The sequence below is a fragment of the Nesoenas mayeri genome, assembly GCF_963082525.1.
Source record: "Nesoenas mayeri genome assembly, chromosome: 4".
NCBI classification, from domain to species: domain Eukaryota; kingdom Metazoa; phylum Chordata; class Aves; order Columbiformes; family Columbidae; genus Nesoenas; species Nesoenas mayeri.
The window spans coordinates 23,083,025-23,227,203 of NC_137540.1; the positions used below are offsets into that span (position 1 = coordinate 23,083,025).

Below are 144,179 nucleotides of genomic sequence, written 5' to 3' on the forward strand. Positions count from 1 at the left end.
TCCTTTCACTCCAGAGCTGGCTGCTGTGATGCCTGTTGGGGATTTTACGGCTCCAACACTGACATCAGAGCTGCCCTGAAAGGCTCTCCCCTTTTCCTTCTATTACCTTTCCTTAGTGGGGAGGGCGGGGGGGTTAGAAGAGAGCATCTGCCACAGTTTTTCGTCACGCTGTAGTAAACGGTGACAGACACCCATCCCCTGGCTCCACAGCCAACTCGGAAAACTCAAAGGGCAATCGATTTTTTGTTTGTTTCACCAAGTGGGGCTTCTCAGAGACCTGTGGAAGGGAGTTTCTGGAATACACCACAGGCTGGCAGAGGTGGAGAGGAGCACATGGACATTGGGGGTGCTGAGGGCACGAGAGCCACAAAACCACCCTGAGGCTGGCCCACCTTCCCAAAGCTGAGCAATGCCCTTGCTCAGACTCCACGGGCGGTGCAGACCAGTGTACTCTATAGGCAGGACATGACGCTAATCCCGAGTTCTTTGCGTTGTACAAAATGCTGCATGTAGTTAAGCACAAGTTAGCTAACTTCACATGGCACAGATGAAAGAAGGTGACTAACTCATTTTTTTGCCAGGAAGAAAATAGAGGTTGAAATACTGAACAATGCAGCTGTACAGGCAGCCTGGAGCTACTCTTAGGAGGACACCTCTCCCCACAAAGAGTGCACAGCAAGGCCAGACTCAAGACCCCGCGCTCTGTGGGGTTCTACTGGCTCAAAGTGCTTCGATGAAGTTCATTTGTGACCTGCTCCATGATGGCAGAATAACATGCCAGGCTGCAGCTGCCAAGTGTCTGCAGGTAGGCTGAGAAATACACTAATTCGCTCATAATGGTTAAAGACAATGGTTTTTTCCAGTGTATGGAAAGATGTAAAATATGGAAATCCTTGAGTGAGAAATACTTGAACCTATGAAAAGTGGACATTACAAATACCATACAACCAAGATACAGCTTAGAAAGGCCATGAAAATTGCTTCTATTGGTAAGTACTGCTTGAGAGCACACTTAAATATAGCTACAAACCCCAAAGAGTTCATGGAAGGAGTTAAACACAGAAAGCACAGACAGTAAAGTTCATTGGTTGAAGTTCCTTTTCTTCTACAACCAAAGACATAACTTACTGTCAAATACCAACAATGCAACATCAATTCTGGTGCTCATCAGCCAAGGAACACGGTAGGTACAACATGGTTTTTAGTTAAGAGATAAACTGTTAGCTGCCAGTGTTAGCAAGTAATTAACTGCCAACATAAAACCTACATTCTTTAGCATTGCCAGCATAGAAAAGGGTACAAAAACAGATTGAAGAATTAGTAAAATATTTCATCAATTGGGGATCTCACCAAAAAAGGTCCAGTTCTGCTCTAGCAGTCATTCTCTCCTTGGGGAAGATGATTTAAATTGCATTTTGATACTTCCTCCTCTTCCACTGTCCCTACCAAGTATGACTTAAATCATTCTTTTCTGTCTGCTTTCTCTATACTGGCACAGCCTATTCTTCTACACACTGTCAAATTCTGCTGGCATCAAACTCTACCGTGACACTTCTAAAAGAAAAAAGAATCAACAAAGATAAGTGATTTCACGCTGCATCATCGTGGAGGACTGTACTTATGTTCAGGAAGCAGAACTGTAACAAGTAACAGAAATTGACTCCTCTTAACAATATAGAAACATGTTACTCATTAGTCACCACTCCCATGTTAAAAACGTTTATTCAGCTGCAAATGTTGCATCTTTCCAACAAATGCAAAACAGCTTTTTGGTGGTAAATAGCAGGTATTTATTTGAAATGAAAAAAATACTTCAGTACCTGAACTATTGCATTTAATCATGTATTGTTGTAATTGTGTTACTCTACCTTTTTGCATTGGAGACAAATATACATTGAACATTCAGATATCACAGATTGCACACTAGATAGTAAATCGTCAGGCCTTTTACGTAACCACCAAAAAACAGATATTGGATTCTGCAATATAGTACAAAATTCCACACTCCAGTCTTAGCCAGTTATCTTCAATTTACTCCTGATGCTGTACAAATAAATGGCCATTTAACTAGGGCTTACAAGTTAATAACAGGACAAAAAAATATACATTGTACTGACACAAAAAGTCAGCTGTGTTAATAGTCATGCAACAAGTAACCAAACTTGCTGAAATTAAAAATACTTTCTAAAAACAGTTTTAACTGCATAAATATTTTATACACAGTTCATTTACTGAAACAAAAGGAGTCTTTAAATGATACAAAGCAAATATAAGTTTCTACCAATTTTATACATAAGAAAGTGCAAAATAACTTATCTAAAGTGTTTTGCTATTGAACTGATGAATGTCAGCTGGGGGCAGCCAACCAACTCTCATAAGCATGACATTACAGTTGCACACTACGTACGAATGTTAGGAGTACATGAATAAGTATACTACAAAGAACAAGGCAGGAGAAGACGTGAGGTACTTGCAGAGAATACAGTCTATTAATGTTAGTGTACATGAGTATACTTTGCTCAACGGATTTTTACATGGAAAACAAAGCAGGTATTTGCATTAGAAGCTTGAACGAAATTAAAAAGAAAAAAGGCAAACACTCCCAAGTGAACAAAACAGTTGCCCACAGCACGAGCTGCCAGAGGAAACATGAGCAGGTGGCTTTTTCCCTTCACCTCCTGCAAGCAAGAACGTGGTTTTTGGAGCAGCACAACTCAAGAATTAAGTCTGAGGGCTGTGGTGACTGGTTTGCAAAATGTAAATTTGGACTAACTTCTACACTACAGAATTTGGAAGGAACAACGACCTTGAATTTTTTAGTATGCTGCCAAACACTGAAAGCATAGAACTACACCCATACCATGTGCTTCTGTAGCTGAACACAGTCAGCTACCTCCTCACCAGCAGCCCACTGTCTTCATGACCCCGCATTAGTACTACATGCCAAACGTTTGCTTCAGTGTTCAGATTATATCAGTGTTACTGTTATAAACCTTGTTTTTATTAGGGTTTAATTACGTGGCTGTACAAATTCCAGTCCGTGGAAAAGAAGACTTCCTTAGATTTGGTTTGGTTTGAAATCTGGAGGCAAGGGGAATAAAACTCTGGGGACTCAAAGGCATTTAAGAGTTGTCAAAACAGCCTTTTCTTCAAACCAAAAATGTTAAGGCCACTAGCCTGCCTTCTGAACTGTGCTGGTTTCGCATCATTTTGGGAAGGGTCAAGGCAACATTAGAGAAAACAGTTTGAACACAGCAATTCCAGTGCTCCACACATGCTTATCGAGGACCTCTTCTTGTTTTTTTTGGGACATCTGTCAGGGTAGCCATGAGCTATCCACTCTTTGGGTCCAAAGGGATCTATTTGGGTCAGCTAATCTCAACAAACCTGCATTTACTCAACAGTGTGCAAGGGCTCTAAGAGAAGCCCTTCTGCTCATTTGGGGACCTAGTATACATACCGAAACGGGAATTCATCTCATTTTACAGACCAGCACATACATAATAAACAAACATTTATCAAAATACATATTTAACCTTCAGTGCATAAACATGTGATATCAGGGTAAATAGCAGGTGGTCAGGATTAACAAATTATTCACTGCTACAAGCTCAAATCAAGAGAAGACGGATGTGCCTCCTGCAGTGCCAAGGACCCTCTGGAAGGAGCTCACACCACCAAAGAGGGTCTGGCGCTTTCGATGGCACAATTCCAACAACTGTGCCCCTTTCAACCATTTGCTGTTCCAGGGCCAGAGTCTGCCCAAATCATTCCAAGGGACACTCACGGAAGTACTAGCAGAGCAAAAGTGGGGCCACCTGTCTCCTCTTGGTTTGTGTTGTATCCTTACCACTATTTAAAAGAATCATTGTGAATACGCCTAGATCTAGATCAGTTTGTCAGCCATTTACAAAATATATACACATATGTTAAAAAAAAAAAAAAAAACAAACACCAGCTCGCCCCTCTCCCCCCTCCCTAACCAAAAACCCACTGGCAAGACCTCACTCAGAAAATTAAGTCCATGGGCCTATTCCAATGTACATGTTCCAATCCCAGTGGATATCAGTGTCTCTACTTCATCCCACATGTAGTGCAAAATAAATGACAGAGTAGTAAAAAAATACTGCAATTAAATTCATATTGGAACTTAAAAGTCAAAATGGAAATCTCCTGCTGTCCTCATGTTGATGTCAGGTGCTGAAGCATTTCTGACATGACTAAAATCACCCTGTTCTAGAGCAATTCCTATGTTGTTCCAAAAGTTTTTTTGCAAACAAGCTACAGGACAACAGTGGTTAAATTTTCTGCACAAGGAATTTGTTTTGTACCTATATGCAAGCCAATTGCTATTGACTAAACAAGGTAAAAGCTGGTTCTTGCACTGCATGAATCAGCCGCTAATGAACATTAAGTAATTAACAAAACTGCAGCTCTGATATATGTATAAAAGAGGCCTTATTAAATATGAACAACACTGAGGTGGTAAATAGTTTGGTATAAAATGCAACACAAGCGTACAATTTAGTTCTTGGTTATCTTACAGCTAGAATAAAATACTCCAAGTCCTATTCTCAAAATGTTTTCTTTTGAAAAAAATCCATGTAATTCTATGAATAGCCTTACATAAATTAAGATACTGTGGGCAACTGAAAGAACAAACATGCATAGATTGGATTTTTAACAGAAGTATGCATAATGCCTTTGAGTTTTCTCCTTTTTTATATTTTTTGTTGTTTGATTTTTGTTTTGTTTTGTTTTTTTTTTTAAACATTCGTATTTGAATTGATAGATGAGATAAAGATGCCACACAAAGTATAGTGGTTAATCTGAAGTCCCATGTAACAGGCAGTTAAGTTCATATTGAGATAAAAAGGCCATTATACCTATTTACAATATACACAGTTGCTTGCGAAGAAGGCAGATTTACAACTATCTTCTAAAAAGCCTTCCCCTCCCCCTCCCCCCGATAAAGATGACTAGCTCTACAAAAACAAGACAAGAACTGGTCTTTAGGATAAGTGAGGATTTTCTCTATAGCCACGTCAACATAGGTTTAGGTGTTGACAGTTCAATCTATTGGATTTGTTGTTATCAATCATATCTTCCTGAGCCTTGCTCTTCACTTAATTATGCTGTTAGCCTCATTTACCTTCCGTCGACACAAGGCAATGATCCCTTTTCAATTTTAGTGCTTAAAACTCAGTATAAACTTAAGTGTAAACAGACAATATTCCAATCCCTTCCAATCACTTCACAATACTCTCACTAGTTCTTGGAGTGACGGTGGGGCTGGACGGGGTCTCTGTTTGCCAGGACGCACATCAATTCCTGGGCCCCTCCTCTGAACCCCGCTCATGCTGCAGGTTGTAGAAGCAGTTCTGGCAGACTCGGACCGGTGACGAAATCTTGAGGCGCTTGATTTCGGACTGAAACCGACTGCACCTGTGGAGAAAAACAAACATTGCTGTGAATACTGGTCCTCTCCCAACCCGGCCATTATCATCATGACTTCCAATCCTGGAAAATTTCGAAACTTACCTCGACAGAGCCATGCAGTCTGGCAGAAACAGAATTTAACTCATCACCACAGAACCAATGCAATAACTGCATGAGAGGCAGCTTAAAAAGATCTGTCATCACCAATTTAGACTCAAAGTATAGCTATGGAGATAAAACTAGAAATACCATCTCTGACACAGTGGACCAGAGAAAAGACTCCCACCTCAGTTCCTGAGTAGGGGGGAGCTCACGTACACCCTTCTCTATCATACACATTCCTGTCTGAGGCTGCATGCTACTGGCTTGTAAATCAGCACCCTTACAGTCCTGCATACAGTTTACATTTTGACCAGGTTGCTTGTAGACTGACAAGAACAACTATTTCCAGAAGTTTCTTTTTGTTGTTTTTGATTTGTTTTTTCTTTGCTAAATTCATTTGTCCAGAATTCAAGACTTTGTTTTCCCAGATGGGCAATGGGGAGGTTTCAAAACTGCAAGCATGTTTCATTCACTGCTGATACCTGTCTTGTCAACTGGATTTATACAGGGGCTGGTCTGTCTTTTCTAATTCCTATCTGGAAATTTTGAGAGCACTGATGTTTTTTCTTCATCAGTTCTGTTTTGGTAAGGGAGTGGAAAACCTCAGTCTTTTAGCTGAGTTCTGTGGTATGCAACAGCTTTACCTAGCCTAAAATTCAGTATAGGAAAGAGCCCAAAGGAGAATGTTGCAGACTTACTTCTGGCAGAAGAGCTGTCCGCAGTTCCTGCAATGGTGACGCCTCTCGGTGAGTGAAAACCGGACTGCGCAGCCTGAACAGCTGTCTCCCCCCTCGTCCTTCACCCAGTGATCAGCTGCAGATCGGCCAGGCTGATCGCTTACGGACCAGCTGAACACTCTGCCTCGGCCATCTCCGATAAGAATTCTGCTGTGATCTCTGCAAGAAAAAAAAGAAAAAAGCATTCCTGCAACAACGCTGGCACAATAATGTACAGATATTGATGACTGATTTTACATGTCAGAATATGTCGTGATGTTAAACTACTGGCATAGTAAGCAATGTGCAAATTAGCCTGGTCTGACCAAGAAATGGAGCTGTAACAACACTATACATAAACACAAGGCAGTTGAACGAGTCTACTTATTTTAGTATTTTTTTATCTCAGTCCTTGAACAAGGCTGCTCTGAACAGCATTATGTATGCAAAGAACAACAGCTGGTTTGTACTGCATCCCACTGACAACACTGAAAAAATATTTTAAGCAATCGCTTGCAAGCTACTCACTTAGAGATGCCAAGTGCGGTGATTTCTGCTGGATGTGCGTTGTCTTTGCGATCAAACGCCGTGTGCATAGTTAGTTTGCTTCTAAACACCAACTGACGCTCCCATCTGTATCCTAGAAATAAGATAGAAGTCAGCGAAGGAAAAAAAGCAAATTTACTTGTTCTCATTTTTGCTCCCTCCTCCCCTAACATATCTGTATGTGTGACTTGCTAAAAAGAAAAATCCTTATATCTTTCCAGAGATAACTCTATGATTCACGTTTCACTCAGGTGCAAACACATTTTCAATTACTCCCCAATACATGTAAGAAAGGAGAGGATATAAAAGAGAAATTCGAGGCTCTTTGTGTTATAAGTCCAGCTGGGAGTTGCAGACACAAGGAAGCCCTGTACCAAAGCCTGACAGGACTGGGATAGCTTTTTTTTTTTAATTATTCTTTTTTTGTTTGTTTGTTTTTGTTTTTTTAAAAAAGCTGGACAGCTGACTCAAACTGACCAAAGAGATATTCCACATCATATAACATCTTGCTCAGCAATAACACTGACAGGAGGGAGGGTTTTGGGGAAGGCAGCTGTCTGCTCAGAGACTGGCTGGTCATCAGTCTGCTTGCAGGAGGTGACGAGTGATCGCCTTTGCACCACTTGTGTTGTTCTGTCTTCCTCTTTCCTTCTGTTCTATCCTTATCTTGACTCAGGAGTTCCCTTGCTTTTGCCCTTCCTATTATTTCCACCATCCCACTCCAGAGGGTTGTGGTGTTTGTGGCAAGCAAGTGGCTTAGCTACTAGCCAGGGTAAACTGATCACAGCTTCTCAGGGAAATCTTGAACAACATGCAGCCTTCGCACACAAATTTTTCTCTTCACTGAACATTTTGGAATTTATCAGCCAATCCTGCTCAAAGATGCAGAGACAGACTGCCTTACGGGTCAGTGCTGAGAGCACATTTATCTGACAAGGGGAAGCATGCCCAATGTCTTTTACCTGGTTTAAGCTTGCTGTAGTGCCGTGCTTCAGCATAGCTGGGGTGCGGATGGTTAACCTGAGCGTGGGGATGCATTTTGGCTTGTCCCTCAGAATAATTGACAAAGATGAAGCCATCTTTCTCATCCAAGCTGAGCTGGTCTGACCAACGTCTGGAGTCATCAGAGCCGCTGTCTGCCGACCATGCTGCTGTTGCTCTGTTCGATGATGACCTCGGCCTGTGGCTCGTGCTGCTCGGTTGACTCTGGCTCTCCTGCAGTTTCGTGTCCTGGCCTACGCATGGATCATCAGCCTCAGAGTCACTGCTGTCCTCTTCGTGGGCTTCCTGCCCTGGATTCATGCAACAGGAGAGAGGACATTGTGAGCAAGACTGCTTATAGCCTGAGTGTTTTCCCCCACTCTCCTGCTGTGATACCTACAACTCACCAGGTACCACCAAAGCACGACCACAGGGAAACCTGCATGTAGGCATCTCAAAGCCTTTGCAGAGATTCAGCTCCTGCCATTTTAAATACCAGCAGGAATCATGCTGCTCTTCTCTTTTTTTGCACTGGTCTGTCAGAAAACAGCACTCCTTAGCTACAATAGTCTGTCTTAGTAGGCTGTGATAGACACAATGAGTAAAATTTTCAAAAATGCTCAAGTTAGCAAAACCAAATCTTTCTGCCTTGTAGAAAAACTTGCACAAGTAAGCAGTCAGGGATGTTTAAACACTGGCTGACAGACATGATGCAGATTTGTTAATAACAGGTTCTGAAATATAAAAAAGCAACCACTGAAGATATTTCTATTCCTAGTGACACTGAAAAAATGAGCTGTTTTTATATAATAATGACTAATGAGTACCATGTGAGCCAGATCCAAGTCCAGATCATATCTTCAACATGAAGAGGGTGAGAGGAAGATGAGATGGCTAAAAGAAACACCCATCAGGCATGGGCCACGTTCTTCTGACGGGAAAATTATGTGGCCAGCATTGCTTGTCGAAACAGCATGCTGTTCCACCAGTTTTCAAACTCTGCTGTTATGCTATAATTCCATTTCAAAATAAAAAAACAACTAGCTTTGGACAATGGTAGCATCCATTTGGTTCACCAATAGCAGAAACAACCACACACAGAAAAGTTCAATCTTCACACAAAAGGACCTATGACAGGCACGATTTTTCCTTACTCATAGCAATATGAAACTATTTATTATGGCTATTGGATGTCTCTTGTATTTTGAGACAAAATCCCTGCCATCCATCCTGCACTGTATAGCATTTTACCTATGTACAGCGAAGATCAGGTAAAAGGCAAATACAAAGCACTTGTGAGGAGACATACCTATTTGTGCTTCCTGACAATCCTCTTGCATTTCCAGCATCTCCACAGGCTCTGGAGCTGGTGTTTCTGGTACTTGCAAAAACTCCATCCGCCAGAACTGGAGGGACAAAGCATAAGCAAACTGGCACATACTGAACTCTTAAACTTTCTTCTGAGCTATTTCTAGAGTTAAAATAACTTATTAGAACTGTACATCTGCACTGGTAGCATGAGAAGCAGGTCACATTTCAATTCTAACCCCTGTTTTTGGGGGCTATACACTATTAGAGGACATCTGTGTTCACGCCTGAATCACAAGTGAACAAGTCTTGTGCTGTTATTTAACAACTTAGCTGTTGAAATGAAAAAAAATGCACTCCACATAGCAATCTGACCAGCAGACTCTGGTTAAGGCAGACCCAGGACTGCACGCAGAAGAGTACTGAAAATGAGGTTAGACTTGCAGTCATCAGAGATGCCACTAAGTTCCTCTTTTCTGCCTAGGCAGCAAAATGAATTGTGTCAAGGTGCGCAGAACAAAAGCAGTGAATGAAATCTCCAGTCTCCAGGCATAAAAGCTGGTAACCAAAAAGGGAAAGGAAACATATGCTGCTATTGCTAGTCACCACATTGCAAACGGGGCATCAAAAAGGAGAAAGAGAAAGACTGCACAGGAATGTCAGCTCACTGAAAGTGTTTTTCACGAATCTCCAGTGTCCATTTAACTTGTGGACAGGGTACAGCACGCCATCTTGTGCAGAAATGGCACAGCTGTCTCCAGCAGCAAAAGCAGTCTGTGGCATCTGCCCAACCTGGACTCCTTCCTGCAGGACTAATCGCTCAGGTGGAGCACCCAAGTGTAGCAGGACTGCTTTTGGTACCAGGCAGGACACTGTTGGATAGATATGACCCGTTTAACTGCTGCTACTACAATGTAAAACTTTTTCCAAGCAGCAATCCCTGGTACTTACCCGGACAACTCCATCAGAATGTCCCGTTACTATGACATTCTGAGTATCCCACTCATTCATCTCTGACACAAAGCAACACATGATTTGCTGGCTCCGGCCAGTGAAAGTGTTCACGCTTGCAGTAGGGCTGCCATTAATGCTCCACACATGGATGTAAGTACCAGCACATGACACAATATCCCCCTGCAAAAACAAATAACACCTCCATATTTCAATACAAGCCTCGGGTTTTCTTCAGCAAAAATATAAGGCAAGTTCACTCATAAGCCAAGTTCAGCACTAAAGCTGGCACTTTTCAGGAAGTTCTATTCAAGCTGAGCTCGGGCAACTAAACAATTCTTTAGGATGATATGCATTTTAAAAAAATTGTCTATAGAAAACCAGACTTTGTAGTAACCTATTTGTTGTATTTAGGGCATACAATGAGTAGACCAATTCCTCTACTTCTCACAGTGTAACAATCCAACAGCGTTTTTTTCAGTATTTTTTCTTCTCAGTTTTCAAAGACTGTGCTCACGTTGACTCGACTCTTTTTCACAAACATGTACCAACTTAAATTTCACATGCTTCCTTTTCGGGAAAAGAGCAAGAGATGGTCCAAACTGGTACACAGAGGAAACAGGAGCTGCAATCTAAAACACTGGCAACACTACAACCACCAGACTACTGGCAGCTAGTAAACTGTGCCCCTAGCTACATGCTCCTTGTGTTACAGCCCTGCTTTGTCCTGGTTTCAACCACTACATCTGCTTCTGTTGCAACATGGTCCATCCAGCCCTGATGGACCAATTACACAAAGTTTCAACTCAGACAAAATGCTTTGACGTACACGGGAGCTGGATAAATGGCAACCTATGACTTACAGGACCACCAGGGACACAAGCTCTTAGGATTTGTCTGTTTCTGCAACAATTGTCACTACAGTTTTTCATCCAAGGTATCTTCTGCTTCCTTTAAATTAAGCGTAAGAGGACAGAAGTCACTCAAGGTCACACATCAAAATCTTTTCCCAGCTCCTGTGGCAGGCCTGACAGCTCACTATGAATGCGGCACTAGCTACACTGCTGCCAGCACCTTTAATAAGCCCTTCTGAGCCCAAGCTCCTCTGCATGGAATAGACCCATGTGTATCTCTGGACAAAATATGCAAATTATTCCTTAACCAGCTAATTAGTTTTTAGAATAATTATACAAGTTTTCCCAAACCAACAGAAGAGCCTAGTTTGTTTTCCTTCGGTTTAACAACTTCTGACTCTTGCTACTGTTCCCACAGCACGTTGGTGAGGAGTATTTGATTCTTACCGTTAATTCATTTATACACAGTGCTGAAACTGGAGCCCTGTGACCTCGAAGCTGTGTTAAAAAAGAGAGTTTATTCAAATCCCAGATGATGCAGGTGCGATCCCGTGATCCACTCACAATTATGTGATAAGCAAGCGACGCTGTCAAGCATGTCACAGTGTCAGTATGACCCAGTAATGCCTGCAAAACAAAAGCCAGAAGGAAAAAGCTTCAATCAGGAGAGAGTACAAAAATCACTACATTAAACTTGCTTACCTGAAAAGATTCAGATACTGTAAACATGACTATCCTATATCAGAAGATGCAACTGACTTAAAGTATGTAAATAGTTTCCAACTGAATAACTGAAAATGATGAGTAATATTTTTTCCATTTAAAAGGTACTCTCACAAAACCACATTTCAAGGGTCTATGATATACAGCCTTCTACTGAAAAACAAACAAAAAACTAAAACCAAACAAAAACCCCAAAACCAATTAAACAAATTTCCGGCCCATTCGGTACCCTCCACCTGCCTCAGTAGCCTATTTAGAAAGTATATGTTCCAGACTTCACCTGAAATTACATTCTGAAAACAGAAATATTTTGTACATATAAAAGAGCTCCTATATAAACTTCTGTGGAGGTTTGAGAAATGCTGTAAGAGACAAGAAAGAGTTGTAACCAAAAAGGCAAAGTTAATTGGAAGGAGGAGAAATTTACAAACATCTGTTTTTATTAGACCCTGCTTTTACATTTTGGGCTTAACCGAACCATTGGAACAGGAGTCTGGAATATAGTCAGATTACTGCATCTTACTCAGTTACAAATCATTGACTAAAGTACAGTAAATGGCCCTCAATATGCTAACCCTGAAATTCAAGATACAGTGTTTTATCTTGCACTGTTCTTAAATAAAACCAGCTCTGGATAGTTGCTGGAGACTGCAAAAGGGAAGTTATTGAATAATTCTCTGAATTTATTCTCTTAAGTTTGAGTTGAAGCTTAAAAAGTCCTGTTATTAAGATGCTAACAGGAACAGTAACACAACATGATTACCTACAACAATGACACACATTTCCAGAATATTCTGAGGTTGTTGTTTGTTTTTTTTTTTTTTTTTAATTTAACAAATGAGCAGAAACAAAAATTGGTGTTTTGAATTAACAAAAATTAACAAAAAACAATGTTAAGGTGATCCTGAAAAAGTATACTCTGCTCCACAAACATCACTGCCAGAAAGTGCGAAGTTTTGTGCAGACGTGTGTGTGTATATATATATATAAATTTTTAAAGAAAAAAGTATTTTAAAAAATGAAAAAAGGAAAATGAACTTTTAAGACAGCCTCCTTCACTGCCCTCCCTGACAGTTTTCAGATGGAGGTATTTTACATAGAACAATAAAGCAGATGATTTCACAAAACACATCTGTATAATTTTGTTAACATCACTACTAAATCTCCCATCTCTCCAAAAAGCTCCTGGTGATCAACTATCCTTAAAAATTATGCAATTTTAAAGACGTATTTTGCCTACTCTAGAAATAGATCAGTACCTTGACTACCCAGTGCTCCAAAAAGGTCTGCCGGACTCAAGGTTTCAAAACTTATTATGTGAGCAAATACCCCCTTAATACCTCCTTTGATCTTGGAACATAATTTACATAAAAGGCATCTTCATTGCATTTTACCTGTTTCAGTGTGAGGGCTTTAGCTTTTTCTTTGGAGAGGCCCATTTCCCACACACACACCGCTGTGCTCGTTCCTCCGGTGATAACTAGTTTTGGGTTGGGACAAATGGCACACAGTATCTGACCCCATTCTGACAAACATTCATAAACAATTACTGCCTAAAATTAAAGAGAACAAAGAAGAATTACTCACAGGATTAGTGCTTGGCAGGAGAAAAATAAAAACCTGAGTGCCACCCTGGATGCTGGACCATTAAGTAACTAAGATATTGCTGCTGCTATCCCTTAAGTACTTTTTCCTCAAACAGAAGCAATTCCAGCCTCTGCCATAGGATGTCTCCCAAGAGAACACGAGAGATGAGCTTTAGCTGCAGAGATTTAATTGATTCATGCTTTGTAGACCTGGTAAAAAAATTATTAATGGGTTTATGCAATCCTGCCAGCCTTCTGATGAAGACCACCAGATAGGGAGCATAAAACATATGTAATACAAGCAAAGATTATTTAATTCACATGTGAAATAAATTTCCCTTGCTAGATTTTTTCACTACTGCATACTAATTGCTTTTGTTACATTCAGCACTGAAACAAATTTCAGATTACAAACCTTGTCTGACTCGTAGGTACCCAGTCTACAGCTGAGGTCTGCATAGCCCCAAGCAAAAGTTTTATTCCATGTAGGTGGGATGAGAACCTTATTCTGTTCGACTGCCAGAATGCCTTTATCAGTACAAACGATCTGTCCCACAGGCTCCTTGAGCTCTAGGAAAGAAGATGGGGTGATGTTTTATTGCCAGCACAGACAAATACTATCTGATCCCTTGAAAGACCTGAAACTCTGCAAAAGCAGGATCTCTGTATTGGCTATGTTATATAAATCTTCTTTTAAACTGTGATGATAGCAACTTCTGCTACATTCCCTAAGAAGTCCAGGACTAAGCACCAGTAGTGACAAAAACACCCTGAGGATCACAGACAGTTCTGATCCCACCTGTGATGCTGCACAAGGTGTCCTCCAGACAAGATATTTGTGGTCACAGAATCGCAGAATGCTAGGGATTGGAAGGGACCTTGAAAGATCATCTAGTCCAATCCCACTGCCGTAGGAACACCTAGAGGAGGCTACACAGGAATGTGTCCAGGCAGGTTTTGAATGTCTCCAGAGAGACACAACCCTCCTGGGCAGCCTGTTCCAGTGTTCTGTCACTCTCACTGTGAAGAACCTTCTTCTCAAATTTAAGTGGAATCTCTTGTGTTCCAGTTTGTATCCATTACCCCTTGTCTTACCATTGGTTGTCACCGAGAAGAGCCTGGCTCCATCCTCCTGACACTCACTCTTTACATATTTATAAACATTAATGAGGTCACCCCTCAGTCTCCTCTTCCCCAAACTAAAGAGACCCAGCTCCCTCAGCCTTTCCTCATAAGGGAGATGCTCCACTCCCTTAATCATCTTTGTTGCCCTGCGCTGGACTCTCTCCAGCAGTTCCCTGTCCTTCGTGAACTGAGGGGCCCAGAACTGGACAAAATTCCAGATGTGGTGTCACCAGGGCAGAGCAGAGGGGAAGGAGAACCTCTCTCGATCTACTAACCACACCCCTTCTAATACACCCCAGGATGCCATTGGCCTTCCTGGCCACAAGGGCACAGTGCTGACTCATTAAAAGTGATTGTACCATTTTTGGAATAAATAAAAATAAATTTTTGGTATTGATTCCAACATCTTGGCCACACGTTCCCACAGGCTTCATTCCTGACTACAGCCTATGGTGTCCTACCTGCTTTTCCCAAAGATTTGCCAATATAGATTAGTGCTTTCAAATTTTCTGTCTTAGACTGTAGCCCTGTTGTGTTCTGTGTAATACTATGCCCTTCTTTCCGTACAGCAGGCAAGCACAGATTAATTTAATCAACTAGGAAATAAATCACTATGTATCATTTACCTGCTTCACAGACAATTAACTTTTGCTCAGCCCAATGTCAGATATGAACTAAAAAAATACATTTTTTTAACCTGAGTGTGGCTGCCAACACCACCTTTCCTGCCAACATTTCTCAGTATTCCTTGGCACTGTGATAAAGAATCTTTCTGCTACACAAATCACAAAAATTGAGGTCATCACAGACCCAGAAGCAAAGTACCCTGAATATTGTTCAGACACTTCTGAAACTTGCTTCAGACAATTTGTTAAATTAAAACTAAAGAGGTGCTTGGGCCTAATTTTATCCTCCTTTATAAAATGTTATGCTAAGCCAACATCGGTTTGGTGCTTCCCAAGTATGCTTTAAGGCAACTAAGAACATAATCTTACAGCATTAGGATATTTTATATTTGTCTTTCTCACAAAAGCACAGGCATTAAGAACACCAGAAGTAAACAAAACATGCAAAAATATGATCTTGCTGAAACTCTGAATGCTCTGGCAAAGAAACAGGAATAATTACTGTGGCTTTACAGTTTACCTTTCACTGGGGCAAGGGATGGCCGTAGATTGTCCAAATGATGGAAAAAAATCTTGTCACTTGAGAAACCGGGGGGCACAGAGGTTCCCACAGCCTCTCCATTTAGTCGGCTTCTGACACGCTTCGGTGGGTGTGGTTTTTTAAAGAGCTGAAATTCATCAAGACATTAATTATCATCAAAAAATTACACGTTTACAAGAGCACAAGCTTTAAAAAGATCGTCAATATGTTCGATTCACCTTCTAAAAATTCTGCATGACAGCAAACATAACTTAACTGTTCTCAGTGTTCACTAATAACTTCTGCCAAACATTTCAATAAGACTTCAAAAAACAATATGAAATCCAACAAGGATATAACATGCAAAGTATCTTTAAAGCCACCTCCAGTTGCAAAAGCAGTTGAGGTAAAACAAGCAAAAATCCCAAAGCTGATATTAAATTCTAACCTAAGACAAACCAAAAGCTAATTTTTGGCCAGGCTACCAAAAACCAGAATAACAGCATGGGTGGTGCCTAAATGGGCTGCACATGACAGTCATGGACAAGAAATGCATCTTAGCACCCGATTATTTTCTGCTTGTCTTTTCATTACAAGTGATTTAATTTCCCTTTTACTGATTCACTGACCATTCCAGATATCTCAGGCAGTGTTAAACCAACCAATCATTGCTTCTAATAAGCTGTGATCATCAATGACACACACTAAGGTTTACCACATGATACATTCATTATAAGCAATTTGGATGATAGATAATATGTATTATAATACATAAATGACAAATATAAATATTGAATGATGTTTTGTAAGATTTCAGTTACTCTTTGGCAGAGAGGTTCTTATGGCACTGAAAGGAGAACTGAAATTCCAAGGCTGAAAGTTATTTTCCTTATAGCCCTTTGAGATGTGTTGTCTGTTTGCAAAGGGAACATGCATAAGCCTGAAGTAGCTGAGCTATGAGCATGCACACACATTACTACTGCTCGCACCTACACTCTGGGTACGAAGGACAACAACAGGCCTATGTGCCGCAGCTCTCCCTGAACTACAGCATGCCTTCCATATGGCTGGGCTACGAGAAGATGAAGAGAGAAGGCACATCATAGAGCACTCACATGGGCAATTGATCTCAAAAAACACCAGCTTCAGCAAGAAAAAACACTGCCTTTCTCCTCTCAGTGACTGTCCCTCTTGCTTATTCATTCTGCTCTGCATCTCCAGGCTGTGGCATCTTGGGACCTTTGCAGAATCTGCAAGAGCCCTTGGTTTGTTCAGCCTGGAGAAGAGGAGACTGAGGGGAAACCTCGTCATCATCTACAGCTTCCTCACAAGGGAAGGAAGAAGGGCAGGCACTGAACTCTTTAGCGACCGATGACAGAACCTGAGTGAATGGCAGGAAGATGTGCCAGGGGAGGTTTAGGTTGGACATCAGGAAAAAGTTATTCACCCAGAGGGTGGTAGAGCCCTGGAACAGGCTCCCCAGGGAGGTGTCACAGCCCCAAGCCTGACAGTGTTCAAGAAGAGACTTGGACAACACCCTCAGACACACAGTGTGAACTGTGGGGCTGTCATATGCAGGGACAGAAGCTGGACTCGATGATCCTTGTGGGTCCCTCCCAACTCAGGACATTCTGTGATTCCAAACATAGCACCAGTTCTGGAAGGTTTTACAGTACAACTTTTTAAAATGAGAAACAGAAATACCAGGGGCATTACTGGTGGAAGAGATGGGGTAAAGGCAATGTGGTCTTCGTGCTGTATCTCCATGCAGTAAAGGAGTGAAAAAGCGCATAGCAGCTGCGACACTGAGATAGCCTGCCCTAGATCCCTCCTAGGAAGTCACAGAGGATCATAACAAAACTCCATAGTTACATAAAAATGTGCTCCAAAGTAATCAGCACCACAAAAATGACTTAATGAAGGAGTTTTGAGTTTCCAAAATTTATTGTAGTCTGCCTGTTTCCTCTAGAAAAGCATCACACAATCTCTGGCAGGTCTCATAATAGGTTTATACCTAACAGGCGTTGGAAGGTTCAGGCAGCCCTTTGAACTCAGCTGTGATGCTCTTCCACTGCCCTGTTCTCATCCCCAGCCTTTATCTGGGCCATGTCTGATTATCATCACTACCAGGGGACTGATCATTACTTAAGAAGAGAAAACCCCACAGCCACTACGTACAATCTAGATTATCAAGAGAAAGAAAGGTAGAAAAAGGAGAAAAACAGCCACCGAGGAAAGGCAAGCAGTTCTTAGCCTTCCTTCCAAGCAATGAGACAGACATCTGTTAATGGGTCCCCACAGGACATATCCTGTGGCTGTCCTGACATGTTCTGTCCTACTGCAGCCTAGAGGTCCCGACACATGGGTTGGGTTCCCAGGGAATTGCTGAAGGTATTTGTGGTTTCCACCAGATCTAGGATTGGAAAAATTCACTGAAGACATTTAAAAGTTTCACTGGACAACAACAACAAAAAAACCTAAATAAATGCCTAATTAAAAAAAGAAGAAGAAAAAAATCCTCAACCCCTAAAAGCTAAGAAAGTAAAACTTCAGACTTAATATTACATTTAATAATTTAATGTTATCTCTTAAAGACAACTCAAACTTTAAAGCTGCAGCAAAGATGTGTCTATGTGTTTAAAGCTCCTTAACTGTAGCTGTCCTGTAAGAGTCAGTCTTCTTAGTTTAATTTTTGAGGGTTTTTTTCAACAAATTCTTCAAATGAAAGAAGCGGCTAAGCCCTGCAGAACACCAAGAGACTGGTGTAGAAAAATGTGTAAGTTATTATAGAAATTATTTTATTACAGAGTAACTTAAAATACCTAAACAACAGGCATTACTTTGAAGTTGCACTTTCACTGCTCCTCTCTGACTTGAAGTGCTACACTTTGTGGCAGGATCATATTTTTTTGATGCTGATTTTTACGTTGAACCACACGGCATCTCACCTTCATTTTAAGGGTGTAAAAGGGGATAAAAAGACATTTCTGATCTCACAAGCAAAGATTAAAGTTGATTTTTGTTGCTTTTATAATGGAAATGTAACTGATTTCACATCACTGGAAGAATATTTATGGAAAAATGCTCCCAGGAAGCTTCACTCCTAAAACACTTTCCCATTCTATATTAATATGTTTCAACCCGAGTGTCATCTGGCAAATAAGGATCCTACAAATGGTATACCTGCTTTGGTATCTGTCCAAAGTTATTAATGAATCCTATGGTAGCTGTCTCTTTTAATGGATCATTGATGTTATATATGTCCACTTGTCCCTCATAGAAGAGATGGTGAAAGACATTTACAGCTTCTACTGCAGCAGGACCTTGCTGTTTATAGCCAAAGATCAAGTCAATCCACTCATGCAGATGTGCACTCACAAAGTCGCATTCCAGAGCCTGAAATTCAAAGGGCATGCATTAAAACAAGCTGTATCAGTCATCAGTTGAGTTTACTATGCTTGCCGCAAAGAAAAATGCAGAATATATTTTGACATATGTTTTGATAAAGCTTTTCACTGAAGCAAGGCTTGCCTCAATGTACTCCCTAGCTAAATAGGAAGGGGAGGAAACACCAGTTCTGCAAACCTTTGCAACAATTAACCATCAACGCAGAACTCATGGACTGGCTTAGTGGCTGTGACGGCATGAATCCAGCTTAGACTAATACGTAGTGGAAAGTCCCAATTGACACCTTCTACTACCATTATTAAAAGGTAGATTACCTCCCGATGAACTCTGATAAATTCACGAGGATCTCCTTTTGCCCATGGGGGGAGTATTACATCACCAAGTTTAGTGCCATTTTGTTTGCAACCTGAAAGAAAAAATAGGAGAGCAGCACTGAAACCTCACTACGACAGTGAGAAAATAATAATAAATGCATAAAATATCAAATTATAATAGATTTCCTTTATAAAACAAGCTGTTTCAGTATTTTCTTTAAAATACTGTGAAATTTTTAAATGTCAAGCAGTGTCAACATGAAAAATTCTGTCTCAGTTGTTTATGTGAGATTGCTCACAGGATGAAGAATTCAAATATTCCTTGCTAAGAATGTGGAAGATGACAATACTGTTTCAGCATGTGCTCTTCAAAACAAACATGACCCTTCTAGCTAAGGTGTGTTGATTACATCACTACTCCTCAATCTTTTCACAACTTCACAATATACAGTCTGAAGTCAAAAGCTTTATGTTTCCCGACCAAGTGCTCTTGGAACATCAGGTTTTGTCTTAATATTTCTACTTCAGTACATTGCTGCATCACAGGAAAGACTCACTGTGGTGTGTGAAAGTTAATGAAAACAGCAGCCAGTAAAAGACACTTTTGCCATCACTGTATGACCAGAATCTCGTTCTGTAGGTTCGGCTCATCACACCAATGTAGCCAACCCTGCTACCAGAACTGCCACAGTAGCAGCTCTCCATTCTGCAGCCAGAGGAAATCAGCGCAGGAAGCTGCATTCCCTTATCTCTTTTAAAATATTCTTATGCTGTGAGGAAAACTGGAATAAATGTGCTACCCCCTGTATTTCCTGTATTTGGCATCTGTTTAGTGTGTATATATTATAGTAGCAGCATGTCAATTGAGTACATTTTGAAGAAAATAAATCCCTGTATGAGAGAGTGTAACAGTAAACTATACTGAGAAACCTTAGTGGAACAGTATTTAATCCTAGGATTTCTTTTCTTCACAATACAAACATTCTGTATTGAGTGGTTGTTTTACTCAAGAGAATGCCTACACACCACAGGAGTACAGGCTACATACGAATTTCTCATGTCCCTCTAGCTTCACACCCAAGGACATGGGTGATTTCCCTGGGTATGGTCTGGCCACATACATTCATTTGGGTCTCAGACAGCCCCCTTTGCACCCCGAACATTAAACATCAGCCTGTTACGATTACTAAAAATGTACTTGTTAAGACTTCCCAGCTATATTCTTGTTTTGTCATTTGTTGCCAAGAACAAGTCCAGACTTCCTATTAGCTCAGAGGATCACCAATAAATTCCCAAGTTTACAGGGGCGCACAAGTTCCAAGCTCATTGTTCCAATAGAAGCATTACTTGCGTCATCAGACTTTGGAGCTTTTCTTCTCTTTTTTATCTGGGGGGAAGGGGAACGGAAGAGCGAGGAACTGACACAACCAGAAGTGTCACACGATATTTGACAATTGTTCTGAACAAAACTTTTGCTCCTGTTGCTCCAAAACCTCAATGAAGAGTTTTTAGGACTTTGATAGTCACAGTCCAAAATTATTGTCTATGGAGGTAAGTGGACAAAGCTTCAGTATTTTTCTGGTAACAGCCATCACCCTTCTGTGTGAAATAAGACTTGGGAGAGGTTTTGCAAGGTGGGTTTCTTTGGTTTTGTTTTTGTAATTTTTGTTTTGTTTTCCAATCTCTTACAATGCATTTGGAGTAAAGGATTTAAGGCTGATAAAACCTAAAACTTGCTTAATCTTTATTTGTTGCTATTAAGATGCACAACACAGAGCTCACAAAATAAGATCTTAAAGCCACTGTTAAGGTGACATACATACTAAGAAGTATTTATATGTCCTATGGCCAGTAGGTGTGAAATTTGACTCCCATGGAGTAATGACTCTCTTTCTGCATACCTAGGTCAAAGTTGTTAGAATTGAGGAGGAACTCGGGGAGGTAGAAGAACTCTGGGATGAGCTCCTTCACATCTGCCATGTTGTGCTTCGAGGCAGAATACCAGGCCTCCCGGACGCTGTGAAACATGCGGTCAGCCAGGTCGAAGTGACCGCCCTGCAGGACACAGCAAGAAGCATCACGGCATCAGAATATATCTCTCACCACAGCAGATTTTGGCAAGAAAGCAACCCCAAACACTCTCTGCCTAATAAAGACACTACAGAATGTAGCACGTTTCTTCCTCTAACACTGTGGGTTTAAACAGCTCCGTTACTTTTTGGTGTACAATAATAGTAAATACAAAGCACTGAGATATAGATATACAGAATTTTAAGAAGGGAGTCATCCAGTCCTATTTCAAAGTTTAGTCTCTCCCAGAGAAACACTATGGCAAAGAAAACAAATGTTTTTGCCTGATGGCTTCTGTCTAGGCAAATATTTTATAGGTAATGTTACAAACCCTGCTACCTGTCAAAACTAACAAACAATTCTAGGCTCTGCAAACGTTTATTTTAACACTCAGTACTAAACCGGCTCTTTGGAGAGACATATCGGTTTAAAATAACAATCTTTCAACACTTCCAGCACGGAACTAAACAACTGGCATATGATCCTCTCAAAAACAGACAAATAAAGCATGATGAACGAAGTAATTTTTTCACAAGAAAACATGGGTGTTTTTTTTTTGTCTGCTAGTATTTTCATACATTTAGAGAAATGTTAAAATTATGAGGGAAAAAAAAGTTAATTCTATTGCATCTTTTACAAAGAAACATCAAAACCTCCCAGGAAATAATCACTCTGCTAAAAATATTTCTTCTACCATATTTGACAAGAACAAAGCTGACAGATTGCATTTTTCACTTAGGTTTCAAATGTGCAGCCGCAAAGAAGCACAAAGTGAGGTGGTGTACTTCTTACCTGCAAACGTAAGAAAATTTGAGTAAAAGGCTCCATCCGGACAAGATAAGAAGCCACTATCATGGCCGATGAATAGTGGGTCCCATAGTGATAAGCTGGAGTTTCCCCTGCAGAAGATTAAAAATCATAAACATAGAACCAATAAAGCAGTTAGGTAATAGAATCAATAGTACGTGACCTTGGAAACATTAAACATTGGAATTTATAATTTTCGTTCTCATGAATCTGAAAGCTTTATGTTTTGTCATGGTTACCCCTTGAGTTTCGGCTGCAGTCCAGTAGCCCTACTTCAACAGGTTTCTGCCCAGCAATACTGAATGGGTAGTAACTTTTCATTTTAACTAATTGAAATGTTGCAGTGCAGTAACTTTTTTTTTAATTTTTAGTCTTACTGGTTACTGTGGAACCAAAGGCTTGGGCAGAAATGCGTCTCAGAATTGTTGACTACAGATTTTTGTACAGCTCTTATTTTCCTAATGTTCTGGCAAAAATTCTGCATAAATACACTTAGAATATACTGATTCATTTCTAGAAATGAATGTCTTTGCCACCTGCTGCTGTTTGATACAGAATGGCACTCCCATAGTTAAACAGGCTTGTTTTTTCAATAAAAGCACACAACAAAAAACCTTTCATATAACAGCTGCCTTGCCAAACACCCAAGTTTTATTTTCAATATATGAGGAAGTTCTAAAACCGAGAATACATAACTTAATTGCACCTCACTCTGAAGCGTTCCAAATTTAAGAACTTATTAGTGCACAATTTTTGTTGGGTTTGGTGGTTTTATTTTTTTGTTTTAGCTAAGAAAATGCTGTTTCCTTAGGAAAAAAAAAAAAAAACCACTAAAAAATGAAAAAGCTAGCACACTGATAATGCAGAAGTATTCCCACTCCTTTGTACAACTTATTTTCTTGGAGCAGCACTCAAACTGTGTTAGTCAGAAAGAGCTGGTTGCATGCTTCATGTGCTTGCCTACTCCAGCCTTTAGTCAACATTAGAGGGCTCTGAATGTGCAACTGTTTTGTCTTTATTTTTACATATACACAAATGCTGTCATTTGGATTTAAAACAAACCAACCAATGCAACAAGAAAACCAGTGTGCCTTTGTTCCGTTTTAGTAGTTGTTGGAGAGTCACTAAAAACCACGGTAGAGTTCTGCCTATCCACATCAACACCTCTTGACTCACATTACAAAAATCTATGACTGACTTCCACCATGTGACAGGCACACATCCCTCTGCTCTTCCTGCAGGATGTATCATTACTTACCATTGGGATCTTCCCAGTCTTTGTATCGCTTCTTGTACTGGGCTAACCTGTCTTCTGTTTGAGCTCCCATGGGCTTGGCCAGGTTTCTGAATGTCTTAGGATTTGTAAGATCCAGTTCCTTCAAAAATAAAACACACCAGTTTTATCTAAAACAAACAAACAACAGCAACAAAAACAAACAGAAAACCCCCACAAAAAGACCAAAACAAACCCTCTGAATGCTGCTGATTACCATACTTAACACCAAATACCTCCTAAGGCTGTCATCTTTGCTTTCTATGCACACAGCAGGTGCAATGTTGAATACGCTTAAACCAGTTCTTCAAATCTGATCTAAGAGAGTCAGTGTTTTTTTATTTTAAGTGACACCTGGTCTCTGGATAATTTTCACCCTGCTCACTTCATCCTGTTCCTCAATTTACCCTAATTCTGTTCTTGAATACTTGGCATGCACCCTAACAATATTTTATGTTACGGTCCAGCTGGTAGCGATGGCTGCCCACAAAAGCATTAACAGGATGCTTCATCTTTTTCAAGGGCAAATTCTTCACTGCAGGGACAGATTTCATAGTGGCCTCTAGTAGAGTGTTCTGGAGAAGCATACTTTCTCTGCAGGCAAAATATCCTTCAGGATAACCAGTAGAAAGCTAATGCAAAGACTTACAGGAACTGCTGCAACATAAAGGAGAGGCAACTGCCTTGGAAGCAGCTGCACATCCTGGCCCTCACCTGTGCACAGTCCAACAAAATCTGTAAAATCAGCACAGGCAAGGACCTGCCCACATGGGACAGCCAAGAATCTCTAATATTCTACCCACTGATAAGTGGGAGGAACATTACAAAATAGGTTAAATCGAAAAACTGGCAATAAAGATAAAACCTGTTTTTATCAAGGCAGTATGAGCCAGCTATAATATTTGCAAAACCTCCAACACATGGAAGATTCCTATTAGGCTGACAAGATATTTGATTTACCTCTGAATCGTAATCTGCGAGGATCCAGGGAAAGACAGGGTACTGCATGAGATCGTTATAGGATCTGCCCGCCAGAGTGTTCAAGTGCATCAGGTACTGGAAGTTGCTGATTTCTCCTCTCTTAAGGGAAACAGGTAACAACACTGTGAAGTGTTCACTTTACAACAATTGAATGTCTGCGCTGCCAGACTGTCAAGGTGTTCAGCTCTCCCCAATCTTATGAAATTTACTTCAGTACTACAATGCTTACTCTACTTTTACTATAGTCCCTCCCCATGCATTTTCAACAGTAAACCCATTTCCTACTTGATGATGATACAATGAAACATTAATACTAAGAACTAAAACACTGAGATACACTTTTGACAATAGCATATTCCACCTGTTTGAAACAGAGCATGCAGCTTATATGCACTGATTAATTATGCATCACTACAAAATGTGGAATTTAATAAAAAAAAAAAATCCCAAAATTTTCATACTTACTTCCCATCTTTGAGTAACCGACTTTTCTCCCACTAAAGTGCTAAGCAAGCCAGACCTAATGGGAAGAAGGAAGTGTGTTTTCTGACTTCGCAGTAATATCTGGGTTATATCTTCACAAGAAAATCCAAAGCTTTACAATGAAAACTTGTAAATTGTAACAATTAGAAAAACAGGGTTTGGTTCCTTTCTGCTTTAGCTGTGCCTTTTTTATTTCTAAATACAGACTGCTAACACTATACAAATTAACTGTGCAATTCAGCGCAAATACATAGGTATTTAACAGGCTGATGACGAGGAAAATATCTTTAACAACTCAGACTAACCTAGTGCCTTTGGCATTCCAATTCCTTTTAGAATGTATCTGTATACTGATAATGTTAATCTTGATAACATATATTAATTAGTAAGATGATATACCACTACTGCCAATAATATTAAGTACAGTTAAATAACTAGAGCACAGCATCACTAGCTGTGATGGGCATTTTTGTAATGCCCAATTTTAACCTGAGGTTGCAGTCCTGTCCAGTGAATCCTAACCTTAATGCAAGCATCATTTATTTTCAACTGATGAGCTATAGAGCTTGTGAGCAAGCAAACCACCTACCCTTGCTCTACGCTGGTGTTTGGCCTCTGTCCGGACACTGACTCGGAACTGTCAGTTAGAGATGGCACCACAGCCAAAAACCTGCATCAGCAGTTAAAGGAAAATAACATTAGTATTTCTATCCTGGGTATGTTGTCTTCTTAGAAACAGAGTGCATTTATTACAATTGCAAAGTTCATTCTGAGCAGTTCCATAACACCTTCAACAACACTGAATGACCCTTTTCTCACTGAACACACCCCCCAAGTTTCATATGCAGGCATCAGCACTTCCAAGTGCTCCTTTTGTGCAGCACCAGGTTTGTTACCAGGTTGTCCACTGCCTGATGCCCATCACCCTGCAATCTGCATCCGGTTGTTATATGCTCAACAACAGGTATTTGGAAATATTCAGATTAAATGTTTTAAACTTAACTTATTTTACAATACCTTTGATAAACTTTGTTTCTAATCCCCTTTTGGAAAGCTAGAAGATAGTTCCGTCCGTCTCCTGAGAAAACTTCAATTGCAATTGGCTGAAAACAAAGAGGACAAACTCAAGTCAACATTAACACATTTGCTTGCCTCCTCTGAAGGTCAGACATAAGAATAGAACAGTTTAGTCAGACTATGTCACATCTGACACAAAATTACGGTGAAGCAGACTTTGCTTAGTGCAGACAGCTGTTTTATTTTTGCAAAACTAGAATTCACTAATTCACTCAATAAACGAAACCACTGTAAACAAAATGTTCAAACATAGGTGTCTGACTTAAGCAATTCAATTTCAACACAATGAGCAGCTTCGCTTTCCAAATACTGAAAATTGCTTTTGAAAAATGACTACATTGTTAACAAATTCTGAAGTTGACTCCTCAATCCAAATATGGTGTCTGAGTTACCTGCAAAAGGTATCTCCTTTTATGTACTTCCTTGATATCTTCATAGGCAAAAATGCTGCATGTTCTTTTAAGTTGACTTGGACCTTGCCTTGCTCCTCTGGGTATGATTGGCTCATGCATCCTGCAAATGAGCATAAACAGGCAAGAAAAAAGGGATTAAAAAGAAGATAAATCAAAATAATTATTCTCTTAATTCATATGAGAGTCCAGTTACAGAAACAGCCAATTTTCACAATCTACCATATCACACAGAGGAAACTGCTCCTGAGGTCTTTATGAATCTGACATTATTTTGGAGTTGAACTCTCAAAAACCTCATTAAACAGTTCTTGCTCAGCTATTAAAGACTGATGAAGTTCTCTATTAATTGACTCACTTTGGAGGCAGTGTCTCAATATCTCTTATTTCTCTGGTGGCTGTCATTGTAAATCCATCAATGACATAGAAGTGCTCTTTCCCAAAGAGCAGGAGCCCTTCGCTGGTGTCAAGGCCCTGAACCCGAGCACAGCGGTACATGTGCTGAATCTGTAACGAAAAGCAGACATTTGGCAAAAGCAGGTCAACAAACTCAGGCTCAGGCCATTGCTTTTTAGAACAAGCCCCAGACACTCTTTTATCACTTGCAGATACAGCCAAAGTCTGCAATTTTTTCCCCTTAATCAGAGATATACCTAACATTTGCAATTAGCAATTGGGGAGGGAGTTAAATAAAACCTCCTCTGTATAATACAGATTTACGTATTTACCAACTTATTCACTTATTTCATGCTTCTTGAGCATATTTTAGAATGTAGCCCACATGAATGTGATCACAAATTTACTGGTATACTTCAGACAAACTCTGGAATGCTTAAATATGCAGCATGGCAGCTCAACACTATTCTTGGGGATACAATACCAGTTCTCAAGGTTTTTTATCCTAACAAAGGGAAAAATTAATTATAGACAGTTTCCCAAGTTCAGTGTTTATATTTTCAATATATACTTTCTCTCTGGACTCATTAAGCAGACAGAATAATAATCCAAACATGGGATAACTTGCAGCTTTCATTTTGAGACAAGTTCTTTTTAACCTAGCAGGCAGAAGTAAAGAAAAAGAATGTTTCCAGCACAGGGTTTTCAGCTCAGGACCTCTTTGAACCAGAGCACATATTTGGTTTCACAGAAGAAGCTGATAGAACATTAAGCAAATTCAGCTGTCGATCAGGGAATGTATTTTGGACATTTATTCAGGCATCCAACATGTAATGCAGAAATTCTGATATAGTAAGTGCTTAGTGTGTTTGAAGTACACAGTACCTTCTCTCCTTCTTCGAGGAGTCGAAGTAAAGTTGTATTGTCAGTCTTCTCCTCTTCGTCAATTGAGCTTCCCTCAGCAATCTGATCCTGCGATTGCTCCTGGTTCTCATCATCTCCTCCATCAGGAGCAGAGCGAGATCGTTTCAGGGGAGGCTTCACCAGGCCTGGAAAAGAAGAATAGAGATAGATAGATATATAGATAGATAGACAGACAGACAGACAGATAGATAGAAAGGGGCAAGAGAGGGGCAAGAGAGGGGCAAGCCAGACACACAAAAATTTCACTTGGCAAAACCTATTGAACTTTAAAATTGCTGATCCAATGCTCAGACAGAAAACTAAGAATCCTACAGGATCTTAATGCAAACACATGAGAAGATACAAAGGCAGATAAATTTAAAGAAAACAGTTCAGGACAGAACAAATGATCTAACCTTTGACTCTTGCAATAGTGTCCTCCCCGTGTTCTGGCTCCTGCTGAGTTGTTTCACCCACTGTATTCTCTTCTATAGTGTCCTGGAAGACTGCAGCGTTTCCAGAAGCCAAGCGCATGTAGTACTCCTTACTGTCGTAACTTATAGCTCTTCGGTAACGAGCAGGTTTCTTAGAAATAATTGAAGAAATGGCTTGGTCAGTCAACTCCACGCTTACATCAGTGAACGTGTTTCAGGAATACTGTGTGCAGCACAGTGCATGCCCATCAAGTGTTTTGTGCGTGCTCAGATATATACCAACACAGACAGACACAGAGACTCTGCAGCAAATCTAATCTGCAGGCTCACTTCCTAATTCAGCCACGCAAGTAATAATGGAGTTGCAGAAATGTCTGCAAATAAACCTACAACGTGGGAAATAAGGGGTATGGTCAGTATGTTCTGAACTGTTACAAAAGGCTGGGATACTTGTGGTTAAGATTGACAGATCAGACAGCCATGTTATTGTTTTTCATAACTCCCTACAACACACGCAGCTTATTCATTAGCCAGCTACTTCTTTACTCGGCAACAGTTTGAATAAAAAACTGTCTCAAGGAAAGATACAAATATGTGGAAGTTTATATGAACCAAAATCAGCCAGTGACTGCCTTTGTGGCTCAGAAATGATTAATTAATTCAGTTGTTTCTTGTTTAGTAAGGGTTCTGATGGTTTGCAGGCAGGAGACCAGCCCAAGGGGATCCATTGAACCGAAGTATTTCTTCAAGCACTGTCTGTACCTTTGGGTAACGACAACGGATTATGATACACTTCATTTTGGTGGTGGTGTTTTGTTTGATTGTTTGGTTTGGTTTTGGAAGGGATTTTTTTTTTTGTTTGCATTAGTTTTCCTGAGGGCTTTTTTGATGTTTTTATTGTTGCTGTTTTGTTTCATTTTGTTTGGTTGGCTTTTTCGTTTGTCCATCCTGTCCCCCACCACAGGCTATTCTTATGTTCCTCACTTGATTATGGAGGTAGAATTTGAAATAGAAGTAAAAACTAAATGAGGACAATAGATAAATTAGAGTGATCACAGGGGATACAAGTGAAGACAAAAGAGGTATTAAATAGACAAGAACCTTGCCAAAATTAAAACATACTGATGCACTTGGATAGAAAAAAACCCATCGATGTTATACTGCAGTTGAAAATTTTCTTCTCTGACTACTGTTTAACCCCACCCTCTAGAAAGCTCACTTTGTCAATATGTTCAGTTCTCCAGCAGAAATAATTTTCTTTGGTTTTGATTTGTAGCTTTATTCCCCATGGATGTTGAAATTAGATTGAGATAATTACAAAATATTATTATAAATCCAGTTCAATGCTTTAGATTTATGTAGAACTATATAATATCACCTGCCATTTCAGTCAAGATTTTCCCTTGTTCACTTTTGCAGTAATAACTGGAAATCAATAAAATGTGATGTTTTGTTGTTGTTCATCTCTATGATAGTACAATGGGAAAATAAACGACCCATAAAATCAAATTAGCTTTATTACACATGGATGCTTGGGACAACTAAGAGATTAAGATCAGCAACACCGAGATTTATTATTTCAGGTCAAACTGGCTGCCCACAAAATCAAAAATTTAAGGCACTGTGATCTAATTTGCTCACTTATGCTCAAATAGGTCTTTACTCATCACCACAAAAATGCCACTTCTGTGACACTTAACACCTCTGTGAAAACAATTTATGTACAGCCTACAAAAAAACCCCAAACTAGCGCTGCTACATGAAGAAACAAACACAGCAACAATTTATGATCTATTCTGTATAATTGAATGATTTTCATTCATATGTATTAGTTGTCATTGTCATATGCAATTCAAAAGGAGAGAACACATTAAACACTGTACTTAGTGATGGGCAAGACTGCAAATGTAATTTAGCAGAGAAGCAGCATAACACTGAAATGCTCACAGTGCAGCCACTTTCAAATAAGTCTGTTATTTCCAAGGCAGGATTCCTGTTTTTTAAGCAAATGTACATTTCATTAATTTCATGAATAGAAGAGTCAGGTTAGACAAAATTAACCTGGGCTCTAATAAAAGTAGGCCCGTTCCAGGCCATTATTGCCAAAAAGGAGAAAAACTGCTCAGCGGATCCTCTCTCAGAATGAAAGACCTTCCCAGTAAGTGCTTCCAAGTGTCCGTGTTGCCCATTACTAAACATGTTACACAGACCATTAGTTCAGATCCCGAAGCCACAACACTTCCCACAGTGAGAACAGTGAGAGCACAGCGCAACACAGCCGGTTAGTGTGCAAAGAAGTTAACATCTACAAAGTTTTATTAGGTGAAGGCTGAGGAGAGCACAGTAACATCTTCTAACGTGATTACTGAAAAAAATCTTTAGGCCTGGAAAAATTTACTGAAAGAGCAAGTTGAAAGCCAAACGTAGAAGCTATGTTAAGGTTGCCTAACATGCAGTAGGAAAAAAAAAAGTTGTATTTATTTTACATTGTTCCAGTCAGTGTATTTGTTTCTTTACCTTTTGAGGAATGGTATCATCAGGTGTCTCAGGAAGTCTACTTGAGATGTCAGACTGAAAACAGGGCATCAATTATATAAACATCAGAAAAAGAACACTTCTGAGAAGAATGTACGATGGCACGTTTTCCACTTCATGTGAATTAGAATGTCACTACAGCTATTGTGTGTCAGATTGCAAGTAGATAAACATACATAATAGTTTAAAACTGGTTGTATGCTATTTTTTGTTTGTTTGTTTTAACTACTCTGACACTCATGCTTGATTTGAGGAGAGAACATCCACGCATGCCTAAAAAGACACAATAAAGACTGCTGCATTTCTTAAACAGCAATCCAAAGTGAACAGGAACTAACCGCCAAGCTTTCGAAGGCCACATGCATTTCTGCCACATAGCCCACATTCATATTTTTGGATGGATGAAAGTACATTTCACAAATGCACCCAAAGCAAGGCCTGTAGCCTGTTCCATTTTTTTTTTCCAGATCACTGTTTACCACATCATTTAATATAAGGCCAAGAACTCAGCCTGAAACCTGCCATTGTTACACAGCTTCTCAGCCTCCAGAGGCTTGTGAAGATGCCTCCATTGTTCACTGGCAGGATCACCCAGCTGATGCAAACACACCTCATTTTACATTCCAATGCTAGTCTTCCAATTCACTTAGTTTGGAGCCCAGTGGTTCAGTCCATTCCCTGAATATACTATGAAGAACAAGACCTCACCAGCCATTTAGGACATACAGACAGAATACCAGATAATATCAACACAGTAAAGCACATTTCTTAAGAGAAACGTGTAAAGTAGTATGGATTTTACAAGAGTGCATAAAATTACTCATTGCAAAATTTTGTATGCTTACCAGCAAGTTTGTTTCTTGCTCAGCTTCGGGCATGTAGGGATACTGAATATAAAACATGTCGTTTCGCACCATCTTCTTCCTCATTCTGCAGGGACCCTCAGTCATCTCCAGCATCCACTTGTCAAGATGGGAGCCAATGGGGGGACCCCACAAACCGCGCTCTCGTAGTAACTCATATTCAATTTGAGACCACTCTTCCGTCACGTATTTTAATGCATTCTGCTGACGCTGAATACAAAAACATTTGTACATTTGTCAAAAGTGATGTTGTTAAGCCTGTCTCTGATGTTGGCAAAGACATTTTCACTACCTTACAGAAAGATGCATAATAATTCAAAAATCTAGCAGCATTTTCTAGCATCTCTTAATGATATTTCCAGAGTCAGTTAACATAAAAGCAGGGCTCGTATTGTAACCTTCTCAACAGGAGGAGAAAAAAGAAGGGAAAGGGAAAGGGAAAGGGAAAGGGAAAGGGAAAGGGAAAGGGAAAGGGAAAGGGAAAGGGAAAGGGAAAGGGAAAGGGAAAGGGAAAGGGAAAGGGAAAGGAAAAGGAAAAGGAAAAGGAAAAGGAAAAGGAAAAAGAAAATAAAGGTAAAAGCTCTGGTTTTGGTTTTTATCTTTAATTGAATGCATTGGTAAATGGCAAATATGCCAGAAATGTAACATTAATCCACAGATTTTGAAGAAGGATTTTAGTTGTGAAAACAAAAATTCTTTTGGAGGCCTTCCCTGTTTGTATTTACACTGAAGAGAGAGGTTAATTAAGTTAAATGAAAAGTTAATCTAGTTTGAACCAAAGCACTTTGGGGCTGCTTCAAAGAAACAGCAGGGTACAGTTTTATTCTGGTAGAGCAGCCTCTTTCTGCTGCTGCATGATTTGGGAAAGGCACCACAAAATTTTATCTGTGTTACTATAAAAGTAGTGTTTGTACACAATGCTTCTACGTATCTTTTAAGTTTTTCTACAATGGTTTAGTAAGGCAGCATATCTAGCATACTTTCAATCTCTCTCTTTCCACCCCCTGTCCCTACTTCTAAGGAAAGGCTACTTAAGCTTCTTGGAAAAAAAAGAAGTTTTAACTTATGCAACATCGCTACAGGAGTTTTCATCTACAACCAAATCAGAATTAGTTTCCTCATTTGTTTATTTGCATAAAAAATCCCTTAAAATAATATCTTTATCTAAATATACAAGAATTTACTGATGACATCATAATATTTTACAAGCCCTGTACTGAGAAACAGCATCAGTATAATCTAACAGGTCAAAATACCAGTGTCAGGCAACTAATCCTCCGAACCATACCTCCTGATATTCCTTATACTGCATATCAACCAGGTCCCGAACCACTGCAATGTGAGTGAACATCCACTGGGAAATTTCCTAATACAAAGATAAAAAGACAGACAGAATGACACTTCATAAAAGCAGGTTTGGATTGAATGAAAAGCCTATGAACACATCACCCTTGCTAACTTGCTCAAAAGGGACAGTTTCTTAAAAAAAATTACTTAGATGATGAATTTAAAAGTAATGCATGCAACAATATTTAAGGTTTTGTTGGTGTTTTTATTATTATTTTTTATTATTATTTTTTTAAAGGCAGTAAATTCATGTATGGGGATACCCTTTAAAAGAAACTGGCAAACATTTGGAAAATATTCCAAGCATGTGACTAAAAGTTCAGAACAGTCCCAAACAGCTAAAGATTGGCACTAACTGACAAATACTATTACTTTTCCCTATTTCATTTTGAGTAACATTTCGTGGGTGCTGCCTAGTTTGTTGGAAATCCTGAAGCACTCCACTCCAAGCCTCAATACACCTGTTTTCACTTCATGCTCCCTCTACTGGTAACAGACAGAAATGGTTCCTTGTCCCCTCAGTTTATGAGTTTCTTCCTTTTTATTAATATTTTAATGTGTATGCCTGGCCACCAGAACAACAGGAATTCCTTTTTTTTTTTTTTTTTTTTAAACAAAGCCACTGAATAATTTTCAGATCAGTAAAAGAACTGGAAACAGTTTTCGATTTTTTTTCACAGGTCACAATTAACTCCCAGTCACCAGCAGTTATAAATTACCTTGTGGCAGGAATCCACCTGCCCTCTTCAGCCCAACATCTCCCCACTGTTTCAAATGCTAATTACAATAAGAACTCAATCCTTCAAAACTTTCAAACCCTTCTTTCCTTTGTTTTCAATGCCTCAAATATTTTATACAAATTGCCTGCAATGCACTACCAGGTACTGTCCTACTGAGAGCACACAGCTCTACCACTGCTGTGCTGCGCTGCTCTCTTTTTTATTTTATTTTTAAGCAGGCAGGTTTTAAAGTGAATGTCCAGTTCTACCAGTACATATTGTTTTGCTGAACTCCTCTCTGTAGTACAATAAAAATAGAGCAAAGCAGTGTTTGTTTAGTCACGATATGTAAAATGTTAATTTAAGGATTTTTGTGATTTATATAATCTTGGGTGTAGAATGAAGAAAAGGACAAGCACCTGTCTCACAGCTTCCATTTCAGGGCAGTATTGCAATTTGAATTTAAGATCCAGACAGCAAAGCAATAAAGTATATATGTAACCAAAAACAACTGAACAGACTCATCAACGACAAAGAGCTTAACTCTTGGCTTAATCTTGCAGATATGCAGATGCTCCTACTAGATTAGGACACGCAAGATGCCCAGTCCGGATACTCAAAAAGGGGAAAACCAAACACCAGACACCACTGTACACCCAGCAGGACTCCTTACATTGGGGTATTTACTGCAAACCCTGCACATACATTGCTGGATTTTAGATTGCATGTTAGTAATTGATAAAAATTACCTGCGTAGAGAGGTTGTGTTTGTTGAGCCCACTCTCCTTGCGGTTTCTCCTGGAACCTGTCAGTTTAGAGAGGCCGAAGCCACTGCTAACTCGTGAAAGTTTTGACTGCGTGGCTGGAACCAAAGCCTCCCCCCTACTGATGCATTTCTTCTCATGAGCTGAAAATCAAAGATAAATTGTTAGGGGTGTTTTTTAGGGTTCCCCCCACCCCCACCGCCTTTTTTTTTGTAGTAGAATAACCTTTTCTGCTGCTTCAAAAAGGTGGCTGTTTTGGGGCTGGGCTTTGTGTATGTGTGGTTTTTTGGTTGGTTGGTTTTGGGGTTGGTTTGTTTCTTTTAAGAGCAGTCAGCAGCATTCACATTTACGTCAAACATTCATGACTTATGTGAAGAAAGATCTCCAGATGAAATTTAGGAATTACTTGTATTTTGAAAATTTGTTACTCCTTCTGTCAATTATTAGGGCCCATGAGCTATGAATTCTGTCCTCATCTGAAGAGGTGAAAACCAGTTACGTATAATAAAATCATCACCTAGCCTCCCCTCCACTCCTACCAATTTTAATTTTGCTGAATTGCATCTCTTAAAGAACAAGTGGGCATTCCCAAGACAGAAGACAGCATCTGGAGAAATAGTTTTTTTTCTCAAAACAGTTACAAAGATAAAATTTATAAAACTTTTGTCATAAACAGTAGATAGTAGCACCTGCTCCCCCCTCAAACCAAACCAAAGCAAAACAAACAACACCCCAAAAACCCACAAACAGCTGAGATGCAATCTCTGTACCTAAAACCAACCTAAAACATGACCCCACTAAACAATCTGGCAGCACAAGTATGCTGTTTTGAGCAGAGAAGCCAAGTGGGCCTACCGCATCTTTTTGTGCACATACAGCCATCCTGGCTGATAGTCAAATCTGCAACACTGCTGTGCTTAATTCAAGACTCAAGTAAAAAAAAAAGTCAAAGCTCAGTCCAACTCTTTCAACAGTTTGTAGTTCTCCCAATATTCAGCTAATGAATCATACTGTGCATCAGTTACCTTTGAGTCAGAAAGTACATGCTTACATTCCTCACTGTTTCTCTAATTCATTCCTTCTCTAAGCTTTCTTCTTTTAAAAGCACTACTACTTTTTTATAGCAATAATGTCTCCAAAGATCCTTCACTCTAGTAAAAACATTTCTGCAAATATACCAACTATCAGTGACATACTGGAAACTCAAACAAACATGAGAAACAGGGAGAAAACAGATCTAGAAATACAGAAACCACAAAAACAAGTATTCCAAGTTTCCAAAAACACTTTCTGTACATCCGGGTTAATCTCAATTCCTTCAGAGCCATGTAGTTGTCAAAGGAGTCATGTCCCTGGAGTTTTATATCTATTGTCTAAACTCTCACAAATTCAGTCCAGCAACAGTTGGCCTTTATTACATGGACACACAGCTAACTCATGCTTAACTTGCTGTCCACTGGGATTCCCAGGCCCTTTTCCTGCAAAGCTCCTTCCTATGCTGAACAGGAAATTTCCCAGCAAAGAAGGAGAAGTCAGGGAGTCACTGCTGCTACAGAAGGGCTGCTCAGTCACACATTTGCAACTGGATCACCAGAACGAGTGTTTGCAGGCTGCACCCAGACATGTTCAGGAGGGGTTCCCCCCTCTCTGTCTGGCACATCCGATCCCAAGAAAGGTAATACAGGTCACCCTGAGCCAAGTGTTCATGGGAAGGTACTAAATGACTCCATCACCATAATCCACAATATGCTACTTGGTGCATGCTCACGCACACAGGACACTACTGAGATCACCAACAGCATTGAATAAAGGCCCCGTGTGCAGCACAGTGTAGGTATATCCTATACACAGCACAGTGTACATATATCCTACCCATGGCAGAGTTTCTGAATGAGATACGTTCAGTGCTCCCAGCTTAGAGCATTTACTGCCACACAAAATCTCAGCCTGTATTCAAACATCCAGTGCATATGGTTCACTTCAGGAAAATCTACCATTCAGGACAGATAAATTTTCAGTTACACTTACCCAAATGATTCTGCCAACACTTTAAACTTGCTTCCTCAATAAAAGGTCTCGCAACAGTTATATCCACTTGACCACGATCATTGACAGGCAATGTCACTTTGAAAGCTTCTTCCAAAACCTGTTTTTTACTATGGATCAGCTCTGTCCACACTCTGTTTATGGCCTTTAAAAGAAGCTGGCGACCTGCATAAGTACATCATCACAAACAGCAAGGTCTCTATGGTGCTTATAGAATCGGTTAAGTTTACAGTAGTGAACTGAAGAATTTCTGCCATTATACTCTAGTTTCTTGCCCTCTTGCATAACTTGTGAAATATCTTTGACCAGACTGCCTCTTTTTACCATTTATATGCTATCAATTAATTTTGGTATGTTTTTCTCTGAATCTGAAACACTGGCTCTGATTAGTTGCGATCCTTCTCCCACATCCATCTATCAACAAAATGAGATAAAAAAAACCTCTTATAGAAATATATGCCTATATACAAACATACTTCCATATATTATGCTTTAATATTTTACATAAGTACACATCCACATAAATATTGAATATATTTATATGTAAAAAAACCCCCATCACTGAATCCCTTCTTCCACAGCTAGTTCATAAATTTCCTTTAAGTGAAAGATCCTGAGGATGCCACTGAATAATAATTTTACACCTTATACCAATAATTTCATACCTATGCTCATGTAAGATCCAGTTGATGCAAAAGCATGGTGCACACTTAAAATGACCCATTTCTATTGCATTTAACTCACTGCATATAAACCAGTATTTCTAATTCTGGTGCATGTCCAGAAAACAATGAAGAGCTCTTTCTATTTTAATAAAACAGTAACTTATCCTGGATATGTCTGTCTTGGAATTTTTAAGCGATTTTATCTATTTTTAATCTATTTTAATATACACACAGCCCTAAAAGTAACTGGGATAAAAGATTAGTGATGACAATACAGAAGTGACATTAGCAGACATCTGTGACTTTGTCACTCACAGATTACCTTCACTGACATCTTGATTGTAGACTCCATCTGGTTCTATATCAGAGGGGATCATTATGTGCCAAGTTGTCATCCTGGCTTCTGCTTCCAATCCAAACCCATCAACATTGCTACAAATACAGAACAAATTAACAACAACTAGAAAAAAATACAAGCTAAAGTGTTTGATTCCCTGTGACAGTATCGCAAGGATTAATATGTGCCACTACAGCAATGTATCTTCACTTCTGTCCACTTGAGTTCTGGTAAACCTGCAGTCACAAGCTAAACTAAAGGCTTATGAAAAATCACGCGTCATGGACACTGATGTCACTGGAGGAAGACGGTCGTATTTGCAGAAACACAAAACAGCTGAGGCCATAAACAGAGAACATGAGGGTTTCTGCTGCTGATGCTTCCTAAGTGTCTTTGAATGAAACAAATCATACATCTTTTTGGAAAAATAAAACAAAAAAGCCAAGTGGGCGTTTGTAGCAATGGAGAAAAGTTGGTGTCTACAGCATTTGTCACTGGCATCTGATTAAATGCTTGACTGGACTTATTCAATGCTGTACATCCAAGTACTAAGCTACAGAATTTACATGAAATTATTCAACAGACAATAAATCTAGTGACAGATCCCTTTGATTATTAATTACTTAACACCAGTGTTTCTTTCTACCTTGAAAACATTTCAAATTACCAAAGCACAACAACAAAATGGTTAGATGAGCACCCACGTCAGTATTTTAAAATACCTTTGCAAAAAGAGGTATGAAACTGTTCTCTATATCTGGGCTCTTCAAACCTGGTTTTGTTTCAAAACAAATCACTTAAGCTTGCTTGCATTTCACTGGATTAGCAAGGCATCATTGCTGAGAGAGAACAGGTGATTTTAATACTTCACAGACCTGGTTCTGGAATGAAGTTCCAGCTGAGATATTTACCTTCCCACGTGCAGATTAATCAAGCAGTGAGCTAGGCAGCTGATGAACTCTTGATCGTGATTTCCAGGTCCCAAAATCAAGTTTCTGTTCACAGTAAGGACCCTCAGCGAATCAAGGAGAGCCACTTGCTGAGGAACCGTTTTGTGTGCCCTTGAGAACTGATATAAGATGGTCCTGTTCAGGCAGTGGTAAATAGCATCCAGTGATAGTCCCTGAGATCTTCTTTTTGACTGATGTGAAGGAAAAAAAAAGATCAGATAGTAGCAGAAAAATCAATTTACTGGCAGATAATCTTCCCCTGAATTGATGCATGCTCATTTTTCAAAGTTGGTAGTTTACTAAAAGTATCAATTCCAAGAATTTCAAGGACTAAAATGACTTCAATACATGATGATACACATATTTTTAACATCTATATAGACATTGCTGATTATTAACAACAAAGTCTTTTAATAATCTCCAATAAAAATACATGAGGAAGCTTCCCAAAAATGTTGATGTAAATTTAGGAAGCTTCCAAAAAATCATGTGAGGTAACTTTCGTTGTTTATTTTGGGGGATTTCTAAAAAATAACATCATCTGAAAGCAGTTTTTACTGCTGATCAGATGTGCTAGGGAAGCTCAGTAAAAAGAGAGAAAGTCTGGGGAAGAAAAGCATCCTTCTATGCTGACCTAACATGCAGGTGGCTTAGTGACTGACATCACTACATGGATTTTAATGTAACCTGCAAAAATGTTTTGGCAAGCAGGCTAACAGAACAACACTGCTACCTGTGCAATGAGCTGGATTATGAAGTCCACCAGAAGTTTGGATTCTTTGTTGAACATGCCCTGCCAAAGCTTATCCACCACACGCTGTGTAAAATAAAACACGTTGTTCACCAGCACTTGGTAGCTTCCTCCACTCGTTATAGGCAGAGATGCATCTTCACCTAGATAACAGCAAAACACAGTTTTCTTTACTTACCAAAAAAGATCTGCATAAATACAATTACACTAGTCTATGCTTTCTAGACTTTTGTAAAAGAGAAAAAGACTCAGTCAAACAAACAGCCCTACAATGAACTTTGATAATTCGAACATTTGAAATTGGCAGTGACAAAAGCCACAAAAGGGGGAACCAGCAGGCTAAGAGGCCAGAAGAAATGGTACTTCAGCGATCCTGAGGCATCATGTTTATGTGCAGCCTTTCAACTGGAGCCTGAGGCATCATGTTTACCTATGGTCTTTCCTTTCAACTGGAGATGCATGAGTGTAGAGCCATCTGTAGCTTTTTTAAATTAGTGTTTTGCTTTTCCAAACACCTTGAGGTGACAAGTGATAGCAACCAACATCACTTCTCCCTCTCTCTGCTTTGCTCAGTAAAACTTAGAGTCAATAGGCATCAGCTGCACGTGTCTGTGTGTACATCTGTCAGTTGAGCTGTATTAAGAGAAGCTTGAAAAGTGCAAGTGCTTCCATAACAAAACAAAATCAAAAAAAACCTCACTGCAACAACAAATCCAAAAAACATCAGTGGTGTTGATTTTGCTGGAAGTTCACCCACATTTATTGACTTGCTGCCCTGCCTGTATGTGAAGCAACTGATAGCACCATACCTGGAGGAAGCTGAACAAAACCTTGAAGAAAGAATGCCCAGAGAAAGCAAAGTTCTCCTCCTGGGCTGCATAGAAGTAAGGGCAGGTGGTTCATTTGAGAACCTGACCCAAAGCTTCATATAACATGATTCTTGATTCATTTTATGAATGCACTACACCCAAGGACAAATCATTGCTGTGGCAAGAAGTGGGGAAACTTCTAAGCACATCTGAACAGAAACACATGCTGCTGTGACATCTGGGATGGGGACAGAGCAGACTGACAGCTCCTGGGAAGTCCAGCAGGCCATCGTGAAATCCAGCTGGGCACCTGAGCAGTGATATTCCTACAGGTCATCTCATAATCATCTAAACTCATGCTTTGGTGGGACAGCCCACCCCACTGACATCCAGGTTGCAAGCTTCTCATTCTTTTCCTGTCCATTTATTAACGGGATCAACGGAGTGCTAGTCCCAGAGGCTTTTTCTCAGGTGCTGCATTCATAATAAAACTGCAGCAGAAGGAAATGGAAACAAAACTAACTTTTAAAAACCAAGTGCCCACTCATAATAAATTTATAATAGCTCCAGATCCTCTACCTATGCAATAATGGCAAAAGACGACGCAAGATCCAGTTTCAATTCCTTCTGATGTGATTGCAATTTGTCTGGTTTACATATCCAAAACATTCATCCCCTATACTTTTTTTTAGTAACCTATTTAATAGCTTTGGCACAATTGAAATAGTAAGGGAAAGTATGATAACAGCAACATCATTTACACATCAAAGGAAAGAGAAGGAAAAAAAGATAAAGACAATAAAATTGTAACAAAAGATGATGCTAATAAAGAAAAAGTTAAATAATCAAAATATTTTGCTCAAATCAACAGATTGATAATTAAACTTCACTATATTACCCAATAAAACATCAGCTGCAAGTAAGTGGTCCATCACTCCATCCAAAACATATGTCTGAAACTCCTTTTGCTGTGTTCGTGTCGATCTTTCAGGGGAAGCCTGATAAAAGAAATACAATCTTAAGATAATGACTATCTCTGAGTTAGCAAAAAGGGAGTGGGAGGATGGTTTTCTAGCTGAATTTCTCTTTTTTCCGCTTTCATAAACAATATTTTTCCTCTTAACATTCTACCTCCAGTAAAAAGCCTTGGTTTTATCTAAAAATTTAAGAGAATGCATGTCAAGTATACATCTGTATGCAGTCTTACAGAGATGACATTACTCCTATTTAAACCCAGTAAACCCATCTACTGCCATAATAGGAACTGGAAAATAACACATTCCAAAAAGGTGCACAAACGTCTAACTAAACACATGGTTGACCTTTGATTATCTCCATCTACATAGTCACCTCCTTCCATAAAAAAAAGAAGACAACCCCCCCCCCAAAAAAAAAGTAAATGGGACAGGTCAAACACCGAAGCTGATCATTGCTTCTGTGTGGGGTTCTGCATACTACTACAGCAGCCTTGGTATAGTCGTATAATAGATGGATGTGCTAAACCTTTCTAATTTCCTTTGTGCTTTGAAGGACTTTATCACCTTATGTTGTTCAATGGATACATAATCATGCCTAACTGATTGACTCAAACAGTCCTAGAAACCGACATAATGTGAAGTGAACCTGCTTTGTCTTCCCCCTCAGCAGTTTAGCAGTGCATACATACTCAGTCCTCTGAATACACTAAGGGGCCAGTAATTAACATTGATGAGTGATTACAGATTAAAACAGCAATAAAGCAACTGCAACCAACTGAACATGGCCTCAAATATGCTTGCCAGTGTTTGCGTATAAAAGCATCTCTTGACAATTCATTTTTTATTTTGTGACTGCAGAGAGGCCCAACTGCCCCAGGAAATTCATTAGGAAGTACAAAAGCATGGTCAAAAATTCCTGCAGCTGTTGAAGAAATGGAAGACTCTGCAACATGTAGATGAGGTAAGAAAGAGGTAGGTCAAGGGACAATGAGAACTGATGTGAATCGAACATTTCAAAACACATTGTGTGAAGAAGGTGTAGGCAGTTAAACAGCAGCTGAACTCCCCATCCTCTACCTCACAGTTAACAGAAGGATGCTTCCTTTGTCACAAACTTAAAAAAGATAATTTACAGGAAGATAACGTAGTTATTTTGTGATTTTATTTTTTTTTTAATAGCAAAGGCACCATATGTCCTGCCACTTCTTTTAATCTGATGTAACTAAACCGGAAGCCTTAATATTTCTGAAGGGATTTGCAGGGATTTTATGTTTTCAACAAAACCAATACAGCTGTCATAGCCTGAAGGATGGTTAAGAAATAAATCACACTCCACAAAAATAAAACTTCAAGAAAGTCACAACTTCTCCTGCTGCACTGTTGAACACTGAGTGTTGTGATCCACTACCTCTGTTTCCAGACAAAAGGAAGTATTGGCTAAGGTGACAAAACAAGATTATGGCTGCTCTAAAGTGTGCACTGAATAGAAATAAAACATTGACACAGCATGCTTAGCAACTAACAGAGCCATTTGACTGGCCAAATGAAAGTTGAGACCAAGAACAAAAGCAGTTTTAGGTGTGTGGTGTGGAGAGCAGAACAGAGCACAGTAAGAAAAAAGCCAGTTAACCAGCATGTAGTCTGTCAGCTCAGGCATCTGAGATGGTCACAGATATACACAAATGCTGAGCGGGGGGGATGAGACAGGAGAAGTCCAGAAAACATTCTCAAAGGAAGGCTGAGATAAACCCTCTGCCTGTGCTTTCTTAGGTCTTCCAAGCTGTTAAAGAAAGGTGAGAAAACTACTATTTACGTGACACTAGTGTTGCTCTTTTTTTTTTTCTTATTTCACAACCATTTCCAGGATTCTACTGCATTCCCAGGTCATCATTCCTCTAACTTCAAAATGTAAATAGAGGAAACCATTCCAGAGTAAAAATGTGTCAGAATAAAGTTCAAATAAAATAAAATAAAATAAAATAAATTTAAAAAACCCCAAACCCAAAAGCTTAAAGAAACTTTACCTCTAGCAGAAGATCTACCAACGGAGTCTGTTTGCTGGCTGGTGTGAGACACAAGTTATCAATAATCAGCACACGCATGAAGTCAAACACAAACTTCTTGGCAGGATGGTTGGTTAGGTATGTCTTCGTGCCGACATTGCAGTATTCTGATTGGCTCCTGTTCATGCCAGAATCTGCTGCAAAGGCTTTAAACTCTTCAGCTGGAGACCCAACTTCATCATCAAGATCAGTGACCTGTGAAAAACAGCATGTTAAAACTCTAGAGGTCAGCAAATTAACAGAAGTCTTTTCACTACTCTATTGCTTACTTGTCTTTATAAAGCTATTCACTTCACATTTTACTTCTTAAGAAGCCTTTCTGTAAGATTATTCTGTTGAGGACCAATTCCCTAATATACAATAGGAGAAACACCCAAATTCTAGTTTCGGATTCCCAAGGCAAAAATTAATCAGTGAACACTGGTGTGAGCTAGAGATCTCATTTCATATTCATTTAGATAGAAGAACTGCTACTGCAATTTCTACATACTTTGCAAAAATAAATTTTCTCATTGCAAAAAAAGAAAACTTTCGAAAACATTATCAACTAAGGCACTTGAAGTAAAATCAAGACAGAAGACAAACTAAAAAAGGCTACCAAGCTTATGTGACAGAAAACAAAAAAGGAACTGAACCTTTTGTTTGTTTAATATGATACCTTATAGGTAAGCCACTTCCCCAAAATCTCTTAAAAAATCCAAAAGACTACAAGAGTGACTGTTTTTACATAACGTGCTCCTCCAAATGCAAGAGGAGCCAATATGACCACCCTCACCAGGCTTATCATGTCACCAAATCACATTTGAAGTAATCATGCGTTTTGAACATTTGGTCTGCTTCAGCAGAGCTTTCCCAGGGAATGAAGAGAAACCCAAACATGTAGTCCTTCTGGTTTTAATCACAATCTCAGAAGGGCTGATAGGTCAGTTAAGAATTTTCTCTCGAAGATGAATTTGGGCTACAGTGTTTTTATTTCACAAGGGACTGATCAGTCCAACACATTTGGGCAGAGGAAAATGCTGGAGGACCAAACAGATCTGGCGTCCAGAGAGCCCTCAAGTTGTTAAGGCAGCTACGCAAACTTTCCAGGGACATAGTAGTTAAAGTAAAATCTGCTCAGAGACAGAAGGCTCCTCTAAAAGCTCTAAAGAGGTGAATGCCAAATCAGCATTACCAGTTTGTAAGTGGCACGCTTTTGTTCTTCTTTTTTTTTTTTTTTTTTTGAGAGTGCTCCTAGCATCTACTTCAAGTGCAAGTTATACTTAAAAGCAAAATAAATGACCTTCACGAGAGACTCATCAGCACACACCTTTAAAAAAATTGATCTGTTTTTACTGAGGACAAAAAGATGGCATGCCACCAGTAAGTATTTTCTGAAGTATTTTATCACACTCTGCCTAGTTCTATCATTTGCCAGCCTGTAGCCTAATTATCCTTCCATGCTCTTAGTAAAAATACTTATAGATGTTGGTTAACAATAACTGTTTGTTTCACTTCCATTCATATTCTAGGAGACTGAGGGGTGACCTCATTAATGTTTACAGATATATAAAGGGTGAGTGTCCCAAGGATGGAGCCAGGCTCTTCTCGGTGACAACCAATGATAGGAAAAGGGGTAATGGGTACAAATTGGAACACGGGAGGTTCCACTTAAATTTGAAAAGAAACAACTTCTCAGTGAGGGTGACAGAGCACTGGAACAGGCTGCCCAGGGAGGTTGTGGAGTCTTCTACTCTGGAGGCATTCAAGACCTGTCTAGACACCTTCCTGTGTAACCTCATCTAGGTGTTCCTGCTCCGGCAGGGGGACTGGACTGGATGATCTTTCGAGGTCCCTTCCAATCCCTAACATTCTGTGATTCTGTGAAACTGTGTAATTTGTAAATGATACTTAGCTCCAAGAATATTTCTATCAACTAATGTCCTGCAATAGGTCTGGTTAAGGCAGCAATGCAAGCAAAACTGAAGTCACAGCCTCTCCTGGCTTGAACTCAGTAGTTCGAGGTAATACAAGAACACTGTTTTGTGGTTAAACCACAAAAGAAACTGAGAAGTGGGAGGAAAAATAAGTTTTAGATTTTATCACATCCTCCAGAGCAGAGAGCTGAAAGCATCTGCTGACTCAGTCTCTGTTGCTTTTGTAAATCTGAGCTAATGTTGTTCATATGAGTGAAAAAGCTGGTCCAGCAGCAAACAAATAAAGAGTGTACATTTCCCCTAAAATGATGTTTCGGATGTCATTGCATAGCAACTGCCCTTCAGTTGAACAAGCACTTCCCTCAGTTCCAAAACCCAAGCACAAAACATCCAGCCCGGTCTTTAGAACTATTATTTCTGCATGGTAAGTAGAACTCTATCTTTGTATGACTATTAATTAAATCCTCAAAAATAACATTCAGGGGAAAAACGAAACAGCTAACGGGTTGGATTTCCTACCATCTCAGAGTAAGGTCGGATGTTGAAAGGAAACACTGTCGCTGCCAGTGCACAAAGGAACTCTGGACTCATCCACAAGGAAACGAGGTCCGGCACGTTGTGATACAAATACCGAAAGAACTGCATCAAAGTGACAGGATATTCTCGAAGCCAAGAGCCTTCTTCCTCTGACTGCCAAGGCTGGGTTGAAAAACAAACAGCACATTAGCGCAGATGGCCTTAATCGAAGAATGCTCATTTCAGAAAGGGGCTGCGGGAAGAGGAGCTGTAGGGTCAAATCTGCCAACAAACACACTGTCAAGCATGCAAGGAAACATGTGATCGTGACACGTGATCAAAGATTGCACCAATGGGGTCCACCATGTGGATAAGCACTTGTTCAAGCAGAGCAGAAATAAGCAACTCAATGTGGGGCCAATCACACGACCAAGTGTCAAAAAAAGTCCAGAACATGTCAAATGTGTGTTGGAGCACTTGTCAGAACACATGACCGAAGACATGTTGTCCAAACATGACCTAATACCTGATATAACAAGTAACAGAAGATGTGTTCAAGTAAGTCACCAATGTGTGACAAACCTGGCCCAATTTGACAGAACTATCTCATCGTGTCACCATACAATGAACACCTGATTCAACATGTGACCAAACACACGGTTGATCTTTTCTCCGGAATGTGTGAAAAATGAACAAGCCACCAATTTCTAACAAACACATAAACCACATGTCCAAACCATATGCCTGCAACAGGTAACAACAGAACGTGTCCAAGCCATCACAAACATGTGACTGCCGCAACAGCATGTCACAATATTGTAAATGCATGAGTAATCTGTGGCTGAACATGACAAATATGGCAACAGGACAGGTAATGATGCAACGGGCTGGTACAAATTGCAACCACATGATTAAACGTAGACAGACATGACTGAACACTAACGAACCCACAGCAATAACACACAGCAGCCTAACACGACAGTAACCTGTGTCTAGGCATGTCACAAACAGGAGACCAACCATGTTTACAATACATGACAACACATAAAATAAAACACGTGTTCTCAGGAACATGGTTTAGAGATGGACTTGGAGGCAGCATCAGGCCAGCGGATGGCCTCTATGGTCTTAAAGGTCTTTTCTGACCAAAATGACTCTATGATTCCTAACATGTGACAATTCAAAACACATTAGTTATGACTGACTCGTGTAAACCCAAAACATGATAGCACATCTGAACATACACTTGCTGGTACAGCACAAGGCAGCCAGGCAAGAGACAGCACATGCCTCTGAACATGTTACAAACATGTCCCAACAGGTGAGGATCAAACACAGGACATGTCACCAGCAAGAGACAGAACACATGACAACAGGAACATGTACCACAGCAGGTCACAAACACGTGACCAGTACTCAGGTCCAGAAGACACTCCTGAACATGTTAACATGGAGGAAACATGCAACCCATGCTTCCCAGAGCCTATCACAAACACACGACAACCAAACAGGCAACAACTGAACAGGTGCTACTCTTCAAACATTTCATGAGATCATTTTCAGCAGTTAACACACTCTGTCTTCAAGGAAATACAAAATTTTCCCACTGAAAAAACAACTTTCACTGCTCCTGACGTTAGATTCAAAGATGACAAGATGACACATTTTTTCTGGCAGTAAATTAATTTCCTCCAGCATGTGCCTATTAATAGTCAGGGGACTTCTCTGCATGTGAAAGGTTCATGCACGAAATCTACAACTCACATAGCTCTGAACAGATGGGACATAGAGTCTCAAACATTCCTTCACAATGTTAATCAGGAAAGAAATTCAATGATCTCTGCCAAGGGCATTTTATCCTTCTGTTTTCTTGTTTTGTTTTAATTGCAGCAAAACACAAAGCCCAGCTTTTATGTGAAAAAGCTGTGCTAATTTTGTGCCTGCTAATATTTCTACAGATAATGAATAATAAATTAAGATACAATAACCCACTGACAATGATGGTTTTTACCCAAGTAGCATGAGCTTAACTCACAGCTGGGTGTGTCATGACACTAACAAAGCTCAACTTTTCTAATTTGGCTTTTAACCACGTAGCAAACTTGAACAATTCTGTACATTCAAATATGAACAAAATTTTGATGCTTACAGAATTCAGCATGCTCCTCAGCATTCCCAGTAACAAGAACGCAGCTTCTGTGCAAACACTGTGTATTGAAGAGGTAACGGTGCCACAGGAGGCAGGAACTCCAAATATGAATGTCCAAATAGAGTCTAAATCAAACTAAGAGGCGAAAGATAAGAAAGAAGACATGAAACAATCCTTTTCTTCTGTGCAATGTGATATTGCTTATTATTATACCTATGATATAATATCTAAAAAATGAATTTTTTTACATCATTCAAATTTTATCCCCCAAAACTTCATATGAAGGTCATGTGTCAGGAGACACCGAGAAAAATTCATTCTAACCACAGGCTAACATAAATACCTTGAGAAGGTGAGAGTTGTAGTTAACTATTTTGAAGCAAGAGGAGACCTGTCAGCACAAGTGCTGCACAATCACCCCAGTTCACTCATACCTAGCAACAAAACCCATACGGTGTCCCCCAGAAAAAAAACCAAAATAAACAAAACAAACAAACCAAGTTGTATTTTCCAGCAAGTCAAAAAAACTAAATCAATTAAAAAATAAAAAAATTAAAGTGCCCACCTCTATCACTGAGTCCTACTGCTAAATACTTGAAGTAGTTGAATTTAATTTCAGCCTAACAGTGCCATACTTCAGTGGTGTAAGCAGGAGGTGAGCTTCATGCCTCTACTTCAATGCAGCACAGAACTGAATGTGCTGTCAAGCATCCCTCTTGAGAAAATAGGGAGACAGAATACCTTCCCATTTGAAATTTTTACTTTCCAGTTCCCACTGATAAATAAATGTTAGCACTGCACCCATTTCTAACTGGCACTTTGTCAATCTGGAGTGCGGCTTATCTCCATAATGCACTATTGTAAGGTTTCCTAGGATTCTGTTGCAGACCATACAATATCTAATAACTTACATATAATTAAAATGAGTCCAAAATCAACCTGCTGAGAATGAGAACAACTGAGATTCCTCCCTACAAAAACACAGAGGCTTTCTAAAATAAAAGCTACCTTGTTTTGTCTGTAACCTTGTGAACACTCTTTAACATGGGAACTCCCCACTCTTTAAAAAAATAAAAAAAATAATTAAAACCAAAACAAAATAACAAAGAAAGCAGGACTCTTTCAATGCCCACACCATACCAACTCAAACCAGGAATCTGCTTCTTGGTGGGCTGGACTAGATGATCTTGAGAGGTTCCTTCCAACCCCAACCATCCTGTGATTCTCATCTGACTCCAAAACAGACCAGAAAGCCACCACTGACAACTATAACAGGCTGGCTTCCACATACCCCCACAGCACCTTGCTCTTCCACCCCAAATTGCTCTGCACTAACACCACGTCATGACTGCGAGACAGCTGGTTAATCCATTTTCTTTCATGACAGACAGAATGATATTTACATTTTACCAGATAATCCCTACCTGGCAACCCTGCTTACATCGGCTGCTGACGACAGGCGCACTGACCTGCAGGTTTTCAGGCAGTTCAGTGACCGGCTGCTGCAGGAAAAGGGCCATGAGGAGGAAATAGAGCGCGGGGACGTTGGTGTGCTTCGGGAGAAGGGACTGCAGGACGGGGAAACCAGGGAAGTGACAAGCATCCCGGTTAATCTCCCGGACTGTCGATCTGCCACCAGCACTCCTGCCGACATTGAACCCTGAGATGAGAAGAAATACAAAAAACCAACAATAGTAACAGGGAAATGCCCCTGCAAAGCTCACTCTTACTCAAGTCGTAAAATTCGAGACAGTACCTCCTCAGAAATTAATGCTGTAAATACGAATATGTACATACAGGCTATCACACACATATTACATAATTCTGCTCCAGATATGTAATTTTTTTTTTAATCAATAAAAAAAGGAAAAGGTTGCCTTCCCATACAACATAGATGAGACTGCTCCATATAGGCTGCCTAATACTACTCCATACACACAGCGATGCATTTTCTGACTGTGACCACATTTTCAGACTTTCAAAACACCCAAACTTCTGAAAAAAAAAAACTTCGCTGGCTGAGGCAAGTCTCACTTTAATCTCAAGTACAGATTTATATTACCAATCAGCAATCCTATGGCCGATTTAAGATGACAGACTGCTAATTGGTTTTCAAAGATGTCTCACAGGCATCTTGCAGCCGGTATGAAGCATTAAATGCTCTTACTTTATTTTTAAGTGCTGCCAGAGGCACAAGGCTCACCTTTTGTGACCCTCTTTCTACCTAGGTATTTTGTTTTCCTATTTAAAAACAAAACCAAAACAAAACAACAAAGAAACCTCACTGGGACTGCAGAAGCGTTTATTTTGAATTGAGGAAGGAGTTCAGTCTCTGCATCAGCACAGTGAGCAATTCTTCTGACACTGTCAGAGATCAGGTTGTTTCTGAGAGGCTCTAATACAGATTTTCTTTCTACCAGAAACTGACTTTTTTAAAACACAAAATATCTACCAGGATTCACACTAATGAATTCTTCGCTACAAAGTTGAAGGGATTCCATAAGCAGTTTTGAACAAAAATAGCTGGTATCTGGTTTCCTGAGAAATGTTTGAGCCAATGTGTCATAATTTCTTTAAAAATACAAGGTATAAAAATAAGATGATCTCTATCATTTGATGAGACACAAATTTAAAAATATCTGTTTGGTTACAGTCTAGTTTGGATTCAATTACAGTGATACTATAATAGGAAGATACAAAAACTCTACAGATGCTCTCCAAATATGATTTTAAATCAAAAACTCATTTAAGAATGATTCTAAGAAGATTTTTACTACCAGACATTTAAAGCAGATACTGAATAAACACAGTCAATTCCCTAAGTAACAATGTTTTTCAGATTTTAAGGCACATGCATGGGCAAAAATTGTATCTTAAAATACATGACCTTAACCAGAATTAGCCAACAACACATGCATGTTAGCATTTAATGTTTACACATGTAATATGATTTCAGAAAACCTGTTTTCCTTAACCTTCCTAATTCATTAAGAATGCAAAGAACCATCCTATATTCCTAGTTGAATATCCTGAGGGATATAGTATGGGAAACCACTGTAAATAGACAGATTTCCCAGACAGTTTCATTTATGAAAAACATGACAGCATAAGATACTTTGATAGATTTCAAAGGAGACAAAGCAGAAAAAAAAAATAATCAGACTTTATATTTTCATTTCAGGATAAGCCCTCTTCCTGAAGTAAGATCACTTCAGCAACACTTCACAATTACTTCCTTATAATAAACCAGTAAGGAAATTCTTTAGTACAGAAGCAGATCATAGACTGCTGCAACACAGAGAGGTGTCTCCTTGTACAGTAATTTTAGGAGCAATTAAGTTGAAAATACTGTTAATACTGCTGTCCTGACCTAAAGCCTACTCAGGCTCATGAAAGATCTCCACAGACAGTCATCTCAAAAGTGGTATCTTAATTTGACTAAAAAAAAAATCAGGTCCGTGGGAAATTGTCACTACCCCTGTCTACACAGAATTGACATCTGTTATTTCAGACACTTGGAGATGCAATCCAGACAGGCTGGTGATGCTCAAAATGGGTTTCATAGCACTGAAGTTTTATACACTGAATTTTAGATCACGCGGGGTAATGGAAAGGTCTGATAATCTGGATAAATGAGACTTTAAAAACCCACAAACGATGTCTTTAATGAAAGAGTGTGCGTGCATGGAGAAGGACACAGGAAAAGGAGAATAAAAGAAAGGCTGAGATGATATCATAAACACAGAAATTCCCAAGGTAGCAAAAAATCCAAACTGGTCAATCTATTTGGCACAGAACTCACTAGACAAAACAGCTCAGGCATAACACCACATATGTTCTAACTAATAAAAGTCAACAAATGAGTAAATTTTACTGCATCTTTATTAGCTTAAGCACTTTATGTACACAGCTGTGCTGCCTCTGCATCTAGCTCAGATGTGCCTGCCCACAGGACATACTTAACCTTAGCATGATGGCAACAGAAAAACCTGATTATCATTCCGCTACATCAGGCTTCACACAGATGAGGTAAGACTGAACTATGACAAATCCTTTATCGTGTCAACTGAAGGGCAGTTTTGTAAAAACGCTCCCTTTTCCTTAGGAAATTAATTTTTAGTTGTAAGAAAAACAAAGTATAAAGGGATCTGATTACAGCCCAGAAAACAGTAACAGAAAGGAGGGCTGTGCCGGTGTTCACACAATAACCGTAACCCAAATGCACACATGCTCCCGCACGACTCTTCCATCGTGAGGGTGCCGACATGCTGTACCTAGCACAGTGCCGATCTTGTTGGTCAAGACAGAATCTGTCTGATCGAGCCAGCCGCCGCCACAGAGACCCTCCTTGAATTTGATAAGGATGGACTGATTACTCAACAGGACCACCAGAATCCGCATGGCTGCCGTGACCGTGGTGGAATGCAGATGTTCTTCCATAAACATCATAATCCAATCAAAACCCAGTGTCTTGACCAGTTCTTCACAAGCCCTAATTAAAGGGAAAAAAATTAAAAAGTTGTCACATTTTATAGCATTTAGTTTCCCTCTATTATAGATAACAAAAATCAGTGTCCTCCACTAGAGGGCAAACTCCAAGATAGGAGAAAATTCACATCTATCAAAGAGTTAACTCAATTCTTAGGTAAGTCTACCACACAACAAGAACTGTTGTTCCCCAAATCTTGTTAAATGGAACACATACAGTGTATTTGTTTAGCAGAAAGGGGAGACTAAATACAGCTACTGAGACTAATTCCATCATACAAGATTTCTCTAATTGTTGCTTTTGACAACAAAAGTGGAATGCTAAACTAGAAACATTTGTCTACAAATTATAATTTCCAGATACATACTTTTGAGCCATACATAAGAAGAAAGCTTTAAGAAGTCCTTTTAATAAACTGATAGTAAAAGATGAAGGTTTTGTTTGTTTGTGGGGTTTCTTGGTCTGTTTGTGGTTGTGTGGGTTTTTTTGTTTTGTTTTGTTTGTTTTTTAATTAAGGGAAGAGTTGCTTAGGAATATTTGAAAGAACATGGTTTCTTTTTTTTTTTCTTTTCTTTTTTTCTTTATTTAGGCAGTATTGCTGAAAAGCACAAACAGGTCTGGGTTGTATGTCAACCAACACTCAGTCAATCACTACATTATCTACATGCACCATACATCCACAAAATGTCACCAAGAGACTCAATACATCCTACCAGACAGTTGCTTTATAGTTATATTTTTTCAAGGTTTGACATTGTTTCAAAGTCTCTTCTCCAATTCACCATGTGAATCTAATGTCTCATAAAACTATAATATCATGTTCCCTCACATGCAGTTTTAAGAACTTAGGAGGCATTCCAGGGTCAATGATCTTAATGATCAATCATACTGAAGTTATTTGATCTTAACCAAATGAGAAAATGACTATCTCACTTCTCTAAAGACACAAGTCGTCTCTTTGACTGATTTTAGTTTTTCTATAGCCACAAACGAAGTTCTGAGAAAATAGCACAAAGGGCTATGCAAGGAGAGGGAGGGTTAAAGACCTGGGTCTCCAGACAACAAAACCTAAAAAAACCAAAACAAAACAAAAACCCACTAAAAAGAACAACACACACAAAAACAACAACAAAAAAACCCCAAACACAGACACACAAAACCCCAAACCAACAATCAAAGTAGCCAGACACCCATACTTGTTCCCAGTGCATCCTACTCACTTGTGATCCTCCGTCTCTCAAAGTTTTAAAATTAACAATTTTACAGATGCTATTCTTCTACCATGAAGTAACAATAAGAAGCAATCTCCCCCAAAAATCCACTATGTATTTTCTTCTCCTGCTGATATTTACTTCTTTTGTTCTTAACTTGAACCATAAGTTTCCACTAATGCTGTCAACCATGTTTTTTTAAAAAAAATTCAAACCAAAAGCCTGTCAATGCAATAGCTGCTATGCGTTAGTTACACCAGCATCTGCTTAGCACTATAATTCTTGCTACCACAGCTGACAGCATACAACTGAACGATCATGCATTCCATTTCTGCTAGCATATCCAAAGCTTATTTAGTGACATCTGCATATATCATTCAATAGTTCCTATGAAATTATGCAATGCGACTAGTGAATTGAATGGAGGCTGTACAATTCTGAAAAAATTAATAATATCCTTTCTCTACCTCAGTTTTTTTTGTACTTACTGCAAATTAACAGTTGTCTTTTCCTTAGATGTATATAGAAGTTTCAGAAGGATATCTAAAAGCCTGTTCCGCAGTAGAATAAGATTAGCTGAAACAAGTCCTCCAAAATCATCCTCCGTTCCTAAATGCCAAGCACACATACACACACACAAAAAGGCAGAATTAGGGTTTCAGAACTTGGATATTTTAAAAGGTATTAATAAATTCCACACCTAAGCACACTCAACCTGATGCCACGCAGATTAAGAGAAAGCTGTGCTAAAGTGCAGGCAGCCTGCTATATACTGCTGACCAAACTAAAAAAACACACAGCAGCTAGATAAACATTTTGCATTATGAAATCTGTGGATGGAGGAAAAATCCCAAGGGAAAAAAAACCCTGATGCTTCCCAAATCCCTCCAGATCTATAAAAATAGAAAGAAAAATTAGTTTCCTTTTGTTTTGACAGATCCTCAAACTCATCATCAGTTACTAAACAAGTCAATACACACAGCTCAGGACTAACTTTACAGTTATTTTGTGAATCTCTCTTATTTTACCTTATGCTGTCAAAGGAAAACCAGGTTTTTATATTATTTTCAAAAAAAAGACAACTGCAACTTGAGGCAACATGTACAAAGATGAAGACAGATAAATGGACATGCTATCTGAGCCATGGTTTTGTGCACAAGTCACAGACAAGAACACAAAGCATTTTCTATGGCAGAATTTCTCCCCAGGGTTCTTCAGTCCCCCAGGGAGACAAAAAGCAGCTCAGGCTGTGGTTAGCCTGGGAAAAAAAAACACAGCCAGTCCATAGTGGGAACACCAACCTGTCTCTCCCTCCAACATCCTTTCCTTTTTCACTAAAAAGTTTGAATTTAGTAGTCTTTGGACTGCAAGAAACGAAAGTATTCAGAAGGAACAGGAGAAGTACAGAGGGATAAAGATGAATGTGCAGACTGCCCAAACATTGTTCTTCAGGAAACTAGACCAGTAAATCTAACTGTGAAGCAGAAATCCTTTTATCTCACTTGTCCCTGTGCACCAGAATAGTGTCAAGTGATGCAGAAACACAGCATCTTTGGACACAGCCTTCTATGTAGTTGGGTGACATCCACTGTGGGGTTAAAACATTTCTGTTCAGGGAGACTGAAAAATGCATGAGCCTTTTTTCTTTAGGGAAAAGGATAGAAATTGTCTTTAAAAACATCAGTATAAGCATTCTTGAAGGACAGTAAAGAAACTTCTTCTTTTGCCTAAAAAAATAACTAGACTTAGTTAATTTTTTTCATTTCCTCCACACCTAGATGGCAGATGCACCTAGTAATCCATTTTTGTCTTTTCTCTCTCCCCAGAAAGAAGCAGAGACAGCCAGCCAATTTGAAGGAATGAGTGGAAGAAACAGAACAAAGCCATGCAGTGTTAAACAAAGGAAAATAGAACAATGGTACAGGGGATTTGCACTGATTTGCACACAACAGGGAAATCTTAAGTACCACAGCTAAATGGCAGCTAGTTACAATACTATTAATGACACTATTTCTACATTTAAAGTATATAAGCGCAAAGAGATCATAAAGTATTTCTCTTCGGCTTCTAGGCCATGCCATACTTACCACTGTCGAGCTTTTCTTCATTGTTTATTTCCATGACTACAAACTTCTCACAGACTGCAAATGTAGGTAAAGTGGAAGAGATGAACTGTCCAAACCTTGACATATACAGAGAAAACATCATTCATTGATATGACAGATGCACTCTCATCTATCATCAACTCACCTTAAACATAAAACCATAAAACTAGTGAGAGGCAGATACCCAAAAACATGAAATTTCTCACATCTTTCCTCTGGAATTAACCTGAAGTGATCCCTAGCTAGTACAACTTTTCCCAAGTTATACGATATTTTTCATTTTTATTTTCAGGAAGAAAAACAAGGAACACTCAGGTAGGCATTCTACCATCTGTTCCAAAAGAATTTCAGAATAAAATCAACAGGTTTATTCTTGAATCATTTTTTTGTCCTGCCTAACTAAAACAAAGACAGGCCAGATGTTCAGGTTGATGCTTCTGGTTTCTTTAATTGTACTTGAAGCAAGAAGGCAAAAACATTACCACTCGTATGCAAAGAACCGCCAAGCCCTGCAATATTTTATCCATGTCCATTATAATGAAACAAGAGATGAGAAAAACGAAGTCATGAAGGAGCTGAACTCATTTAAAAGCATTTGAAGTACTCCTGTATGTATGAATTCCAATTATTAATGTAACTTTCAGCAGTCAGAATTAATAGTACTACATCTGACAGTCTTAAATATTTTTTCTACACAGTGATTAAGAAAAAATCTTGAACTAAACCTCTTTCATGCAGGACAGTAATTGAAGCTGCATTTAAACCAGAAGTACCATTATACTCCATCTCAAGTAATATTAAATTGTATTTTAGAAAAATGCTCAGTGGTTCACATGAACAAGGGAGCTGCAGTACAGCAGCTTCACTTTTCACCTCTGGAATATTAAGTCAGTTTAATCATTTGGTCACACCTGTTTAGATACAAACTGAATTCCATATGTTAATCAAGGCATTAACAAAATTATTGCCTACGGCGAGTTCAGTAGCTTCTTAGAGGAAAAAAAAACTCAGTGCACAACCATTTCATGTTACTTACTCCACAATAGTACTACCATGAAGTATTTTTAACCAAGATCAACACAATAAAAACACAATAGCCAGAATGATGAGAAGAGTGGGCTACCTGAGCAAGTCGTAGCTGCTGGGGAAGCCTTGAAGCAGAAAGCTCAGCACGTTACTGATCGCAGCAATAGTAGGCTGGGACAGAGACATATCTCGAAGAGTCAAGAGCAGTCTTGGGATGAGCTGGAATTCCCTCATTAACTTTGCATTCTTTGCCGCTTCACTGGAAGTAGAAAAGCAAGGAGGTGGCAATTTAAAATTGGAGCATCCTCTGTGTATTACCTAATGCTGTAAGTCTCATTCCTGGGCTGGAATCAGCTTGTACCTGGACTCGGTGAGAAGTTCAATGAAGTGCTCAAATAATGACAGATGAAGCTCATAGGGTGCATGAAGCCAGACCTGTAACACAAAATAAACAATGATATGTTTTGTACCCAAATCCACTTTAAGATTAAAAACTGATATTCAAGCTTAATATACCAAAAGTCAAGAAAGGCTTGACGAGATTAAACTACATGACTATTCACCTGGCCATTGTGCTCAAAAGCTCACTGCAAGGTTTGCAGTTGTTTATTCTTCAGCCTCGGATAAATATTAAATACACTAGCAAAGACTACAAAAACACACAGTGGTAGCCAACATATTCTCTGCCAAGTGTATCACGCTGAAAAATTGAACAGTTCTAGACATAAAAGCTATACATTATCTGGAATTTCTCTTTAAACAAATGGCGCAAGGACTCCAAAGCAGTTATTTTGGGTTTAAAAGACTGATGTGAAATGCCATGTTATTTGGCTTAAGTGAAGATTTTCTCTTTGTAAAATTAACTTACTGTCCTCTGCCAAGATTCAACTCAAGGTCTTCCCTGATTTTTTTTTTTTAATCTTTACCCAGCATTTCCTACACACCGTTTTAAATTATTTAGATCCTCTACCAAAAAACCAAACCAAAACACAAAACCAAAAATCCTCAAACCAATTGTTCAATCAATAGATGAAATAAATGACATAAAAGCCAGAAAACTCACAATTATAGCTGCAAAACTTAAAACTGACTTGCTATTGAACAAAGTGTAATTAATAGTTCTGCTCTGGTATATAAAACTGACTTAAACAAAAAGCTTTCTAGCTTTTGCTTTTCTTCTACTCTTATAACCTACAATGATCAGAACAAATCTTTTCATTTCCCTGTGTAGCGTAAGAACATCTAATTTATCCAATTTAAGTGAAATGTCTGGGTCACTGATTTCTGAATACAGAAATAAAGTAGTAAATAAATAACCCCAAGCCAAAACCAGAGGTGTTTGGAAAGTTTCTTCTTAGTGACTCATGGACTTATGACTTGCATATTTTATTTTCTTGTGTTTTTTTAGTCTCTTAGGTGTATTCATTCTCCAGTAGTTCTTGGTCTTCAGGGAAAAAAAGACAGACCCGAACTAAAAACCATGAAATTGGATCTTTCATACAGTAGATGCTGTCTGAGTGACTAGATACCATTTATGAAATTCCTCAGCAGATTCCTTTATGAGGAAAAGGAAAAAAACAAGCGGAAAAAAAAGTTTTCTTCAGCAGAATTCAGGCCTCACTGTAAAAGGAGCTGGGCTGTGATTCACACCCTTCTCTCTGGTAGACTTTCATCTACCTTAAGAACTCTACCACAAATACAGCCTCTTGCAGATGTTATAACTTCTACTAAGCCTGTGCTTAATTTTGTGAACACAAAGTAAGCATTATTGTAATTTAAAAGGTTTGATAAAGAATAACTAGTTATGTGATACTGAAGACTTTATGTTTAGACATGGCACATAGTTATTTCTAGTTTTAATACTACATATCAAATAAGAAACAGGTAACTTTGGTAGGTGAGAAATTCCCTCTGTATTAGATCCCCACTAAGATTAAAAAAACCCGTCAGGTCTGCCCTTTGATTTCCTCTTTTTTTGTGCCATGGTTATAGTGTATTGTTAAGATTAGCAAGGGGTTTTTTTTTGGGTGTGTTAAAGACCTTCAAGCTTTCAGAAAAAAATGGTAACAAGGCCAGTTGATTTTATTAAAATAAAGGCTATAGTAAGCAGCAAGAGTTTTTCATAGACAAAACCCTTAAATAGTTTCCAGGAGTGCTCTGAAAGACTAAGGGGACATCTAAAAAAAAAGAAAATGGATAGCTTCATGAAGCCATTTGTACAAGATGGACTTGCATTATTAAGTCAGTATCTTATAGCTGGATTATTGTAAGTGTTAGTGTATTTATTTATTTTAGTATATGCCAATCAGAATGCTTTTACTCAGTCTGTGTCAGGTACAGATATTACCAAAAGCACAAACAGTAAATGACAAGTTCTGTGCATTGTGTAACACTGTTTATCAGCCTCTGCTACATTAGCATTTCCTTCAGAACCTCTCTGCTTTCTTTAGTTCAACAAAAGAACAATTCAGTGTCTCACAGGTTACCAATAATCTTGCTACTCAGCTGCTTTACCATGCTATGTATAAAATAGAAAGTTCTCAGGATAACAGCCTAGTTTGCTGTTGTTCAATATTTAAGGTATGCTATCAGCACCTGACTTAATCGCTATCCAGTATCATAATCACTTTTCTGAGCCACTTTAACATACTTCAAAATCACAGAGTAGGTCCTGGAAGGCAGCAGAGTTCGGAATAATGGAGGTCTCGTGCCCGCTATCGACAGTTCCCACCAAGGAAAAAGTCAGATGGAGAATGTGACTGTTCAGAAGGGATCGTTTCTTCTTTAGCAGCATTGCCAGCAACTTGAATAAATAAACAGAAAAGGAATTAATAGCCTACAAACACACGGCAACGTTGTTCCAACACAGAGAAGCGCAGATGAAATGTCTGTTTTCCTTTCTGGTAGCTGAGACCCTCCAGATCACGGAGACACATGCTCCCTGGAGTGACTTCACCATCACAGGAAAACAGTCACCCAAGTCCCCTAGTTGTGCTCTTCCTTGCTATTAATGAAGGGTCAGCTTCAACAAAACACCTAAACGTACACAACTGCTTAGCAAAACTTTCCAGTATCTCCCTTAAAATCCATCCTAAATCAGTCATCTATGCTAAACTTAGGAGCAGAAAGTCAGGTTACTACAGCACAACAAGGAATTTCCAAAGCAACTGCTTGGACAGACAGTGAAATTCAGCCTGGTCTGTTTTAAGGCATTTCTTACATACCTGATAACCTTTGATTCTTTCCATTTCTTTGCTGGCTAGGGGATTGCTCTTCACCACACAGACCAAAGCCTTCACAGCTGCATATAACCCTTCTACATCTGACGCCATGGCTACAAGCCCCAAAATAGCAGCAGCTCCACCAATGTACTGCAGTGTGGTGGCAACAGGCTTGGGGACAAATGTTCTTACTCCTGTGTAAAGGCAGCAAAAATACATTCAAATCAAATGAAATTAATCCTTGTAGAAAATCACTGTGATTACATGCAAATAATTCACTTCCTAGCATTGTTTGAATTAGAAAAAAGAGTATCACTTGAAGAACTGTGACATCTCGAAAGAGGAGATGAAGGAAATATTGCACTGGAAAATAGTTTGACATAAGGTAATTAAGTATATTTTCATAATGACACTCATATAAACTGAAGAAATGTCCATAAAATATAAAAATGTTAATTACATTTAACAATGTACCGTTAATACCACATTAATCAATTACATTATTTATTCTCTACACTGAAGTTCTTATTAACAAGTAACTAATCATGTTTAAACATAAAAATTCTCAAATACTCAACTCACCCAAATATCCTATCAAAGCTGCACCAATGGAGCGCGCCGGTCCGTTCAAATGCCCTGCTGAGTTATGTAGCAGCTTCACAGGGGTGGCATTTTCATGAGAAGAAATCGCCAGCTGAACAAAACAAGAACAAATGCAGGGGCTAAAGGGAAGAGGTTTGTTTTTTTTTTATGTAAGTCTGAACATGTGTATTTTTCTCCTGCGATAAAGAGTGTGTAACATAGAAATATGCCAGAGTCATTAGGACATTCTCTAAAGTTAAGACAAACCTCCAGTTTCCAAAGTTTAAGTAAGATTAATCTAACTTCAAAAATGATGCCACTGGATTGCAGAATGGTTTGGGTTGAAAGGGACCTTTAAAGATCATCCAGCCCAACCCCTTTGCTGTAAGCAGTGACACCTTCCACTAAATTAGGTTGCTCAAAGCCCCATCCAACCTGACCTCGAACACTCAGAGGGATGGGGCACCACTTCATCTCAGCAACCTCTTCCAGTGTGTCACCACCCTCATCGTAAAAAGTTTCATCTTTATGTTCACTCTAAGTCTGCTCTCTTTCAGTTTAAAACTGTTGCCCCTTGCCCTGTCACTACAGGCCCTGATAAGGAGTCTCCCTCTTTCTTATAAGCCCCTTGTATATTTTGAAAGGCTGCAAAAAGGTCTCCCCAGAGCCCTCTCTTCTCCAGGCTGAACAACCCTGGCTCTCTCAGCCTGTCCTCACAGATGGTCCTTTGTACCAATGATTCCTGAATTTTAACATATTTTGAAGAAAAATGTAAACGGATATTCTGGTTTCCAAATCTGAATCACAGTCAGAGGACTAAGCTATCAGCTTTGTTCATCTGCAGATGAAGAAATATTGTTCAATAATAAAATCTTAACTGCCTTTCAATAAGATAACACTTGTCATCCACATTAAAAAGCCAAAATACCTCCAAAAGTTTCTAAGATACCAAGCTACTAGTAATTTCAAGAATGTGAATAAAATCTAGGAGTATGATCTCCCTCTATTTGATTTGATTTGATTTCATTTAATTTTATTTCATTTTTAAACTAGGGAGTAATTAGGGGCAACTTTTCTGACCAAGTACATTATTGTTCCTGGTTGCACTGAGCAAACTGCCTTGAAAGAAGTTAAAAGAAAGGAACAAACAAGCAGTACATATTAACCAAGTAACTTCGCAACATACCTGTTTGGCAATGGCTTTACTATCCAACTTGTTGTAAACTTTCCTTATTTTTGCCACTGTAAATGAAGAAACGGAGAGCGCATAGAGACCAAAAGAAACCTTCTCTTCTGGTACCAAAGATACTGGAGATGGGTTGATTCCTTCAGACTTTGAATCTTTGCCTTAAAGACAAAATAAAAGTTCATTTCAGTAATACCATTGTTTTTCTTTTCCCTTTTAAGAGTAAAATCTTAAGCAAATTATATTGCAGAATAGGTATAGAAGAAACATTTTACAAATAGCCAAGACGCGATATTGTATTTGCATACTTGCTTGCTGCATCCAAGAGTAGTTCGATAGCATGCGAGTCGTGGAATAAATCTGCTATTGAAAATAAAAAGGCAATACACAGGAAACATTTCCTTTCAAGAAGGTCTACTACATTAACCCATAATGGCAACTGGCAGTCTGTGGCTTGGTCAAGCAAGACAAGATGTGGTGCTTCCTCATCTGAAATTTTGGAAGGTAACATTACCCCTGTTCTCAATTTGTGTACAGCCAAAGGGCTGTTCACTTCCTTTCCCATCTGAAGAAAAACAAATTAATCAAATAAGAGAGATGTGTTTGGTCCATCTGCATCTTTGCCGGTGACAAAAGCCTTTTTACTATTGTTTGCTAGGAAACCTGCCTTAGAGAACAGTAAAAGAAATGCAAGACTGAATAAAGAGCAAAAGGCCCAGACATCGAAGACAATATACAATCATATCTTTAATATTTTGTATCCACTGTTCCAAAAGCGGATACTTCCAGTGAGACACTGCAAACATGACAACTGACAACTATTCACAAAGCTCAGACGAAGCGTGCAAAAATCAGCACCTGAAAACTTAAGGAGATTCACCTCTGCATCATCATTCCAGGTCAAAAGGTACTTGCAACTCTAGCAAAATACATTAATGAAATTTAAAAAGCATGAAGGCTCCTCACCTAACGGCAAAACAAATGAGAAGCTAGATGGCTACATAATTTGTTGAATCAGGGTCAAGTCCCTGTCAAGTCTCACTTAAGAGCTTCAGAAATCCTGGTTTCTCCATAAATTCAATTCTCAATTGGATCCTCATCACTGGATGCCCTGAGAACATTCTTCCATTTCGGCGAACAGGCTAAGGAATTCCTTCTCTTGAACTAATAACTGCTCTCTGAGGGGTCTTTCCAATGGTCTAAAGAGTAACAGGTTTTTCATTTTGTTTAAACACAGGATAAATTCTCAGAAGATGGCAATCTTGCTCACTGAAAACAGGGACAAAACTTAGGAAAGAAGCATTGTATAGGCAAGCAGCAGGTCAGATGTGATTTCCCTACAAAGGACAACAGCAGAAGACTGCAAGGGTTCTTCCCTTCTCCAGAATTCCCACAAATAATCATTACACAAGCATCTTGGATAGAGAGGCCAAGATAAAAGGGTAAGGCACAGAGCTTCATATTGCACACCCTATCAAATTCCTTAGGGTTTGGCACAGTGCATATGACACAAACAGAAACTTAGCCCCAAATAGAAAAACGTCCTTTTCTCTGGAGCAGACAACTCCTGAAATACAACAAACCGAGCAAAACTTGGGCAGGAGAAATACACTGCCACACTGAGAAAGTCAACATGTTAAGAAATGCAGAATTCTTCCAAGTTACTGTGGGCTTCCTGGTGAACATGGCCTTTGCATTACGGCAGAAAGACTTTTAATTCTTGGAAGTGAATGAACAAATTCACATTCACGGAATTTGCTTCAGCTAATTCAGTACTTAAAGCTTGCACTGCACAAGTCAAAATGCCTTCCAGGGGGAATTACAATTGACTAGCAGATAACTAAAGCCAGAGCTGCTTGCCAGGTTTGTTAGCTGTCAAAAAGCAAGTACATGACACAGATTTTATACATGACAAAACTCAACCCCCTGAAGTTTTACGCTCAAGATGCGTAAGGCAAACTACCTTCTTTTTCATTACACTTCATTCTTTCACAGCCTGAATATCACTTACATTTTGGGGGGAGGATCTGTCACCACTGTAGGGGAAAACTTTCATTAAGAAAAGTCTCTGTGCACTCCCTGTACATACTTTTGATTTCCTACCACTCCCATCACTCACTGTCTCCTTCCCTGGAAATGGTGACAGTTTCTCTCCAGAAGAGCTGGAGAGCGTTATGGTCCTCATGCGGAAAGACAATGCAAGGACAAGATGATGTGATATGTTCTCCATTTTTATTTATGTTTCACTGAAAAGCCCTGGACAGACAGGTAAAGCAATGATGTTAGTGAGGCAGTTCTCTAACTGCAGGGAAAGACAGGGAGCTCTATGGAATAGGAAAATCTCGCTAGTGACAGCTCACCTTACCAGAGCTAACGAAGAATCTGTTGTCTGCACAGCTAAAAGCAGGGCTACAAACACACATTTCTAATAAGGTTATTCGCATCTTTTTGTGTTGCACTCCCTCAATTTCAAACAAAAACACTTAAAACATGTAATAGACTTGCCCAGATTTGTTTGCAACATGCTTAAAGACTATCTGCTGCACCACAGTCCCTCCCAGTTTGACTTTTTTTCTCAGCTGACCTATTTAGACCTCACAAACAATGACATTTCAAGACAGCTGCGTTTAAAGTACAGCATACATTGCAGGTCTGTTACTGAATGCTATCACTAGAAACTGACAAGTCAAAATGCCTTTCCAGTTTCACTTTCTACAGGCAAATAAAATATATAGCACAAATAACAACAGCCTGAAGCATTTCTAATTGGTTTAAAAGCAGAGTGAGGAATACAAGTACTTCTACCATATCTCAGTATGAGAACTACCAGAAGCACATTAAAACAGTAATTTGGATTTCTATGATCTTCTTCAATAGTACCTACTAATCTTCTTCCTATGAACAATTAGCTTTTCCTCTCTGCTACCGCATATTCTCTTTCCTCACCTCTTCTCCCAACACACACACAAAAGATCGAACTACACCCCGCCAAGTCACTTGCTGTCATTTGAATTGTACTCACATGGCACGTATACTGCTTGAAAGCTTCCGACGTAATTTGGTCCCAGCTCATAAATGGTGCTAACGCCTGGGGCAGGCAAAACTTCCTCCAGAAAATGTGTCGGGCCCAGACGCCATACTAATGACGAGAGCTGGCGCTGTGCAGGCGGCGTGCCGATATAGGCATAGACGGTGCTGACGACAGGTGGGTTGGCAGAACCAGACCCACTGGGACTGCTATGGATATAGTGAAGCTGTAAGGGAGAAAAAAAACATGGAGAAGTTATTGCGAGAGCATGGGTATCATGAAAAGAAAACAGACAGGTAAGAGATTTGGGAAAATTATCTGCAAACTGGGGGGACCGACCAAATGACTTACACGTCACACACAGTATTCTGATACCATACAGCAAAAGTTAGTGAAGAACATTAACCAGACTGTAAACGCAAAGATCAGAAGTTAAATAGCTTTCAAAAGATGAAGGTGTGTATGGAAACACAGGATGAGAATGTGTATGTTCTGTGTTTAAAAATATTAAAGAACAAGATGCATCTTGATTGTAAGTATGTGGTGCTTTATGTTGGTCATTATTTTTTGCAGAAGCAGTAAGACTATCTCATAACCTTGTGTTGTTCTCCTTCAGCCAGTGAAAACATGCCTTTGGTAGTTATACATTTTTGAGCTAAAGTGTGAATGTGATGAACACAATTTGAGAAGATTTTCATATAGCAGTAAAACAAATACGCAGGTAAGATGCTGTCCCTTTATAACGGCAGTAACAATCTCATATACATTTTTACCTATCTTGTAAAAATTCTGTTACAAGCTATTGAATGTAGTCATGTACAGCCAGAGAGATGGCTAGATACATGCTTGTGCATTACAGCTATTAGCATAACAAGTAAAGTTCCTATAGTCCTCTTTCTGCAAAAGGAATACTGAAAGGCAAACTTTGAAAGTAAAAAAAATTATTTTACCCATGGCAGTACAGTTATACTAGCTAATCTGCACCCCACACCAGTATAAGCTTACTCCCTTAAGGTCCACATCTGCCAGATGCCAAATACTCTTTGGTTATTAGTTACAGGTCAGAAATACTTTGTGCTGTGGGCAGGTCCACAGTGCACTTCACTGCTCTCTGCTTTTGGCCTCCCAGTTTCTTCCACCTAACAACAAAATATTGACCTTTACAATTAAATGTGTTTCGTCTACAATCAACTAATAACAGCCCTGGACATCTCAGTGCTTATCACTGCCAAGGGGATGCAATTTCTGGGGTGGCAAGAGTGCTGGAAAAGGAACAAGATGGATAAACTGGCAAAGCTGTCTTACTCTGTAACCTCCCTATTATTCAAAATTAGATCTGCTACATGGTCCTGGGATAAGTTGTCTTCAGCTTTTTACCATCCTTCTAATTAATCTATTCAGCAGTGTAGCCATGCCACACTTGCCTCACAGTCAGTGCAACATGTCCACTTCACTTTAAGACTTCAATATTTTTTTAGATATTACTTATTTATATGCATATATATATGTGCAGATAGAGAGAAATCACTCCAACCAGTAAAAATGAGGATTTAAAGACCTATTTTACCTTAACAGTATTAACGAGCTGTCCATCAAGGTAGAGCGCAGCTGTGCTGTTCTTTAGCATGCCTTTACTCATGACCAGAACAAGGTGATGCCACTGGCCTTCCACAATGAGGTCACCACAGCGGAAACGGGCACAACAAGGAAGAATTTCATAAAATGACGATTCCTCACTGAAGTCATCAACTAAAGGGAAAGTGCCAGTTAGTGAGCACCAGTAGAAATGTTACTCGCCCGTTTTAAGCTTCTTATGACATTAGACTTCATCCAAAACCATCTATAGCCATACATTAAAGTCAAAACTTTAGAAAGCATGTAGTTAACAATGTAAATGCAAATGCACCAGCCTCACCAGCTTTACTTAGGTATTTACTGCACCTCCTGTAATTCCCCTGATCACAGATACCGAATGTAGCTACAAACTCTTTCTGAAAACTGAAGACAGCGTTAGAACACCAAGTGAATGAATGATTGCATTCAAATAGCCCTTCAGCATTGGGACTGTCCAGATTGAAAAAGCCTTCACAACCTGCTAGGTTACTATTTCCAAGCTTTTTCAAAGCAAAGATAGTTAACATTTGCACCTCACAAGACAATGTCTAAAATGAACAAAACAAGATAAATAAAACGCAAACACCTTCCAAAAACAATTATGTTATCCCTTCTTCAAAGCTATAATACTTGGGGTTTTAGGAAAAAAAACAAACAAACAAACACCAAAACCCAAAAGTTTATATACAGATATCAAATCATCTTCAGAAATTATAAAATCTCCTTAATTTCTGTGTGAATGTTTATATTTAAAATTTTTCCGTTGTCAAAACCCATCTGGAACTGGTGAAGCTGCAACAAAAGTACCATTATGCACAGTGCTCCTAGACATGAGATTCAAAATAAACCTGCTGTCACATCCCCATAATATCATCAGGATTAGCTGACAACACAACACAACTCTTACCATAATTTTGAAGCAATTCTTCTTTAGTTGAAACAATCAGTGACCGGTCTTTTGCTGAGAAGACAATGGCAAGGCATACATAATGCTGCTCCGAGGAGTTTGCACGCCGCACTACAGTAAGAAGTCTCACAGGATGGTTATTAGGAGGCGTACTAAAATGTTCAATACAAAACCAAGTTGAGTAGCTTAAACCAGATGGTGGTGGGAAAAATCTTTCACCTAAAAACAAAACCAAAAGTTCATTATATAGTTGGAGTAGCTAGGATTTTGGATACCTACGTGTTCCTGATCCTTTTTTCGTATGAGCTAAGTCCCCAACTGATACCAGCTGAGCTGTGCTTTCTCAAACTTTCCCTTTGTGGACTTCAATGATATTTCTTTTATTTCTGACTTAGCCTTGGAGGAAAATCCATACAAAGGCTAGCTCAGAGAGGTTTGTTTCAAAATGAAGGAAAGCATGAATTGTACACTATTCACTCATATTCTGAAACAAAAAATCAACTCTGAAGCTGTGCTTGTTAAGAACAGCCCAGTTTCAGCTCCCTAGACAAAAAAAGTAGAAATGGATCAGGCCCTCAGAAACCACTAATATCATGATGAGATAGTTCTTCCGTAGTGTGACTCGTTGAAGATCTACCATATACACCTGAGTTGCACTCCATCAAAGATCTCTCTACTGCATACACCTGATTTCATTTCCTCTCCTGGGGTGCCCCCACATAAAAACAGAGTTCAAAGACTTCAAGTACTGTCTAACATTAATTCTGTCTAACTGCAGTAAACCTTTAACTTAGTTTTTTGATTTAACACCTTTTTTAACTAAGTGATCATGTCCAATTAACCCTGCAGCTCACCAGGTTCCTGTAGGCTGAACAGCATACAGTGAACATGTGTAAGGGATAGTAAACCATTTAAATAGGAATTTTTGTGATGATGTGCGTAACTACACCTGTAATGAAGTCCACCAAGAATTCAGCAGAACAAAGCCACAAGTACAGAATTATATTTCATCCCACGTTTCCTATGCTCTGGCCACCTCACACTACTACCTCAAATTGTTCTTAATGTATCCAGGTTCGTTATTCACACACTCCTCTTGATTACAGTTTAACCTTCTGTGGAAAGCCTTGACTTTTAAAGCAACCACACATTTGTATTTTATATCACTTTTCATTGACTTCGTGGCAAAACACAACAGGAACACATACAAAGACAGAAAAAGTTCTCAATTATGAGTGTGCAACGTCTAACACGGTACTATCATTTAATGGCTGACAAAGAAATATAAGAGAACTAACCATCAGATCAAAACCACTGATAACAGTCACACTCAAGCACTTACCAGTTCCAATTCCACTGACAACTGCACCGTCAATAAGTCCTGTTGTAACAGCGTTATTTGTAGGTGCATTATGGGGAGCCAAACTTGGCAAGAAGAGGCAGCTGTTAAACAGAAGACACACTAGAGTAACACACTAGAGTTTATGCAAGTCAATAAAACCAGAGCTCAACATAAACAAAATGTAGCCTAGGAAAATATACCATAGGCACATCATCACTCTCCGTGACTGTACATATTAATGAAAAATAGAAATGAATTCTCAAGATTTCTCCTTGTGAGGCTAAGTATCTCCAGTGCAAAGATTTGACAGTGTATGTCTCTGTTGCAAAGGCACAGAGACAGGCCCATGTGGCTCCGGAGCACAAGACAATCCTTGGGGAGCAACGATAACTCACTGCACCCTTTGAGATGATGTTCTGGACTCTCAAAGACACTGGATTAACTAAATATTCAAAGGATCTGGTAATTGCATACTATGGTGGTGTTATTTTAAGGATGTACACTCCTATAATGATGTCATATTTCACCAAATTAGCTACGTTTGGTCCTTATAAGAGCCAGCAATGTTGTGTACACAAGGGCAACAGATATAAGGAGTACCTCCCTTACGTAGTGAAAGATTTCAAGAGCCCAGACTATTTCAGTGACCACCCTACCCAAGGTGGAGTGAATCTCCACAGGAGCTCAGCTTCCAGTTTGCATAGATTGTCCTACTGAAGGCAAAACGACAGCTCTTCTGTTCACTGAAGAATAATGATTTTGTTGAGATTTACACTTGAGCAGGCTCGTTTAAGTATACAGCACCTGAGTTGCCTGACAGAACTAGAAGTTATTTTGTTCTTATGTAAACTATAGTTTGAAAGCATCAGCAGTCCATGGTTCTGGTCACTATGATCTTCCTTGTGGTTAAGATTCTCACTATATACTTCTTCCTCCCTCTTGAAAATATTGTTTTCTGGGCAAATCCCGTGTGGTCAATGGTGTTACAAGCATGTTCATTCTATGCAGATAACTTGAAAGAGTCTGCCAACTGACTGTTAACTCTGAGTTCATGAAACACCGTGCCACTTTAAAATAGACCAAAAAGCTTCTAGATTTTTTAATTGATTATGGCAGCCTTCTTAGATGACTTGTTGAAATTACAAGAAGTCACAGCTGCATTACATGAATTAATTTGGCCACACCACCGGCACCTCCAAATCTCCTTGAGCAACCACAGTGACATTTTGCTAGCCTACTTCAAGTCCTCATTAGGTCCAAAACGTTTTCTTTTGTCTTATGAAGGATGTAGAACAGAGATTTGACCAGCAATTGTTATCAAAGAAGTCTGTCCCTGACGACATTGGATGTGAAGGCCAGATGCAAAATGGGCACTGCATCCTTGCTTAGTAAAGCTGAAAAGAAAAGTGCAGAGCTGTAGAGCTCCCATATCTCCAGGCTGGACTGTGCTCTCAGACCAGTCACCCCAAATAAACTGGGACGCAAACATGAAGATGCAAGTGATTCTGTCAAAGGCCACATCAGAACAGAAACAGACTTAAAAACCACAGGAATATAAATACTAGGTCTGGAAAGAAAAAGTCAAGATGAGCAATTCTGTCAAGTGGAGCTGTTTCTGGTTTTATGAAATTGTGGTACAGCCCTGGACAACAAATCACTTCTACCTCTTCTCATATATTTTTTTTTTTTAAAGAAGAGCACAAAATAAAAATTAACAGCTACCCATTTCATGAAAATTTGTCAGGCTTTTTCGGACTTCAGAGCAGTTGTCCTTTTCTGGGGTTCGTGTCACTAAAAACCTTTTAATAAGTCTTTTAGTCAAGATTTTTAAGCTTCTAATGAGGCTTCTGGGAAAATCTGAACAACTACTTATTATTCAAGCTGCCATTCACAGTTGTCTGACTTGTGTGTACATCACAACACTGCCCTCTCTGACGTACTGGTTTTCAGCCTATTTGCAAACACCTGCCTATGGACCAGTCCCCAGGGCAGTTAAAGAATACCTGTTCCTTTACCATTGGCCTGAATATTTACAGCAATTTTTGATACATTTTCCCCTTTACACAGGACAAAATGAATGCTTCATGATTTTTCTATTCCATTTTTATAACTGAAAAGATGTAACATTTTCCTTAAACAGATGCTGGGAATGGTGTCATTTTTGAGTCTTCTGAACAGGCAAGTCAAATGATATTACATGATCCTCATGAAGAACATCACTTAGCAGGTGTTTAATTAGAGAGAAAAACACAGTAAATGCAGGTGATACTGGGTGCTAAAAAGACAAAATGAGTTAAGCATTATATTCAGGCTACAGTTTCAGTTAATAACCAGCTTTTTCTAGTTATCTGGACTCAACATTGCTTCCTTCTCTGCTTTGCCTGTCTTTCCTATTAGCCCACTTCCTCATTTCCAAGTTCTTCAGCAAATTAAGCAGGCTGCAGAGCACGTGGACCACCCAAATGTTGCACACAACCCTAGTAACTAATGAGTTTCTGTAAGGATATGTTTGCGTTCCTTCATTTTAAAAGGCACATGAAATCCAGAACTGAGAGGGTGCTGTCAACATTCAGATGCATACTGACTTCTATGTTCCCATGTGGCAAGCAAGCATTGGTTTCAAGTCATTAATGACTGAGTGGAAATTTATGTGGCTCGAAGTATTTATTTTTTTTCTTTAAAGAAATAATTTGTTTCTGGTTTGCAAACAGTCTCTTTATTTGAAAAACGAAAGAAAAAATTGCACTGTGCCCCATGCTATCTGAGAGCACTGTAGGACCTTACCCGAACCCTTCGAGAGATGTGTCAAACTCAATGAACGCTGGTGTAACCGATGATCCATGAAGCCTGATATCATGTGGGGTTGTCATGGAGACCAAGCACTTTACTCTCGTCAGGGGTACTGTGCTCCCTTCTGCTGGCTTGAGCAGGCTCTTGCTTATCCGATAGTGGCTGTCTTCATGCGAGCCGAAGACGCTGTCAGAACTCAGACCTTCCGTTGAGGTAACCATGCTATCTACAGTAAAAACCAAGAAGCAACACAGCATTGGAGGCATTTTCAGGCTATTTATTTGGACTTTTCAAGTACTGCTTCCAGCACAGCAGCTGAATTGTGAGTCATCAACAACTAGTTCAGCCTCTCAGTTAGAATATTATGGGTTGGAAAGTATTGGTCTTATCATAAAAAGGTTCAACTCGGACAGAAAGATGAATATCTTGTGCAAGACACTATAGAAAGGGTGTGGAAAAGCTAAACAACCTGAGCCAAGAGGCCACCCAATTACCAAACATCAGGAAAGAGTCTCATTGGCAGAGGCTCAATTTCAGGCACATTCCTGCAACCTGACTTAACAGGCAGGAAAAACTCTGCTTCATGTTCTTCCGATACTGTAACGCTGAATTAAAAGTCTCAGAGCTCTCAATGAGTAGAAAGACTCAGTAAGCTTAGCTTTGGAAGTTTAACATGATCACTTGCAGTATTCAGGAAGCCAGGTTTGCCTTACCTTTCCTACGTTAAAAACCTTTCAGATTCACCTTTTCACTGTTTTCATCATTTACCTTCCCCCATAATTATACTCTATTAAAAATAAATAAGTAAGCAAGCAAGCACTGGCCAAGAGATAAGTTGAATCTCTCCTTTCTAAATGTACTGAATTTGATCACATAACATAAAGTCAGTTATTAAATTACTACTTCAAGGATAAAAGATTAAGCATGAGAGTTGTGTAGACAGTGGGAGGAAGGGATTTAATGCTTGTAATTCGGTATCATCCAGGATACTTTCTAGCTCCTTTCAAATAATTCAAACATTTCAACTAAGATATTTTTAACTATGTTTTACAATTGGTCATATGACTGAGCTGACACCTAGAAATAAGATTCATCAATAGTCTCTTTCTTTTACCATTTACTGAGACTCTCCTATACCACATGAACAGCTATTCCCAGGCTTTACAACTCGTGGTTAAAAACAGGAAAGAGCGTGTGTGGAAGAGAAGTTCGCATCAGCTGGAGGAATCAGACAGTTATTTCACACAAACGTATAATGAAAATTTCCACTGCGTCTGCATATGTATCTATAATCTAGGAATATCTGGTGGATATCTTATCAAAATACATTGTGAATATGTTCCCTCAGCATTAATTCCAGGACTGAAACTGAGTTCTTGTCTGCCCTCCACCTCTTTTTATTTTTTTTTTTTTTAGATTTATTTTTTTAAAGCTGATGTAAGTCCATCCTTTTTCTTGGAAATTTTTAAGTTACTATGCATTCATAATTACACACATTCTTACCACATACTACTAAAGACCTCGATTTTAATATACTAGAAAAGTAAACATATTGAAATGAGCAATGAGTAAGACCATTGTAAATATTTATCATGAAAAACCAATGAATGGTTAAAAAAGGGACTGCGGAACTTTAAATAATAAAGACTGGGTGTTTCAACTCAAGATTCTACCTGTTTTTAAGAGAAACAATTACTAGATTGAGATTCTGTCACATTAGGTAAGTTATGCTTTTTTTTCCTTTCCATTACTAGTGATGCTAATGATGACCCAGGTTTCTGAGTCCAGCTGAAATAAATGGAATAATGCTTTAGTGTAGGAATTTCAGTTATTTTAACAGACACCTTACTGAACCCATGAAAGACATTACATAGATGTAATGACATATGATGTGCACATGAAAGTATCTGAAAAAAAAATTTTCCTTTTACTGTTAAACAGCGACAAACTCAGGATCTTCTCAAGACTTAAAAGCAAACTACTGTAACTTTTAATAGTCACTGTTTACAAAATACAAAAGTATAGTTACCTCACTGGATATATATTAAATACAAGCACTACATTCCCTCTGCCTTTACAACTTTTTTCCAGTCAAACTGCCTTGATGATTTCACGTTCACACAAAGCAGGTGCGAACTTAGGTTTCTCTGGATTCTTATCTACAAATTTTACATAAGTATGCAACCGGGGGATGTCAGTGTACCATTCCTTATGCAAGTTTCTAGCATTTCAGCACCTACTTCTCATTTCCGGTTCAAAACTCAGTGAGCTGGGTTTGTGCACTCGGTACTGTTTCAACAGCTTTTTGTCCCAAGCTCCGCAGTTCAAAGGATTTCCCAAGCGTAAAAATTCCCTAAGAAAGAGAACAAAAACTTACAAATCATTTTGTCTATTTATTTGCCTAGAACTGCTCCAAATCTAATATAGCTTTTTAAAAAGACAGTGATTACTTGTAATAAATATAATTTCTAGCTAAGAAAATAAATACAATAACGCATAATTACAAGAAACACATTTGATTCATGTGAAACTGTTTAAGTTTTGAACACGTGCCCTCAGAAAGTGCATATTACTTCAACATCTCTATCTATAGAAAACTATAGTATCTCTATCTACAGGCTATCAGTATCTATGCTTAGGTAAGCTTGACCTCTGAAGACCATCTAATCCAACCCCTCTGTCATGGGCTGGGACATCTTTCACTACAGCAGGTTGCTCAAAATCTTGTCCAGTCTGACCTCAAACACCTCCAGGGCTGGGGCACCCACAGCTTTTCTAAGCAACCTCTTCCAGTATCTCACCACCCTCACTGTAAAAAGTTTCAAGCTTGGTCTTCTAGTGCAAGATGTACAAACCCACTTGCGTTAATATGCAGAAGGATCAGCTTTTTAAAGCTATGCATCCCCAGATTTTTCCAGATGCCTATCACATTCCTGCATTTCCTTCACACAAACTAAAGCTCTAAATAAAACTGCTGGCATGAACCTTTTCCAATCTGAGGTATTTGAAATTGCATAGAAACATCAAGGAATCTATCCTCTTCTATGGCAGTGTTGCTTCTGAAACCATCGTGTGTCCTCTTTCTGAGGACCTAGCCAGGAAGGGCATTTTTGGTAGTCTCTCAAGATTTGCAGGAAGGAAGCAAACACTCCACTTCAGCACAATCTACAAAGGAACACCAAGTACATTTTCCCCCTCCATGCTACTTCCTCCTCTCCTGCCCCCCAATTCCCAGCATCTCCAGAGTTACATGCTGATGAATAGAAGCAAGACAGCCTATTTAATGAGAAATAAAACAGAATCCTGTGTGATCACTAGTACCAAGTCACTTATTGCTCTCTACCAATCCAAGCCATTTATGGTCAGCGACAGCACAGGCACCAAGGCTCATCTCAACCAGACTTCAATGCTGCCTGTCTGACCTTAACACCATGGGCTGCAGTGCCTGGGAGGCCAGCCTTTCAAACATCCTCTGGAGCGGCGGGTGTAGCGAGTGGTCCTCGTCAGCCAGAGCAGTGCTACATCTCTGCAGAAGTCGTGCGTGGAGCCCGGCTTCGCACATGACTTGCTGGTTTCTCTCTGTGTGCACTAGAGATTGCAGGATATTGGCCACCGCCAGCTGGAGATCCAGTGCATGCTGGAAAAGAAAGAGCGGCAGGCAACTTGAGAAGACACAAACTGAGATGGCAAATACGAGAAAGCCCTTGTGCTCAATAATGAAAGAGAAACTACCATTAGCAATAAACAGACAAAACGTCCTGTACTTAAATATATGAACATCCTATACTTAAATATATGTGCATGTGTGTGTTGGGGGGAGCATGTGCATGTATGTGCGAAAAGATACCTCCATTTCTTTATGAAAAAGAATGATAAGTCATATGAAGGATTACCACAGCCACCGTAAAGAAAAACAACTCATGCAGAGATGGTTAAACTTACCTCGCCTTTTAACCAGGAGTCAGTTTATAAGTTCTACATGCTTAGAGTGTACTAAAAATTACTATTTTTGTGATTGCTAAGTTATTCCTAACATCAACAACTCTAAAAGATTTAGGATATATATGCAACATAACTGCCATACTAATGCCCTGAAGACAGAAAGTCGCCACACTCATCACTAGTAGAGGACAAGGAAGAAGAATCAAGTCTAATTCTTGTAAGCTTTTGGAACTTTTCAAAAAACAAACAAAAAAACCCCATGAACAACAAACAGTGTTCTTCAGCAAAGACATCTCAAACAAAAAAAAAAAAAAAAATACACAAGCAACTTCAAAAAAATGTCTAACAAATGCTTTATATACAAGCCTGCAGTAGAGGTTTTGGTTTGGGAATTATACAAAGCAGGCAGAACAATTCTGGAACCAGAACATACTCCAGTTATTGCAAACAGCACACATATACCAAGGATAACATCCAGTCCTGTGTCCTCACTATACTACAGATTAACATCTGACACATCAGGGAAAAGGAGAATTTACCACAACATTTGGAAACTTATCTGATAGCCATTTCAGATGTTTACATTTCTTTAAATTTACATTGTTACCAGGAGCTCGAAAGAGGCAAAAAAACCCAAAGCCTACAAAATAAAACAATTTCTATCAGGCCTCCATCACCAGTCAACGTGTCAATGTGGTTAGTCTGTGAAATGTATTGGCTCCTCAGCATGAAACAAGAGGACAGAATCAGTTTTCTTATTTCCCATAGCCATATTTTTTCTCAGTCATTCTCAAAGCTTAAGACAGATTTTTTTGCCTACCTCTGGGTGTGTAGCTGATCCAACAGAGGACAGAAGATCCAGCATCGCAAGCATAGCGCCAGGGTGGATAATGACCACATCAGAGCTTTGTACAGATGTAGGTCCTGCTTGGAGTTTCGCATCAGCTATGTTTTTCTGAGGGCAAACAGGAGGTGTTGAAACAGAATGATATGCGTGCCTGCAGGACAGAAAACATCCCACCGTTACAACACCCATCTATCATGAGCTTTGCATTTTTCAAATAGCTGTAAATTTGAACTGGCCTACGACATTATGCTCCTCTTTCTCTTCCCCCAATTAGACAAACTGAGCGCTTGCTTCTTCTCAAACCTGTTGGACACGTTTCCCCAAAGACAATGTGGAAGGGTTGCAATTTCTCGACTATGCTTGAACTCAGTAATCTTTCCCCCAGGTACTATGCAGTATGAATAACTTAAAGGTTGCCTTTATCACCTCCCTCTTTTCATTCCAGTTGCAGTGGCAGCACACAGTGACAGCAGCACGCAAGCTGCCGCTGCCCCATTCTAGGTGACAAATTCAGATGTGAACATTTTTCTCCCCATCTGCTTTTCATTAACAACTGAATATAAAATGTGCTATCACAAAACTCAGCAATCTCCTAATTAGCTTACAGGAAAAGAAAGTCGGTCTTGGTGTACACTTGTGCCACCAGCCTGGTTGCTCTCAATCTTTCTATGACTGCTACAGAGATTTAGTTTTACATTAAGCTGGTTTAGTCTCACCCATGGAAAAGAGGCTTTGACACACTGAGTTAGAAGCAACCACTTGTGCTGAAAGCTATAGACATGTTTCTCATTGAAACTCCTAGAGGTATCAGCTTGAAGCTATCGTTCTTTCAATACGACATTCAACAAACAAACAGCACGAGTAGCTTACTGAACATAGGCTTTCAACATGGTACTTTAGAAGCAAAAGATAGCTTGAAAGGCTCATGCTAACAACAGAAAAAATAAATTTAAAAAATATATACACATTCTCACAGTCTATCATATATGCTTAGTCTTAAGAAAACAAACAAACAAACTCTATGTAACAATTTTCTCCAAGATCAAGTGTTGCCTGCCATTTTACAAGAAATGAATGCCGCTAAAAATGGGTCTTACCCTATCAAACCAGTCAAAAGCGGCACTTCCTCTCTCCTGTTTCCAGTCATGGAAATTTACCTATAGCCCTAACAGAAATAACACTCTGAGATTCACTGTGCCTCACCTATGAGGAAATCTTTTGTCCTGGGAAAACCAGGGCATAGATGGGAGATGAGGAAGGCTGCAAGTGTAATTTTGTCCTGAACACTTTGAAGGTTGCATCTTGAATACACACACACCCACCCCAACAAGAAACACGTGGGGGAAGGCTGAGGGCGCTCGATTATTTAGCCTAAGACAGGACCTTCAGAAGTACAGCACAATCTTCTTGTGCTGGCTGGAAAATGAGTTGGACAAAGGGTAGTTCGATAAAAGCATTCCTCCTGAAAAGGTTCATGTCAGATTAACCACTTGGTGTGCAGAACAATCCAAGAACATTTTTTAAAGAGAGTTTTTGAAGAAAGATGAAATTACTGATGCTTAGCTCATTCAGCTAATACTTACAGCAAACGTGAAATAGTACGGCAATTCTGTTGTCATCAACCAATAAGAAAAAACTCTGCCAAAATAATTTTTCTAGTGTTTTTACAAACTCTCTAACCATCAATTTCTTGAACGCCTCTAAGAGACTCAATGATTGAAACATCTGGCAGGTAAAGGAAGGCTTAGCTGTCTCTTTTAAGATTAATGGAATTAAGAACAGTAAAACAACCAGTAATACAATCATAGAGCGATGTCATCTCAGCCCTTTTCTCAGGCAATTTTTTCTAATGCATCCTACCAGCAGTGCTCTTCATCTGAAGAAAACCGCTACCTTTTTCCAATGCCACCTTGAGCGTCTCAACAGAAGTTTTACAGTTTAAAACCTCAACATCCATTTGTATTTAACAATCCTTTTCAGTCAAGTGAAACTTCACTCCCCAAGGCATTCTTGAAGAACAAGCTTCAGTCCACTTTTAAGCACAAATTTTCCTTCTAAGCATCCTGATATGTACTATGACATTCACCTTGTTACATGAACCATGAAGCTGTAATGCAGTAGTAGAGGGAGAGCCTAATAAAAACCTGAATCACTGCTCAGCACGATTCACAAACAAGCACATGATTCTGGCCTCAAACAGCCTGGACTTCAACATTACATACAACAAACTGCAAAGGGGATACAGTCAAGACTGGGCAATTTGCTTTTCTTTTAGCAATCTACATAAAAGTTATGTCCTTAAACCAAATATTATTGAGAGTGTTACACATAATTTTAAAATACCTTATCTATTAATATTTTTGTATGAGGAGTACTTGTATCAAAGCAACGACAACAACAAAACATAGTTCAAAAAGATTTCTGTAGGCAGGGAAAAGAAAATAGATGCAACAAAATCCTGCCCAAGGTTATAGGTCTATGGGTCAGTGCAGAACCTGCAATGAATTAATTTATCTGTCCTTATATATTCTTTATGTGATCCCACCAAGGGAGAAGAAATGAAGAAACAAACAATGGAAAAAAGCACTTAATGGAAGACAACACACAGATCCATCTAATTTAACAAAGAACAAATTCAAACTCAAATTATGTTATTAAGTCCAAGTGTTGATGTTTATTACATCATCAGTTTTGTCTGGAAATAAGTAAAACTTACTGAAAATAAACCCTCTGTGTATCATTCCCTGAGAGTTATCACCATCCAAACTTTGTAAAAGCAATTCACATCTTGATTTATCCTGAACGGCTCTGGACTGTGTGCATCAAAACCAGAACTGTACTATTTTTGTTTATAGGAAATGTTTGTGTGCAGTGTCCACTTGTTGTTTTAGCCAAATAACTGAGGGCTCTCCCTCAGGCCCCTGTCGTTGGAGTCAAAAGGCAGAAAACCAAGTCCCAGCAACAAGAGAGAACCCAGGGAAGCAAAGTAAAGGAGACAGGCAATGATAAGAGCAAACACTGCTCTCAGAAGAGTCAGCTTCAATAGAATCTGGCTGAATCTGACCAAACCTGACATTTAAATAGAGAAAAAAAAAGAAAACAGTAAAATAATATTGGACTACAAAATCCAAGTTTCTTATTTTTGAAAGGAGGAAGATCCCACATACTGGCACTGAATTCACTAAGGACAAACACAATACTGAACAACCACGAGAGAGCAGACAGCTGCTCAAACAGACTTTTGGAAAAGCCTAGCCCTGTCTAATTTTTTTACTTGAAAACATGTTTTTACAGAAAGGATCCGAATAGTCACAGAGGCCAGCACAATCACTCGTTTTGTCCACTTCTACTTTGAAACTTATACAACTTTTTAGCAGCCAAAGACCTTTTTTCGTCCTGAAGATCCACGTCAATTGCATTTCTTTACCTCAGCAAGTACCCGCATTACTATACTGGTGCTGAATTGCCCAAAGCCCCCCACAGGGATACTGAGTTTTTAAAATATCTAATATTTATGTTGCCTTCTACAATGCAGTTTTCAACTAACTGCTTGTATTTTCACTACTGCAGAAAACAAATATAGGAAGCCTAACATATATATATATATGTGTGTGTGTGTGTGTGAATAGATTATTTTTTTTTCTTTAAAATTAATTACCAGGCTGTCTCAAGTACCTATCTGGGACTCTTTTATTCATCATGCCCTGTAATCAGGAGAGACAATGGCTTTTATTTACTAACCTGCTCAAGTACAAAAAGATATTCTTTCAAAGTGCTTTGGTTGCTTCTCTTTGGAAAATATTTTATGTTCTAAACATAAAATTTGATGGCATATTTTAAGCTCAACACCACGCAAGAATCCATGTATTTTGCATACATGGCACCTGCACCTCAGATAATCCAAGTCTTTCAAATGTCATCTTTCTTTTTTTTTTAATGAGCAAATCTCTGCCTAACCTGCATCTTCAGACAATGAATGTCTGCCCCTGTTCCTAAAGGCTTTGGGAAAAAAATAAATCTCCTTTTCCTCATTTGCACAGTCTTGGAAGCCACACTACTGTTGAATCAATAAACTTTGGGTGTTTTTCTTAACAAATCTACCAGACACTAAGATGCACTAGAAAAGATGGTAGCTTGGGCTGGGAAACCAGTGCTAGGGTTTCTGAATTGTGTCATTTGTGCTTACTTTCCAAACCTTTTAATTTAGCATGCCTTTGTAACATTTCGTAATCAAGTACTGACAGGTTCATTCTTCAAAGTTTTGTTCTGTGAAATTACTAACAAAGGAGCACCTTAACAAGTCATCAACCTCTGACTACAAGTATCTTTTCTTCAAAAATTAGTCAAGAAAAAAAAGAAATCCTGCTGCAACAACTGATCTGCTAGCACAGCCTGAACTTCTTCGAACTGCTCCTGACAGTATCATTTGTATCTCTCTTAGTTCATCCCTTATATTATACTAGACCTTATTTGTTTTTAATCATGAATTTAAGTGCTTCAGGAGTGTGGAGACACCTCTAATCTCATACATTAGCATCAGTACCTATGGCTCACTATGAAACATACCTCTACATTTATTTTATCCAGCAAAAACACATGTGAAAATGCACACCTCCAAAAAAAAAAAAAAAGGCAACTTAAGAAAACAAACAAATAAACAAAAACTAAAACCAGAAAACACAGCCAACCAAGAACTAAGAAATATAACAGTAAGAGAGATATCAGAAGCAAGAACAACTGCTCTTAAAAGGGTCGGTACCTTTTCCTGGACAAAGCTGGCGTACCCCAGGGAGAGGGGAGAGAAGTCTCATTTGTCAGGCAAGGAGGGATCTGTTCTGCACGACTACAGACAAAACAGAGGTAGGACTGAGAGATTAGAGAAGAAACCAGAGGCCATAAGCATGTTAGTTTTACAAAACCACCAATAAAATCATTACTAGGATCCATTCTTCAGAAAAAACGTAGACGACAAAAAGACACCACTGAAAAACATGCATCAGGTAAACACATCGACATGCAAAGTGTCTGCTTGTTTTACAGCGTAACTCTGCAGCACTCTTTCCACACTCCCCAGAGGTTTATTGAACTGACCGCGCTAGCAAAATAAAACATCTTTTAATGTTAAATGGCAGAAGCTGAGTAGAAAATAATAAAGCCTGAGCAAATCAAGTATAACCAACATGGGTAAGAAATAAAATCAATCTAAGTTTTACAAAGAACGATGATCAGAAGATTTAAGAAAAAATGGAAAATGCAGTCACTGAAGATGACAGCAAAAAAAAGAACTTAATGAGTCAGCTTCTGCAACACCACCATGGGATTTACTTAGCCACTAATTCCTCATACTCTACAGTTAGTCAGTGCTGTAATTTCAACAGTATGTGCAACACATTCTCAATATACACTTTCCTCACCCTGTATGAATGTTTTGATAATATTTTAAACTGACTTCTGTACTTGGCTCTGGTGTGGTTTTGTCTGTTTGGCTAGTTTTTTGTTTGTGTTTTTTTTTTGCTGGGTTGGTTGTTTAAAAAACCCCAACATGTACACAAGAGAAAAGCATTAAGATTTGCTGCTTTGGAGGATAAAAATATTCATTAACAAAACCATGAAGTTTATATTTTACTAGCCATGTGGTTTAAGAAAGCCTGACCAACCCACAGCTCTATTAAAATCTCAACATCCACAGTCACACCAACACGTGGAAAATCAGACCCTGTGTTTGACTATCTCTAGGTGGCTCATCTTAGAAAAATAGGGCTGCATGCATTAAATATCTGGGGTGCAGCGGCTCCAAAGTCCCAGATACAAAGCTCAGGTTTGTGTTTTACTTTTTTGTACATTAAAATTATGGGTGAGAACTACTTTCAGATATGCCAGTGTTCAACACATACTTCAGTAAGTTTTGTTGTTGTTGTGAACCAACTTCAAGACAAATATTGCTGTTCATTTAAAGTATCAAGTAAAATTTAAATTCTAGTTGTTTAGGAGCGTCTCCTAAAATGAAATAAATTTGCCACGATACTATCTAATGACTTAAAGTCCTGTATCAGAGGCAACATGAAGGTGTGACATTCAAAAACCAATTTTTCATTTGACTTAATAAAAGCATAAACATCTAATAGTTCTGTATGATGATGCCTACCAACCAAGACATTGTTTCAACACATCAAATATAACCGTAAACTGACATCTCTATTTTAATTGCTGATATGACAAAACCGTTCAACAGCGAGAACTGCTGCATATCCTGGAGAACAACAGCAAGCTAAGTCAACATTTGGTCAGAGGTTGACACCTTATTCCACTGGAGTGAAGGAACAAAGACACAGAATAAAATAGAACTACAAAAGCTTGCCATTAACGTATTTGAAGAAAACTATTTTATGGAACACTGGGTGGGAGTGGGGTTGTGGAAAAAGAAAAAGAAAGGAAGCAAAGTTCATACCTGTCAAAAGAATCTGTTGCTACCTTGTAGAGGTAAATAAAGAGTTTGCTGCAGTGTCTTAGGGTAGGCGACACAGAATCCAGGGATATTAGGTCATCCTCCAAAAGTCTTTGAAATAGTTGTGTATTTGAAGGGAAAACATTCAAGGGACTTATTTTTCTCGAGTCTGAGAAGCAGCCAAGTAATCGAACAGCATCTGCCAGTTTTTCATACTGGATCTCTGTTTTGAAGAAATGAGAGTTGGCCGGCTCATAGCGCATGGCTGCAGTCAATGTGCAGAACACAGTGTGGAGTAGTTCAAACACTTGATTCTGGTTTACTTTCTCCCAGCCATTCTTAGGAGGAGAGCACAAAGATCTTTCCATAGCAACAAGCAAAGATGTGACATACACAAATCCACCGACTTTTCTAAAAACGGTTCTTGTGCGGTGACTCTCTCTCAGCACCGAGAGTAGGGCCTATGGAAAAAACAAACCATCAATACAAAGAATTAATTTTTTTTTTTAAAAAAAGTGCAGTAGCACTACAAACAACTTTTGCTGGCAAAATCCTGATGTCATTTGTTAGAATTTGGTAATGCCTGAAGTCTCCGAAGATCAACTTTGTACTGCAAGAGTCCCCATCCTCAAGGGCTTAGAAAATAGAAAGAGTAAGGAAAAAAGTAAGTTATTATCTCTGATTCAGAAATAAGAAATTAGGGAGATAAATGAACCTAACAACAGAAAAGGCTTGATCAAGCTTAGAATGAAACCCCAAATCCCCAGGTAATTCCCTTGGTGATAAGGCAGAAAATACAGCTGTTAGAAAAGAATCTACACTGCCATCATACTTCACAAACAACTTTAAACAAGAGTGGGCAAACAACTGCCTGTAGCAATGAAAAATCAAAATACTAAAAACCTTGGAGTATCCTAACAAAGGTTCCTCAGAAATCTACAATAAATAAGCACCTGGCAGCTATGAAGCCACAACAGTACTCAAAGATGACAGCAGCAGAGAATTAGACAAAAAACCCACTTAATTTTAGCGTTCCTCTATAATAAAATCCATAAATGCCTGAATTGAATGAAACTTCATTTTAAGAGCTGTTGTTCAAAAATACGTCTGAGAAACAAATATGCGTGAAATCTTACTGCTGAACAAATACAAAGCCACAGTATAAGCAGTGGAAACAACAAAAATATAGGCACTAGCGAATACTACTCATGTATCTGTGAAATCAGGGGGTGAAGAAGCCCACTCACAACAAAAAACAAACAAAAAACCCTGTTTGTCATGGGAAGTTGGACCCACATATGAATATGGAATACACAAGAAAACCATCACAAACAAAAGAAAAATGTTATTGATACAGAAAAATAGGCTGGGGAGGTTGGAAAGGAATCTTTCATGACCAAGAGCTTACTTGTCCAGAATATTTATTTTTTTTTTTTAAAAAGCACTGAGAAGATGGATAATGAAACAGTTAAAACTGTCATTCCTTTGAAAGCAAACCTGGATAAACGGTAAGAGACAAACCACTGCACCGTTCTGGGCTGTCAGTTCCATAACTAAAGCTTCTGAAAACAGCATCAATTGAAGACAAATACATCCACAGTCAGATGATGAGGACAGAGACCCTGACTTTGGGAGACTGCAATATCCTTTCTCTCCCCTTAAGTATCATGGATGAATATTTTCAAAAACTACTAGAGACCCTGATAGACAAAATATGTCAAATTAATAATTTTATTACTAGCTTTTCTTTCTGTGTTTTGGAATAATATGATGCTGTTCATCTGCAAGAGAAATATTACAGCTCCTTTCAACAGAGATGAACCTAGACATCTCAGAGTTCCCTCCAGTAATGCTCATTTACCTATTACTACTCGCTTCAGCTTTTCTACCCTAAAATAACAGCTTCAGCTTTTCTACCCTAAAATAACAGTATTATGCCAATTAAGAAAAAGAACATTAGCTATTCTGAGAAGAAATTGTGGGTCTAGATTAGCAGCCAAAAAACCTAACATGATAGAGCACAGATGAGAGTCTTCTCTCTTCCTCCACTCACCACCTTGCTTTTCTGTCTTTCCACTATTGCTTAAGCAAGCAAGTTCTTTGTCTTTATCTTCTACTATGATCACTATGATTTCAATTTATATTAACTAATTCAACATTTATAACAAATAAATCAGTAAAATAAAGCATGTCTACAACAACGACAAAAAAACCTCAAAAAACAAAACATGCAAGCCAGCACTAAAAATAAACTCGTGTTAGATGCTTGCTTTTTTCCTCCCCATGTATTCTCATTGTTTTTAACTGAATAATACTCCGCGCCAGGGAAGATCAACATAACTGTGGAACCTCATTTCCTATCCACTAAGGCTGATTACAAGTGATGATGCTAAAAACACATACTCACTCACTAGCCTTCAGCTCTGATTCTGAAACCTGCCATGGATGGAAGGATGAAAATAAAAACCATGCATCGAATGTACGCATTTGAACTACAGAGACAACCTACATTCAGTAGCTAAATACCATCCATCCAATCCCCTTCTCAGCATTTTCTTTTTCAAAAAAGTGGCATAGGAGCAAGACTGCTGAGCACTTACCCTTAAAATGTCTGTTTTCAGCTGCAGTTCCGTAGGCGGTGCTGAGTGCATCAGTCCCAACAAGGTGCCCATGTCATCTTCTCCACTGGGCGACAACACCAGCTGCTGGATGATCATCAGGGCATGCTGGCGGCACTGGGGATACTTCACGATGTTGTGTACACACCTTGCACCACCAAACTCCCTGAAAATACCTACTCAGAAAGAGGAAGTGGGAGGGATAAGAGCACAAGGAGTATGAAAAATACAATCAGTAGTAAATAATGACAACAACAAAACATGAAAGGTGTTAATTTTCACTTCTACAGATTGAATTGGAAGGGTTTTAGCCCTATGGATGTTTAATGACTTATTTGGGACTATGTGTCCTCTCTCACCACAAATAAAAATAGAACTTTAATTTCTGACAATATTTTTCACTAAAGGTTTTGAGTACAAGGATGCACGTCAGTTCCATGAATTTGCTCAATAATTCTGGTACTCCAACAATAGATATTCTTTACATGCTAGAGCACAAAGAGTCACAGAATGAAACAACAACAAAAATACAGCAAAATCTCTACCTTTAGTGAAGACTATACCCTGTTTAAGTTAAGGACAGTGCTTATGTTACATTTAGTTCATTGACAAAAATATAACTAGGCTGCTTCTGGACAACATGAGCCAACTAGGAGCAGTGTTTGAGAAGTGATTTGGTCCACCCACAAGACTCGTATGATTCTGCACAAGTTTTCTTGTGGCAAGACCTATCCCTGTAGAGATAAAGCTTAAGTCAAATAATGGTTCCCAAGCTTACTGGATACTCAGAAAAACACAGGTGCGATATTAAGTGAAAATTAATTGAGTCTGGAGATATCATCAAAACCAAACTAGAATATATTACGGCACATACTGTCTTCAGTACAGTGTAAGCACCTACAGTACTGCCCTATATTAACTACTGAAGGTGAAAACAGAGTAAGGAAATGGACCAGCACTGCACTACTGCCATCAAAAGGGATCATTCTCCTTATGACCAGGAACTAAAAGAGCTGTCTAAACAACCAAATTCAGGGTTAACAAGCTAGTCAGGACAACAGTTATTCCCCCTAATGTGCATATACAAACTTCAGTCCCACTGCCTGATTTCCTGCCTCCTCCTTTCTCTGACATTCTTTGGATGAGATAAGAACTTGGACAAGGCAGAAGGAAAGGCCTCAAATCCTGAGACGGTGAAGCTGGTCACACCCCTTTACAGGCAAAGCACATCTCAGTGATCAGGTCTCTTGTTTTCTGAGAGGCTGAGATAACATTTTATGTACTGCTTCTGCTCAGTCTGGATTCTTGACTATCCAGTGAACTTGTCTGGCTCTGGACACCCAAATTTGTCTGAAATTTGGTTATCAATTATGCAATATTCAGGAAATCTTATCAGAGATACTGGTTTAAGATGAGAAACTTTTCTGAAGCCTCACAAATGCAGTGGGAATCCTTCTTTTAATTTTGGCAGGTCTTTTCCAACCTAGACAATTCTACAATTCTATGAACCACGCTTTGAGTGTGAGCTGAAGCACTGCAAGGCTGCATTACAGCTATTTGTGCCTCTCTGTGATGACCTGAAACCTCTGCTGGCCGCCGGACACAGTACAACTGGGCTTGCATCCCAGTCATGCTGCACAGACAGCAACCACAACTTCTTTGAGAAATGGTTTCACTTCTCCTGTACAGTTCTCGTACTCCTGAGCTTGGAGAGCTACTGATCAAAATGAGGCCCATTAACTCCACAGGAGTCCTTAAAAACAGCATCTGTGGTGTCATTCCATAGTCTTGATGCGTTTTACACCACTCTCTGTCATTTCTTTGGTGGATGTTCAGGGATTAACTCAGTACTGAGAAGTATCAATGGGGTACTGCTGACTGCTTGAGGTTTCCCAGATGAGGTCAGGAAAGCTGTTTAACAGCAGCCAAGGATTTGTTATAAGTCAGGAGGATGCTACCACAGTCAGATCATAATCCAGCCCCTACAGGAGCAAGGCTCGGGTATTGCAGACCCTGACAAACACATAGGTACATGTAGTCCAGTCCTGCAAACCAAGAGTCACTGCTTTGAAAACATGAGGCAGTTCCAGTCCTTCAGAGCTGTTGTCACATACTTACACTACCTCTCCTCTCCTTTATCCTTAGAAATCAAACAACCCTGGGCTTTTTTGTTTTGAGTTTCTCCTCCCAACCTCTCCTCTCCCCCCCATTTCTACTTATGTGGAAGCCCCTGCATGTACTTTTGTGCCACTCCTTTCTCATTTGTTTCTAATTCTGCTGAGCAATACACGTCCAAGTGTGTAATTGACTCATGTAATTCACCTGTCACCTACACTAATTCCTCACTAAAACCTCCTTATTTCAGTCTAATTCACCTGCTTCTTGGTTAGTCATTGAACAGATTAATCTACTAAATCAAAGATTATGTTTTTTCCTTGCCATTTGCAGGAGAAAGGGAAGTGGCAAAGGAGGGGCAGCTCAGCTTAAGCAAAGCTTCTGCCAGCATCATCCACAGCTTTCTCATAAGCAATCTGACAAAATGGTCTAAATGCAATCATGACAGACTGAATGCATAACTAATCGAAACATCAGCTTGGAGTAACCTCCGCTTCTCTGCAATGCCTGTCTGTTTTGACAAAGGATATACCACCGGGGTTTATCTGGAGTGCTGTGAATAAAGCCTTTCCTGATGGAATAAAGAACTTACCAAAACATGGACAAAGCCAAACATACAGACAAGAACGCTCAGTGGGCAGAATTCAAAAGCCATTCTGTGAAAGCAGTTCGAAACCACAAGCTGAAGTTCAACAGAACTTAAACAAGCACAACAGTGAAATTTCCCAACACCGGGCCTGAATTTAAACAAAGAAATCTGCCCAGGCAAGAGCAGGAAAACAACTACCACCAACAACCACCAAGTTACAAGCTTTATGCCATTAGTCCAGGAGCTAATGTTTAAAAAGTGAGCTGTCAATCAAGCTGGACAATTTTCAGGATTTCATTCTTAAGTATTTGTCAGAGTTTCTCCTACTTAAATGAAAACAAAAGCAAAACTACAAGTGAGAAAACACTAGTTAGATTTGAGAAAAAAACCCTGCAGAAATAAGGAAGTTTCATGGCCTCCAAGGCCAGAAACTTCCCAGTTCCTCAGGGTGGTGTATGTTTCCCCCACCTTCTCATTTTATTCTTTGTCTAACAGAACAGACAAAACTGTTTTAAAAGCAGTTATCACCCCTTCTCAAACTGTTAGCTCAAGCTCTCAAAAACAGCTTTAACTGATATGAGACAGACATCCTGTCTATTTCAATGTCACTAGTTGCTGGCTAATGAAGCAGAACATAAAACCGCCTGATTTAGAAAAGGACACTCATGACAGAGCCCTATTTATACACACTGATTGGGAAGATGCCTTTAAAAATGGAAATCCATTTCTCACTAAAGGTGCAAGCCTTTTAAATCACATTTAAGTAGACATGACACTGTAAACAGCAAACTACAGGTATAATTACTTGCTTACATTTTTCAATATACAACCCTATACAAGCCCTACTACAAGCCCTACTACAAATTACTGTAGTATTGTTGGGAAGTGATGGGGTACAGTGGTTGCCTTCAGGTAAATAATAGCAAAGAAAATCAAGTTTAAAAAATAAAGCCAAACAACAACACACTCTATTGTACTCCTTTATTTCATGCACTCTAGTTTATGCTGCCTATTCTCTCTTCTGGAAAAACCTGGCAAGAGAAAAGTATATTTCATTGTGTTTGACTACTTGCCTGAAGACAGGAAGTCAAGACTACTTTGCTTTCAGGCATTATTTTCTGAGTTACATTTTTGTAAGTATTTTGCCAGTGGTCTCTCTACTTACCTGCATTTGTGTTTGACCCTTGTAGTAGTACTGTCAAGGTCTCCATAACCAATAAAGCCAGCTGCTTTTGGTCCTCAAATGAACTGTTTCTTGAATCCCCTAAAAAAGAAATTCAGAAGCCCAAGTTATACTAAAAATCACTATTTTGTAAGATGCTTGATACTTTCCACCAACACTTTTATCTTCTTCACTTCCCCAAGAATCAAGCAGACAAAATGCATTCCAAAGAAAATTAATATTCAGTCTACACATGCAAGTGCTACGGTACATTTGAAAAGTTAATTTATAGAGACAAGAACTTAAACAGAAGCTTTTGGGCACAGTGAGCTCAGTGGCTGACACTCCAGCTGTATGTGTAGTTTCATATTCCCTACTGTTGTTTCTTGAAGCCACAAAACCATACCATAGTTCAAGACTAACAGGATCTGTTCCTGTTCAGTATTCAGTACTTGAAAAGAGAAATTCCACACAACGGCACCAAACTACAATCACATAATTACAGTAAATGTGCTGAGGATTCAACAGGTATAACAGATGAACTAACACTGTAAGTGGCATCTTAAACACAGAGTAACATTCAAAAAATAAAATTAAAAAAATTTAAATTACTCTACTAAAAAGCAAGTCACAATACATGGGCATATGCAACGAGGTTGCACCCTAATCAAATGGCAGCTTGGCCCATTTATTTACAAGAATGTGAGAATTTATGTTTTTCAACAGAGTTGCTGGTAACAGAGCTTTCTAACTAATCAACGGCTACAGCTCACTCATGAAGCTTCAGACACAAAACCAGGAGAAACATCCAACAACCACAACTGAAAAAAATACACACACTCACTTGCAGCTTGAATAAAGAACGTAAAAAAAACCAAAAAAGCTTGTGTGTGTATGCACTTCCACATGGTTTCGTAGTCAAAGCAGCTATGTAGCCTATCTCCAAGATGTTAACTCTGGAGATAACTCATTTATTTATTTATTTATTTTAAACGGTCTTAGAAAAATGGTCTTAGAAAGACTTACAAAAAAAGTCTGCAAGCTTGAATACGTACTCCTATTAAGAACTCATGTGTACACCCTATTTCTCAAGGCTGGGGCTAAACACAATGAAATGCCCATGTGCCCTTTGTGATAAAGAGTGTAGATACCATGTATTGCTCCTTCACTTACTCTTTTCATGTTAAGTAAAAGTTATTAAAGTAACACATCACAAAAAAATTAAAAAGGAAAAAATAAACTCCTAACTATTTTGCATTCATACAGCATCCTTCATTAAAATTTGCCTTGCTTGCAGGATGTAAAGAGAGAGGCAATTCCAGTGAGCTTTTAGGATGGCACAGCAGCCTCCAGCAGAATTCAGCTCTTGAAATAAATGTTCAGACTCTTTTGTTCCTCCACTTAAATGCTAGATTCCACCATCCCCAGCCAAAAAAAAGACACGTAGTAGTAAATTCAATTAGTAAATTCTGTTAGTAAAAAAGAAGAGCATACACTACCTTGATCATTCAGTGCCTGAGTGGGATCTTTCAGAAGCGCTGCATATTTATGAAGAAGATTTACCATCACCTCCAGAAGTCCCACCTCCCTGAAGACATCCTTGAAGATGTAGTCATGACGGGTGAACTTCAGGAGTGTCTTCATGGCAATGATGCTACACTGAAAAGAAGTGCTGGACTTTAAAAGGATGCTCACGCTGATCAGTTCTTTACAGGGTATGTAATTCAAGCTGAATACAACGAATTCCAGCATCTCGAAGTATTTGGTCTGCACTTCTGGAAGTTTAGGAATTTTCTCTGCAAACTGAGACAAAGTGTGCTGCGATTCCAAAATAAAATAGTTGGCATTGTCCGCCATGTAAATATTCATTATGGCATCAAGGATGATTTGTGCTAGATAGCTGGTTTTTGCTCTCAAAAATGCATTCTGGAGGACTGAAAATGCTTGAATATTCCTCACACTGTGACCTATATTGGGAAACAAAATGAGATGGGAAGAAAAAGGAAAGAGAAAGTTCTTAATCGTAATAACAATGAGTACACTTACTAATAATGAACCATGTGTTTTAATAAGTGTGAATTAAACAACAGTCTGTGTCACATATAATAAACATTTTTATTACAACTCTTTAAAAAAGCCTCTGCACGATCACTTACATTGCAGATCCTGTGATCTACTGTTCACTAAGATGGCACCTTCACCTTTGAAATTAAGTGTTTACATAAGCAGCTAAATGAAGAATAATTTATTTAAAATAGGTAAGATGACCTAAGATGAAACTCGCAACGAGATACAGTTCTAGAGACAAAACAAAGCCTGTGCATCATCTGCCCAGGCCATAAGAAAACTCATTACAGCAAAATATTCTGTATTCCATAGTACAGAACACAACTCTGTCCTTTGCAAGTATCTGGCAGGCTAAATTGAAAAAAAACAGCCTTCTGCATCCCCTCGCCCAACAGAGCAATAAATCCTCGTCAGCTGGGTTCAAAGTTAGACAACATGTATGGCTGAAGTCTGGATGAACTGGTGTGAACAACTGGTATTGGGAGGTGGCACGAGGCTGGCTCTGGGCATCAGGCTTGGGAATAAGACAGCCTTGGCAGGGCCAAGTACTGTTAACAATTAGGGAATTGAAGGGAAACAGTTATGAAGTCTAAGGTAGCTGTCATATCAGCACACCAAGACCTCACACCTTTAAAAGCTCCATTAAGCTGCTTCTTACTAGTACCTTCAGGCTGAAAAAAAATCTGAACTCAATTAGCCAAATTCTTTATTTATGAGTGTTCTCTGTGGCCCCTAGAGTTATCTATGGGTGGATATCATTCTTATTATACTAAAAAGACACCTAAAAGTCAATTTTTTTAACTTCTATAGGAACAGTACAAGACACAGTGGACAAATATCATGATAAAAAAATAAAAACACCAACACCAAAACAACTAATGGTAAAAATATTTTTTAAAAAATCAAGACTGAGACCTTCAAACACATTCTAAACAAGACAAATAGGGTATTCTAACAATAAAATCTTACTTTCAAACAAACTAAAAGCAAACCATCCACCTATTTTAAAATCCCTTTCATAAATGAAGAATCCTGATTTATTACGTGTCCTCTGTGGAATGCTACTCTCTTCATTCTTTATAAACTAAGTTGTCCAATTTAGAAGGAAATTCAATTATCTTCATGTCTAGTCTCACTGCTTTCCCTGCCAGTATTTCTCCAAAGACACAAGAAAACTTCCTTGAAAAATAACATGGAACAATTTCACATACTGGAAGAATATTGGTGTTACATTACAAATCACATTCACTTGTTTCTAAAAGCATATTTTTGCATGCTTTCTTTACAATTAAAAATGTTGAAAATGGGATTTAGAGCTCATTAAATGTGACAGTAACATCAGTAGTTACAGTATTTATATTCTAATTTAGTATCAACAGTTTTTCCAGGCAATCAAGCAGGTTAATAAATTATCTGTCATTATTACAAGGACCCCTGAAGAAATCAAATCTTAACCAGCTCTTCAGGCTTCAAGAACTAAAAGGATTTAAATAGAAGCAACTAAGGAAATGGAGCTAATATGATCTTCATAAAAAGACAACTTGCCAGCAGAATGAAAAAACATGTAAAAATAACTGAGATGTCATGATAAATACTAGAAAATTAAATAAAATAATTCCTTTACAGATTTAAATAGGCCATGGATCTTTCATGCTAATCTATCAGAAAATATGATTAACTTAAGCAAAAATTAGTATGTTGTTATCAGAACAAGAAGAAATTAACCTTTGAGTGTGACTAGCACCTTCTTTCTCTATGTAGTGCAAAGGGAAAACAATTCCCTTGAACAATGAACTATCAGTATCAGAGAAAGGAAGTAATTGCCTAAGGGATCCAGATACACAAGAAAAATGGTGAAAGTAAATCCACTAGCCTATAAATCTTTAAAGTAATCCTCTTGCAACAATCTTCCAACTATCCTAAGTATTACTAAATCCCATTAAAAGTCCAAGTAACAAACTAGCACCATGGTTGCTACTAAAATTCTAAACTCCTTACTTACATACAAGACTCACCTGAATTTTAAGTTTATACACACAATACAAAAAATAAGTTTATTTTTATAAATCCCTTTCCCCTCGCACACCTCAACCTTACCTTCATATCATAATTGACAATAGTTGCAAGCACACCACAGATTTCACAACTCTGTGAACACTGTCTAGTCATGAAACAACAGGCTTCAGCTCACAAATTACACTTGCCTAGGCTGACAAAAGCTAACAGAAAGCAAATCTGGTGACACACACACACAAAACCAAACCAGCACATCAGCCTTCCACATCAGTTTAGTAAGAGTAGCTTTAAATACCATAAATCAAATCAGTGCATCTCTCCATAGTGACAATCTTTATAAAAGTCCACATAGAAACTGCCAGCTTTTTTGACCCAGCCTTCAGTCCTCTTAAGACAAAAGCCATAGACTTCCTTCTTTGAGTACCAACCCCAAAGCAGCACAACCTTTGAGAACAGAGCTAAGTATCTGATATGCAATCTTTGTAAAAGAACCTATACTCAACTGCAAATGGTCTGTGTAGTATACAGCTTCTCTGTATTTTTTTGTTTACTTAAAAAAAAAACCAAAAAAGCAAATAGAGAGGGACAGAGAAAGCACACTCACCTTTGCCTGCAGGCTGTGGGACTGCAAATCCAGGTAACAGGAAAGGTACCCCCGTGGTAACGCCAGCTGGCTTTAATTCATTGACACCATATGTTGTCAAGGAAGTTATCAAATGAACCAAGTCCTTCAAAGCATCCTTAGATTCAGCCTCTTTTGCCTGTTCTAATCTAAAGAAAATACAATAGATCACGTTAGCGCTAGTTTATTTCAATGCAAGTCACTTTAATGTCTCTTTCCATTTTACTCTATTAATTTAGAGACCACACTTTTACTGCCCTGTTCCTGCAATATTTTACATGTTCTCCGTTCACATTTCATACCATTAAGTCATTCAAACATCACTGGATTTATGAAAGCCTATAATTATTTGTCATAGAAATTCACCTCGTAAATCTTGCCTTGAATTCAGTCTGCTAGAAAGGAGCACAGACATTAAAATTACTTTTAAAGTCCTCTTGAAAACATGAAGTTATTGGATAGGAAAATACCTAAATGGTATCATTAAATAAAGCTGCAATGAAATTGCTAGATTACATTGGCTTCTTGAGAATTAATCCTTTATGCTAACGAAACAGTACTTTGGTAGAAGCCTAACATGTAGATGCACACAATGAAGTATCTTCTGTAGAACTAGAGACACTACTTACTTTGAATGCTAGAGGATGGAAAGGATAAGGTCCCATTGCAACCATTGTCTCCTGCCAGCAACACCCCATCAGACAAGCCCCCAGCAACTGAGCCCAGACCCTAGAAAAATCCTCATTCTGTCTTGATTCCCAGCCCAAACCAGAAGAACTTAAATCATTCTTCCTCACTCCCATCAACTGCTTACAAATTCCAAGCATTTCACCCACTTTCACTCCGTCAGGAGAAGGCCAAGGGAGACAGCAGGAGCAAATTGCCCTTGCTGCACTGATAAACACGGCGCTCTGCCAGCGAGCTGCTGCCCAGTAATCATGGATAATATATCCCAAAGCTGGGGAGACAGGGCAGGAGAGGGCAGAGGGCAACATGAGCAACAGCTGGAGACAGCAGCACAAACCCCTCAGTTACATCCACAGAAATACATCTCTCTGTGGAGCTCAGCAGGAAACCAAATGAACAAAATGCTGATTTTATTTTTTTTTTTTTCCTCTAACAGTAAAGGCACTTCTACTTCACCAAAAACTAAACCACGTCTAATTACTTACTAACTCCATAGTCCCTATAGACCCTGGGAGAAAGCCAGGGATCACATCCTCCTATTTGCTCATGCAATGCAAACTACATGTTTGTTCTTGATTACAAGTGACCATGTGAGCCTTCAGAAGCATCTCATTCTGTATCCTACATCTCATCCTCAGTCAGACATGTGGCTGAACCTCCTTCAAAAAGCCATTACAGAAGCACTTGCCTCACCTATTTCCACCCTACTAATCCCTCCACACGCCCTGCCCTTGCACATCACACAGGTGAAATTACATACTTGTTCCTTTGGTCCTCAAGACCTCCTACAGTTTCTTACCAAGTCACCTTCTTCACACCTCCTTCTGCATCACCAGCTCCACAGCCCTTCTTGTTTGCAGCTTGATGCCTAGACTCCAGATGTCACACCCCCATGTGACAGTCACCCTCACAATAGTGCCACAGAGATGAATACATCTCCGTCAGTAGGTCTGAGCCAAAACATGAACAATAGCACTGTATTCTCCCTGGCCATCACTGACCAACACAGACTTGTCCAAGCTGATCACTTTTTGAAACAAACTGTGGTTTGATTTGAAGATCAAATAAACTAAATGTTCTAAGAAACCACAAGAGATATGGCCATCAAAATAGCAGTCAGATTTGGAACCACCTGCCACCTCTTCTGCAATACACAAATTGCTAAAAAAATATACCACACTTTAAAGTATAACTGTACACCTTATCCCAGGCATTTCTGCAAACCTTAGGAAGTTTTCTAGAGCCACAAACAAAGCAATGATAATGCATTCCTGTGCTTTAAACCTTTACTGATGCCAACTGAACGCTCTCCGACAGAGCTGTCTTCCTTCCATCAGACAAACCTCTACTCTTCCCATATCTCTCTCAGGAATCCTGTGTTCTTTGATTTAAAGGATGAGTAAACTTAGGAGAAAGTTTGTTTAAAACACTTGATCTACAGAGGATCACTTTTGTACCTGAAAATGAAATAATTAATGACAGCGACTTCCCTTCAAATTCCACCAAAACTCTGGATGACAGTTTCTGGAAAAGAGCTGAGTTTTTCACATGTACTAACACATTCAATCAAAGCAATATAATTAGTTCTCAAAACCACCAATTACAGTACAAGAACAATAACACTCCCTTAACAGGTGTTTTAGCATTTTAGGCACAGAACACAATTTATGAATATTTTTACCTATGATTCAGAATTTCAAAGGCCATGACTATGTCTAGTGTCCATTTAAAACAAGCAAAAACCCCTGCCCCAAACCCATACAATACAGCAGAAAATTTAGTTCAAATATTTGGGTGCCAAAATCTAGCAGCCTAGCACCCAAAATGACTGGCTTGAAAGAGGGAAGTAACAACATCAACACTTCTCATTAATGGCCATTAGAGCTCTGTTTCTAAGCATCTTTGACTCCAGTGTACTCCATAAAGTGTACCCTCAAAGACATCATTTCTCAGTTTGTCTTGGATTTGTAAACCATGTATCTATTGCAACAACTAAACATGCTTCTTTAGAACTTATTACAATATCCAAAAAATGCAACACAGACTGACCATAGATTTTACGGAAGCGATGCAGCAGACACTAATTTGCTGACTGAGAAAGAAAACAATTAAGTTTCTTTCATGGAAAGAAATAAGGATCAAAATGGATCATACATCCAAGTTTTGCTTGGGCAGACATTTCTATTACCATATTTTATGATGCATAATTTAAACAAACAAACAAAACAAACCAACCCCATCAACCAAACAACAACAAAACCCACATTAAACAAAAACCACACATAAATTTTTAAAAAATTACTTCTATAGACTGATACCCTAGTAACACAAGAGTCCTCTCCAGCTCTCTGGTACAACTTACGTACAAAACCATCTCTCCAAGACTAAGTAGCATGCGCCACATTTACATACATGATTCTTCAGTACAATAGTATGTTAAAACAAATACAAAGCAAACCCCAACCAAGCCAAAATCACTAACTGCAGTCAAAATTTTATTTTCTGAACTCTTTGTAAATTTTTAGTACCAGTTGTATTTAAGCATCTGCTTTCTTAGCGCATAAAGAAACATTCAGTAATAAACCTAGTATCAATGAAGAAAACATTTTAAAATGTAGTTTCATAAATGGAGAGAAACATGTAACTTCATATTTTGGTCCTAACACATTTATAGCAACCTATAATCATGTATTTGTTCAAAACCTATTCACCTATTCTTTATTAAGAAATCTTTTTTTGAGAAAAAGCTTACAATGATCTGTCTGCATTCTGTCTGTCAAGCATGTTTGCATACCTGAGGAGGAGGTCACAGAGGAAGTTGTATCCTTGCCATATCCTAAAATCATCCAATAACGTTTGTGATACATCACTGGAGTCTTTGAGAAAACAAGAAAGTCCAGCAAACATCTCAACTATTTCTAGGGGAGAAAGGTCATCAGACTGCTGCATGTTCTGAACACACGTGGACAAACATTCTTTTTCTGAAAAGAATTGTAATTAAGAAATTTAGGATTTTACTGACATTAATTACAGCAAGAAGCATAACTAGTACAAGAAACAAGGCAATAAGGTAACTTAGTTAACTACCTCTTATCACATAACATTCAATACCACAGAGCACTTGGTGACGAGCAGGATTCTCACGTGGCTTCGGATCTGAACCTTAACCTCTTTTTGCCAACCCCTTCCTCCCTTTTATAATCTTCACCCTCATAAGGAGGAGACACTGCAAATACTGGGTTTTACCTAAAAAGTCTGACCAGGTAACTCAGCAGAATAAAAAGACAAATATGGCAACTGTAAATGATTCTAAACCATCTTTTTTTCTTTTGAAACACAAAGTTATACAAAGCACTGACTTCAGCTGTCACTGATTGCAGATAAAACCCTACACATAACCCTTGACACCATGTCATCTTATTCCTGCTCTGGTTAGCACTTCTTTGGCTGGCATATTTGCTTGCTTGATAAACCTTGATCAAAGAGAGACAGCTTGCCTTGTTCTGTATAACCTTTCACAATCCATCAGTTCAGTGGTCAGTTCCAAACAGCTTTCCCAAATCTACAGTCAGATTTTAGTTTGCACTCCTGTTTCAAAGACACCCCCTTCAATGTCTTGCCATTTTAACTTCGCAGCATTCACAAGACAAGTGCAAATCTTTCTAGCTAGGCTGACAACAAAATTTACCAGAAGATCAAATCAAAGCATGAGAGTAAAACAATGTTGCTTTGCATATGATAAAAAGCCTTAACTTTTTTCTTGAATATGAGATACACCTCTTTGACAGATGTTGTTTTATCTTAAGTCAGTTTCATTTTTTATCAACTAGCAAGAGGCAATGCTGACCAGTTTTCTTTTTAAGATTTTATTTCATTTCTTTAAATTTAGAAGAACCTAGAATATCTTTTGATATGCCAACCTCGCTCATCCGTGGATCAAGTCCATTGAGAAGCAGTGACGGTAGCAGCTGCAATATGTCAAACAACAGTCAAAACTCAGTTGTTTTCTTTGTTGAGTTTCATAATGTTTTCACATGTACACAGAGACCTTCCTCACTCATCAGAAGCCCACCAAAAGGCTGTTACAGATGCAGTCAAAATGACTATCACCTTTGAAGTCCTATCTGAAAATACTTAACTGATGACTACTCTGTGCTTCCAAGGGATATTGTATGTTCACATCTTTCTGATGAGAACCAGAAGCATGCTGTTAGCACAAGAGAAAACAGACAGAAATTTTCTGTGAAGTATGTGGGATCAGGGTGATGTATTTCATAAACTGCCAAAACGATTTTGTGGAGCCTTGCAACTACACGTTTTCCAGGGTGTGGGGAAATTGTGGTTTTCTTTTTTTCCAGTAGGTGTAGACTGTTAAAATGTGTGATGAGAATGTTCGTGCACTTGAGCAGTTGTTCCAATTTAAAAACTACAAATGTTTCTAGATGGTCCTACTGTCTAAAAATCCTAAATATAATATTAGAAACATATTTTACCCAATTCCTATCTCAAGCGCTACATATACCTAAACACCCACGCAGTTTTAAGTTAATACAAAACTGGTATTTCAAATGCAACGCTGCTTCCAGGCCACTAACATCCTCTCCAATAGTAACTGTCATCTCACCTCCTTCTAGATATTCTTTGTCACGAACCAGCTTGGCAGGTGCCCTTGCTAAGCACACCATGGCCAGTCCCTTGTAAAGGTACACAATAAATAAAGCACCTCCTGTATTAGCTACCAAAAGCTGTAACCAGCTATCCCTGTACCCTACAATTCCCACAACTGAAACAGTCAGGATGCTATTTGTCTCAGGCCCTGGGAACAATACCCTTGGAGTGGGGACCCTGCAGGGAAGCTGGGCTGGACCACAGAGGAGGAGGTCAGCTGGCTGTTCCAATGTGCCACCAACAAGCACTTAGAGGTTTGTGCTCAAGCGTTTCTGTGCCCATACCCTGTGCTCCCTCCAGCATTTCCCCGGTTTTGCTGTTATCAGGGTGTTGCAGCCCCCAGTACCCTGGATAATGGAGAGTACACTGCAAATCAGTGGTGGCTGTAACGTTCTGACCCAGCCTCTCCCTGCACAAGCAAGAAGTCTGGGCAAAAGAACCTTCTCTCAGAACACTCAAATTAGCTCTCCCTGGTTTGCGTAAGGCACCACTGTTTACTACGAGGCAGCAGCTTTCATGGGCTTCTAATAGCTCAAACTGCGTCAGCAGAACACATGGAGCCGGTTCCTCTTCCTGTGGCTTCCTCAGATGTCTCTACACTTTTATTGCCAGCTAAAGCAGTACCCAAACCGGCAGCTGTAAACAGGGCACTGCTAGCTCACCTCATGCCTTGGTGAGGGGCTGCTGCTACTAATTCAAACATGGAACAGAAAACAAATAACTCTCATTAAGAACTAATGCTTGCAGTACAAATGACAAAGCTACGCAACTTCCCAGTGTCTACTTTTCAATACAAGCAGTTACTAAAGTTGCCAAAAGCCTTTCCTTTCGATTTGCACAAACTCTACACCAAAATGTTAGAGGAAACTGTCCTCCAATGTTAAGTTGATATATGGATGAGGCAGACTCAGCTACAAACACCTCTCTCAATACACAGGTGCTCTGAAATTTTACCTCTTTGTAAATACCTCCATGTCTCCCTAAAAAAAAAAAAAAAAAAAAAAATCCCAACAATCTATTACTTTCATGCTAATTTCTTTAACTAAGAAAACTATGAAAGAAGAACAGAAAAAAATAAATTTAATAAAGACACATACCATGAATGTACTTCACTACATTGACACTAAGGCCATGACGAGATATGGTCATTAGTACTTCCCCTGCACTCTTCCTCCAAGGCAGATTATAGGGAGGGCACCATGAGGTTATTGCACTGAAGAGAAGCTGAAGATCATCCTTTTGAGCCAGTTCTTCCGCCGGGGACACAAAACTGCACAATTTTACTAGGATCTGAAATGGTAAGTCATTAAACATCTAGCATTAATGATCCTGATCATTGCTACTTTTGTCTAGACTTTGTAAAGCATATACAAAACAGGCAACGTGCTGTTTTCCCTTTGCATGTTGTCCATGTAATTTGAATGGAAAACAAGGTTATTCAACACCTGGTGATTTCAAGTCCCAGTTCAGTTTAAAATTACTAGCAAAAGATTAGCAACAGAGTTTAAATATCTTACACTGACACAACATACTTGCATGGATAGAGGCTATTCAATTCTTGAAGAATTTGCCCATTACCTCATTTACAAGTTTAAATGCTGCAGGGGGGCAGAGGCTCTGCGAAGCAAACTGTTGTATCCCTTCCTAATGCAGGAAGGCGGCTATCAGTGGGTTGTCGGCAGCATTTGTACCGTGTTGGCCAAATGAAAATGGGCCAAACAATGTGGCAGGAAAGTCTACAGCAACACTACAGACCTACCTGGATGTGACTGGCACCTGGGTCTGAATTTCCAGGTCACCTTAGATAAGACAAAACATGGCCAAAGTTACTGTGTTGCACTCCCTTTTCTGCACGTTTTGAGAACATACAATGTCCATTTTGTGCCTTGTACAGTTCTCTCTCAAAACTGCAGGAAGACTTTGTAAGGCTACCTGCAAGTGGAAGAGGAGGTTTGAAAGCTAAGGCAAAGCACAGCCTGGGAGATTTCTGGAACTTCACCCTCTCCAGCCAGCTCATCTGAGAGCACCACTTTACAGCTTTTGAAGAGCGCCAGAAAAGAGCTAAGCAGTAGCATCTTGGGGGGTACTCCATGTGTCAACATTGACCATTTATTAACTGCTGACTGAAACACAGCAAAGCAATTTCTGAAAGAAATTCACAGCACATTGTGATTTCTGCTTTGGAAGACAGCCTAGAGTACCAAGACATTAAAAAAAAAAAAAAAAAAAAGAAAAATAAGAGCAAGCAGTTCTCATAATAATGACTGTTACTGGGCACACATTGTGGCTGGCAGTTGTGGGAATAAGGCACTCAGCTTTATTGTTGTAGTGCAGGTACCAAAATGCCTCTCAAATGTTATACTTCCAAATCTAAACACTGTGATCAAATCCCTGAAGGACATTATTGTTGATACATCTCTATGATTTTGCATACATGGCTACAATAACCCTACACAGAGATGCGTCCAATTTGTACTTGGAAACCAGTAGCGTGACCATCAAACCCCTTTCTAACAGTAACTCTCAGCTCCCTATAAAAGTTTCATCAGGAGAACGTACAGGAATTCCTTTGCCAGATCTCTAATTGAAACTTCAGAAAGCAGGAGTGGGTCAGATAGAGTTCCTGGTCTCCCTATTAAATGTGGGGTCAACTGTAATAGTAGCCACAAGCTAAGATGTTTCATTCCCATATGTAAACAGTTTGTTTCAATATACACAGTCTATTTCCATAATTAAAGGAAAAATAACAAGTTCAATTAATTCATAGATTATCATCAATACTAATGGATTTTACTATGTTTATTTCAATCAGTAATGGCCAAAGGTACCAAAGACTAGAACCAGTAAGATTAAAACAGGATAATATTCAACATGTTGCTCCTTTTAAGCAGCTCAGCAGAAGAACTGCATGGATTTTTGTAGAGGAGATTTTTGCTAAGGACAAAAATCACAGGAGGAGTGGGAATTTATCTTCAGCTCTTCAATCCATTAGTTTGTGGAACATCAAGGAAGTGGAAAACCTGATTCAAGTGAGAAGTTTCTGGATTTCTCACACACAGAACTTTTCCATTCCTCTTGCAAATTCCGTGACCTATTTTACCTTTCTTACCTGTACAAAGACTTTCTGTAGTAGCGCTCGGCGCTCTGCGAGAGGTAGTTCATTCTGTGCTCCTCCAACTACCTCAGGCACATGTGGAAGGTCAAAAAACAGATATAGACATTTAACAAGTGTGGAAGGCACTGACATTGTAGTCATGCAGTCCACAGTTTTCTGGAGAAACAACAAAAAAAAAACAACAGGAAAAAAACAGAGTTCAGCATGTTACTATATTCAAAAAGTCACATTCCTGTAATGCAGTTGACTCAAATGCTGGTTTTTCTCACACCTTTGGTGAGGTGTCCACAGGGCAGTACAGATTCACCATCTATCCTTGAATGCCTACCTAAACATTAAAAATAGGATCATAATTTATTTACATGGCAATGGCATCTAACAGCCACAGTTCAGAGAAGTCACCACACAGGACAGAAACAAAAACTGACAGCCTCTGCCAACAGAAGCTCACAAGTTAATTACACGACCTTCACAGGCAAGCCCTCATTAACAATCTGTTCTTTGTAGCAGTAGAAATGGGAGTGGGAGGACTATTCAATTTATGTTCCCACTTGGCAAGAAGGTATAAGCAGGCCTAAGGAGCAAGGTAATAAAAAACATGAAAGCATCAGTGGGAAGAAAAGACAAATTGGGGTGGAGGCTGGTGACAGTACTAAACAGATAAGATGATGTGCTGCATTACAAATGCAGATTAGAGCAGAAAGAACAAACCACACAGCTGTCCACTACACTGCCAGAGATCAACTCTCTGATGGGGAGGCAGAATCAAAAGCAGAGGCAGCAGAAGACTCATGATACCACCCGCTCATTGCTGCTGCTGGCTTTGCTTTTCACAACTGCTGCTGCTGTCCTTGAGTGGGGAGCCCAAGTTCAAAGGCCAAGTGACTGAGGTGCTGTATGTGACATGCACCTTACGGGACACAAACCAGCAGCGTGCAAGAGAAACCTTTGGGAAACAATAAAAGCTGCATGCATAATTCAAAAGAACATTATAAAGTAAAAGTTCCAAACCAATGATTTTTAGGCAACTGAAACCACGGGGAGCTAAAGCAGAAGTTCTGTGGCAGTATAAGAGAAAAAGGATCTCAGCACAGAGAACAGGATATAGTTACAAGATCTTTTAATGCTTGTTCATGCAGTTCATTATTTTATTGCTTTTGTCTCTACCACCCTGCAATTTATTGTTAGCTTTGCTGTTTAAGACTAACCTGTCCTGATGAAGCTAGTAAATTGATTGTGGTGAGCAGCATCCAACCTCTACTTGCTTCTTCACTTTGATTGACCTCCAGAAACTGGACTATGGCACGACTTGCAGCCTCTGTAGGGGGGCAGTTAAAAAAAAAAAAATACAATAAGAATTCAATCCGATAGTCTGCAGAAGGGAACACGTCTCCTCAACAGTCCTGAGCACTGAGCATGAATTCACCTCTACAGCACTACTTGAAAGAAGGACTAGGCTTAGGCCTGCACTCCCCAGACAAACATTCCAATCTTCCACACACACTTGGTTTTGACACTAGCAAGGCTACAAAAAGTATGATTGTAGGCCATGTATCATCTTTTACACCAGCAGACAGATTCCGGTAACATGCAACAACTTTTGTCTAAGTATTTCAGCTTTATCAAACACAATATATTCTTTTTTGGAAATATGAATTCACCATCACTTAGTGGCCTCAGTGGGAAAAGCTGGTATTCAATTTCTGAAAAGAGCACTGCACTGAAACAACAGTATGGAGAGTAACAGGAAAATACTGGAGGGAGGTGCAGAAAGACAAGAGGAATATAAAACAGGACCAAAAAGTAAAATAAGACTAAGACCAGCAATTACTACATGCTCATCCTCCATTTTTTGGAAAATTAAAATGTTAACAACTTAAGGCTAATCCTTATGATCCAGGGACTACTTCTGGAATCAGATGCTATTCTGTATCAGTCAGAGCCAAAGACAACTATTCAGCCTAGTAAACGAATTATCAGCCTCAATAAATAAATGAACAGAAAATGCAATCCCATCTTACTGCTGTCTGAATACACACGTTAAGAAATCTATAACACCAGCCATGATGATGGTCCAATTTCCTTTAGGGAAATCTCAAACCATTTTCTCATTAATAACCGCATATCAATCACCTTCAATGATTTTGGTGTCAACTAGGACAGAAAAGGAAGGTGCATAATATTGCTAAAAAAAGGAATCACAAAGGAACTACTAAGAGAAGAATCATTCAGCAACTGAAGAAAACTCCAATTTTAATCATTGTCTGCATGCTTCACCTGCTGTCAAGATTCCCCAACATACACCTGTGAAGGAGTCTGTTCTAAGGTAAACACATTTTCTATGGCAAAGTACTTATCAAACTTCTAGCACTGACTACATCAAAAAGATAACTTTCTGGAGCACCAGAGCGTAAACTGAGCTGGACTATTCAGCCTAGAAAGCAGCTCATCCTGGAAGATGTCTACAGTTGTTTGCTTTACATTCCTAGCATTAACTTTACCCAGGGGAGACTACTACCATACAGAGCCCAAGCCATCAGCCACTACATGTACCAGTGAATCAACATATCAAAAACCAAGGTGTGAAGAAACACGTTATCAGCAGGAGAACAGCTGGTAGATTACCCCCCTCCGCACAGTGCTCATTAGATCACACCTGGAATGCTGCACCCAGTTTCGGTCCCAGCCCAATACACAGAAGATGATGATCACCATGGAGTTCAGTGGAGGGACCTCCAGATGTTTGGGGGCTGGAGTACACACCCTGTGAGGAGAGGCTGAGGAACCAGGGCTTTGCTCAGCCAGGAGAGGTGACAACCTTGGGGGCACCAAACAGCAGCCCCAGTGTGGGGAGCTATCAAGAAGTCAGAGCTGAGCTCCTCAGAGCACTGCAAGGCTGAAGAGCGAGAAAAAACAGGCTGAAATCAAGAGAGGTTCAAACGGTGTATAAAATGATATTTCTCCCCAGCCCAGTGACAAAGAGGCACGAGTATGGGGCCCAGAGAGGTGGTGCTGTCTCTGGCCTTGGAGGCTTTCAACACACAACAGGATCAAGCCCTGTAGAACCTGGTCCCACCCCACAGGTGGTCCAGACATGAGACCTCCTGAGGTCTCTTTCAACCTGAATTATTCTGTGGTTTTCTCTCACACAGAAGAAAGTCTATTTGATGTCTCACTCAGAGAGGTTTCATGTCAACCATGCTGGGGTCAGTTTCATTCCTTCCTAGGACAAAGAGGATATATTTTCACCTAAAGCCCAGAAACACTTTTAGAGGCACAATCCTAGGAAAAAATAAATAAATACAGACTTTAGGTAAAAATCCTGATTTGGTTCATTTGTGTAGTGGCTATTTCCCCATGTTTTTGTTTTGCAGCCTTATTTGTGTAATAGGTTTTTGTACAAACCACTGGCTTTTACAGTTCTGGTGCTGAATTTAAAGGAAGACACCTATGAAATCCCTACATAAGAGTGACCGAGATAAAACAAAGCTTGACACTCCAAGGTGAAAGGTAAAGCAATTTTTAACACACACAGACACACACACAGAGAAATGCAGACATGCAGTAACTTCCCAACATGCTAACCTCAAGTACCGGGTAGGCATTTTGTTTTCCAAAACCATCAGTGCAAAACACTGGCCAGACAGTTGGGTGTATGATCAGGCCAACTTAGAATGCACCACAGCCTCAGTTCCTACAAAATGCCAGAATTCCTGGCAGAAGCCACGTTCCTTAATTCTGAGCACATCTAAAGCAGGTGCTGCTTCTACAATGCCCACCAGCCCAGGTTAGGTGTGATTCAGCAGACCTGTACTTTTTCCAACTGCAGACAGAGATGGGCAATCAGTGTCTGTAAGCAGGTACAACTGGTACAGAACTGGGGGTGTGCAGCCTCCTTCAGGCATAGTCTCCAAAAGCTGCCAGTGGAGCAGGGTCTCTCTGAGTCATTTTTGAAAGTGAGACTCAGGGGTTAAGTACATGCTTCTGAAAAAGTTGTCATGCTTTTGGCATCCTAAATGGCATAGCAGTTGAACACTATAAATAGCAGTTTCAAAACTGTCAGTCTTAATTAAGCACTACCTAAAACACAGACAGCATTTTAAGTGCAGGAAGAAGTTCTCTTGTCATCTGCTCTGAGCAAATTTGATAGCACTATCATTTAAGATTAATTTCTACCATCAGCACTAGTCTTAATTTATTTCTTCTACTTTTTCCCTGGTTTTGAAGTGCTGAAGAAATCTTTTTCATGTAACATCCTCTATATGCCCCACCCAGATGTCCTTAGCCCTTCAACATCTGCAGAACAAACCACTAAATCTAGGATTGGGATTTTACAGCTAGTAAAACCGGTAAAGGAGCAAAGAGAAAATATATAAAATATATAATAATAATAATATAGATGTGCACATCTATAAAATAATATAATATAGATGTGCACAAATCTTGACAACTGTGCAAGCATATATGCATATGTATGACCACAATTACATGGCTAATACATGGATTCAGTATGTACACTACAGAGGATTGGTAGAATAAAACACCTGAAGTTGTTTCATATGCAAGAGATAACACAAGTGCTTTGTGTCCTGGACTTCAGAAAAGCAGCAGATGGAAAGCAAAAGGATAAGACCCATTCAGATTTCTAGCAAAAAGCAGCATGGCATTACAAGCAACATTATTGCCTCTAGCAACAGCAGTAAGGATAAATTTAGTATGCAAAGCTTTTTAGCTAGATGTTCTAGTACCATCAACAGCATATAATAGTGTCATCAGACTTTCATCTAGCTTATTCTTAGGAAATATTAGTGAAAAAAATATCTGTGCATAAACCAAAGGGAGCAACTTGAAGTCAGGGACCCCTCCTCTGATGGAGCCTGCAACAAGTCTCTACTACTGCTCATGGGGAAAGCCTGGAAACACAATTGGACACCTCGAGTTAGAACATACGAATCTTTCCAGTTGCCCAGATGGTAATCAAGAAATATCAACCCAAACAAAAATGGGAAGGCAAAAAGTCTTCCTTCAATCACCAGGACTGGCATGGTGCTGTCATCACGAGCCGCAGATACAAACCAGCCGATGCCTTTGCAGTGTGCAGAAACAGGGAGCTGCTCAGACAAAGAAACAACTGCACCAGCATTAGGTCTCCCTAACTCAGCTGATAACAGAATGGGCTTTCTAGGGTTTCTTGGAAAGGTGCTATATTGCACTACACTTGCCTTGTATAAGAACCAGTAAAGAACATAAAAAAAACAAATGGAAGGTTAACCAAAAGTAACAAGATACAGTAGTTGTTGAGCAGAACTGACTCCTGATGAGCAGCTGACAGGACACTGCTCCCCTTTAAGAGCAATCTCAGTGAATTTAGAACAGAATCACCTTGTAGACCAAAGTCACCCACAGGACAGGGGAAAAAAAAAAAAGTATATATAATGAAAAATAAAAGACATGTAGTCACCGCATGCAAGACCATTTCCAACATACTCTCTTCTCAATAGAAGTTAACTACCATACAAAAAAAGTCTAAAAGCAGCCCCTAAGTTCACTTACTTTAATGAGAAATATCTCCAATTCTTAAAAAAGAAGCAGACACTACAAGAAACACTATCATGAAAACTTCAGACTTCATTATGGGAGGATCCCAAAAACCAACTTATTTGTAGAAGATAAGAAGCTTCCTTAAACTACCACCAGTAACTTATCCAAAATGCAAGATGCACTTGAACAAATAACGCTTTAACTCTTACATATCTAAGACAAAGTTAGTTCTGATGATGTAATAGTGGCTAACTGCAATAAAAATGAACAATAAAAGCAGAGTTGGCAGATCAATGCAATGCTGAAAAGAACAAAATAAAAGCAGACATTATTGTCAGAGGCCAAATACAAACCACTGATGCAGTTTTCTGCAACAATCAAATATTATGATGATGAAAGTTTATCAATTTGGTCTCCCGAAGTGGTTTGAGCTAATTGTAGTCTTTCAGCAGGTCTGTTAGAGAAATGCCTGAAGAGGCCGAACGCATTTTCGCTGGTGAAACAGTTTGAGCAAATCAATGAAATTTAGGAGAAAAAGAAAGGCAGGGGGACCCCACAACATTGACAGGGCATAAACGGGAATTGTATTTTTTTTTAATCTGGAGGTAGGAGGTATTAGTTTAACAGTCTAAAGGTACAGTAACAATAATTAAGTTCAGCATGAAATAGTAAATACTGAGACAAATACATAGAGAATGTTGCAAATACAGAATGAAACACTGACTGAAATCAACCAAGCAAGACAACTAAATTGAACTTAAAAGGTGTATATAACAGTGATGTACACAGATAAGCACACTTACAAAATAATTTTAAAAACCTTTTGAAATTGACCTTGAAAGGCAGCTAAAATGTTCCAGCCCTGTGACGAACCATTTTGCTTTCTCTTTCTTCAATTTTCCACCCTTCTGCACAGATTTCACAGATTGCCTGCACAACCACTTATTCATATTCTGACCAGGAAACGACTTTCCACAGGTTGTGGGATTGTGAATCTTGAAGGAAATCTCTATGAACCTCCCTATGACAACCAAGTGTTTATACATCCTAATGCATTAAACAACAGGAGCTGTCAGTATGTCACTTAGAATCATAGAATCATTTTGTTTGGAAAAGACCCTCAAGATCATCAAGTACAACTGTTAACCTCACACTGCCACTACACCATGTCCCTAAGAACCCCACATCTACACCTCTGATGTGCTTGAGATGCAGACAACATAGGACTGAGTTAAAAAAGTATTTTAGTAAACACAGAATAACTACCACAAGGTACCAAATTACAGGTCTGCGCAGCCTCAACTGCTGAAATATGAGCAGCTGGTGAGAGTGAAAGAGAAAGGTGTATGCTGTTCTTGCCCTGTTTCTTGCTTTCTGTCTGTTAATGACCACAGCCAGGAACCTGCCGTTCAGCTGTGTGTGTTTGATCCAGGCAGGACAGCTTTATGTACTTACTTTTAAGTTTCCAATGTGAAACTACTCAATAGTTGTGTTTTCTTATGTACAAGGTACAGGTAACCACTGAAATAATAACCCAAAAGGTCCCGGACTATTCAGCTCACATCACCTGTGGCACAGACAGTGTTCTCATGACTACCTGCATATCAGCCACCTCCACACGGGGGACTTTGGGGACCACTCCACCAAGCACTGACCCAGCTATATACCCCAAAATAGCACAGCAGTCCTGCTGTCTGTACAAGAGGGATTGCCTGAACTAATTGTCCCTGCTGTGTGCTTATCTTTGCATTGGGTCCAAATTATGATGTGCCAAACATTCTAGGAGATGTTGTTAAGCATTTGCAAAACCACAGAGGAACCATCTGAATTCAGAGCATGTCTTTTGCAAAAGAGATGATGCTTCCCCCTCCAGCATCAGTATCCAAAATAGCCATTAGCAACTACATTTATTCTAACAATATTCCAGCAATCCCTGTCCCTTTTTAAAGAAGTTTTTCAGCCCTGAGCCAGATATACTTGCTCCCAATAGAAAGGTTCATTTCACGACTACGCTAGAAATAGATATCTGACCATTTATTTTAGCATATTACTACCACAACCTTTTGATCAATTCGGACATAAAACTGGACTTATTGAGGAAAATTTGGCAACTACAAATCTCAAGTGTATAGAGCTATCTCAATCCTGAGCCCACCATCTTCTAAAGCATATACTAGGGCAAGGGAAAACACGTGCTAATCCTCATAGATAGGGCCATTGCTGTCACCTGCAAATTGTCACTGTTGTACGGCAAAGACTTAAACGTACAAGGTAATTTAACTCAATTTTAATTGCTTCATTTTTCATACTCCAAGGTTACATACTATAGAAACAAGACAGCTGAAAATGTAGTTGAACATGTAAGTACAATGGCAAGGTTCAGAGACTATTTAAGATAGGGTGCTGGCACATTACTACTGAATCATGAAATGCTCTTCTGACAAAACTACTACAGTCTGCCAAGAATAACTGAAGCACATTCACCATGGCAGGCATCACTCACACAGCTATTAGCATAAATATTCAAAGGCCTGATGAAAAAATTGCCCTGTGCTCCATTATGAGGTGGGAGAGTAGAAGGGGAACAACACACCAACACATAAGATCTAATCATACCACGTTCCCAAATGTAAATTACAGTCAATGCATTTATCGTTTTATAGACAAGAGTTCTTACAAAATTTCTTCCATTTCTTTAACTATCTAAAGTTGACTTTTGGTAACGTTTGTATGGAAAGCTTGTCTCTAAAACAAGGTCAGCAATTTTGTTGACTTAAATTAAGCACCTCACACTATCAAGAATTTGCACTTGGGTATTACCAGAGACATCTCCTGCACATAGTTGTTACTGAAGTTCTTCAGTTTTAAAAACATGCTAGGAGATACAAACACCTGTTAATAGCTATTAAGATAAGCTGTATCTTTTTGTTTGGTACACAAAATAACACAAGTTCTAAAAAAACAAACAAATGAAAAACCACCAAAAACGGCAACAAAAAACAAAAACAAAACAAAACAACAACACAACAACAAAAAATACCTACAATAGCCTTCACAATCCATAAAACACATTATGAATACAGTGCATTCTAAAAAGCCAAGAATTTCTGTTTTCGTTTCCAGTGTCACAGCGTTCAACACTGTCTGCAAAACTGTTAAGTTTTAACAGCTGATTAATTGGTCATTTCTGGAGAGCAAACTGTAACTCTTGGTCACAGTGGAAATACAGTGCATGGACCTGCCAGGTCGTCTTATGTGAGGTCATTAAAGGGCTTAATGAGTAAAGTAACAGCAGTCTTGATAACAGACTAAAAATAGATGCTTTCCTTTTAATTAAAAAAAAAAAATAAAAATAAAAATAAGTCATTATATTAAGGCTTATAAGAGTACCAAATTGCCTGTTAAGTCACTGTGGTTAAGTTTCTGAGTAGAGTAGGAAAAAAGAAAATCTCCCAAATCCAACAACAAAATCTACCTCCAACTTTCAAGCATGACCTCCAACTTTCAAGCATGATGACCACATTATCTTGAAGCAACAAACAGAAATATGGCTTCAGTAATAAACGCACAAAAATGGCCATTCTTAGTTGAATCCAATTGAATACCAGGCATAACAGATGTTCCTCAGAAAAACAGGTCAAATGAACACCACCATTCTGGCAGCATGGCTGTTGGACAATCATTTCCCCTAAATACCCAAGAAAAGACATTTTGCTCCTGTTTACATATGCAGAACAGGTTTTGTCTATGATAGTCTATGCTATCTGTTTAGCCATCTGGAATGTTTCACTGTTAGTCACTCTACTTAAAATGGAAAGAAATTTTAATTGGCACAGTTTGTGACTCCTGACTTCATGCGTAATAATTTGCACAGCCTTTTCCAGCTCGCTGTTTCCTTATTTACTGCCTAATCCAAACTGAGAAGCCTGCACAGATCTTAAAATTATCTAGGAAACAAAAGCTTGATACTGCTCAGAAGTGATCCTCTTCAGAAGAGGAAGCCAAAGAGGAAGGCTAACAAAACATGCCTTCTTGGTGCCTTGTCCTCAGTTATGCAGCTCTCAATAAGTGATCAGGTTCTGACACATTCAGGATTCAACAGAACCAGATCTCACCCTGACATTTAATAAACAAAGAAAAAGAGGGAGCCACTAACATTTTCCTAGGGCTGTCAGTGTTGCTTCTAATGTGGGACTTGCTGTACTTTCACATCTTTTTAGCTTCTAGGCCAACACCTAATTTAAAATGCATGTTTTTGTAACGTTAACATACCCAAGGGACAACACACACCAACAAACAGGCACCTTGGGCAAGCTACAGCAGCTGTCCACATGCATGTTCTTGGTCATCTTCTAGTAGCAGGTGATGCAACTTAGCTCATTCCTCTCTCTATGATGTGTTGTCATGTTTGTGGAACTCAGCTGTCACAACAACCCAGGAAGGAAAACTCTAGCTGCCTCCTCCTCTTTCAGCCCGAAGAAACAGAAGACAATGCATTTTCACTGTGAATATTTCAATTTCTGAGCCTGCACAGTTGCTGTGGATGGCAGCTTATAGTGTTCTGACTGATCTGAAATTCATAATGCACATCTCAAAGCCCAAACTTGTGACCCATGCAATACCTGTGGACTTATTTGATGCTCTCCGTCGAATCTCAGTCACCATCAACCGTGACACTTGAGTGGTAAACTGCAGGAGGTCAGAAAATTTTTCTGTCATTGTACTCGGAGGAGCATTTCCAAACACCTAAAACGGGAAAACAAACAAACAAACAACAAAAAACAGATGCATGAAAAGGTCATTCCACTTACAACGACTGCTATGAAATACCACCTCCCTTTGCAAAGAAAGGGTGTTAGTACAGAAATTACAAGCTTTTGTTTTCCTGCTGCAGTATCAATTCCTGTACTGGTTTTCCCAGTGCATGCTCTAATATATATTCATAGCTGGAATTATCATACAGGGAGGAAAGATCTGATGAATGAAGCTTAAAAAAGGAATCACAAGTTTCCTTGCAAGGTGAAAAACCCATAGAGCCCTAAAAGACTGATTAGACATAATGGGGGAAAGACTAGATACAAGAGTAAATTAAAAACAGAAGTCCTGTTGGAGAAGAGCAACTCCTTCACTATCTGCTGGACCAAAACATCCCACTGGAATGAACTGCATGTACAGAACGACGTGCGCAATATTTCCTGGACAGGAATAGGAAGTAGAATTACCCAGTTAAGTCTTTCCTCAATAAATTGACGATACCAGGAAGCCTCCCATGTTGCTGGCATCCCAAGGCCTTACTCTCCTTTCTTGAGATCCTCCTGAACATAACAGCAGTGGTTACCGGGAATTTTAAAATAAACTGTCACTTAATTCTAGTAAGTTATTCTTCATTATTAAGCATTTTTTTGAGTATTAAATCATTTACTGAATCACATTTAAAAAGGAGAAATGTGTTAACTCTGTGGTAGTGCACACAACATTATTGCAAAATGGATTAGCTAGTTGTTGAGGTAATTCACTTTCCATGCAAGACTACACACTAACAGGAGTCTCCATCCACACATCTAATATAATCCTTCCACTGAAAAAGCCCCAGTAAAACCATGATACTAGACACTAATTATCTAACAAAGCATGCAAACCAAATTCTGACATCATCACTTGTGTCAGTGCTGAAAAAAACAAATAGTCTGCTCAACACCTGAACGGTCTCAATATTCTCTGCCCATTTACGTTTTTCTCCCTTGTGCCTATTTACATAACTTGCAGGAGTATCACCAAAGAGCCAGGAAACTTAACAGATCACAGTATTTTTCTAATAAAACGTTAGTGCAACATGTTATATTTGCCTCTCAGAAAGAGGATGTGATATACAGCAGTGCAACTGATTTGGACTCAGCAGCAGCTTCGATCTCATCTCCGTTCCCTGGGTGACCCAGTTTGACTCTTGCAGCTGAGCTGCTGACATGCCTGACTGAGGTCACACTTTAGTGTAAGGACCTCCAGTGAAATCCACAATATTTCCAGCCAACAGGGATGCAAGATAATTGCAGTACCAACTTACCTTGGAACACCAAAATTACTGACGAAAACTTAAAATGCCAAAGACAGAATAACCTTTGTCTAAGTTTCACTGCTACAGCCTTTCCCTTAGTATCTCTCGCTTTGGTACATTACAGAAAAGCCAAAAATGTTTTTCCTGCCTACTTGCATTGCAAAGGTAAAATGAAACTAAGCTAGAAACACAACACTGAAATTGAACACTCTCCTTCCTCACAATAAAAATATTATTCACCAAAAACTTAAACATTTCTCATACAAGAAATTTCAAGCATCATTATCAATGAAGAAAGCAACAGGAACCCAGACACTACAGGCAGATGACTGTTTTATGCAGATCAAGAAAAAGACGTCTTGTTTGGATTATGGAGTATGCAACATTTCCAATACGGACAATCCAAATTTCCCCAAACCTTTCACAAGGCCTCCTTTTGCAGTTGTCTGCGTCAGCCCCACAAAGCTATAAGAAGGGAAGAGGCCATCAAGACATCTGTGTTCACTGGTATAACCCAAGCAAGACTATCCAGACTAGAATGTGCACTGGCAGAGCATCTTGCCATCATTAACTGTTTAAAGCTCTTTTACTCAGACCAAGGAAAAAGAAAAACTAACAGTCCTGTTATTGGTCCTAAGCCGCCTAGAATTGTCAGCAGATCCCATGAAATATACGGAGCTCAAAGTTACAGTAGAAAGCTAACTGGGGTGAGCTATTTTTGAATTAGTTGCCCCGTAACCAAGCGTGCACTATGTAAAACAAGCATCTGCATTGGATATTGGTATAGTCTTTTAACTAAAGATGGTGGTAAAAACCGCAATAGGATGTGAAACATTTTACCAGTAAATCACCTTTGTAATATGGAAACTAATGGCTCTTTTAAGAAAATTTAAAACTACTTACTTGGAAACCAGTTGTTTAAAAACAGCTTCTTCATTATTTTATCCACTCTTTTCATACACAGCAGCACAAGGCAGGACCCAGCCATGCTGCTTCTGCACACACACCAAACTCTGAAAGGTGCCTTTTGAGTGCTCCTCCAGAGGGCCAGGCTTTTGTGAATTATGCACCGATTTAGCTATTCACTACTATATGATTTATCATTTCATAAGCCTCCCAGAACAACGAGGAAACAGAAATGGTCTGTAAACCCATTTGCTACCAGAACTAGCAAGATGGTTTAAACTACAGCATGTTTCAGACATGCTATATCTATAAGTGGAACTTAAGAATGCTCTAGTTCCTCTGGATGTACTGATTAATAATCCTCAAAATATCAGGAAAAAAAAAAAATCAAACTGTATTTCAAACAAAACTTCAGATACCTCTAAAGACAGGGAAAACCAAACCAAAACACAACACACACAGACAGATACACTCATTACTTCCAGCCAAATAACAGCAGTTCCTACTTCCAACAGCGCACTACTCCGTGCAAGAGACATTTTGAACTGCACATCAAGGTGTAGTCTGAAACATTTCATATGAGCTCCACAATTTATGTGGGATTTTCTCCTCCTAACACAAATATCCCAATCTTGTAACAGATAATGCTTCTACCGTACACCATCATGGACTTCGCTTAAGGCAATCTCACATAAACTTGTTCAACAGAACATAGATCACTGTGCAAAGTAGCTAAGGGACTCAGAGTCTGAATTCAAAATAAGTTATTAACTGACAGCTTAAAACACTTGCAGCTAAGGACTATATTTGAGAAATGAGAAAATTTCTAAAAGGATCTTCTAGTAGTGTTTTAGTGTTTGCTGTCAGCAAAAGCAGGTCTCTGAGGAAAGCCATCTCAGAATTGAGAGTGAACCAAGATATACCATCTCTCCCACTGAAAATCTCATATAGCATGCTTGAGAAAAGAAAACATTCTTCCTGTTTCATTTTTTAACTCCAGTCAGCTTCAGTTCAGAGTTTGTCTTACTCTGACTCAGAGTTACTAAGCCAGTAGAATCGTTCCAAAAGAAGCTGTAACACAGACAGCTGAGTCTCAGAAGATGAGACTAGATAAGCCAAGGAAGCCACAGCAGACTGTATACATAAGCCTAAAGAGAAGAAGGTGGCATTAATGAGGAACCTATAAAAAGATAACCTGGAAGCAGAAATAAATAGACAACATTGCAACTTCTCAGCCTCCTCAATGCAGGATGACAAGAACATGAAAGGGAAGGAAAAAAAAAAAAAATCCCCAGTTACAGGGACAGATGAGACCTGACCAACCAAGAGAAATCAGTTTTGTTTGTGCTACACTAACAGTTTGTTGATAACTGATAAATGCCAGCCTATGATTCAGATTTTACAGAGTTTGGAAACCAAAGTGACAACACCTGGCAACAGTTTGAATTTGTGGCAAGAAGGATGAGTCCAAGAAGGTCATAGATTAAAACCAGCCTGAGTTTGATGATGGAGATGCTGAAACCAAATGAGGAAATGAGCAAAGAGGAAGAGAGACAACCACAGGTAGAAGCCAAAAGCAAAATATTTGGCAAGGAGAGAAAAATGCGTGTCTTCAGCATTAAGTTCACCTGAGGCAAGAATGGAACAAAAGAGTCTCTAGAATTTAGTGAAGGAAAAGAGCTCATCCAGCAAATTACATGTATTCTGTAAAGAAAAGAGACATGGCAAATCTGAGGAAGGAAACAACTGAACAAGGCAGATAAACAAAGGGAAAAATGGGAGACAGGAGTAGCCAAGATGTATTTGTACAAATGGAAATTGCAGAAACCACGCATCTTTTCAATAAATCTCAATAGTATCTGAGACTAGCTAGGCAAGAGCTGATTTTGATGGAGTAAAAAAAACTTGCAGTTACTGATTCATTATTTCAGAGTGCTTCAACACACGAGCTGAATGAAGGACAGTGTAAGAGAACCAATGGTGCAAAGACATGAGGCAACTACAGCTAGGCTTCAACAGGGTCAAGTGGAGGGACTGAAAATGAGGGCAAAGCCAGCAAGTGGTGTAAAGAAGGGAGAATAAAAATGTAGTAAGAAAGAATGGAAGGAAAAAGGAAAGGGAGAAAAAAAGCAATTAAAACTTAACTGTTCTTCATTTCTCAGGCCTATTCAAAGTCTATGGAAAGACTGCTGGTACAGAAATAGGATGTGCATAGCTGCACTGAATTTTCTTAAACCCAGTTACATCCCCAATTGTGATTTCCGTAGATAAAACACCACTGTAAGTAGCTACCACAAGGGCCAGGAAAGAATTTCTTCTCCACCTGCAGATTACAACTGAGTGCTGAAACAGCTGTAATGGGTATGTTCCCTTTTTCGGAAACATCAGCCACCTGCAACCACCAGAGGGAGATTTCCAAGCATAACTGCATCAAAATAACCTCCACGAGCTCAAGCCAAGATTAAGATTCCATTGTGCTAATTTGTAAAAACCAATTAAGAAAGTCTATAACTAAAGGGCATACAATCCAAGCAGATAAATTAAAGAGGAAGCAGACGAACTGAGCTTACTTCTCCTAGACTCACACAACAGGTTACCAGTAGAACTAGGAATAAGACCTAAGGCAATGCATTGACATTTAGGGGATTTAACCAGTAAAAGCATGCTGTCTAGTACAATGAAAATCCTATTAATACTATGTCTTAACTAGGATTAATTTTTCTACGCAGCATGTAAGCAGTTCAATCTCTAAGAGCATCATAAGCCATACTTTCAACAAAACATCAACCTAAAAAAAGAGAAAGCTGAGTTGATTTTCCTATCAAGCTTCTAGATGATTCAATTTCTCCACCATAGCATATAGAAGCACAAATCCATCACCCGAGAAGAGCTTCAAGAGCAAGACTTCAGGTCACAGCAGGAAAAAAAAATAAGAAAGCTAGATCTGTAACTGCTGCTCTTTCCAGACCCTAAAACTACTCTCAAAGTTGTTATTCACAATGAAGTGGCAGAGTAACTGAGTGGTATAAGGAGTCAGGAGGATTTAGCTCCCATTAGTTCCAGTGACAGTAGTCACAGTCCTGCTTGCAAACAAAAAACTCAGTGCCTGAGCACAAGGGAGTAGTGAAATACAAAGGGCACTGTACAACTGGCTATAACAGCTTCCCTACAGATTGCTTGTTCACAATCACCCTTGTCCAAGAAGAAGGACTCAGGCTCATTACATAGGAAGAGGGCTACAAGGACACAGGAAATACAGAGAGAAGATTAAAATTGTTCAGCTCATGTAGCCTAGCAAAACCAAGCCTGACAGGAGAGACGGTGATTATTATCTCTTAACATATATCAGTACAGTAAATGCCAAGATGGAAGACCAGTTATTTAGACTCAACAAGGACAGTGCTGTTGCACAAACAAATAGGTATAAACTTGGTACACTTAAATTTAGGTTGGAAATCACATGACTGTAATAACAGCAAGCTCTGCAGAAAAATCTCTGTGACAGTCAACATGCAACTGTGCATCACACTTCAGAAAAAGCAATCACAGAAGGAAATCTCCAGGGATGGGTTTATCCACTAACACAGCACTGTGCAAGGAAAAGGGGAAAACTGAAAGGACGCCAATGGAAGAAAAGCTTCTGTTGTGCTAGAACCAAAGGTCTTGGGAATACAAAACATGAGCAATCAATTTAAATGAAGAAAACCCCTCTTGCAGATCCTCTAGCTTACCCTGTTAAAAACCGGCAACATCATGTAAAGCTTTTCTTCTTGTTCTTTCTGGGTCATGTGCCTTGGAGGATGACAGAGCTCTGTGAAGAGGCGACGTAGATGCATCAAGCCCAGCGCATTATCCTGGGGGCTGCACTCCTCCTGCCGTGGCCGGCCCATGATCCTCTTCACCATATTCATCTTGACTGACTTCTGGAAGCTCCCTCGTATCCTGTTCAGAAAGGAAAACATACTTAGTACAACAGATTCAGGCATTATTCCATCAAAGCCTTAAAATACATAGCACTCTCACAGCACCACACTGCAGTTAAGAGCATTAGCTAATTTTACATACCAGGCATTGATTAGTGCGTGCCTGGAGGATCTACAGCCAACAACCTGAAACAGGAAAACATCCAATACTCTTCAGCACAAAGCACATCTGACCAGGCTTCAAACACTGCAAAACATTTTGATACTTTTTATTAGATGACTTTCACAATACTTTGATGCATCTTCTACAGCATTTACAGAAGCGTTACCTACATATTCCCAAAATAATTCTAGAATAAAAATCAGTACCAGTTATATACTTTAAAATCTAATTGAACAAGACCTTCAAACTTATTCAGAGATTGATTTGCTTTATCATACAGAGGCATGCTTAAATTTTTTCCTGACTTCCTTGTGGCAAATAGACAGAATCACAGGGTGGTAAAGGTGGAAGGGACCTCTGGAGGTCATCTGGTCCAACCCTACTGCTCAAGCAGGGACACCAAGAGCTGGTTGCCGATGACCACATCCAGATGGCTTTTGAATATCTCCAAGACAAGGCTATCCAATGGAGCTACCATTCAACTCACAACTCAGCTGATAGGTCTGCAAAGAACACACCTCTGTCTATTCCCTCCTGAAGCACCAGAATCTTGTTTTAGAATCACAGAATTGTTTGGGTTGGAAGTGACACCTCTGAAGATCATCTTTTCCAGGTAATGGCAGGGCAGTTGAAGTCCCCTAGCAAAATCAGGGCCTGCAACTGTGATTTGGACCCCATCCCCCAAGCTCATTAGTTTAAAGAATGATCCACTAAATCATCCAATCTGCCAGCCAAGATTCTCTTTCCTCTTCTAGGTAGGTAGATCCCATCTCTCCTCAATAATCTGTATTTATTGAAGAACATCCCTTGATCATAGAAACTAAAGCCCAGTTGATGACACCAACCACAAAGCCAGGTGTTGATCTGCATGATGTGTCCACCTCTGCCTGCATCCCTATCTCTCTGACTGCCATGATAGGGTATTACTTGGGCCCTTGTTCCCTTCACTCATGCCCCCAGGGCTCTGAAGTTCTGCTTGATCTTGATCTGGTTCTGCTTTACTGTGTCACTAGTGCCTACACGTTTTAAAACATCTCACAGATATGACAGTCTGTATTTAGCCCTGTGCTAGTCTCCACAACAACATGGACCAAATCTTCTGAAGGCGAAAGTATTTATGTCTATCAAGCAGGGCCTTGCACAAGAGTTGAGAGGGTCAGAGCAGAAAAATCCTTCGACACACATACCCAACTGGACACTGGCAAAAGATACTACTGTCATAACTACATTCAAGTAAGGGAAGGACTAAGGGAGAAACAAGGAAAGAGTCTGAGCTCCACATATGAAGTTAGGGAGACCAACAATGAAACACACCATGGAATTGGAATACCTACCTACCTCTCATTGCTTAAGGGCAGTTGAAAAACCAAAGGTCAGTAACAGCTATAAAAATTACTCAAGGGTAGAAAATGTTTCACAGCAAGAAACTTTAAGAAACTAATCTATTTAAATTCTCGAAAACAGAGGTTATCATGAAGGGTCAATCCTTGAAGGAAGAAGTGATGGTTCCAAAGGCGCTATGATCAGAATAATGAAGGGAAAATACCCATTACTGAAGAACTTAAACCCAGAAATTAAGTTGTGAGGAAACACAGTAGTTGGTTGCTAAGGCCAGGAAAATACCACAAGCTACAAACAAGGACTACTCTTTTAAAACTGAAGAAAATTACCCAGCAGTAAGAAGCATCAACATAAGAAACATATTCTCTCGTTAATCCAAGATGAAATATCCTGCTGGAATGTGTTCATAAAACAGCATTTAACTAACATGCAAGAAAAATTAGGAACTGATGCTGATATTTTGGTACAACACAAAAAATCAATTTATGAAACAAGAAGTCAAAAAAAAAAAAAGCTAAGCTAATGTACAAGTCAGCAACAACTCAGCCAATGCTGAAAATCTGCACTGGCTTTTCACATTTGAAAAAACATAAAAAGGAAACAAAACTGGATGTCATCCTTGAGTGTATTATCTCCAAAAAATAACACAGGTAACAGACTTGAAATCTGCATGTTTTATGCAGTTAAAAATGAAACAGCACAGTTTCTGGAGGCATTTCTTCCATAAATCCACATCTTTTTCCAAACTCTTCTGCTTGGGAACCCTACTCTCACTGTAATAACATGTAAACTAACAGAAACACAAAGCAGAATACCACATTTGAGCTCAAAGAGCCAAAACTTCAATTTCTAAGCAGCAGAAAAAAGTTTCTATCTTCTTTTTCACCATATCTTTTAAAGACCATATTTTAAATTTCTTTTTATGATTCATAAAACGCTGAGAACTCTAAATCCAATGCCCAAATTGCATGTTGTCCAGGTGTCCATCGCTGCTGCAGACTTTTGCTAGTGTAGCCAATGTTTTTTTTAAATCCCATTGCTTTATTCAGCTTAAGCGCACTCCTACAACAGGAATTTGCAGTGCGTCAGCCACACAGTTGTAGTTCTAGATCTGACAATTTTCTTCTAGTTGAAGAAGTCCAAATAAATGCTACGCACTATTTTCCCAGTGTACTGGGAGCCTACTGGGATGGCTTCTCCAAAATGCGATCCATTAACCTCCTCTGCGGAAGTTTTAACCCAGAGGGATGACAAATGCAGAGAAAATTAAAGCAGACCTCACTTTCTCAACATGGTCATGGTATCTCCTGCCTGTTCCCCAGTACAACCACATATTCAACCTCAACATAAGAGATGGGGCAGAGAGGATGGAGGAATGGATGTAACATCATGTAAATAATACCCAAATTTTTTTTTTTTTGAAGTAACTAAAAGACACTACAAAATGTATATATTCCATATGTATACTTGGTTCAGTATGAACACCAAAGGAAAAAAAAAAAAACAAAAACAAACAGAAAAAAAAAAAGCCAAACACTGCACCACCACAAATTTTCAGACTTCTGTCCCAGAGATGTTCCTGCAATGCTCAGAAAAATCTTCCTAGAAGACACTGCTTCAGGGATATCCCTTACTGTGATGCATTAACTTCCTTGATGTTTTTCACAGGTATGGAGTCCACGCAGCACTGGACAAAGTGAGGATGGGGCTAAGAACACTGACATGTCCACGTCAAGATCTTTGCAATATATCGTGCTTTTCTTCAATCATGTTACCTGCTCTCTTGATTAGCTTTTTCTGGCAGTGTTTTCCACTCATTCTCAGTCCTCAGAATCATGCAAAGTCCACACTCAGTTCCACTGCAGATCAAGTCAAATGTACACAGTGTATTAATTTTAAGCAGAGTAGATACTACTCATGGAATTATTCCAGAGTTGAGTCCTGCTGTGTTTCTGTCCTCTTAGAAAATAGACTGGGATGGGCTCCATGCAACATCATCCAAAATACGTTGTACATGAAATCTGAAAGAATTTCTGTGATTTTTCTTTTCTCCAGTCCAAAACCAGTGATATTTTATCTTATTGCCACAGCACAAACTATCAGTGGAAATAAAAAGAAGAGAGCTGTGAGCTCTTGGTGCTCCAGTGTTAAGCCCAAATCTTAGGCAAGTGAGAAGGATTACTCATGTTTTACAGGAGGTAAAGCCGCCTCATTGTAAATCTCAGAAACAGAACTTACTTCTCCTAAGAAAACACTGAGATGCTTAAGACCATGGGGGAAAAGAAACAACAACCAAACACCAAACCAACAAACAAAAGAAACCCAAGACCACAAAAACAAACCACCACCATAAACACAAACCAAAGACCACCACCAATCTAAAATCTTTGGAGAAACAATACATTAGAAATACTACACTACTTCACTGACTGAAACGACAGTGGTATGTTGCTACTACGTACTGTATAAATATTTTGACTCACAAGTGACAGGCACACGGTTTATGAGAAGGGTCGAAGCAGATAGACCCATTGCACCCATTTTCTGCTACTTGAACTAAAAAGGTGAATTAATGGCAGTTGCATATAATCATGCGCTGTATGGACCAAAACTAAGTAAGACACTCAACCAGTAAGCTTCAAACATGTACAGACAGCAACAGTAAAAATGCTGCTGTTTTCTCCTAGTGGTAGAAGTAAAAAGTCTCCAAGCATAGAGACATGAAGAAAGCCGTAAAGGCACAGCATGAGCATTCTTACCTGAATGACCCCTTCATTCTCTTCAACTGGCTGTAAGATAGTTGCACATTTTCACGTTAGCGTAAGTGGGGCTGACCCATTTGAGCAGCTCTGATATAAACCCATTCAGCCAGTCCTCCATTTTTCCATTAAATTTATACAGGAATCTGACAAGAGGAACTAAGGGAATTCTCAAGACGTTTCACTGGAGTTAGTTCAAGAGATAAAATCTACTGTTCAAGATAATATTTTGAAGTGTTTTCTACTGTTAGTGGAAACTGTTAGACAAATGGTCATGGACTACTTACAAAATACCAACAACTTACACATCTTGAAAGACAGATACTGCAAGAAAAACATAACACACATACAATCATAAACACAAGTTAGGGTACCATAATGTACAGGTAAAACTACCAGAGCTATCAAAACATTTGTGAAGAAAAAAGTAGACAGAAGTTGCATGAAACACACTTATTTTCACAATAGCTATTATAGGTCCAAGCTGTGCATTTAGTTCCAAAAGGGTGTTATTTAAATAAGCAGCTAGGCAATTATTCTGCTTCATAATTACAGCCACAAGTGTTTCTCCAGGCACCATCCTGGCGTTGCATCAGCAGTTTAGCAGTGAAACAGGATACAATTTGTTTCTTTGCAGAATATAATGGGACACCAGCACACACCTCCACACCAGCTATGTCAGGAAAATGAAACTTAGGGGAAGTCTCACTGCTACAAGGAATCACAGAAATTCATTGTGATCAGTAGATTCCACACCTGTTATTTCTTTCCTGATTTTAAGGGTCCCTGCCCATGTAGTTTTAACTAACATTCCAAAGATGATGACATGCAGTATTAAAAAAGACCTTATTTGGCCTTCAGAAGAAACAATAAAGAGCTGTTACAGGGCAGATACACATCCATTTGTGCTGAGAACTGAACAGGAATAATAAATTCCCTTTGTAGCCAAAAACACCAGCAGGGGGAGAAGTGAAGAAAACAACTACTGCCTCCCATTTCCTCTCCCCCCCAACCAAAAAAACAACTGCTTGCACACAAAGAAAATCATGCACAAGGAAGCTGTGTTCCTGAAAAAGCAGCCATCAGCTCTCCCAGACAGACTTAACCAGCACGTGCTCATTTGGGGAATTTTGCTAGTCCCTCTAAGTCAGGCCTAGGAGTAAAGCCAGCGTGCTGACTCAGTAATAAAAGCAACTGTTCCTGTTTTAAGTTTTCCTCTTGTTAAACAGCTAGTCAGCTGGTTACAACAGGAAATGTTTCACTGAGAAATCCTCCCAAGAGGAAAACACCATCAACTCCCACTCCAATTTTGTATTACAAATTATTATTAATTAAGGAAGGTGTGCAGGCAAGGATTAGTAAGTTTGCACTGTTATTTCAGAGGTTGTTTTGTTTTTTGTGGGGTTGTTTTGTTGTCATGAGTTTTGCTTGTTTGGTTGTTTTTTTTCCTGGTTTTTTTTTTCCTTTTGCACTGAAACATTTTAAAACTTAGCTCAAGAAAGCTTATGTTATCACCTGAAAGCTTAACCTTCTCTTCTTTAGATTAAGTGCAGAGATCAACCTAATGAAATACTGTTTGTTTCTACATGTTGAAGAGATGCTTACAGAGGTGTCTCTCAGTGCACAGGAAGTATCCAAACTGGAGAATTCAATTTCTTTAACCTCTGGAGAGGTTAACCTCTTTAACCTCTGAAGAGCAAGCCTTGCTACCCTCATGTTTTTCCTGCTTGCTGAACTCAAATCAGACGACCACTTAAGGATACAATTCCTTTGTCACTTGCAATGTTAGAAATGCTATTCTTACGCTTAGCCTGACACTAGTATCTTGGCATCACTGGAAACAAAAATTCTTAATACTTCAACAAATATGAAGAACTTAAGTAACCCGTTAGCGAGAAAGATACAGATACAAAGCACAGACCATCAGTCTTCTTTCCAAGTCCACTTCCCACAAATTATTCATGATAATGACACATAATAGCAAGTGCTGATAGAGTATATTTCCTGTGGTTTGTACCTTCCTGAAGGTTAATGTTTTATATTCCATGAAAGAGAAGGACAACAATTAAATAACAGTGATACTTTTGCCCTATGCTGCAGGGATGGAGGAAAGCTGTCTCACTAAACAACGATAATGCATGTATTTCTTACTTAGCATTAAGTTAAATGAAAAGTAACTTCAGTTATATCAAGCTTTTGCACTTTATTTTGTTCAAATAAGACAGTAAAGTACTGTCTTTTACTTCTGCATATAGTCTGTTTCTTTCCGACTTACTAGTCTTATGTCTAGGAAGATAACTCTACTGTTGCATTTTCTAATTCTTTAATTAGTAACCACAAAATCCTACTTCTCAAAATCCTACTTCCAGCACTTTAATAAAATATTTCCAAGGTACAAAGATTTCTTCCACCACCTCCAGAAGTCCATAAAATAAAGTATTAAATCCTACCACAGCTGAAAACAGTATGCAGTACTTCTCCAAACCACAGTACCGAGTTGCATCAATTTTCTTTATTTCTGCACACGAAGAGCACAGACAACTTCAAGATCTAAGTGCAGGCCCACCATCCATTATGCCCTTGCGACTGAAGCACCTACATCAGCTTTATTTTTAGTGCAATAGCACAGAACAACAGTTACCTAACAAGAAAGGCTACTGATGCACAGCTGGCGGTAAAGGATGTGATTAAAGTCACTGATCACAGACATTTAGGGATGGTCCCCAAATCTCCCAGCTTTAGCAAATGGCAAGGAGCTACAAGTCAGTTTTACAGAGAGCGAGGAAGGGACAGCACATGAGGGAGCACACACAGGTGCTGCCTTTTCCTAGCAGGAGCAAAACTGTCCATGTAGCAGCTAGAATGTGATTTTTTTGCTGGATGCTGGTAAAATTGCTTCCTACATCTTTATTTGGCTTGCATTAGGATGTGTCACCAGCACATATATAATTCTCAATACCACTTCTCTTCAAGCAAGTCTTTAGCAAGACTTAGGACTCCCATTTTTCAGCTCAGTAATAAATTACTAGTCAAGCTAAAGAACTATAAATGCCCACAAAGCAAATAGCAAGAAATCTCAAATATAGGCTATTTAGAGTGACCACACATGCCCATTTAAGGTTTCTGCCTTTGCATTTTTTACTCCTTTCTAAACCGAAATGAAATATGAATTCTCATTTCATCTTGAACTACCATACACTACACCATGAGAAACAACAAGTAATTCCACATTTGTAAGCACTTGAATAGATACATTTAAAAGTTTAAAAGTTGCTTTTGAAAAACATCAGGGAAATTTCACAATTTTCACATTTCAGAAGCCAAATAGCACATAATAAGTATTGTATCCATGTCCAAATAAGAGGTGCAGAAAATCTCATCTCCACTCCTAAAGCTACCTTAACTCTACATTTAATTGCTAAATTCTACACAGCTTCACTTGTGATTTTCAATGCGAAGTCTTTAATCAGCTTATGTGCACATAAACACAAATTTGATCTCCAAAAACCAGTTTGGATTTGGCAGGCATAAAGGAAGTCAGAAATTCCATACCTCAAACTGTTTGCTCAACAGCACCTCCTAAAGTTGGAACAAAAAAAGGCAGTATTTACATCTGAAGTTTTTTAACTATTTCTGCAAGGCCAAATATATTGCCAACGCAGGGCTAAGGACCAAATAAAACTCTTAATGTGTCAAAGCTTTTCTGCTTTAGGAGATGAGGAGTGGTTGCTCCAGAAAAAAAAAATCCTACCGTGTTTCATTAACCCTAATCATCGGTTACAGCAAAGATCAAAGTAGTGGCTCTATGTAAGTATTATCTTAGAAAGCAGAGACTTGTGTTAACATGTTCAGTTGGTTCATTCACAGACATTCAGGCTCTGAGAAGCTATTTGCTCATGCCTGTGCAATCACACCACTATGGCATTTGTTCCTCCCCTTTGACCTGTTCCCATATGGTCTGAAGAGGGCAATCCAGTCCTGATTGCAACAAAGTCCAAACTAGTTCTAAGCACAGAACTCATCCTCTCAAGACCTCAAAGAGTGCAAATGACATTATTTATGAGAGAAATGTGGTAACTGGGGAGACAAAAATATGTGCAACACAAAAAACCTGGCAGGCGGAACGAAAATGTAAACTGGCTGGAGCGCAGACAAAAGATAACAGCAAAAATATGAGACATTTCTCTACTGACAGGTATTTTTGGAACCCTCTCACTTATAGGAAAATTGTGCCCAGTAAATTAACAAGAATAACAGAGAATAAAAGCTCTATTTTTCATGTTTTCAATTTGGATAGATTATAAACACAGCAGATTACTTTTGGAAACTAAAATTGATGGGATTGGTGTTAACCTGTAACTTTGTAACCCGACACTCTTGGATGATTTGGAATGACCTCAATTCACACCTGCTAGCTGGCAAGTCAAAAGAAAAGCAAACTCACATTATCCTTCGAACCTCACTTACTACTATTAAGACCTACAGCTGGAAAATGTATTGGAGGGAAGCAAACACTGAAACATCATTCTGGTTTAAACATGCGCTGGAAGAACTGAAATGTCTCTGAAACATTTGCACCTCAGCAAAACCATCTGAAATGGAAGAATGCATAGATTATTTGGTATCAGAAATATTACACCAAAAGCTTATAAAGCAACTAAACCGGTTTAATTAACAATGTGTACTATTACTGCCCACTAGCCAGATACCCAATTATGAAAATAGTGAAGCCATGCAGTGTCAGAAGAAGTTCTCTGAATGCTGTAGAATGCTATAAAGACAGGTAAAAACTGGCTAAAAAAGAGCTAATTAACGAGTTCTTACTACATTCTGTGGTAAAATATCTTGAGCAACTTTGAATGCTGTTTCTTGGGGGTTTTGTTTGTTTTCAAAAGGCCTGAATAAACTGATTTGCATTAACTGGACAAACCAAATGCCAGTTATAGCCTGTCAGGAATAGAGCAGAACCAAAATTTTACTTTGCCAACCTGAACTGCATGGCAATGACTAAATCATGCCATTCAGAAGAGGAAATGCTGCTAAGAAGCCCCTAAAAAAAATGGGGGGGAAGGGGATAAAATAAACAAAAAAGCAAAATAATCTGGGATCTGAAGATGAAGTGTGTACCCTTGATTGGCATGCAGATATCAACAAAGCCATAGAGAAAAAACTGCTCCAGCAGGTAGCTCTTGCGTTAGTAGTAAACAAGCAAAGTAAGAAAGCCTTCCTAGAAAAGTTGATCTCCTAGAATTAACAATGAGCCCTGTACTAAACACAATAGTCCCAAAGAGCATGTTCAGTAACGACAATAGCGAGCCTAAGCACAGTTCTGATCCAGTTAGCGGAAAAGGTCACCAGATCTTTTTCAAAGGAGAATGGTATTATACACAAAGCAGGTCCATGCTTGTTGTGGTGGTGTGTTTTCTTCCCAACAGCAATCTAAAGCATCAAGTTCCTCCATCCATATAAAACAGCCATTTATACTCTCAAACATTTCTTCTGCCTTCAGGAAATTTACATATGAAAGAGTAAGTAGAAGCCTGTTACCTGTAAAATTTGTCTCCATAGAGCTGCCCTTGTTTCTAACAACCTAAATGAGAAAAACAACAAAATGATCCTACCAGCACATGTTGGCTGATGTAATAAAATTCCCCTCTCTGCTACCATCTAGTCAGAAAGAGTGAAACAGCAGAGCATCATCATTAAACCTCTGGTCACAAATGCTTGTTTATTTTGAAAATAATAGAGACTAAATAAGGGTGAATGATCACAACCTTTTAAGTTGTGTGTCCATACTACTCCTAATTGCAAAATACAACGAAACAGCCCAAGACCTTGTAGTTAGCAACGCAGACCAGAGATGTATAGAAAAGGAGGAGAAACACTTGCATATACATCATTACTGTATCTAAAAGACAATAAGGAATCTATACCAACTGCTGCATTATTCTGCTGGGTGTTCGCAGCCAACAGGGAGCTGCTGAATTTGACCACCCCCTACACATCCCAGGTCAAGGCCTCTTTATAAACACCCACGGGCAATCTGGGCACCGTGGACAATGGCAGTGAAGGGACTACCTGTGAAGTGACTTTTCTCAGATGGAGTTGCCCTACACTGAAACTAGGACAGCACAAAGACATCATCACAAAGACATCCACTGAGCTCCACTGGAACCGAGTGCTGGCCACATGACAGCAGGCACATTGCCTTTGGGAAAAACAGTAAAGATCCCCCTGTTTCACCTAAGCAAGTATTGTAAGGATGGAGGAAAAACGTTGTCTTCACACCCTCCGTCTCGTCTGCTCTTCCTCCTCCTCTCTGTTGCCTGGCAGAGTCAACAGAAGATCCTCTTGGGATGACAGTCACAAATTGCAGACAAAGGCAACTCGACCCTTCTCAGTCTCCAGTTTTCAAACACCTGAGGACTTCGGGTGGAGCTAGACTTCACCTTGGGCTCCCAGCCCCATCTTTGGATACAGACTCCCCACATTGCACATGGAGATGCTCCTCAGGAGCCTGGCATGCAGTGAAGAGTAAAGACAGAATGGCTGATTGTGAATCCTTCCTCACAGAAACCAGCTCTAGCTCCTCATGCTGCTGCTCCCAGATGGCCAGGTAGAGTCCGTCAGCAGGTGACCAGGCTTGCAGGGGAAGGCTGGAGCAGAACCACGGCAGGATACAGCTCTTCTGATTTAGGAGGACCCCGTAACAGCCACAGAATTTCCTTCTCCCAGCAGCAAACATGTCAGACAAATGACTGAACAGAAGAAAAAAAAACCCACACCAAGCAAAACCCCCACAAACACAAACCTACAAAACAGATTAAAACTGCAGATTTTTAAAGCAATATTAACTGCTTGAGTAAAAGCATTCCTCCACATTTCCCTGGTTCTTCAAACGAAGTAATGAGCACTGCTGAAAGTCTTTGTGGTGCTCGTTACCACACTTATTAAATGAGCCTAGTGGGTGTAGATATTCTTGGACATTAAAGTTGGTGTTTCTCATACAGGGAGAAAGCTGCAACCTCTTCAAAAATCCATGCTTATTCAGTTTACTTTTCATTGCCAGTAGTGGGGTTGGTGTATGTATCATTTACCAGAACTACATTCAAAACTATTTTTGTTTTCCTCTCCATTACCCATGTTATACTCCTGCTTGGCAATAATGCCAAAATGAAAGTTATATTTCACAGTGAATAAATGCTTTCTCGACACAAGTTTATGCAGTGTACTACAAGATTAAATAAGACAGCTAGAAATCCTTCAAAAGTGAACTTCTCTTATTCAAAGAAAAAATGAAGCCTACAGCACTCAAGAGAGGCAAATTACTATTTTAATATGATGCTTTTTTCTTCAACTTTGTTTCATTTCCGAGAATATTTTCTAATATAAGCTGATATGACGCTTGCTTCACAGCAGAACTATTGCACTTTAGAACAGGCTCATATTAGCTGTATTTTGAAAACCATGCACATGACAAACTAAAATCAAGTATTTTCGTCCTTAGGTAGAATGACAAATGTAATCTACCTATTTTTCACTTATTCTGCATGGTCAGCATCCTAAACACAGTAAATTATGCACAGTTACATTACTTACCTACATACCACTATTTTTTAACTAAATCTCAGCTCATCCTTTGGTCCAGGTTCTCTTTGTAACAACAAGTACAACTCCAGAAAAGGCTGACAACAAGAAGTACAACTTCACAGAAGCTAGTCATATAATTAAACGTTAGGTCTGGGGGCAGGAGAGAAAGTAGCATGCAAAGAAACATAAGTAGTTTTTATTCATTTAATTCTCATCCTACCTCGAATTCTTGAAGTTCAGGGCAAGCATCTTAGTTTTCAAATCCTCCCTCTGTAAGATATTACTAGCAGGAGACGGCAAGCTCCTCTGCCCACAAGCCGCTGCCAGCCCATCGTTCGCAAACACCCTCCTGGCAGTCAGGCGACCTCTGGAGCTTTGCGCCGCCATCCCCGGCGCTGGCTGTACCAGTGCCCAGACTGGTTTGACTACGCAGCCCAGCTGGTCCCTTCCACATGGACACAGGGCACGTTCGCTGCGGGAAGGGGAGGAACCGCGAAGCTGGAGGGAAAGGGTTCCTCTGCCTGCCTTATAACACCAAGGCCACAGTAACCGTACAGATGCTTTTCAGAAAATAAATCAAAATCATACATGCAGCAGAGCAAGATGAAAAACTGTATGCTAGAGTAAAATGACATCTGGTCTGCAACACAGTCACTGCAAATGAGAATGATGCATCACAGCTTACAAATGAAGTTGTAGGGCAACATTTTTCCTGCTTCTCTTATCTCATAGAAAAGTAAATTTGTTTAAGTTTTAGTTACAATAGGCCTAATTAGTCTGGAAAAATAAAAGGTGTACAAGACACACACTGTACAGAACCTAGATCAGATGCAATGTGGGTTTTCCTACCTTTAAATTTTCTGCCTTTTTTAAAGCGGTGTTTACTACTATAGTTTGCAATATTATTTTCATGCCCAGCACCATACAATATAGAACAGCTGGTTCAGATCAATACTGCCTGCTGTTTTGGTTTTTGTTTTGTTGTTGCGAGTTGTTTGGTTTTGTGTGTTTGTTTTGGTTTGTGTTTGGGGTTTTTGTGTGGCTGTTTTTTTGTTGTTTTTTTTTTAATAACAACTATTCAGAAATGGTAGGATTTCTCAAGGAAATCTATTATCAATAACTATGGTTACTCACATGTTATGTCTCCCCACTATACTAGCCTATTTCTCCAGTAATAATCAAAAGGTACAGAAAACAAATTTGGATTGAAGCTGCAGCTCCTTGAAAAAAATTCTCTCAGTGATACAGAAGGATGCTCAAATGACTACAGTGCCCACTGCTTTTTAACTAAATTTATCCCAGAAAATAGCCTGAACATCCACATAGTAAAAGCACAACTACCGAAGAATTTATTCCCATTCTCTCCTTGATTCATCTACACATACACATGCCAAAGAAATATTCTTCCTTGCTGGAAGAAAGAACATCGACAAAAAGAAGAATAAAAAAAGGAAAAAAAACCACAAACAAAAACCAAGAAAGACAGACAGTAATTGCACATCAAATGGGCTGCAATGTCATTTACAGCTCCAGAAACTACTTACTAGTAATTTATTACAAGTCCTGGCAGGGCATCTGTGAAAGTGCATGGACTCACTCAGCATCCTGCAGAGTGCCTGCCCATTCCTGCATGCAAAGAACCTGGGGAGACAACTTGTTCTCCATAGGTGAGAAAACATGAGTCCTTCAGCACCACCCCTGTTCTCAGTTTTGTGTCCCTTTTAAGCTTTAACAGTAAGCAGTGCACAGAATGCGGATAACTACTTGTGTATTTTTAACACAAATACAATACAATAAACAGACTAAAATACAGCAAGATGTTGCTAAATACATTCAAAATAGGTAAATAAATGCTCAATGCTAGGATTTAATTGCAACAGTACCACAGCAAAGGCTGCTTCTCTTATACAGCCATATACTACTTTACATCTTTACCATACATTCCTTTCTTTAATTTGCTTTTACTTCTCTGTCAGAAGTTGCAGATATTTCCTCAAGTATGCACTCCAGGTTGCTCCATCTGGGAACAAGGCTGAGCAAAAGAGGAAGGTATGTTTGGGCTTTCTACATCAACTTGTTCGATAATAGCCATTATTTGAACAAAGAAAGGATGCTCTAAAAGCTGAGTAATTTACACAGAGCTCTAAGAGGAGTTTCAGGTACCTGAAGTAAAGGTTAAAGGTTCAAGCACTGTTACATATTACATAAAATGCATAAGCACAGAGACACACATTCAGGATAGCAACAGCCTTTGGCACAAGAGTGTATTCTGCATGTTCAAAAGTAACCATGCAGTCAGGGATGACTTCACGCTTGCTACCCAGTACAAGTGAGGGGCATCATTCAAAAGAGCAAATGGTTCCACTGACAAATTGCAGAGAGGCAACAAAGCCAACTTAGCAGCAAAGATGCATTTCAGTGTAAGGTACAGGGAATTACACAGCAGCTGTACATTTCCTACTAGAGGAAGTATTTATGCAAGGGTTCCAAATCAGAGGACTAAATAGAATATGTAGTAAGATACACATCTTTACCACAGGATAAAGTTCCATCATCCTGAAACATGGAGCAAAGCAGAGAGTAGTAGGCTTTTGCTAGCACTTCTCTTGTGCAGGTATTATTGGGGTGACTTTCTTGTCTTCCCTTTTTTATTTTAATTAAAAAAATGTGACCTTTTGGCAACACTGAAGAACAAACAGTAATTCTAACAAATTCTCACTGCAATACAGCCAGATGGCAGCCCACCTCTCCATTGTTATTTCCTCACTTTTAAAAATTGCTGCACGTCAGTGCTTTATCTTCCAGCACTTTGAACAGTTATTCCTGCATCTACAGGAATATGCCTTTGAGATTTCTCCCAGGCAGCTTTTTGAAGTTGTAATCAAACACAAGAAAGGTTTACTGTGCCTCCAGTTTGTTCCAATTCATGGAATCTAGAGTCTTTCCAAAGGACTGCCTAAGGCTCACCTTTCACAGGCTATCACTTACCAGTAGTAGCTCTTCCAATACCTTCTCTATTTGGGTTACAAGATGGGGCATGAAGCATAATTAACAGCATTCCTGTTATTCCAATTATACCCCTGGTGCACCAGGTCTCTGTTGTTAAGGTGCACCTATTATCAACTTAATTTGTAGTTTTGCTAGAAAAATATTTACTAGGATGCCAAAAAGCAAGAGTCATACTCCGAGATGCTGGGAAAACAGTAGCAGGGATTACAGAACCAGAGAGCAGCATCTCCACAGAATTAAACTCAATGGAGATAATTTTTCCCTCACTATGTTTGACATCTATAAGAGACTATTGCAGATGGGAACATGTCAAAGGGAGTTTCAGGCATCCATCTATCACTAGCAAACGTTATTGACTTAGCGTGAAATACTGGTGCTTACCTCCAAGGGAGCCAGCAAGTTAATCTTACACAATTACCTGACAACTACGGAAAATGCATTGTGTACTCAAAAGCAAAGTACACAAACATCCCTTTCTATCACAGGATAGCAGTATGTCAGACTTCTCTAACAGCATCCTAGACATCAATTATTCCCGTATTTCATATGTTATTCTACGAAAGCTCTTAAAAAAAATACGGTCACTCTCCCCTGCTTGTATATTTTCTCTCTGTGGCAGACCAAAGAAAGTGCCACCAACAAACATCAGTGCAAAGTCCTGCAAGGAAAAAGGCTGGAGGCGCTGAGGGAAGCACTGGTAACACCTCCAGCAACCTAGCAAAAAAGATACAGAAGTTATTTTTTCCTCATGTATCTTCAATAAGCCAAACATAATGAACCCCTCAAGCACTGCTTCTTCTCCCTCTCCACGCTTCCACCCTTCCTGAACCTCAATCAGAAAGCAGTGCAGGTTTCGACCTGTGCACACAGAAACATAAAAGCAGAAGAGGGGCTACAGGGACTGCCTGTCCTCAGCTTCCAGGGTCCAGATAAGCTGCTTTAGCTGCATGATGGAGACCAAAGAGAGGGAGGCAGCCCTGTTGTCAGCTGCCTAAATGGATCTGCTCCTGTGCCAGCAATGGAAAGTCAGAGAGCTGGCACTGCCAGCAGCCTGCAAGAGCACCTGTGGGCTCCACAGTGCCCACCTCCTGCTCCCCTCTGGCACAAGAGGAAAATCCTGGGACTTTCCAAGAGCATTGCTAACCTTCCACATGTGTATCTTGGTTGTGTCCTAAGACCTCAAATCCAGATACACCATTTTTAAAGATTAGAACTACCTGCATTGAAGCACGAGGTTTCAGTGATTTGATTTACTAAAGGATAGAAAAGTACCACAAAAAAAAAAAAGAGTTGGAAGAGGTCATCCAGCTCACCAAGCTCAATATACTAAGGTAATATACACTGACTGAGTTACTGTGGTATAGCAAGCAAACAAGAGTCAGGTGACTCACGTCAACCAAACACACAAAAATACCGAGCCTACCACAATTACAAAGTCAAACACTTTAATATCCACCCTTTATGGTGCCCATACCGCCTGCTCTCAAACCGACATAATCTGCACATGTTGTAAGCAGACTCTACTACACCATCTAAATCAGGGATGTGACTACTGATAAATCCAGGGACAGCAAGATAACACAGAAGCCTACTTCAGATGCCTTTCCAGGTGACCCCAAATCACTGTTAATTGCTCCACTGAACCATCTTTAATAAATTTTGCTCCTGCAGTACAGTGATTTAAGGAAAATCCTATTGAAGAAAAAACCCAAACTAACCACCACACAATACTACATGTATTACATTCCAAAGGATATTTTTCAAAACCTTATAAATTTCAAGTCTCATCACTTCAAGCCCTTCCCTCTCTTATGCAGTAATCCAATCCATCTGTCACAGAAGCAAATTAATCAGCTTGATACAATTTCCTCCCTGACAAATTCATGTTGGTTGGCTGTCTTCCCTTATCTCACTATCTTCTGTGTGTATATAAACTGCACCACAACTTTTACTATTACCCTTGTAGCTTCAGGTAAGTCATGCCACAGCTGGAAAGAAACTCAACACAGCCCCACGGAGAGCCCAACCAAATAAAACACAGTAGGTTCAGGTTGAAATGGAACGTAACCACAGCAGCACTAAACCCAGGCTAATAACATCTACTAGTTCTTGCATGTCCTCAGAACTGGAAGAACAGGATACATACAACGCCAAGGAAGTACTACCATAAGTATCTGAAGAGCTGATCATGATACTAACAAGATAGTCTTTGCAGATCCACAAAAGAGTATGTATTCAACAGTCTGCTTTAAACTGCTTTTATTAAGTCAAGAGGGAGACTAACAACAGAGGAGATGAACGTTTCATTTTTTTTTTTTATTCTCCATAAAGTAGAATATATTAAAAAAAAAGCCCTAAACACGACAGTTTGAAGGGAGCAAGTTATTTTTCTATGAAAGTAGAAGGCGGCATATTTCTATCAAACTCACTTGTGGACAGATTTTTTTTTTTTATTAATGAATAAAACATAGACTAAAGAAGGAGCATAGAGGTAAAATGAAAGCATTGATGTTGAAATGCAGGATTTCATAGAGAAGGATGTCTTTTGGGGTTTTTAGAAGTGATACCTCCCTTGAACATTTTGCAACTCTCAGTTTCACATCAAATAAGATAAAGATGGTGAGAACATATGAATGACTAAAGCTCTCCATAAGAAATGACACCACTTACAACAGTTGTTAAGCTCTATGTGCCTCAAAGAGTGACGCCAAGTAGCACTTCATTGCACTAACAGGTCTTTTTCCATTGGGTCACCTCATGACTTTCTGTCTCCATGGCATGCTACAGCATTTTTTTCCACGGTGAGTTTTTGTTTTGTTGTTTTTGTTTGTTTGTTTGCTTTTTTCTCCAAAAAGGTCTATATGTTAAAGGGTATACTAGCAAAGCTTGGGCATTACTCTTCAGTAACCAAACTATATATATATATATATCTGTGCATTTAAAGTAAGCTAACAAAGATCAGAAATTCTTTACAATAACCAGACAGGTCTAATAGATTTTTAGCTCAACTGCCACTATAGAAATTCACTTCTTTGCCTAGGAGTACTTCAACATACCTACCTCATCTACCACCCCTTCATCCATTTTACTTGCTACATTCATTTTGTACCAGCAAAACAAAGCAATACTGAATTTAATAGTTATATGAGCTGTTTTGACTTCACTAGTTAGGAAGAAACACGTCAGGTGATATATCCACTTAACCCTCTTTAGCATAGCAAAAAAGGTAAAAGTAAATTAGACTGAATGTTCTACTTGCAAGAGGAGGCCTCTCGTAGCCCAGAATATTTGCAGCAGGACTATACAGCTATCAGAAAAAACACTCACAGCAAGTCCAGCTTGTACAAAATCCAAAGAAACTAGGATATAAAGCCAAAATACAGGTCACCTGAGGCAAAAGTAGAGATAACTACCTTTGTGTGGATACAGAATGGACCTCCTTGCAGCCTGTCATTCTACTGAAAAGTGGGAGTATTCTTCTCTCAAAGTAAAAATGAGAGACTTGAAGAGCTCAAAAAATAACCATACATTATGATAATTCTCACTTTTTGTTTTTAAACCTAACAATTAAAACCCCCAAGATTATCTCAGCTTGACCCTTGAACATGCAGGGCATCACACAACTTTCTGTGATCACATAGCTCTCTATTTCTACAGCATCTACACAAATAAACAAAACTGTAAATTTTGTTTGAGTAGAGCAATTTTAAATTGACTGTGTTCTGGCTGTGCCTGAATAAGCTCTCTTTCTGTGACAGGCAAATGAACTGCCTCACACAGACGCTACAGAGTGTGCCAATTACAAATCAAAAGGTAATTTCTACAAAAGCTCTTAAGTGTCCACGTCACTAACCTCTACAGCATTCCCGGCATCAGGGCAAACAGCTTCAAGAGAACAGGGCCCATTCCTTTTTGATGTTTCTCTTCAACACCAAAGCTGTTCTTTCACTAGGTAAAGTAAAAGGGAAAAAGGTTAGAATATAAATGTGACAATAAAACCACAGAGCTTTGCCATTTTGAAACAGAAGTCACTCCAACAACTGGACTTTCATAAACCTAAGAAATCTTTTAAGTAGCTCCTGGAAAAGGAGCTGTAGCAAACTAGAAATCAACACACAGCATTAAGCTTAAACAAGCATTATCTTCCCAATTAAATTATACTCATTGAGAGCACATGAACTGCACATGAACAAGAGCTGCTATAAAGTGCAAGCCTGGTAATTAATGCACTGACAGCCTGTGATGAGCAAGAGCATCCCTCCAAGGAACTATGTGATTTCTCATCATTACAGCAGGGGAAAAAGAAATAATCTGTGTTGATCCCAACCCAGCTGAGCAACTGAGACATTACTGAATGTGCCTGGTTTTCCCTGGCCTCTTCCCTAGTTTTTCTGCCTATTTTATCAGAGTTATAAAGTGCTTACATTAGAATTTACAACCGGATGCACACAAGCCAACAAGGGGCAGCGAGTCTGAGCTCACTTGCGCATGACTCCATGAACTCATCACAACAAGATTCTCCAGCTAACCCAAGTCAAGCAGCAGAGGCAGCAAACACAGTGCTATTCACTGCTGTGGCTGGCAGACAGGTAGGTGCCTCGGTGAAATGCTGCACCTCAGTTAACCAGCCTTAAGATGGCTGGTTATTACCTTACCTCTGACTCCCAGTCTGCCCCATTCGGGACAAGTAGTTCAAGCGCTCCTGCACTATAGTGCACTACATGGAACAGACATACCCAAAGCAACTGGGAAAACTTTATAAGACAATTCACATCATTTGTTGTTTTATTATTTTGTACATAGGAGGAGCAGGGGAAATTTTAGTGGGGCAAAGCTACACAGGTTAAAAAGAAAGCAACACAGTATCATAGTAGCCTGGGAAGGCCTTGTGAGAGATGGCAGTAATGTAACAAACCCTCTCAAAGACATTTTGCAGCACTTAATAAAAACATTTTGCTACAACATTGTTGTCTGCACTAAAAACTTCAGTAACTTGCTGGCAAGTGCAGGAATTGAGCATTGACAGTTAAAGCAAGAAATCCTCTTTTAACTCCATCTTCTATGACCATAAAATCCTCTGACACTCCTAGAATGGGGAGGGGAAGTCAACTAACAACATATGACATTCAGGATTCTCAAGAGTTTTTAAATTGTGTTTGTTTTGTTGTAAGACTCAGGGCCCTTGCTTGTTGAATAAGCCCTACTTTTACAAGGAACACTCTTATTTTAATCTAGGAAATTGGAAAAGGCATCTACACAGCAAACTAGAAAATATATACCAATGCCCACCCAGTACACAGGAGGATGGACTAACAAGTTCAATTTCCAGAGGGATCCATTCACTCAGGTGCTTCATTTGGTCACCTCACTTGCGTTCTCAACAGCATCTTCAGTATTTCAGCTCCTAGCTTCTCCTGCCCACAAGCCATGCAGCACCTGCTTACAATTATTTTCTCAGATTACCTGCAGGAACCCACCTGCAGTGGTCATCGTAACTAAAATGAACTAGATAAACTGAGAGCAGAACATATCCCAGAATCCAGCCTCACTTGTGTTGCTGCATCCATGCTCATGATTTAAGTGATATCTTACACACTTCCCTGCCAGAACCAAAATTTCACACCAGGCCTGGGTGGCCCATGCTGCAATGAAGAATCATCAAGCCCAGAGAACCACCTGATGGTGTCCTCCCCTTATTCAACACAACGTCCCTCTGGCCTTGCCTATGAAAAGCCTTCAGCCTCCGCTTCTACCCACCCCATCTCCCCTCACCTTCATGACACGGTCACAAAACTTTTTGTGTGGAAAAGTAAGGAGTGAGCAGCTGGTACCACACACTGTGTGTGTACGTGGTGTGTGAAGCCATAAAAATCACACTGCAAAACACAGAAATGCAAGAAGTAGGATGAGCACTTTTATTTTTACCTCTACAGACACAAGTAAAAATTTAAACTAAGAGGATAAACAAATAGACCATATATTAGGAACAGCTCAGCGCTACACCTCAACACAAGTAGAGAATTTTAGTTTCTGCTACCTTCAATTGCATTTCACTCTATTAAGAACTTTTTGTATCACCAGTCTCTCAGATTCAAAATGATAGATTTTTATTTTTAAATACAGACAATGGAAGTCTCACGTATGGGCTCCAAATCAGATCAGACTGTGATTAAGGCAAACTTAATTAACATTGTATTTGCAAAGCTCAAGTGACCAGTTATACCACAAGTACTCAAAACACACAGTCTTACTTGAGCAGAAATCAAAGGTTAGCACCAACTTCTTCTCCAGCTAAAACTGTAAAAACATCATTAGGAAGTGAAACCCTGACAACAGCTTGCAATCTTCTTTCAAACATATTATTTACTTGGTCTAATAGAAACTAGCTGCAGTAAAAAGAACGAATGTTGTGGGAGCACCAAGGAACCATGCCTCCAAACCAGGTCCTTTAGGACCCAAACCATCTAGTTTATCTATATTCCCACAGTACACTTGGAACACCTTGTCTTTAAGTCATGATTCCCTTACATTTATCCCACTTCCATATTTTTATTTTATTAGGGTCACAACAGCTTGACAAAGACTTTATCAAAAGTGTCAGCACAAAACGAGTTGGTTTGACTTGTAGTCTCAAAACCAGTTAACATAGGAGATGCTGTTTAAACACAGTTAACAAGAACTAATTGCCTTCCTCGGTGCCAAAAATAAACCACCCCTACTTTACTTCTATCAGCCAATGTCTAGCATTGCCCAAGCTCAAGTTCTTCCTGTGATCATCAGCTGAGTTGCCAAAAGTGGCTGCAAAGCCAGTAGCATGCAAAAAACTTTCCACTTTTCAACCCTCAATATCCCAAAAGACTGAGATCCTTCAAAGAAATGCAACTAAACTAAGCATCAAAATAGCTGAGTTTTGAACCCAGTGATTGCAACAGCTAAACTCTGGAAGCAGCCAAGACAGTTCAAGCTAATCCAGTGCCCTTGTGTGCCCCTGCCTAATGAAGGCTCAGAAGCACCCCATGACACGGGAAGCAGAAATGGCAGCTAGCCTATGTCTTCCTGACTATGCTACACTTGGACAAAAACGCTGCTGCAAGTTCTGAGAAAGGGGAACCCTTGCTGGAGAGTGCCAAGGGGGTGGCACAGCTTGGTTACCTCCCACTTAATCAAGTCTCTGCTCTAGAGGAAAAACTCCTCTGAGAAATACACTGGCATGTTAAACGCTGAAAACAAAACCTGTACCCTTAGTGCTCGAGGAAAGGATCTATGTTTTCCAACAAACTAAGACTATCCAGAGGCTGCCAAAACCCCAAATGGAAGAGGAGCACAGCGAAGAACCAAACTACCAATTTCAGATTAGATGTCTCCTCACAACCATTTCAAAAGCTTATCGAGTGGCAATTACCTCATGAAAAAAATAAATGACATGTAACAAACTTCATCTCCATGACCCACCACTGAACTCTGGCAGCAGCCACATCCATTATTCTCCAGAAACCAAGTGTCATTCAGCAAACAAACTTCAGTCACCAAAACCACCCCCACCCATGCCTTAAATAAAGCTCCCTGCTGCACTGAAGGGCTTTCTCTCCTTCAGAGAGCTAGAACACATCATCTGCAACTATGTTTTCAAAACATAATCTCACGGTGGCCAACTTGAACAAGACCCATAAAAACACAAGAGGCACCTCACAGTAGTTACCATCCATCAAGTTCAGACATTTTCTTTTTCCTATCTACCAGCATTCCTTGAAGAGTTTATTTACGTAGTTTGTACAATTACCATAAAATTATAAAAATATTTCTTCCATCGGATGAAAAAATGCTATTTTTTTCAACTGGGTCAGCATATATTTTATAATATCTGCACTTTTTAATAGAAACATCTTAGTTTTATTAAGATAAAGGATATAGCCAACTAAACTTTGATGACTACTACTAATCCAAACATTCTTATTCAGAATTCACAGTATCACAGTATGTTTGGGATTGGAAGGGACCTCAAAAGATCATCTAGTCCAATCCCCCTGCTGGAGCAGGAACGCCTAGGTGAGGTCGCACAGGAACATGTCCAGGCGGGTTTTGAATGTCTCCAGAGAAGGAGACTCCACAACTCCCCTGGGCAGCCTGTTCCAGTGTTCTGGCACCCTCACTGAGAAGAAGTTTTTCCTCAAATTTAAGTGGAACCTCTTGTGTTCCAGCTTGATCCCATTACCCCTTGTCCTATCACTGTTTGCCACCGAGAAGAGCCTGGCTCCGTCCTCGTGGCACTCACCCTTTATATATTTATAAACTTTAATAAGGTCACCCCTCAGTCTCCTCTTCTCCAAACTAAAGAGACCCAGCTCTCTCAGCCTTTCTCCATAAGGGAGATGCTCCACTCCCTTAATCATCTTTGTTGCCCTACGCTGGACCCTCTCCAGCAGTTCCCTGTCCTTCTTGAACTGAGCGGCCAGAACTGGACACAATATTCCAGATGGGGTCTCACCAGGGTGGAGTAGAGTGGAAGGACGACCTCTCTCGATCTACTAACCACCTCCCTTCTAATACACCCGAGGATGCCATTGGCCTTCCTGGCCACAAGGGCACAGTGCTGGCTCATGGTCATCCTGTTGTCCACCAGGACCCCCAGGTCCCTTTCCCCCTACACTGCTCTCTAATATGTAATTTCCCAACCTACACTGGAACATGGGGTTGTTCCTGCCCAGATGCAGGACTCTACACTTTCCCTTGTTAAATTTCATCAGGTTATTCCCCGCCCATCTCTCCAGCCTGTCCATGTCCCACTGGATGGCAGCACAGCCTTCTGGCGTGTCAGCCACTCCTCCCAGCTTAGTGTCATCAGAAGCTGATAAGCTTAAATCTGTTTGTATTATTTGAATAATTTCTCTTAGCTGTCTTCCTTTTTGGTTCTTGTCATTTAAACAATTTGCTTGCTGTAACATAAAACAATTGCACTCCTGCATCCCACTAAGTATTCCACCAGAAGTTTTAGTTATGACTCTCTTTTTATTTCAGCTGAATACCTCAGTACTTCTAGGCATTGTTTCTAGAGTTTAACAAATCAAATACAATTTGCTTGTTGCCCTCACCAGACATTCCACAAAAAGTGCGGAATAAACTCGCAGCAATCACAAAACAGTCATTTTCTACGTGTTTCCATGTACCGAAAACCTGCAAAACTTACATGGTAAATCTGAGAGAAGTTGAGGAAGACATCACATACAACTAAAACACACAGCAGTGGGAGCTGAACAAGTTACAGATGTTGAAGCCCAAATCAGTTATTGCTAGGAATTACAGTAATTCAGTGCTAGTACTTACTCCACATCCAATATTATTTATTTAAATCTACCTACTGGCATTTTTGACATACTTCCAAATGAAAACACACTTCCAAGTGAAGACTCCATTAACCTGCTCGTGCTCAAGAAAGATGGTGGAAATGCATTAAGGCACACACTTCACCTCCTCATAGATCAGCCCTAGAGGTTCATAACAGAAAACAGCAGAAGTGGCACACCAAAGTCAAGCAATACTTGTCACTACAAACTGCTTAAAAAAATTTTCAACAACTATTACTTCATCCATCTCCAATACAATCATCCATAACTCAGTGTTCTTGCTGTACCCAAGAGCAAATGTAACAGGTCAGAAAGCAGGCAATGCTGGAAAGGTTATACAAGCAGGAGAGGGGAAGGAAACACCACCACACTTTAAACACAACTTTTTGGGGGTGGAGGTAGAAGATCTTCAATGTTGTGATTTAAACTACATCTCTGTTCTATGACTATTTAGGAAATCATGATTCAGGGCACAAAATTCTGCAGATGATGTTCTGTCTCCAAGCTCCAGAAATGCAGGTAAGAGCAGATAAGCGCTGTAACCAGATGAAAACCTCTGCTTCTCACACAATGACAGGCACACTGTTTGAGCAGGCAATCCCAATGATTACCAGGCTGAAATAACATGAAGGCCTCGGCTTATATTCCACATTGTTAAGACAACGTGCCAAGTCCCACACCAGCCTTCCAAATGTAGACATATGCACACACAGACACATTCACACTTGACAGCAAAGGGGAGGACCCCCACGAAAGGGGTCATAATCATTACAGCTACCCTACTAGATATCATACAACTCTTAAATGCTGCTCCTTGCTGCTGAAGTCATCCAAGAGCTGCAAATGATACCTCAGGCACCATGCACTCCTATGCATTTCAGACAACAGTCCCTTCCTACCTGAAAAATTCTAGTCTTTAATGAGTTGTATTTCAGCCATATTCTTCTCAACACAACAAAACACTGATAGATGTAAAGTGCCAACCAGGTAAAATAAAAGGAGACATGACCCTAGAGAAACTGTGCGAGTTGCAGCTGCATTCACATCTCCTCCAGAAGCATCCTATACACAGCCAGAACAACAAAAAAGAACTTCAACAATTGGGCACTGGATAGACTTAAAGAGCAACTGAAGTTAAACACCAACAATCCAAGTTATTTTTAAAGCAAGACAATGAAAGTCAAGGAGGTAAATCCAGTCTCATTTACTGCAAAAGAGTCAGTAGGACTCAATACAACCCCTGATTTCTATGCCACTGGAAAGAAGAAGTGCTCCATAAACTGCACATTTATGTTAAGTCAAGGCCAAAATTAGACTGAAAAAGGAACAAGAAAATTGGCATACACGTCTGATGTTACTTCGCTCTTTAATTACCTCCTAATTAAATTTGCATGCTCTGATAACATCTACTATTATAAGTTGATGCTCCAAATGGAAATAAATGCTAATTTCACCTCCAAATGAACCATCAAACTCACGTACATTTAAATAGATTAGTAAAATTTATTTCAAGCTGTCTTCAGAATATTCTCATCTACTGTACTCAATCCTCAATTTACAAAAGTCTTTGCCAAGGAGGCATTAATCCACAATCACCCACAAGCAGTCGTCTTCTCTTAATAGTAAAGAAATGCACTTCTTGTAGAAATAAATCAGAATCTGTCAGCCTTAAACTCAAGATGTTCTCAATACAGATATGCTGAAATGACTTGCAGGTCAC

The 144,179-nt window shown here is 39.3% G+C and overlaps 1 protein-coding gene across 1 annotated transcript; it reads right to left on the reverse strand.

Moving 5' to 3' along the window:
* Positions 1-5,324: 5,324 nt before the first annotated feature.
* On the reverse strand, positions 5,325-118,244 carry WDFY3 (WD repeat and FYVE domain containing 3; the record flags this gene model as incomplete). The annotated part of the gene is made up of 65 exons (XM_080343105.1): positions 5,325-5,445; positions 6,240-6,437; positions 6,786-6,897; positions 7,766-8,095; positions 9,094-9,190; positions 10,044-10,226; positions 11,345-11,524; positions 13,015-13,169; positions 13,618-13,776; positions 15,478-15,625; positions 18,661-18,873; positions 19,200-19,291; positions 21,101-21,254; positions 22,062-22,168; positions 23,335-23,452; positions 24,310-24,429; positions 24,796-24,850; positions 25,403-25,483; positions 25,831-25,916; positions 26,283-26,403; positions 26,659-26,807; positions 27,582-27,745; positions 28,016-28,184; positions 30,551-30,604; positions 31,414-31,641; positions 32,720-32,797; positions 34,247-34,404; positions 36,290-36,472; positions 37,295-37,404; positions 38,221-38,450; positions 38,993-39,153; positions 40,718-40,817; positions 42,821-43,054; positions 45,295-45,474; positions 47,441-47,575; positions 48,865-49,100; positions 51,715-51,932; positions 53,629-53,749; positions 55,228-55,322; positions 56,369-56,530; positions 56,633-56,706; positions 58,922-59,074; positions 59,496-59,686; positions 60,075-60,186; positions 61,261-61,421; positions 64,283-64,514; positions 65,856-66,037; positions 66,810-67,028; positions 68,152-68,252; positions 70,936-71,167; positions 73,182-73,294; positions 74,364-74,578; positions 75,704-75,881; positions 80,490-80,573; positions 82,179-82,636; positions 84,776-84,969; positions 88,663-88,761; positions 90,156-90,626; positions 93,347-93,513; positions 96,846-97,032; positions 99,817-100,009; positions 101,829-101,990; positions 103,043-103,152; positions 111,998-112,121; positions 118,065-118,244. The coding sequence occupies 65 exons, from the start codon at positions 118,242-118,244 to the stop codon at positions 5,325-5,327; spliced, it is 10,587 nt and encodes a 3,528-aa protein (XP_080199231.1).
* Between the last annotated feature and the right edge of the window lie 25,935 nt (positions 118,245-144,179).